The sequence below is a fragment of the Argiope bruennichi genome, chromosome 5 (genome assembly GCF_947563725.1).
Source record: "Argiope bruennichi chromosome 5, qqArgBrue1.1, whole genome shotgun sequence".
In the NCBI taxonomy this organism is placed as follows: Eukaryota; Metazoa; Arthropoda; class Arachnida; order Araneae; family Araneidae; genus Argiope; species Argiope bruennichi.
Window position 1 is genome coordinate 58,584,278 of NC_079155.1, and position 144,179 is coordinate 58,728,456.

The following is a 144,179-nucleotide window of genomic DNA, read 5'->3' on the forward strand; positions in this document are numbered from 1 at the left end:
GAAAATACACCTTGTGCACATTAATGCGAAGAATAGAATAGTTAAGATGGGCATTTGTTTCCTCATCAAACATTTTTGTAAATCACGTCTTTTGCCTATATCATTCTGTTGGCACCAGGTGGCACCGTAGCCAGGTGGCATGCCATTTCATTCAGTTCAGCGTGGCGAATTTACTGTGACTAGAACACGAATATTATGAATATAGTAGTGCCGTTCAGAAGGGTAAACCGTAAAATAGGTTGTTTCGCTTGTATGTATTTTAAAAAATTTTTATTGTGTTACTTATTATATTAATTTAATTTTGTGTTTTCATACATATTGCTATAGGGATTTTATAAAATTTAAAAAATTAAACTGTGTTCTTACTTCTTTCCAGTATTAGTTTGCTGCATTTTGATACTGGAATAGTAAAAATGGTGAGATATTGCAAGTTTTTATAACTTACCTCTTCTTGCTTAAATATTGTTATTGTAATAGCAATTTGAAATGAAATAAAAGAAGCACATATTTTATTAGTTTGAAATTAAATTCAAGTTAATCTAATGTAAAATTGTAATGTATAAATATCCGAAATTCCAAATTTCAGTTCTGCAAAAATGATGCACTAATTTTTCAAACATGATTTAATAAGAAAATTACGGTTGTATGCTTAAAAAGACAATTTTAAATACTCAATATCAAACCATTATTTCGATAAATATATAAAATTGTATTCTTTCGAATTCCAGATTTAGATAAAAGAACAGTAATTTGTACTCATAACTGAAAGACCGGAGTTATATCTAATTATTAAAGAAGTGTTTTGAAATAGATTGCGATGCCAAAGATAAATGTATTAAAAATAACATCATTATATTTTTGATTATCAATTTTAGCTAACCCAATAAGTCATAAAAATAGGAGGTTCATTAATGTCAAACAGAATTATTGGCCGTTATCTCCTTTGATTTACTATTGAGTGTTACCTAATGAAATTGCAAATCATTCTTATCCTAATCAATGAAAGCCCACGGAAACTCCTCTTTATGGCCAGTCTCAAGAGACTGCTATACCTAAATATTATCTGCTAAGTCCTCCCAAAGGACCAATAGAATTCCTTTTCGTACTTGTAATAGCCAACTATTCTATATACTCGTTTTCATCAGCCTTGTCGAGGTGTCGGCAAACTCGAAATTTGCTATCCGTAGAGGAAGGTTGTTTCGTTCCCTAAGTTAAGCTGCGAAGTGTCATTTGTCGTTGCATAATGAATGTGGAATAAACTTGAAATTGTCAGTTAACACAACATTGGAATTTAGATACTTTGTGTTAAGGAAATGATCATGGTATTTTCAATTCTCAAAAGGGTTTTTATAGATAAAGATTATTAGATTTTGCTGAGCTTTAAAGCTTATAGTTAATAGAACTCTTTAGCTTTATTTCATTGCTTTAAAGGGGGAATTTATAAGATAACTTATTCCGCGACTGGTCTGTTTCCGTGTCTTTATGATGATACCTATAGCGATTGTAAAATATATATTTCGATCTCATTACTTAAATCTTTATACCTTCGCGATTGATAAATTTAAAAATTTTATGAAACGAAAGGATTCAAATTGTTTCCAAAATATCATTCTGCAAGATTCGCTTAATGTCAAGCTTCTTGTTATAAGAAATAATGAAAAAAATGTAATATTTTGTAAAATGTAAATGTAATAATTTTATAAATGTAATATTTAAAAATGTAATACATAATGTAATATTAATATTAAAATGTACATTATATATAAATGTAATATTACTAATATTTTGTTGAATTAAATCAAGGAAAAAAATATTTAATTCTGATTCAACATAAAATGATAGTCCCCAAGTTGACAACTGCTACTCGCCCTAAGACAGATGGATGATCGGACCGCAGCGACAACTTTGGGGGGAATTGAAGTTGTGGTTAAGGCCATAACCATCACGGCACAACCATTCCCGTGGTACTTACGTCCCGTTATATGTAAAGGGTAGATTACACCACAATTTTTTGTATCTACCCAGGTGGCGAAAACCAACCACCATTCTTATCTTCACATCTGATGTACTCCTTATCCGATACACAAAATCGCAAAATAAATATAATTAATTGTTGAAAATAGAATAAAATAAAACTGTTAAAGCTACTCAAGATAAAAAATAATAATTTTTATGCAATAATAAAAGAAAAAAATGTTTTTTATTCCATTAGAAATGAAAAGTTTACATAAAATATAAAAAAAAAGAAGATAAAACATGTTTTAGTAAATATAAATATGGTATGTGATATAATATAACCTGAATATATTACTTAAAATCTAAGTAATATATTCAGGTTATATTATGAAATATTAAATGTAAAAATTATTTTGTGTAAACAGCATTAAAGTACTTTGAAAAATGATCTTGAAGGAATTTTTTGTACACATTTGTATACATATATTTTCTTGTTTTAGGAATATCTAGTATCATATCATATGTGTATATGACGCGATTTTATAAAAAATGAAAATCATTTAGCAGAGCCTAGTAATGAAAGCATACCCAATAAAAGAAACAAAAATATTGTAAAACAGAACTGCCTTTCTCTGAAATTTAAGTCGAATTTTTAACTTTTCTATTTCTTTGTTTTTTTCCCCCTTTTTGGAGATTGTTAAAAAGAAAAGAAAATAGACATCAACAAGTATTTCAGACAAGTTTCTGATAAATGTCGCTGAAGAGCAGCAAATTTCTTCACGCGGGCTTGCGCTTGAACAAATGGTTTTCCCAAACAGATGTTACATTTTCTTTTCACTCTCTTCCGTTTTTGTCTTATTTCATTTATTTTCATTCTACTTTTTTCTCCTTCATATAACTGAGAGCTCTTTTACGGTAAAAAGACGACATTAATTTCATGGATGTCACAGTAGTCTGGAGAATTAAATGAAACTCGTTTCTGTTCTCAGTTCTTTATTTTTCTAAAACACTTTCAGAAGAATGTTTGTATAAGCTAAAAATAATACCCTTTAAGGCTAAATCGAAATATTACCTTTTTTTTCAAAAAAAAATTGATTTTTTCAATGATATTTTCTTGAAAATCTATTGAAATGCCAGAAAAATTTATTCCATCAAACCCGATTAACATTTGTATTCACTAATGTAAACAAAAAAAAAAAATTAGAATAAAAGGTACATTACAAAAAATGTTGTGCCAAAATGAAAAATAAAATATTTCCTCACATTTAATTAAAAAATACATTAAAATTAAATACATATATAAGAAAATGTAAAACTTAATATCTTAGTTTCAGCTATTGTTTTTTATAAACTTACTCACTTTTGTTAATTTATAATTTAACTATCTTAATTTCATAAAAAGAAGTTAATATAACAGATATATTTACATAAATGAAAAAACAGCTTGTGTAGCTTTATATTAGTTTCAGTTATGAAATTCCTATTATAATTTGAGATTAAAGGTATTTTTCAGAAATAATGCTGGAGTATTATTAATCAAAATTGTACATTTTTCGGGAAACAAAGTTTATAATTATCACGCAAAAGAAAGATTAATTTATGGTGATCTGCATTAAAGTAATTTAAAAGGCATGCAATCAGTTAGAGCAGAGTTTTACAGTTTGATTCAGATATATATTTAATTTCATTTATTTTACTACAAACCCTTTTTTACTGCAAATATGATTTTTATTGTAGGACGAAAATCAAATAAGCAAACTAGTGTGCTAGGAAATATTGAAATATTCTATATTGTGATTGAAGTTTAAAAAAAAAAAAAAAAAAAATGAGACTCATATATGTAGAAGTGGTTGTGACAGTCTCCACGAGATGGCGCAGGCGGCGCCAGGAAAAATGTTAACTCTAGTGAACATTGAATATGACTGTGAGAGGGTGCTAGACTGTTCGGGTTGAATGGCTGTAAACCGACGTATTACGATGAGGTGCTCACACTGTAATATGTAACAAAATGTAAATATGTACAATAGAACCTATATTTATTCCTAGACACCGTTTCATAGTGAGTTCTTTCAGAGGATGGGCACATTCGCTCTTACATATATAATTCAAGCAAGTTAATAACTTTATACATTTCTATAGAAATAGAAAAATAGAAAGACATTAGAAGTGGATTAGAAGTTTCCAGATCAAGGATCTGCTTCTATAATTAGCTGCTTTTTTTAGACTTTTGTCTTTAGTATATATTTTTCCAATTTATTTTCTTATAAATATTTATCATTTTCCTCAACATTCAGTTATGAAACCTGTAGTTTGCCGCCCTATATATTGGAGTTTTATGTATTGAAACTTAAGAGCTGTTTTTGAACCACTCCGTGTATTCCTCCCACAAAACATTATAATAGAAAAAGTTAAACGTTTTACAATCCATCCATTTTTAATATCCATCAGTTTAATTTCCGAAATCCTAGTTAAAAATCTGTTGAAATAATTTTTGAAGAAAATCAGATTATAAAATATTTATAAAAGTAATTCAGATTAAAAAGTCATAAATATTTAACCCATAACTATATAGTAATTAATGAGCAAGAAAAAAATTCAATATTCAACACTTCGATACTGAATATTACTTCGAAAGCTCAAATTGTAATATTTGTCAGAAGAAACGATCCACTTATAGCTCGCCTACATTGCTACAAGAGTAAGTGAAGTCTTGCAACAAAATATAGGAGTGAAAACAAAGTTCTGCTCCGGATGTCTGGTTTTGTAACTATCATCAGACTCTTTTTCGTATTGTGAGGCTAATAAAGACAAAGAAATTTCTGGAAACTGATTATTTATATATAAACGATATCCATTGCTCCGTTGGGAGGAATTCATTCAATCTGCAACATATATACGTTTTCAACAACATATAACTTACTGTAATGGCTGGACTAGAGAAAATATTTATTTATATTTTATAGGAATGAGATAAATATAACGATCGATATTATTTTGTGAGGAAACATTTAGAGATACAATACTCATGTAAATTTCCATTTAATAATATATTCAATCTATCCAAGAACATCTTAAGTGTATTTAAAGAGAGACATTTGAAGTGGAATAATCGAAGGAAAGATGACAGCACATTTTAATTCATTAACATATTTTAATTAATAATTATGACTATACTTGATAAAAAATATAAACTATTAATTAAAATAGTACTCTTAAATTCCATATGAATATGACGGAATTTCGAGATAGAGTAATCTTTTGCCAAGTCCAATTTATAATAAATTTTTTGCCTATAAAATGTCACTTTTTAATATTAAACAAATTCCCATGAAAATCTTTGAATTGTTCAATTTCCCAATCATTTATCTTTATCATTATCTTATATCATTAATAATAAACTAGGTCGTTTATTTATCTAATTTAATTATTATCTAATTTTATCTATCTAATTATATTTATTATCTAATTATTATTTATCTAATTAATTTTCAAATCTTCGCCCTTATTTGCAGAATATTCCATTTGTGATTATTATATTTTAGTTCTTGCCATGAGATTCTCAGTTCAATAGCAATCATCCATGCAAATTGCAATTATTTTTCAAAACTGTATTCAAATATTATTTTAATAGCTTCTACATCTGCCATCATACTACATGTATGCATAATGCTAATACATAAAAAAAATATATTAGAGAAGAACAAAATAAATAATTTTTAAAAAACATTTTTAAATGTGGGTATATTTGGAATGAAATTGGGTCAAAATTGTCAAGTCCTGTTAAAATTACAATTTTTAAAAAATAACAATAGCGGCATTTCGATTTCGAAATATTGGGAAATTAGTGATATGTGTTGTATATCTAGTTATTGATATTTTTTCTTGGTTTACTTATGAGTTAATAAATTATTTAAATATTGTAAGTTTAAACATCTCTATAAACAAATAATTTATAACAATATAAAATAAATGAAATTTTGCTGGTGTGGAACTATTAATTTTAAACCTGATAATATCCTTTATTCTTCATTTTGGACGTATACATTACTATTTAACGTAGAATTTCTAAAAATCACCATAATACTAAAATTGGATATGGATTCTTTAATCTTTTTGAATGCTATACTATATATCTCAAATCAGAGTTCACTTCTTTCTATATAAAATACGTCATCATATAAAGTTAGAGGAATGTTTATTAAAAATAAAAAACATTTCATTTTTTTTAAATATATAGCATTCTACATTCTTGTAAGTATCTACTTTATGGCATCGTTTCGTAATACAATCTGTCGGATATCATAATTCACTTTGAATCTAAATTTCAACACCGGATATTACGGAATCTTTTGTAATACTTTGCTGTTACTTTATTCGATTTACATCACCTCTCTTCTGCATGGTACTTGAGCATTTCAATAACACCAAGCCAGGAGCAAAAATATAAAGTGAAAACTTTGATGATATATTCTCGTATTCTGATATCAAAAGCACCAAAAAAGTCGATATAAATCCTGCTTTATGGCTCTCTATTATGGTCGCAGCATCCGAAACTATGAGCATGCCCATCGTTCTAAATTTTATATCCCTATTTCCAAAAACCTCCATTATTAGTGTTCGAAATACGAAACTTTATGATCACAATTCTTGCTGAATTTGGAAATAGTGGAGTTCAACAAAAATAACAACAAAAAAATTGTGCTATTATTAGGGAAACATGCTTTAAATAGAAGCAAATGCTTTAAATGACAATAGATTTCCCGAATCTTGATTTCATTTTCTGAAAAAAAAAATCTATACTTGGAAAATAAAATACTGAAATATCTTATATTTGAAAAAATAAAAATAATTTTTGCCAAGCAAGATTGGTTAGAATTGTATTTTGGTTACATTGGTAATGATTTATATGAAATTTAAAAAAAATGTCGATATAGTGTGTTTAAATAATTGTTATTTTTTAATAATTGATATTGCTTTAATAAGCATTAGTGTTTAAATAATTATTTAAAAAATTAAATAATGAGTTGAAAAGCATATATTTATATAATTGCATATTTAAAAAAAATATTGACATAAATTAATTTCTGTTTTTTTTTTTTTTTTTTTTTTTTTTTTTTTTTTTTTTAAATTCAAGTAGGTAATTTACAGAAATATTTTCTGAATTTCATATCCAAAACATAAAATAGAAGATAAAAAGGAACACCATAATTGGACTGGGAATTCTTGTTTGCTATATATATTTGTAGCATCTTCATTTTGTGTGTAAATGTAAAATAATTAGTTAATTAATAACAGTTCTCAAAAAATTGTTCGAGTCATTCCACCTTATCAGGTTGAGCTTATCTAACGTATAAAACAAACTGTTTGGTATTTAATCAATCGCACATTAAGAAAGGGGGGAAGCGGAATTTCGTAATGATATCAAGTCGTCTTGGACACCCACTTATTATTGATCAAAAATTGTATGATTTTTAAATTATTTGTAGGAGCATGAATTGTAATTTTTAATTTCATTGTTTATACTTGAGAGTTTGTTTTTAAGATATTAACTGAACAATATTCTTTCTAATTGTGGCACATATGAAAGTGGAAGTTAAAGACTGAGATATTATTTTTATTCATAATTTCATTCAGAATACAATCCTCTGTTCCACTTCATGGATTTTTTTTTCTTTAAATGCAAGCTTTCTTGAATACAGTTGCAAAATTTGATCGTTATACATTTCTGGAATATTGCTTATAAATCATTTTTTTTTGAAAAAAAAACATTTCTACTTTTAACAGAAAAATTTGCGCCAAAGACAGTATTACTAAATTTCGCAATTTTTATTATAAAAATATAAATTTACTTTTATTTCTAAATATAATTAAAAAGAAAATCGACATAAAATAGCATCAGAGATAAAATGGCTTCTTAAAAACTCTTCATGCAAACCAAATAATCTGCATATTTTCATATTGAAAAAATCAAGGGGTAAAAATGGATCGAAAAACAAATCTTCATTTTAGGAGTTTTTTGGATGGTTTGAAATTGAAGCGCTTAATGAATTGTTAACTGGAATAATTCAGTCACTCTTGGCACAGTAATTTATATATTTAATGATGCGTTAAGAGCCTTATTTTTAGAATTTTCATAACATACATAAACTATCTTATTTTAATCCCAAGTAAGCGTTTTCCAATAAATTCCTGCAGCAAACTATTCCAAAATTTGATAATAAATGGAATTATTGCTTACGTTTTATATATTCTGTATTATTTCGGAAATTAAGCGCATAAAATTCCAGTATATTTTAAAGTTTGAATTATTTACTAATGCCGTGAATTATGTTATTCTCGAACAATGCAAATTGCATATTTAATTATTTTGTGATTGATATATTCGTTCTAAAATAATAACTAACGCTAATTATGAAAATTATATATATATATATATATATATATATATATATATATATATATATATATATATATATATATATATATATTCTCTTGCAGAAGATGTCACTTTGCAAAGATATTGAGATTAGATTGGAAACATAGCGCTAAATTATGTTTTCAACACATCATCACATTAACAGTTTAATTATCTGGAAGTAATAAAGTTCGTTTCATAACATTGTAACGTCAACCTACGTACAATATTCAAACAAAACTAATTTTTGATTCAATGTTTCATTTCAGTGTTTGCTTTTTTATGTGTCACAAAATAATTGGAATTGTCAGATATATAGTGAATAACACCGGAAATAGAAAGAAAGCATTTTATATAGATGTAAAACACTTAAGTTATAATTGTGTTAAAATATGCCCTGCAAATTCGTTTTTTTATACAAATATTGTCTTGAGCTAAAAATTATTTAGACTTAATTAGGACAAATTAATTGCTAAAAGATCAATGTTTTATCCTTCTACAACATACTGAAACTCTTAACTGCAGGAAAACATATAACTCCAAAAATTCTTTGATTTCGCATTGTGAATTGATTCATTTGGATATATATATATATAACTTTTAACAATATAACTTTTGTTATAACTTGAAACCTTCTTCAACTGTTTCAACTTCTTCAACTGTAAAAACTGTTTGAAAGCAAGAAATTTATTCCGATTAAATTCTAAATATTTGAATAATAATAATAATAATTCAGATATATAATAATTCGAATAATTTCTAAAATATATATTTTTTTTCATATTCAGAAAAACTTTTAATTATAAGTAATATCTTCCTTTCTGTCTTTTTTTTAATTCGAAAAAGAAATTTGCGACAAAAATGAAAACAATTCTAATTTCTACAATATGTGTATATTTACTCTTATTATAATCAAATACGAAAACTTTAAAATAATAATTATTATTTTATATCACAAGGTCCAAAAAATACTACAATGCATTATTAATAATTTGTTCATGTTATTGATGAAATAGAAAAAAAAATATTCCATTTTAATTAAAAAGTTACAGTGTTTATTTTTTATATGTGCAATAAGTGTAATTTCATAAATTTTCATATTAAGAGAAATGACTGCATAAATATTTTTAAAAAAATTGTATTTTTTCGAATAATGGAACTTTTTTTCTAGTATTTAAAGCTTAATATTTCAAAATTTAAATTCATAATTTGAAAATGTTTCATTTTATTTAAAATTTCCTTATCTCACATAATGTGGAGTTTTTCAAATTATCTTGGATGTAGTGTAACTAACTAAACATTCAATATACTAACTAAATAAACTATTGATTAACAGAAAATGCATTTTCATGATATTTATAAATTATTTTAAAATTATGGATAACCAGTTTGATTTATTTTGTTTCAAAAATATGTTTAGTACCGAGTTGAAAATTATTTATTGAATGAATCATCTTAAAAGTAATACCGATGATCCCATTCTAGAAAAAAAATCCTTGAAATCAGGGGTTTAAGTGCATACTTTAATACTGATAGTCTCCTGTCCTTTCAGATTGTGCTCATCTTTCTTCGTAAATAAAAGCTGAGGAAAGAAATATCGCGCTGTCATTCATTCACATTTTTAAAGAAGAAAAAAGAAATTTACTGCTATTGTCCTCAAATATTCTTTCCGCTATTTCTAAAGTATAAAGGAATAATTAGGAAATTTTCAGCCATAAATCCTATCGTGATGACATAAAAACATAAAAATACTTGATATTCCTGAGCTGTAGTGTGAGAAATTCTTCATTTTTTTCATTCTTGATCACTTTTAAACAATTAAAAATTCAAGCATTGTAAAGATTTGATTTGGAATACAATTGTTTTTTTATATCAGAGACAATATGTAAAATTGTAACATTATTAACGGGAAAGTCATTAACGGAAACTAGAACATTCCACATACATTCTGATGTCATTAAAAAAATCATGAAAGAGTCTTTGGTGTTTGTTTCTTTAATTTTCGTATGAAATGCAGTTTTTTTAAGTGCCCTATATAAAATATGATATTCGGAAATATGTTAGTTTTCGAATTTTTCTTTCTTTATCATTTTGAAAAAGTACTTTCAGATATTTGACTTAAGGAATTTTTTTAAACCAGTTTTTGTGACTTTGAAATTTAAGACAAAAAGAATAAGAGAATATTGTGAAATTAAGCATTTGCTGTAAATTATAGAATATTTCTTGATTAAAAGTTTTATTAAAAAAATGTTGAGCTGAATAAATGGAACAAGTTTTGAAAACAAATATGACTTATTTAATTAGCAACATTCAATAATTCTCTCCGTTGCATTCGCAAAACTATTTCAGTAGTTTAATTCATCTAAATTGTCACTGATTACTGGTTATTTTCCTATAAGTGATACATTTTCAAAATCAGAGAATTAATTTCATCAGCATCTCTTACCAGCGAAAACAACTTTAGAGATAAAATTCCGAACTGCACACACAAACTCCTGCAGAAAAAAAAGAGGCTTAGCTCATACTGTTCTTAAAGTAATTTGATTTAGGGTATATGGCCACATTCAGGATTACTTTTTTCAAAAGCGTTCGAAAATATTTATATTGTTGACTATTTACTTAAAAAAGATTGAAAAAATTCTATGAAACCAAAATATGCCAGTTAAGTGGTATTTACAAATAAAATTGGAAAAAAGGGCATTTTTTTGGCTAAAAAAGAGGTTTAAACAAACATATTCTAGTTAAGAGTCTAATGATTTGATTACATTTTACACATAGCTGAAAAAATACCTAATCTAGATTCTGAATTAGAAAGTAAACTATAATTATATCCATTCTTAAACTATTCGTGTTCACATAATAAATTTGAATCCGAAATCATATATTGTTCAGAATGTGAAGTGCGAAAACAATTGTAATATATTTTTAAAGGAAGGGTTACTTATTTGCTAGTTCAGGAACTACATAACATATTGAGGAATTATTCCACTAAATTTGAATAAAAAATATGCTTCAGATTTTATTTTATGAGGGTTTTTTTATAAGATACTTCTATAAAAGATAAGAATTTATGGAAATTGCATTTAAACACGCAAAACAGCATTAATACGTATGTAAATGTAAAGATGAAAATCAGATTGATTTCCCAAAAATAGACTCAGCAACAAAATTCTAACCGATTTAAAAAGAATCTTGCTAAATATTTAAGAATATAGAATTAAAAAAAATCATAATTTTGCAAGGAATAGCCTTTTAAACCTAGACACTTACCTTAAAAAAATTAATATATTTTCTGGATGAACTTAATATAAGCTCATTTTGCAATAGCATATATTCCCCGTTTTTCTTATGAAAGAATTTTTATATCAATTCATATTCTAATTATAATTCATTAAATCGCTCAGAAAAGTATTTTGTTAATTTCATAATAAAAAAAAACCCTTTTTTTCTCTCTGAAGGACAATACAGAATCATTAAGAGCTTAATTATTTGCCTTTATACTAAGTAAGATTTTGAGAAATTTGTGCATTTAAAAAAAATTGCAACTAACTAATTATTTAATATTTAAACATTTTCTTAACCAAAATTAAGATAGCACTTTTGATATATATCTTAAAACGAACGGTAATTGCCATATTTAAAACATCTTTTTTTTAAATCATGGAAAATGATACTCGTTTTATTCATTAATTGAGAGTATATAACGAAATAATCATAATAATTCTGTAAATTATTCTTATTCACAAGGGAATTTCATCTCGTATCCTTTTTCTATATTGTTTCAAATGTATTAATTTAATACTTTTTATTGCTTGCTAATTATTTATGAACATTAAACAATATTAAACAGAAAAATCACTTGTTTTTTAAGTAGCAAATGTGAATCTAAATCAGCAAAATTGTATTAATTATTTTTAACTTAATTTTAATTTAAATTAAAGTTATTCCAATTGTGATTTAAAAATTCTAACTTTTCTATCTTCCTGTATTACTATTGGGTATTTCACTTAATTACTTAGAAATATTTGGAATAGAACTTTGTTTGGTTTGAAAACTGACAGTTTTAAACATTTATTTTTTTTTATTAATATATAAATGAAAAACACCGTTTCAAGCAATTTACAGTTAATATATTGGATAGGGTGATCAGAAAAAGAAAAATTCTTGTGACTAATAGCAAAAAAATATTTTTTTTTACTTTAATAAAGAAATCACATAATGCTGTTCAATAGAAATCAAAATTCAATTATTTTGACACAAAGAAGATATTAGTAATATAACTTTCGGAAACCAAAGAATTTAATTAATTTCAAGCATTTACCAATATTTTCCAAATGCATTTCTAAATTTTGCTTCATGTGTGAAATAATATGACATAAAACTGAATGAATTTATTAATATAAGATTACTTCCAGCAAAACTTACAAAAAATACTTTTTCAATGTCAAATTTTTCTGTTCAGATGAAATTATTCATTCACTTTAGAAATAGGTAAATAGAAGAACTATTTTTAAAAAAAATTATATGCAGTAAGTAAATGAAATAAAAATTATTTATATACTTATAGAGGTTAACAATTTTTTTAAACAATAGATTACACTATGGCTATTACGTAATCTATTTAAACGGCATCACATCTCTAGACTTCGCTTGATATTCTCTAAAATTTGCTGAAAATTCCATCTCAAACAATAATATCAATGAAGTCTTCCAATATCGATAAAAAATAGATTCGTCGGAGAGAATTTTTCGTTTTGATTCAATCCGAAATAAATCACTTAACATAAGCTTTATACTATCAAGTGCCTCAACACTTGAATACTTTATTAAATTCATCAACTTTGTTTGTGCTTCGGAGTAAGATATTCATTAGCATCCTTCGTCGGATTTCAATAAGAAAGTAAAATCAGGTCGAAACTAATGATTGGTAAACATTAACTAGCAAGTAGACAAGCAGGCGACGCCCTATTATTCAGGGATAATAAACTTCTTAACTCTGTCAACTCTGTCTTGACATCCATTTTTCAGTGACCACTTCCTTAGGAATTTATTCAATGGAAAATAATTTCCTTTATAAACCATACCAAGTTTGTAGTACTCCAAGCAAAAACCAGATTGATAGTTATCGAAAGTTTTTATCTTAAACTTTACGTTGCTTCTTTACAGTGTATTAAACCAGCATTTTGTAATCGAGTTGGCTTTCACAATTTTCGTGTGTTTGTGTGTGTCTTTAAGGAATATTTACAGTACTCTGTTTATTCAACTGTCCTAATATAAGTTAGTATAAACACAACAATGTATTAAATTTAATACAGAGATTTATATTGTAAATGTATTTATTGACCGCATCCTACTGATTAATCGACAATAGCCGATAGCTCTTTAATATCTAATAGGTTCTCATATAAATATTGTTTAACAATGGATGTAGTTAATAATACACACTTACATTTATTAGAGAACGTTTCAAGAAGACCATTGAGCAATTTTTAGTTATTGTTATTTTTTTATTATTTGCTTCTCGTAGCTTTAAGAAAACTATGGGACTTTTCGACAGCATGTGAAAACGGTTATTATATAATCTTATTGATTGTGGAGATTCTTTAAGTTTTTTTTTTAATTTTCTAGTGCAGAACTTTTATTAGCCAATTGCTAATCACAAATGTATTTTAATTTTATTTCACTTTAATTGTTGATCAAGTATTCAAAGTCATTTTATTTAGCCATTTAAATAATAGTAGGGAACCTTTAAAAATGCAAAAGATAAAATGTTGCTTTGTATTTCTCTTATTGCCCAATGATAGTGATTTCTATAACATTTGGAATTCCTATTATAAGTTAAAAAAATATGACCCGCTTGTTCCATGTAGAACATTGACATGAAATGCTTATTTTTGAACAATTTTTATTTCTATCTGACTTATTTGAATGAATATCGATTTTTTCTTATGCCGGTAGCCAGATCATTTGAAAAACCTCAGAGAGGTATAACATGCTTTAATATTAAAAATCTTGAAAATATGTTAAAAACATGTTCTGATAGGTTAAAAATTATTTTCATACACACTTTTTGTTTTTGTTTTAAGAAGGCAATTGGTTGTTCCTTCAAATTTTTATTTCAAAATATTATTGATTGTACGTATTAAAGAAATTGAATCTTGGAATGGAATGACATGGTATTTTTAGTAGAAAAAGAAAAAAAAAATGAAATTTCAGCTGAAAATTGAATTGAATTTAGCACTGATTTATCAGGTTTTGCAATCAAAATCACTTATCAACTTGATATTAGTTAAAATTTACATTCAGGTCTTTATTTTGTATTTGTCCTTAAATGCATACATTATTTATCTACTTTATATTGGTTTTGTAGGCACAAATAATTGATATATTTTTCAATTTTATTGTAGGTAGTGCTTTCATTAGCTGCCGACAAATGTGTAGTACTTTTTAAGAATTTGTATTATTCTATACTCATTATTAAGTTACTTCTTTATTTTATTTATAATTTTTCATGAGTTATAAAGTTTTTTAGTTACTAATGAACATGTAGTAGTAAGGGATCTAAATATTTCGTAATTGAAATATTTAAAGTTAAATTCTTTAAATATATCTTAATTGTTGCTTTAAAGTACAGAAAAGATCACACATATATTTTTGCAAAACTATATTTCTTTTTATCTCTAAAAAGACCAAAATTTAGTTCATTGCTAGGGTGTAGGAACTGGAACAGGATCTATTTATTAACTTCTGCTAATGAGATATGTTTTTTTATAAATTATTTTAATGAATCTTGTACATTTCTGAATTTCGATATTATCTTCGAAGTTGTTGGTGGCCGAAAATAAGTTGTACCGATTTAATGGAACTCTTTTCTAAAAAAAATTCCTGCTTTAAATCTATCAATCAATTTTCAATTTGCATTTTATTTAAATGGTTTGCAATTATTATAAGGCATTGTCAAGCATTTGAGGGAAAAATGATCAGATTCTTCTGTAGAGAGGCATTCAGGATAATTTGGTAAATACATAGACTAAAAAATATTAAGATATCTAAAACAAAACAGTTTTTTTTTTTTTTTATGTTTACAAATACCTTTATTTTTAATTGCAGCAAAGTTAAACTAGAAAAAATTTAACTTTGGAAATAATACGATTTTATATATATATTTATTATTTTCTAGCTTGAAAATGTTCTGCTAGTGCTGAAAAATACCTTGTTAAGTAAAAGCTTATTTAATGGTAATATCTTTGTGTCTGCAACTTAAAACCAGCTTTTCTCAGTTTGATTTCCGAAATCTTGTTCACTGTAAAATGTTAAATGCCATGAGCATTTTATTAATACTACTCATTATTTTTTCAACTTCATATAAATTTAACAGAATTATGCATCTGATTATAAATATATTAATCATTTTTTTAAAGCGAAAGTGAAAAAAAAAATATGGTATTTTCCAAAAAAGCATAATCATTTTTTCCCTCGGAAACTAGTTTTCATATCCAAAATCGGTAGCCTAATTTACAATTAAAAAAAAGTCAACAAATATTTAAAATTGAAAGACAGGGAACATTTTTAAAAAACGGTAATTTTTTAAAACAGATAATATGATTTTGAATTTAATATTTCAGAGCAGGATAAATAATTTTAAAATATAAATTTCTGAAGAGTTTATACTGAACCACAGCAAAAAAGCTGATATTGTCGAAACTGTAGAGCACATTTTTTTAGATATTGAATCCCCTTAGAAGCTTATAATATCTTTGAGGCTTAGAACAGTAAGAATGCTAGTAATAAGTTTCGCATGTACGGCAAAGATTACAAAGTATAAGGATTTTTAATACAATTGCAATAATCTCTTATTAAAAGAAAACATTCACACCCTTTGTAGAAAAATTTAATTATTTAATAAAGTCAAAATTACTTACATTTCTATTTCGTAAGTTATAGACTGACTACTCTGAAGGCACATGGAAAAACTTGATTGACCGGATCGCCGCTACAGCAACACTGGCAGGAAATGTGGTTGAATCCTAAGGGCCATCACCAGCCAAGGTACAGCCCTTCCCTAAGGAAGGACGTGCCGTCATCGATGGAAGGAGCCATAACCCCCCCCTTTTGGTACACCCATAAGAGTGACGAGAACCAACCACCATGCGGGTAGTTTATCATCCTGAATTACGATGTACCCCCCCCCCTTGGAACTTTTCTATTTTGTAATTTGAAAAGTATTTTATTTTTTTTTCTAAAATTATAAAAGATAAAAAAAATAACTGATAAACAAATTCTCCTCTTGAATTTTCAAAAAGGATTTCAAATTCCTTTACATAATGATCCATCTATTCTATCTAAGCCAATAAATTAATAAATCTAATAATGGGTTTAAAGTGTCACTTTCCCGCAATTTTATAAAACTGTAAAAATGTCCTATTTACATCAGAATTAAAAGTTTTCCTATAATTACTTGTGTTAAGTTCCAAAGTCGATAATAGATTGTGCGATTGCTTAATTTTATTTACATACTCAAAAACATTTCAAAGATAATGTATTTAACATTTAAGTACTTATCAAACATTAAAATATTGACAAATGCCTAGGAATTAGGCTTTATTCCATCTAGTCATTGGAAAATTGCAAGCTACATTTTTTTTAATAACCGATCTCTCGATTTAGTAGAAATTAACCGATACAACTAATTTGTATAATTAAAAAACTAAACATTGATTATGAAAACAACTTTAAAGATAACCGATATAACTAATTTGTATAATTACAAAACTAAACATTGATTATGAAAACAACTTTAAAGATAACCGATATAACTAATTTGTATAATTACAAAACTAAACATTGATTATGAAAACAACTTTAAAGATAACCGATACAACTAATTTGTGTAATTACAAAACTAAACATTGATTATGAAAACAACTTTAAAGATAACCGATATAACTAATTTGTATAATTACAAAACTAAACATTAATTATGAAAACAACTTTAAAAAATAGATTTCTATTAACAGAAGAGAACATTCTTTTAGAAACTTCGCAGTGGAGCTAACAATACAGTAAATTTGAATTATGCAATAAACATAAACAGCGAATTTTCTATCTAATGAACTAGAAATATATATAAACAGTTTTTTCCTAAATTCTTTAATATCATCATATAGGAAAACATATATTAGCTTCTGTGTGAATATTTTTTTATCATTCATTTAGTGCAATGCAATAAATAATAATGAATTCGTGTAAAATATAATGATGATGAAAGGATATCATATGAACATTTCGAATCCAGCGTTGGATTAGTGCAATCTATCAGCGTGTCGCACTTATTCCCGTGTTAGTCGTTGGAGTACAGCAGACTGTTAAATATGATATCTCAATTGTCGATCTTCACCAAGGAGGAAATGAGAGTAGTGATTCGATTTTTGCTTGCAATGATTCTATTTTTTGTATTAAACTTGTGGAACTTATTCACCCAGAATGGTGACAGCTGTTTATAGCGAAACCAAATCTAAACCAATCAAAGTTGGAATTAGAAGTGCTGGAACATCCGTCATACAGTCCAGAGCTGGTTCCAAGCGATTTTTATGTTTTGACCATTGAAGAAAGTGTAGTATATAATTGGTCAAATTTTAAGTAATTAGTGCCAGAACACCAACGGTATTAGATATTTCTTGTTGAGCAACCTATACTAGTAAATATAGTGGTGAGTCGACTAATTTATGCTTGTAAAGGAAATGGCGAGTGCCTACATCTTGTAACAACAAAACTGATTTCCCTAGCAATTTCCAAGAAATATATAGACTTTTATGATTTGAAGATTATTACAGTTTAACTGGTGTCAGTAACAGAACTCATGCAGACAATCGATACCAATTTAGAGATTAAACTTCTCATTTCTTATAAAATCTGGTCTCGATCTTTTCATAATTATAGTTAATACTATCTGACTTTCAACAACAAAAAAAAAATGAAATTGCATCATCTAGCAATAAAAGTTAATTATATTTTATTAACTCATAAATTAAAGATACATACAACTGCTGTGCGTGTTTAATTTACATAAATTGTGATCTTTGATATATTATTGGGTGTATTCTTTGGTAAAAGAAGCATTTTATAGCTCACATAGTTACTGATTTATTCCATCTGTAAAGGATTTTATGGTTTAAATATTATTTCTTCATTTTTCAAAAATTACAATATTAACTTGGAAAGAAATGATTCTTTGATAGCAATGGAAGTAATCTTTACAAAAAATAGGTTGTTAAACATAAAATTATGTAGTTGCATTTAATATTCGAATTGAAATTTTATATCTACAGGAATCAGGAAAATTTTAGATATTTAAAAATCAAAAAAAGCAATAATACCACGTTTCAGCTTTTTCTATGCGAGCATTTTTCAAAAGTGAATCAGATAAATTGATATTGATGAAATGGGGGAAATAGGACGTGATGAAAATTTTTTACACATAAATATAATATTTAGGATCAAATTCTTATCAAAAACAATTTAATATTTACATCGCAAAATGTTTTGAAGACATTTATTTAAATACATATATTTCCTGCACTGTAACATTATTGTAAATAATCCATTATTATTATTCATTTCAGATTAAGATGAAGAAAATATGAATAATGTAATAAATTCAAATCTTGTGAGTTTAATTAAAGTTATAAACCATAAATTTTTCCCTTGCTCCTAAAGTTTTTAGTATTTCCTAAACATTCATAAAAAATAAAAAATTAAAAAAACTATTTATCAAAACAAGCAACAAATACACTTCAATGCATTAAATATTCATAAAAACGTTAACTATTTTTTTAAGAAAATTAATATCTAAAAAGTGTTATCGTATTATTGAAATTTCCTTAAGGTAATATCTAAAATTTTACAGCGGAATTTTTTTGAATATGGAAAGCGATACTAGTTTAAATATCATGGAAATATTATTTGAATTTATAATACGTCAATAAATAATTATTTGCTATTTTATATATAATTTAATAACAAATTTTTCAAAAGCGTTTAAAATATAATAATATAATGATAATAAGAATGAATATTTTCTTTTAAATAAATGCGCCACTATTTTAATAATAATAAATAATTTTCTACAATAAATAACGGATTCAATATTTCTATTAACTGCATTACTAATGATAAGAATTGTAAAATTATTGATGACAATATAAATCTAATATTTTACAACAATATCATTATATTTGAAGATATAAGTAAAATGCAATAAAGGTATTTCTGGTCATTTAAATTTTGGAAATAATTATTATGAATATATAAAATATTTGTAAATATTTATTATATACTAGCATTCTAGAATAAAATTAATTAATATTATTTTAAATATTAATTTATTTTAAAAAATTATCGTAATCTATAAAGTAATCAAATTAAGCAATGGTAAATTATAATTCTAAAAACTATTTTAAGGAGGCTTTACAAAATTATTTCTAATACATAAAACGTAAATGAAAAAAGGACTCTAGAAATTTTCTACATTTTTTTTTAAAAAAAATTCTTATGAAGTTTCAAATATCGAAAGTTAAAGAAAATTCTTTTCTTTATACTATGCTTAAAAACAAATGCCAGGTTTTTTTATTATATAACTAGAAAAAGATAAAAAAAATAATCAACTGAAATGGACAACATAACCTTCTGAAAGAAATGTAAAAGCATTTAAAACATGTATGGTATTATATTAGATTTCAATTCCATTCATCTAAAATTCACTAAAAATTATTTTAAAAAAATAAATATCACAAATGCGTATAGATAGCATAGAATGATATAAATATGCAAATAGTATTATTTGATATTCATATGAAAAATTATAGCAAAGAAATTTGGAACAAAAGTGATATTCAGAATATTAATAATGATTTAATCAATATTTGAATACCTTGTTTAAGAACTTTGCAGAGAGCTGCGAAAATTGGAGCAGGAGAAATAAAGTATCAAAGACAAAATGAAAGCGGAACTAATATTCAACTGCTCAAATAAAGAAATTATTTATTTAACATAGTTAATCGAATTAGGACTTGGCTTGGCTGAAATACGGTACATATAGACTTCGAAATACCTTTGAAATACATAGCTTATATATTCTATTTTTTTAAAAAATATTAGTTTAAAAGTATTTTTGAAATTTTTTTAAAAACCTTTATAAAATTTTCTGCATTTATTTTCATTAACAATTTTTAGAATCAATATAGAAAGAAATCTTTAAATTATAAGAAAGAAACTAATTTCTTGTTTATATTGAACATAATTTCACAGTATTTTTAGAATACTTGTGAAATAATATTTTTTTAACACTCAGAGGACTTATTAAATTCAAGAACGGTTTTGTGCGAACATTCCAGACTACTATTTTCCGATGAATTGAACAATGAAATGTTTTTTATTGAATGTTTTATGACTGAAAAATAATCTCTAGATAAAATTACCACCATATTAAATTTTCTGCAGCTTTTCATTTGTATGTTTGTAATAATCTCAATATTATATCTTAGTTACATATTTCAGCAACTAAGTTAACAGATTTAATCAGTTAACAAATTTTAACAAGAATAAATTTTATTAATTTTCATAATGTTTTATAAATAAGATTTAATATAAAAATTCAAATATTTTGCTCAAGATTCTGTTCGATCCAATCTTTTTCTAATAATAATGAATTGTTTCGAAGTAAAATTTATGCTCATTTGACTACCTTTCGATAGTAATAATCTTTTGGTATAGCTTTAAGATGAAACTGAATTTATTTTTTAAAATGATTCTAGAATTATTTTATTATAAAATCTCATATAAATTGCTTCAAATAATGTCTGGAATTTTTTTTTACTGCAAAAATTAAAGATTATTGTTGTTTGAAAATTTTGTTACTTCAAAAATGTAGCATTAATTGTTTTCTAAAACTACGCGTTTATGCAAATATTTATGGAAACATATTGATTATGGAAACGTTTTAAATTTAAAAGAAAATTGAAGCACTGATTTTGCAAAATTTTTCAAAAAAAATAAATTAAATAGGCAAATGACACTTCTACCAATAGAGAGTGAAGTACACCACTAATGAAACAATGCTTACATGAATGGATGTGTTTAATAGAAAACCGTAGACTTTTAACTATTAGAGGAAAATGTGGGCTGAAAATAAATATAATAAATATAAATACATTTCTAAATGCTTTTAATTGAGTACAAAAATGGAAAAATAAAACCTTTTTAATTAAAAATATGGATGGCAGTAAATAATCCTAAAAATTAGCTATGCGTATCGATAAAGTTTATATGATTTAGAATAATAATCATAATTAAATTTTATTTAAATTTTTATACGGTAAAAGTTTGGAATTTTTTTGTTTCTATTGATGTCTTTAATGCCTTTAATGTCATGTCTTAATATCCATTGGGCTCATTGCCTTCAATTTAAATTATAGCTAAATAAGTCATTAATTTATTACAGTTGGAATTAATTAATTCGCTAATTTTTTTTAAATATATATATATATATATATATATATATATATTATTTTAGGAAAATAAAATGTATAGTGTAAGTATTAAAAGAGTACGAAAATGTTTGAGAGGTTTATTTCAATGTTTTGGGTTAGATAATTAGCGATTTTTAAATAAAAATCCGCTATTTTACTTTTTTTTTTTTTACATTTTTACATATTTCATATCGTAAAATAAAGGGTGCTAAAATTAGGTAAGCTTACTTTTTTCCAGCAAAATATATAAACAGAAATACAAAGCATTTTTAAGATAAAATTATTGTTATACAAGATTCTCGAATTTTTAAGACAAGAAATCAAGTTACGTCTTATAGAAACGGCTTGAAGCACGCAAGGTAAAAGTCTGGAATTATTTTTCTCACAAATGAAAATCCCCATTTGATTAAAAAAATTCAGAAATATGAATACTTTTTTTTCAAATTTTATGAAATTTACATTGGAAAAAAAGGAGAAGTTTTAACTGTCATTTATTTTCATAAAAGTACTAAACAATATCACCACAAAGTATATTATATTAATTCAACAAATTAAATTCCACAATTTAAAAAAAACATTCAAATTTTACTTCGTATTAAAAATTGTTTGAATATTTAAAAATATATATTACTATTTTGGTGAAATAGTGAATATAAGACAAAACAAAAATTTATTATTTAAAATGAAAATACATTTAATACTATAGGTTTCGAGAGATGTGTAGGAATTATGATAAATATAATTACTACATTTCTAAGTTTTTGGTTATATTTTTCAAAATATTCAACAATCCTCTACATTCAGCTATTATAAAAGTTTGCGACAACTTAATGTGTTTTCAAATTTAACAAATTGCTTTCTATTGACATTATTAAGATACTAAAATATAATTCACTTTTAATAATCCATAATGACGAAACATATACAATAGAAGGAAATACTAAAAAGTTCTTTTCAATGCAGCATTTACAAGAAAGTAAAAAAATAATTTTAATAAGTTTTGCAATCATATATTTTTTGAAATAATTTATTACTGAGGTATTGTGATTAAATTGCTTCCTTTGAAACCAATATACATTGTGAAATTATTTTATTAAATTAGAAAAAAATAAATTATTCTGAAAATGAAATAAAAATGTTTGAGGGATTTTTTGATACAATGGATAGCAGTTATTCTGATGAAACGGTTTTAACGTGAAAATAAGAAATGAAAAATATTAGTTAATACAATTATAAATACTTCAATATCAGTGCTATTTTTAAATGAATAAAATCATATATTAAATATCGAACTCTTTTAAATTAAAATCAATTTAGAAACTTAAGTAAAATGTTCCTCCCTTGAAATTAACACTATTTTATGTGATCATGATGAAGGTGTCTAAAGATGTTACTTTAGTAGATATATGCGATAATCCTTTAAGTCATTAAGTCATTAAATCATTAAATTATGTAAAGAGTTTATGTGATAATCATTTAAATATTTCATAAGGAAAAAAATAAATTTCACAGGAATTTTAAATGATATAAAATTCTAAAATAAATAAAATTCAAAATTACACATAGAATTCTGAAATAAAGGTATTTATTCACATTTCTTCAGAATGTGCAACGTGTAATTATTTGTTCATTTACTAACGAAAAAAAACACAAATAATTTTGCAGATTGTACATCAATCTAATTTTTGAAAAATATGTATTCATCTTGTAATATTGCAAAAAAATTGAAGCACAGTAATTGTTTTTAGTTTTCTTATATTTATAATAAAATGTTGAGTATTCGCATCATCAATTTTTTAGAAAAAATATCTAATTTTTCACTGAAAAATAATATATATATATTATTATATATATACGACGAGTCCATGTATATATATTTTCACTTTCCATAAACTTTCAAGTATATTGTTCCTGGAAATAACACCGGAATTTTATTAGAACTATACAATACTTCAGTATTTCTTTAATCTTATTTTTCTTATTCTTAACCGATATTTTTCATTCGAAAGCCAAAACTCAAATATAGTGTCATTTCAAGTTGCAAAAGATAAGACTTTTTTTTTACTTCTGTTTATTATTAAATTATAAAAAAGTTTCTCGTAATTTGACTTTAAAATACAACTTAATGATTACATGGATTATTTTCAAATAAATTCGGAAATCGAAAAAAAGATATTTTTAGTAATAAAGGAGCATAAATTTGTATTTTACCAGTCTAGCTACTATCCAAAAACGAAGATGTGACAATTAAAATTCTTATTTGGTATAAATTTTATTCTTCTAACTTATGATGTTTTTCTCTTTTGGAGTATTAATCAGTTTAGTGGAGTGACGCCTTTCTATAAATATAAAGTATTTTATTTAAAGTGAGTCAGTAAATTTCTAATGAATTTTTATTTTTATCAGTAAACCTGTTGATTATGGGGTGAGTGACATTATAGTATATTAAAAGTTGAAGTAAGAATATTTTATTATACAAAATCTCACTGCACAAGTTATAAACGCGCAAGTTTTATAAAAAAATATTTTTTTTTTTTTAATATGGTTAAAGTGTTTTCAATTGTGACGGCGTTCTGTCCTAGGCTTAGCGCCTCTTCCTTGTGACCCGGGCGTCCTGGTTCGAGTCATGTTCGTGCATTTTTACCTGTAATTCAATCTGTGAAGAATGTGCAAAAGATCCCCTGCAAAAAGGGTTTGTGCAAGTCAGTGTGTGAGTGTCACCTTCATATGAACTGAAATCAGATTTCTATTCAGGGGTCTTTACCCTCAAACGCTACTGCACCCCTTTCTCCACGATCTCTTGGACTTGGTTTGAATTGGAGTTTATATTCGAAGGGGGATAAGCAACAACAACAAGAATTTTCAATCGTAAATTGAACTATTTCCAAGTTAACTAATTTATCCGTATAAATGGTACATTTATGAAACTTAAAAGTGAAATAAAGTAAAGAAATATTCAAAGAATATAAATCTGTAAAAATTTTTAAATTTGTCTATTTACTATACAGATTTGTTCTTTGTAATTTGCCACATACTTTATGTTGACTATTCTTCAGGACTTGCTGATACATTTTAGGTATTTGGCTTGTTATATAATGCTAGTAGGTAATATTACAAAAGTCATGACAACAAAGTTTCTTGAAAATTTTTCAAGCTCTAACGGTATCATTTTAACATGAAATTTTGCACCTGAAAAAGAAAGAAAAGTACATCTTGAATCTACAATCTACTTGAGTATCTAATCATAAATATTATATATTAATGAATATTAATATTCAGAATTTTTGCACATACGTTGGTTATTAGTGAGTTCAAAGTTCAAAATACTGAAATACAAAAAAGAAGATATAATATAATAACATATAAAAATACAAAACATAGACTTCACTTAAGAGAATTTAAACTAACATTTTTATCATGTTGCAATTTCCTTCTTTTGCTATGTAAAAGAAATATAAACAAAAGTATGTACCAATAAACTCTGCAGACATGTTATTATAAATGTCATTGAGAAATAGCAATTTTCTTTTCATTTGTAGTTTCCACTTCTGTGTCATCCACAGCTTCAAGCTAACTTGTACTTGCACAAATGATTTTCTTGAAAAAAGGTTACACTTAATCTTCACTCATTTTCATTTTTGTCTTGTTCCGTTCAATTCCAATCCACTTTTTCTCTTTTATGTACCTCATCGATCCTTTTCAGTGGAAATATGATATTAATTTCACGGGTGTCATAATATTCTGTCGAATAAAAATTAACTCGTTTCTGTTGGCAGTTCCTTTTACTTATAAAATATTCCGGCGTATCTATTTTAAAAATGATAAAAATAAGCTTTTCTTTTGTGTTTGAAAGTAATCTTTTTTATTATTATTTCGTTTCATCCACAAGTTAGACGAGAGGTTTCTTTTCTTTTCTTTACAATGATGTTTTCATTAAAATCAACTGAAATAAGAGAGGAATAAAGATGAAAATAAGAAGATGATTTATATAATAATTTAAACAAATGAAATAATAAATATTGCCTCGAATATGACTAACATATTTTAAAAATATATAACATTTTTTTTTCATAAAAACTTGATTAAGATATATGATACTATGATAATATCAAATTAGTGGTTCAAATTAGAAGTTTATAATTTATACCTGATTCTATTATGAATATCAGAGAATTAATAAAATATTCACAGCATATTTTACATTAAATTCATTTGAGATATAGCACAGAGTAGAATTAGTCAGTTTTTTTAAGTTAAGAATTGAAACCTTGTGGAAAAAAATCCAAATGTTTTCCTTTGTATTGTTGTTGTTGCTCTCGTTTCCAATGATAGCAGAAAAGTCAAAAAATCAAACTAAATAAAAATGTCAAATATTTTAGAATGCTGCTTTATATAAAGTGTTTATAAATATCAATTATTTTCAATATATTTGCTTTTATTATCTATTTTACTGCCGCATTTTTCTTGATAAATTTATGCTTTTCATGAACAAAAGCATTTGAAAGCAAAATTTAAAAAAATAAAGGATTTTGAATTTTACATTTTAAAAGAAGAACATTATTAATTTTTTAAAACCCTTTTAATGTAAGCCCTATTTTAATTCTTTTCTGCCTTGATTGCCAAACTTTTTTGTGTCATCCTTATAAAGGATGAGTTCAAATAATATATATCGTTCTGTTTATTTTATCTAAATAAAGAAATTGCACCAACAAAATATGGAAAATAAATTAAATGTCCCGGATATTTCACAAGATTTAACTTTTTTTTTATTCGAAAAGTGTTAAAATAAGTAATATATATTTTTTTCAGAAATCAGCTTATGCTCATTTTGTTTCTTCACTGTTCTTTTGCATATTTATTGCATCTTTTTTTTTTTTTACTTTTCAGTTGTTAAAATATCTAATTTTGGAGATTATGATTTTTCTCACTGATTTTACCTTTTGTTTATTGGTCTATATTTAAAACATTAAATAAAAGATATTTATTAATTCATAGTAATAGATAATTTCTAAAAAACCAGTGGAACTGAAATAATTTGAATATATATGGAACTTGTACGCTTTTAAGTTGAACATTACTTATACATTGCTTTAAAAATAATTCAAATCTCTCTTCGTTTTTTTTATTTCAGTATTTGCTTGAGCATTAATTAGCGTTATCAATCTTTCCTTAAAAATATTGGAAAATTGCCATGAATATGAATAATAATATAAAAATAATGAAATAGTTAAATAATGAAAAATATTGAATTAGTTAATAAATTATTTTGAGTCATTTTCTCTTTTTCATCATAGCTTTTCTTTCTAGACAGAAGAAAAATACACTTAAGTGCATTCTACATAAATTACATCATGATAATATAATCTGATTAATAATTTCCAAAATATTATACCAAAATTTTTGTTCAAAGTGAATAATAAAAATAATTCAAATCTCGCTTCGTTTTTTTTTTATTTCAGTATTTGCTTGAGCATTAATTAGCGTTATCAAACTTTTCTTAAAAATATTGGAAAATTGCCATGAATATGAATAATAATATAAAAATAATGAAATAGTTAAATAATGAAAAATATTGAATTAGTTAATAAATTATTTTGAGTCATTTTCTCTTTTTTCATCATAGCCTTTCTTTCTAGACAGAAGAAAAATACACTTAAGCACATTCTACATAAATTATATCATGATGATATATTCTGATTAATAATTTCCAAAATATTATACCAATATTTTTGTTCAAAGGGATCATTTCAATCCATTCATCCCAACACAATTATCCATATCGAGAATACTTGTTCTCCACATCACTCTATCACTTAGTCCATTCATTCCATGTTACCAATGCTTGATAAAGTATATGTACTCCAAAATTGACAGCAACAGGACTTCCTGTGAATTCAGTAGCTGATTAAACACTGGAAGTTTCAGCAGATGCAGCCACTTCAACATTTCAGACTCCCCAAGAGATGTTATTCGGTTATTCACGCATGAATTTCATTAGCCTGTTAGCGACGGTAGTTGAGCTCGATTATAACTCACCATGGCTCTTTCCTAAGCCTAAATTACGGTAGTGGAGGTTATTAAATTCACACGCTCTTAATAAAAACTTCGAACAGGTTTTTTTTTTGTTGATAATAAAACGTCACATTGGATTTTAATATGCGTAATGGAATGAAGTTTTGATAAAACATATAAGATTACAAATATTATTCACGCTATATTCAGGATTTCAATGAAAATGAAATCATCAAAATGTATTTGAATTTCCTTTTGATAAAAAAATGGAAATGCTAATATATTTGATTATTTTGAGCTTGTCTATTGCTTCTTAAAACTATTAAAATGGTAAACATTTTAACAAACTCTATAAATAGCATGAATTAAATAATTATTCATGGCGCATACTTTATTGATAAGTAGACGCCAAAGGCGACTAGCTAATTTTATTTAGTTATCTCATTGAATCTGTCAAATGATCAGATTTAAAAAAATCTACTATTTTAAATGTCTTATGAAACAGAACATTTCTGAACTGTGAGCATTTTCGATGGAGAACTGTAAATAAGAAGTTAAAAACGTAAATGCGCTATTTATCTATTTTCTAAACCTCGCGAAATTGTAATTTTGTCTCGAAAATTATACAGATATTATACATAAACCTTGTTTTTTAAATTTTAAAAATGGAAGGGAATGATGCGATTAAATATTTAAAGAAACATTGAATAAGGTTTGAATTTCTGAATTGCTAACATTTTGAAAAGATGAAAACTAGTAAATTGTTATCGTTAAAAATATAATTTTTAGAACTTAAAACAATGCAAAATTCTTTTTTGTGGAATAATGTTTTCGGTTTTTTATCATGGGAATATACCATGGGAATATACCAGATTGATTTTATTTAAGATTCTAAGTAAAATTTTAAAGAATATAGCCATTTCCGATATAGCCATTTAATAGTTTATATAAAATAATATTATACAATTTTATAATATTATATTATATAATTTATATAATTTTACCACTTGAAATGAACATGGACAAACAGACAAGAATCGATCAAATGGATTTAATTGAGTATTTGATAAGTATTCACAATTTTGGTATTGCACATTTGTACGGAATTTCATTCTTTTACTGGTATTCTTTTTGATATGCATTCGAACAAACAAATAAAATTCTTATTATTTGGAGGGTGGGGCTAGGTAAATTATTTTTAAAAAATAAAAATGTGATCAAATAATCTGGAACGAGCATTAGCTACAATAATATTTGCTTGCATAGTAAAAATACCAGGGAAAATGAGAATTTATAATTGCTGGAATAAATATATGTGTTCATTTTGAATATTCATATTTTTCAGTTTATCAAGTTGCGTGTATTCATATTTATTCAGATTGAATAACATAGATATGGTTTTTGTAAATGCGATATTTAACATATTTCATTTCTTTGAAAATCCCCTTGTTTATTTTTAAGAATATATTTCTCCCAATTCTAATTAAAACAGCATTGAAGAATAAGTCAAAAATTCCTTATTTCAAATTTCATGAAATACAAATTTACATGTTATACTCCTTTATTTATATCTTAGATTTTTTCTTTACTTTCAAACATATCTAGTTTCAAGTATAAACATTCGAAAAATATTTACACAAAGCAGCAAAGCTTAAAATCTTATAAAAATTGCCATTTGTCTTACGTTATATATTTAAATTATATAGTTGCATTGTATTGCATAGTGACACGCATTGTTCGAAAAATACTTATAAATTATTGGTAAAATAATTACATGCTTAGTAAAAAAAATAAAGAAAATTACGAGGAGAAATTCTTTTAGGGAACGCTGTTTATTTTCTTTCCTCTAAACTAACGATAGACAGAGATAAATACTTTATTATTGTTGAATTTCGGTATTACATACAAAAACCAAGTAATTAAATATCTAAATGTATGCACAAAATGAAAGCTGGAGGTGTTGCAGGTGCTCATTCACAAGTGTATGAGCTCAAATATATATTTTATGTGTATAAATTCTCTTCTATTTGTATATAAATCTATCTACACTCCTGAATATCATTTTAAATAAACCTGCTATTTTATATACAGTATATTTGTATAAAAATTTTATAAATAAATACTAATAATTAAAGGAAATTTTCAGAAAGGTATTTGGTTTTTCATTTGAAATAAAGTTAGTCATACAAATTTCTGTCGTCTCTTTTACGTATATATGAAGCAATATATTGGTAGCATTAGAAATACAGGTAATTAGTTTCAAATAAAGTATTTAGAGCGATAATACATTTTGAACTTAGAAGCTCATATAAATCACTTTCGTTTGAATGCCTTTCTTACTTCTTTTAGCATCCAGCTTAATCCTGGTTAAAATTTGGAGAAATATTCTTAGAAAGATGAATTTTTGAAGAAAGAAACATATTCCTAGAAATATATGTTTAAATATATCTTTCCCGTAGGCGTTTCAGGATTTCTAAATACTACATGTTATTCCTAAAAGAAATTGGCTTTCATTTATTTGAGATACATTCTTTACTTTTTCCTTGTCCTCTGCATGAATGTTCGCAGAACAGTAGATTAAGTGTCTCTCATATTATTCTTAATACCCAGAAAACTGTTTGATTCAATTTTCTTGTTGGTGTTATTAACTCATTTCATTTTGAATTGACATCCATTTGTTTTTCTCCCTGAAAGCTTTAAGATGATTATGATGATTTTTTTTTTTTTTTCATTTCAGATAAATTTGCAGTTAATGCAAAAATAAAATGGTGCAAACTTGCTGCAAAATCAAGAAATCAATTACTTCTTAAAAACATCTGAAAAGGATTAGATACTATTTTAAAAATAATAATAATTCCTGTTTGAAGTATTATCTCGTTTTTATTTCTATGCAATTGGAAAATAAGAGATTATATGCCTAAATGCAAGCGCTTGAAATCGCTGCATGTTATATACTTATGTATCAGTAGTGTAATCCCTACTTCAAGACACTTAAACTGAAAAATATTTTTTTTTCTCATTGCAGCTTTTTATAGTTGCCTTAGTTCAATTTGCATAGTAGCAGTATATTACTGCTCTGGAAATAAAATGATTTTTTTCATATAAATGATACATGTTTTTTTTTAATCTTTTGAAATAAATATGTCTAATGACATTTTTTAAATATGTTTTTCATATATTATTATGCATACATATTATTCAAATAATAATAATTTTAAAAAATCAAGTTTGAAAAATAAAAGTTAATGCATATAAGGAGAAAGAAATATTTAAACCTTGATTAAGATGTTTATTTTCAATTATATATTAGACTTTCTCCAGTATTCTCCGTATAAACATGAGTTTTCAATTCACAAATGATTCAAAGCTGAAAGGACATAAAATATTATTTTTTTCAATTCAAAATTTCGAAATCGCTTTAAAAGAATAAAAACCTGCAAATAGAAAAAAGTTAAATTTAATCCAGCAGACTATTCTGACACTCGTGAAATTAATACCTCATTTCGACCGTAAAATAGTTATATTTCTATCAAAGAAAAGAGTAAAATATAGATAACTGAAGCAACAGAAAACTGAAAGAAATAAAAGGAAAAATGTAACATCTGCTGAAGAAAACCATTTATTACAGAGCAGGTCCGTGTGATGTAGTCAATAGCAGAAATGCAGGACCTGCAAAGAAAAAATAAATAAATATATTAACTTCTGCTTAGCGACATTTATCATAGACATGTCTGAAATACTTGTTAATCTTTATTGTTTCATGTGTTTGCCCTTCTCAAGCTACAGTAAAACAGCAAATAAATATCATTGCAATAAAATAAGATATCCCAGATACAAATTTAAATTAAGAGAAATAAATCGCTTGCCATAATGTGTTCTTTTTTTGTAGAATTGTTTAGCAGAATTTTCTTTATTATTTATCTAAAAACAGCATAAAAAGAAAACGAGTTTCCTACATATTAATAAATAATAAATATGGTTATTGCTTTAATTTTTTCACAAATTACTTTAGTGTAATTTAAAGATATATGACACGAATTAAACCTGAATATTCATTTTCTGTTTGCTGCCTTTTTTTCAAACAGTTGAATTATTATTTTTAAATATTGAAAAGATGAGAATATTGTTAAAAAGTGAAATCTACTGCATGCGAATAGTCTTTATTTTATCTATACCAATTATACATTTGATGCTCTTGTATAGTTTACCAAATAATTTAGAATATTTTACAAATTTTTGCTTATTCTATTATTATATATATATATATATATATAAACTATCGTTATTTTGATATATCTAATATTAAAATCATGGAACAGAAATGAATAATTTTACAAATATTTTTATATACTAAATTTTGACAGTTTACCTTTGAGGAAACCGAAAATTTAAAAGAATATTACACATTCAACATTATCAGAAATGTCAAAAAAATCATTCTATAAAGGAAACCAATACTTTGTCACAATAAAATATTGATATTTCTCTATATTGCCAACTATCTTTCAATCGTTTAGGCATTTTTAACAAATTTTAATTTAAAAAAAATATATTAGATTTTTATATTATTTATTTTATCTAGATATTTTCAAAGTAACGATTCAAGAAATAGAGAAATGCATACAATTACAAAGGAATTAAATGTAAAAAAATCTAATTTAAGAAAAGAGGAAACTATATATTTTAAATAAATTGTTTATATCCTTGTTGTTCTTATATGTAAATACATTTCCAGCTTTCACAGAACGTTGAAAGAAAAAAAAGTATTTATTAAAAGAAATAATTTAATTCAGTATGAAATAAATTGTTCTTGTTTCTTTTATTTTTGAAAAAATATATCTTCATTTTCATTTCATTGCGATATTTTTTTAGGTACAAACAATTAATAATAAAATTGAATCAAAATATTGAAGAGATAGAAAATTTGAACTTACTTGATTCTTTAAAACTAAGCATTCTGTAATATATAGTATCATTTATAAATCCATTTCTTCTCGATTTTCTGAATCCTTTATATCAACTGATTGAATACATTTAATTTTTGAGGATAAAAATAATCCAATTTAAATTTAAAATTAAAAAAAAAACATTATTTTTAAAATCATTTAAAAATTATCAATTACTTTTTTAAATAATCAATAATCTAATTTGCATATTATCTAACGATGATTATATAATGACTATTGAATCACATGTGACATCTCGGTCAATCAATAGAAAAAAATAAATACAATATTCTATCCTTCTACAAGTAGACTTGTTAGACGTAACTTTTAGAAAGAGGGAATTTTTCATTTTTTTTTTTTTTTTGATAATTTCATTTATTGCAGATATGAGCTAATTTGGATCCCAATGTTGAATAATTTTTCCTTTGCAGTTATATAAAGATCAGATGTTACAATTAACGTTTTCCTTGTAATAGCAGATAGAAAAACGATTCGCTTATCTATGAATTAATGTCATCTATTTGTATTGTAAATAATGCTCTTTCAAAAAGCCGATAAACAATTTTGAGAAATATAATTTTTAAAATATCGCCAAAATGTCTTAAGATTAATTTGACAACAGCGTGTTAGTATCCGAAAACTTCTAAAAATCAAAATTTGAAAATTTTCTGAGAAAAAATAATTGCTCTTAAAAACATTTATATCATGATAAGTATCAATTTTTTACATAAATGAAAAAATTGATATTTCGCAATAAGAGAATATCAAAAAAATCAGTTGATTATTTTGTAGTATTCGGGAAATTCAGTACTTTTTTAAATATAAACAAGCTTGTTTCTTTAAAAAATTTCCATGAATATCAGTTTTCTAAAATTGAAATGACAGATGTTTCCTTTGTAGAGGAGTCCAATTTTATTAGCATTGTACATTTATTAATTCTGACAAGATTAAACTCAAACAATGATGCCATATGAATCATTTTTCTAATTGGAAATATAGGTCGCTATCTAAAGATTTATAAATTAATTATTGGACCATGATTAGAGACAAATAGATATTAACTATGATATATTTCTTTTCGGTTTTATTTTATTATCTGATATAATGTGCATTGATTTTTAATGTCCTTTTGTTTAAGAGAAGATTCGGACACATTAATTTATAAATTTTACACTATGTAATAAAGATACTTTTATTGAAACTTAAATAATGATTTTCAAAATTTCCTTATATGTTTTTCCCATAAATAATTATAATTTCATAAAACATAATGTACTCGAAAATATCCTTAAAACTCAAAATTACTTTTTTTTTTGAAGAACACAGATCGTTTTAAATTCGGCTTTAAAGTTTCATATAAAAAGATTAATTCTAGTTTTGTTTTATTATAAAAAACAACGATGCAAAGCAGGAAAGAAAAAATAACATGGAAATATTAAGAATTGAGTTTTAATTTCCAAATTTCTATCTACATTTCTTATGATGTTAAAATAGCATTTATTGCATTTTTTTATTGCTTGGAAGACAATAGAATCTAGAAAATTAGAGATCACCAAGAATTTCAGATACCTTTCTGAAATTTGTTGCTAAAAAGACGTCATTTCTGTTCAATTTCTTTTATTAGTTCTGAGAATTCGAAAGCCTCGCGTGGTCTTGCACTTAGCAAAGGGTTCTGAGCAAAATTCTTTTCTTCATCATTATTAAGTTTTTCTTCTGTATTTTTACTATCCTTTCATTCCTTTTTTGAAGTTACTCTCAGATATGAAAGAAAGATGCTTCCTAAATGGAATGGATCATTGAATTTTGCATTTCTCACAATCATCTAGACGGTCTCACTTTAATCGATCCTACTTGTAACGAATAGTATTCCAGAATTTCGAGAAATACACATTTAAAAATGAAATTTTTATAACATAAAAAGTTTAATATATGCAAGATTTGGAATTTTTTTTATTGGATATAAAAAGTGATTATAAAAGTGATTTTTTCTGTTTATATCTAGAAAATGAAACGCAGCACATAACAGTATTTATTTAGCATTTTTTTAAAAATAAGCTACAAGAAATGGATTGGAATTAGAAAAGAGAAGATGCGTTTTTTTTACCAAGCCAAAGTTGAAAAAATATTGGGGCGAATAAATAATTCCCCAGAATTTAAAGAAGGCCCCACAATTTACGACAAATTAGATTATTTTAGATATTTCAATATTTCTTCCTTTCACTCTTAAAATATTATCTTATCTTAAATTATTATTTTATCATAAACACATCTTATTACTTTATATTCATATTTTTATTATTATAAACTCGTCTATTTTATGATAAACGGTATTGGTGTATCATTATCTTATTGAAAATAATCCTTTTCATTGATTAATTAGCTTTAAATTACATTTTGTATAATACTTATTTTGTTATTACCTAAGAACCTCAGCATAATATTTTGAAATACGGGTATTGAAAAAAAAACATTTTATTAAAACTCGTTACTTAAAATTGCCTATCAATATTGTACTTAAAATTCTTAATATTAAAATATTTGAATAATTTTTGAAAGGCAACTCTTAATAATTGAAATATTTTTATAAATTTTATTAATTTAAAATCTTAGAGTTTTAGGTACAATTCCTGAAATCAAGGATAGTTTAAGGAAACATTATCTTCAAAAGCTATATTTATTTATTTAATCCAAAGATTATAATTAAATTAGATTATTAAATATGAAAACGCTTTTCATATAATCTGCAAAGACATCATTACAAAACCAAAAGTCTCCTAAAAAAGACATTTATAAATTACTCCATAAAAGTAATCAGATTATAAAGGTCATACATATTCAACTCTTAATTACGCAATCTTTTGCGGAAGGGGGTAACCACGATCTTATTTTCGATATCTTAACACGAAAACCGAAATTGCAATGTTGAATTCGATTGAATTTCTCCTTCTTCAGATTACATTCATTATACAATGACGAACGACATTTTGTAACAAGTGTTAAGTACAGTAGCAACCTTCCGCTCCGGATGGCGACTTTTGTGACTTTTTTCCCAGCCATTTCGTGTGGTAAATGAAAACGGGCAAACTATGTGGGAACGATTGCTTGCATGGAGAAAATAGCTATTGGAAAACCATGAAAGAATTAGGGGGTCGAGTTAGCTTACAAATGTTTACAGGGAACTTTCTTTTAACTATATTCATTAAATGTCATTTTATTTTGATGTGTGAATTTTTCATAATATTATTATTAGCAAAAAAAAAAAACAACCTTTTTAATGAAAAATAATTATTTTTTCCAACAATATCAGAACTACACAATTTCAGCATTAAAAAATGAGAGGTCAAGTTAATATTAGTTATCTTAGCATGGAAAATCAGATAACAATATATCCGTAACGAATTATATAAACTAACTTGTGTTGTTTAGTTTTAATATTAATTTTTATTTTATTCATGTTGGCATTTGAAAAGTAAAATGGTAGATATAATTAGACGGGGTGAGAAAATTTCAATTTTTTTTCATTTAAGACAAAATTAGATTTTTTTTTGCTTGTTTACATGAAAAATATCCCTTTAGGCAATGTTTCTTAGAACCATTGTTCTTAATTATTCATTCATTTGGGCTTTAATTACCTAACAACGAAAGTGAAAGAGTTGCTACGAGCAAAAGATATATCTTCATAATTTATATTTTCATGAATTTTTTTAGCGATTTATATCTAGGTGCGGAGCATTTCAGTATGTATTGTTTAGCAAGATAAATAATTTAGAAATATGCTGTCACAAATTAAAAATACATGAAATAACTAATCACTTTCGGAAATATACTCTTTATGTAAGATATATTTAATTTCTAATTATAATCATATTTGAAGAAAAATTCATTTAATTAAAAGCATAGTTAAATTTATGATATTATTCGTAAAAAATAATTTAAATGGTTTCTTTATAATATTAAAAAAATTATAATGCTTAAATTTATAATTTAAGATTTTCATTGTTTAAACATTCATTGCATCTTTAATGAATTTCGTTGTTGCATTTATCGTTTCAAATACATATCATAGCAATTTTTATTTATTGAACATTAATTTATTCTAAATTAAAGCATTTAATTCTAATTCCTCTATATTTATCGAATGTTAAATTCTTTTAAATTAAAAAATCATACTAAAATAATTGTAAAAACACTAATTCAGAACACTAAAATGAATCAATAAGTTTCAATAGAAGATCAAAATGCATTTAGCTGGCGAAAAAAAGAAAGTGAAAAATTTGTTCTCACTCCTGGAATTTATGAGCTAGATTCATTTTCTTCAAACATTTCGTCATCATTTTGTTATTTTTAAATGTAAGCAATAATTAAAAATTATTACACTTGTACTTCAATGAAGTAACAAACAAATTTTAATATTAGAATATACATTAAAAAGAAATAACCAGCTGCGTACTTTTTTGTTTGAACCATAATCCATTTTACTTACAACTTTCAACAGAACTTCATATTATTCTAAAGTATGTGTTTGTGATTTTTAAAACGAAGTTCAATGTTTTTATGAATGTAAATGTTTCTACCTAAAAAAAATTATAATATGGAAAAAAATGAAGTTTTAAAGGTTTTACTTTCGAAAGTCTTAAAAAAAAAGTTTGTTTAATTTAGAAGATCAAATTAAGCAAGTGTCTTGCTAATAATATTTTTGGTAAAAAAAAATGTTTAAAAAAATTGTCAGAAACACCTTTCAAGTTTTTTAGAGAAGTTTTTGAAGCTTAAGAATCCCAAATCTAATTTTTAAGCCAGCTACCAAAAGCGTGAATACTTTATTTGGTGCATGAGAAGCATATTGATTTTAATGAGTAGAATCAACATTTCTTTAAAAAATTCAAACATTAAAAAAATGATTAAAGATTTTATTTTATTTTTGATTGAAAATTCTGTTAGACAAAAATGATTGAATTCACCAATGAAGCCGTTTCATTTATAAAGAATAGCTTTTTTTATATATTTGTTCGCCTAAAATTTATATTATACTAAAAATATTTGTATGTATTTTATAAAATAAACAATTATGCGTAAAACAATAGCAAGTGAAAATAAAATACGTTATTTAAAAAAGAATACATCCTTTTGACCAATGATATTTTTCTGTATTCCATATCTCAGAAAGGAAGGAATCTCTTCTAATAAACATTTAGTGAAAGCAGGACTCAAAAATTACAAAAATCAAAAGATTCTTATATAACGTTCTAATAGTTCGATACCTTTTACATACTCTATATCTTTTATACCAATAATTTAGTTAAGAAATTATTCTTTATTTTAAATATTCAGTTTAAAAAACTATCACAATTGTAAGAAAAAAAATAATAAGTATATTTTATAACATTTCAAGATCATGTGCCGTTGGTTTGGTGTTTGCATGTTGCGAATCAGTCTAGAAAATATGTAGACAGTCATGGGGCTGATTTAGGAATGCATATCGATTTTAAAATGAGATAGCATTTTATGCGATATTTCGCTTTTAAGGTGATTCTGGATGCATATGAAAATAGTTTCAAATTTGAAATTGTAAAATTCACTTTCAAATTTATATAATAATTACTAATTACTCTAGAGGAAACGAATCACATAATTTCAGATTCTGATAAACCGATTTCTGGCTAATTGAGTAAGTCAAAGCTTATAATTACCGTACATAGAAATTATCTGGTTGAGGGGGGAAGGGGATGATTTCGCTGCAGTAGGAAGAAAAATGAAAAAGTGGTTTCCTCTCATTATTATAAATAATTAAAATAATGGTTCAAATTAATCACTATTAAGTACCATTATTAAGTGAATCATTAAATTCATTCTTAAATAAAATAATCTATTTGAAATTTCTAAATATTTCTAATGTTTCCATCTTGACAAATACAAATTCATTTAAAAAATTAAGCAGTGTCCAATTTTTAAATATTTCTTAATAAATATTGAATAAGTTTAATCTAATATAAAATATATTAATTTCTTTCCTTTGCACCACTCTTTGAAATATTTATGCTTTGAAACATCTGAAATCTAAATGAAAATTGTGTCTTATGCACATGATGAATGGTCAGTTAAGATTCAAATTTATTCAAAAAGTATATGGAATGAAAGTCCATCTTCACCTTATATCAAAAAAATAATTAAATAAAAATGCTTTACTAAATGAGATTTATATCACAGATAAAGAAAGGTAATTTTTACGCATGTGAGTGCTATATTTTTCTCTCATTAAAAAAATGCAAAAGTTAATTATTAAATTTGTATTAACTTTCTCATATAATGTTCTATTCGCATATGGAACGGATGCGAAATATTTAATTACTAGCGATATATATATTAGCATACATTTAATGGATTGTCTCAAATCTTAAAGTTATAAATATATTTATTAATATAAATGAAAAAAATATATTAATTATGCAAATGAATTTAACCTTATTATCTCATCAATAATAATAAAAAGGATACGGTGATTTAATGATATAAGCTTTCGATATAAAAAAATGTTAAATCTAATTATAATCAGCCAAAATTATATAAATCTGAAAGCTTTACATTTATATAATTACAATTAATATTGCCATCTATTTATAACGCTATTTTATTTTCAAATCAGAAAATTAAGTCTTTCTTAGATTTCCTAAATATAATAGCTTGAAGTTATAGCTTCAAGCTATAACTTGATAGTTATAGCTTGAAATCATCAACTAAATACTTATTGCAATAAAATATATAAATATTAATAATAATAAAAAAAAATTCTACGTGATTTCTTTCTTTTCATTTATGCCTCAAATATTGGTAAGAAACTAAACACATTATTATTTCATAAATATTATCATATTTTCTTATTTCTGTACAATATTGTAAAATTGAACACAAATTCTATAGAATATTTTGTGTTGTTTGAATAGGATTTCAAGTTCAATTCATTTTCAGTTAGATACTCTCAACGATATCACCTACGGAGAAAATCTGTTTTCCACCCTCTATCCAACACTTAACCAATTTAATCTTCATTAACAACTCTTGATAAATGTGTATCTACACCAGAACTGAGAACAGCAGGCATTCCAGTGAATTTAGCAGCTGACCAAACACTGAAGATTTCACCAGATTCAGGCTCTTCAACCATTCCAACTTCACAGTTGAGGTGATTCAGTTATTCATGCATAAGTTTCATTAGCCTACTGTCGACAGTTGCTATGCTCCTTCAGAATTCATTATGATAGTTGTACCATGCATGAATTACAGCGTTGGAAATAATTAATTTTATGAGCTTAAAATTATAAGGTTAGCTAATTTTCATATAGATATTAAAGTGTGGTAATTCGTGAAAATAATATCCTAAATTTGAATATCTATCTGAAATTAGTATTTTACAAAAAGAAGAAAATGCATATCGCATAAAAAAGGAAGCCATATTAACTAATTCATTGTTTGATATTTCAATGCATTTCATTTAAAGAAATAGAAAGCGTCTACAATTATGAAGATTCAGCTATAATTAATGATATAGAGAACCACATCTACAAAAATATAATACATGTCTTTAGAGTCAACGAATAAAATTATTTTTAAAATAGCTTCTCAAATTGTCTTGTTAGGGATTTTGATATACATTATGTTTGCATCAAGATAAATAGAGAATGTTTATGTCAAATGAAATTCAAGACTTATTTCGTTTACTTAGATTATTTAGGGTCCAATAAATAAATATATTTTCTTAATAGAAGTTGAAAAATATAATAATGTATGAATATTTCACCCTAGGCAATAAATAAATTTCGTAATATTCTTAATTTTAATGTTTTTACTCTTAAAAATGGAAACATTTACATAGGAATTTTAATGCAAAAATTATTGCAAATATTTTGAAACATTTGATAAATGTGTTTCATGTTATATTTTAAAAATTTTTCATTTAATTAAATTAATAATTTTTTATTATTTTTAAATATTCTATAATTATTATTTTCAAACAATTTTTTTATTGAGTTTAGAATTTTTATATAGAAAAACGAAATGATTATTTAAAAATATTCGTAAATTCTGATAAGTCTTTTCAATTATATTATTTAATATATTATTGCATAATATATTAAATAATAGTAATCTTAGGTACCTAATTATGTAATAATGGAACCCTTAAAATTTGTGTACTTTTTTTCTGCTAAATTAAGTAAAATAGTGTATATTTGAGCCTAATAATGATAATTAATGGCTAAATAAAATGCAATTCCTTTGTATAGATCTTTCATAGAAATTCGAGTAAGAATAATTATAATTTCGTGTAAATAAAAGGTACTTTTTATCTCTAACAGATAATGTATGATTTTTTTAATTAAAATTTACTTCATTTCAAATGCAGATTTTTAAGAAGCATAAAACAATTTTATAAGAAGCATAAAAGTACTATGTATCAATAGATTTTAGGGAAATGAAATTTTATATCAACACATTTTATCCATAAAAATTTTTACATCTTAAAATTTTAAATATTATTAACATTTTATAATAAATATCTTATTAATAAGACTTTTTTTAAGTTATCAAAGTAAAACTGGCAACAAAAATAATTCGTAAACTTCTTAATTTCTATAATCGTTATATTTTATTAATTGCAAAATTATTGAAATGCATGTTTTCAATCGTGAAATATTTTAAATTAGTATGTTATGCATGGCATTTGATCTGCAAGATTAAATAAAAATTTTGTAAAAAAGCAGATAATCTGAGCAAGCCATCAATTTCCAAACGTTTACGGATGATAATTAGGCAGATAATTGCCATTGTCTTACTCGAAAGTAAAACTCTACTTAAACATCTCCTTAAGTTCAGCCCTTTGTGATAAGGTTATTTTGCTCTTTTAATTCATCAAATCTATATGCAAGTTTAAAATATGTATTATTTTAAACCAACAAACTCTTCATGGATGCATTTATAATTTGCTCATTTAAATTAATACATGGTTGCAAACAATGATTTTTATCTTTATATTATTAATGTACACTAACGTAATTATTTTCTTTTGCATGATATTCTAATCCAGGAATATAATACTCTAAGCAATGAAAATTTCACAAACTAATGTAAATGCAAAAAAAAGGAGTATTCAAATCAAAACGATCAGAGAGAATAAGTTAAATCAAATTCAACATTTTTTTTTTTTACTTGGTATCGTTCCGAATGAAACAAATACTGAATAATTAACAAAAGAAATCACAAACTTAATGCTAACTGCGATCTTTATTTTCAAATTAAATATCTACTTAATTTTAATTACATAAAACTATTTGCAAATTATTAATTTTTTACGAATTCATTTACTTGAAATATTTATAATAATATTATCACAAATATTTTTAATCGGTAAATTCGATATATATATAAAATTTCTCTTTCCACATTTATAATAATATCTTATCATTAGTATATTCGTTTTATCTCTTTTTCTATTTAGTTTTCTCACAAGATCTTGGCATTAAGAGTTGCTTAAAAAGGGAAGGAGTGTGATAGGTAATTTAACTGATCGGATTTTCTTCTTTCATACTAAAGACAAATTAAGCTTCACTGATTGAATTTAATTTGTATTTATCATGTAATATTGAGGAAATATTTTGTAGCATTTTTCATTTTGTTTCAATTGCAAATATGAATACAACTACTGTCTATTTCAAATACCACGTAGAAGCATTTAACAAAAAAAAAAAAATAGGCACATCCATCCATTAGCCATTTTAAATTCATTGGACAAGAAATAATCCAAACAGAAGCATTTAAAAAATAAATAAATTGTTTGCGAACTTAAGTCATGCGCTCATTATGCTTAATTTCATTTTTTAAAAACTGATATGTCAGGCTTAATATATTCAGAAGCGATTGAAGCTAAGAATTACTAAAGATCAAATAGCAGTAATGAGACCCTTAAACAATGTTTAACTTCGGGAAATTAGCTATTTGATAGCTACTTAAACAATTATTTATAATTAATGTCAGAGAAAATTGTTTCTGTCATTTTATTTTTTCTGCTCATCGACCCATTGCGTTTAATAAATGAAATAAACCATTTTTAATTTACCTCGATCCATTAGTATGTTTCGTAAAACATTTTACTCTCCTTCAATCCTTCTATGTTAGGCTACTGTTGTTTTGCTATTTTAAGCAAAATTTTCAATCATCTGAGTAGCTTTATATAAATAAAACCATTTTAACTAAACTTAACTATAAAAATTAATTTCGATTAAAATTTTTTTTCTACTTATTTGTTGATTTTATTTGTATGAAAACCATCACGAATACAAATTACAATATATACAGTTACAATACAAATTATAAATCAAGCTAAAAAAAAGTGAAAAATAAATTTGAAATGATTTTTCAGTTTTTTTCATGAAGTTTTAAGCAATAATGTTAAAAATTTCGATTTTCTAAGAGAAAAGAAAGAAATAACAACTTTTAGATGCTTAAAGTAATTGATATTTCCTTTTGTGTAAAACTGCTATTTCTGAAACATCAATAATTGTATATTGCAGATTTCACACGCTTCAAAGAGATGAAATAGTTCTATATTTAAAAAATATGTTGTTAATAATATATGGAATTTATTATGGAATTTGCATAATTTTCTAAAACAATTATACAAATAAATGAACAGAATAAACTCATAAAACGTCAGATGTATTTAGATTGGCATTCCATGACATTATCCAATTCATTCTGACATTCAATTTGTTTTATCAACTGTAAATTTTTGCATGCTTTTAGCATCAACTCTTAGTTAGAATTATACTAAATTAACAATATTAAAAAAAATATTTATTTTTTGCTCTCCGAACCCGATTTTATTTATTAAACGACTATTTGGAATAACATTTTTGTGTGATATTTCCAGGGGAATTCTTTTTTTTTTGATAGAAATGTTTATTGTGTAAAAGAAGTAAGTATTTGCTGTATAGAAATTGTTATTATATTTATTAGCACAAATCGATTAATATTATTTTCTGGATGAAAGACAAAAAGATTTTTTTTGTTCTAATCCTTAAAGACGGTTTGTTATTACAAAACTTATATTATGCAGTAATATAAATATCGTACATGTACATCATTTGAATATAATGTTTATAACATCATATGCATTTAAGATATATCAATATGTGTCTTGTATTATTAATCATCTTTTTTATATATGGTTTCCATAATTAATATCATACTGTTCTCAATTGTATATTTTCTTATTCATTTCTTTTAGAGTTGTAGAATTTGACAAGAGATATAAATATTAAAGTAAAATAAAATGCAATTAAAAGATAAATGCATAATAATAAATAGAAACAAAAAATCCTCATGATAATCAAATAATAGAAATAGAAATAAAAGAAAATATAATATAACTAATAAATAATAGAAAAATAAAAGAAAGGCACAATGTATCTTTTATCAGTAGCTATTATGTTATAATTTCTAAGATCTCATTTCTACGTTATTTTTTGCTTCACAACTGGAATGATGAGTTTATGCTAAAAACGTTGCCGAGATTTTAAGCTTTGAAAAACATTTACAGTGGTACAATGACAGTATGAACATACGAAAAATCATTATAGGGGTAGAAGACAGAGATCCAAATTTTATGTGCACGCAGTTAAGTTCGCCTTGTTGCTGCAGCATGAGATCAGTAGAGTCTAAAATGTATGGTTTATATCAGCGATTCTCAACCTGTGGGGCGCGCCCCCCTAGGAGGGCGCGAGCACACTAGAGGGGGGGGGCGAGAATATCCAAGAGAAAATATGATTTTAAAAAATTGATTAACTGACTGAAAGGAAAGCACACATACACATAGAAAACAAAATACATTTCGACATATTTAATAACTTATTAAAGTAAAACAACTTACTAAATAAAAACTTACTTAATCAAAACATACTAAATGAAAAAAAAATTTAATAATTATTAGTGACTTCCTTGGGCCTGTCTTGCAGAGCAAAGGTTTTCGAAGGAAGGCTTAGTATTAGAAATAGCCACTCTCAGTTCTATTTCTATATTTTGTCTTCAAAGAAGCCGCAGAAGAAAATCCAGTTTCACAAAGGTAGGATGTTGAATGGTAATAAAATGTGAAATGTCCTTGTTTATTAGTGCAGAAAAATCATCTTTTCTCCTGTCCAAAATTCAAATAGTGATTTATTACTAAATTGTCTTTTAGTTTCGCCACTTGCCGTGAGGCCTATGAATTTTTCTTCGTCATCAATTGAGAGTCCTTCGGGAGTCTTATGAAATGGATCCCTAATCCACTCATAACTTCTATCAATTTGTTGTCAGCATGAAAATACTTTTTAAAATTCTTTGCTAGCATGATTAAATGATTTTCAATGGTTACAAAAACAACTTTTACATGTTCTTCTTCAGCCTTATAAGTTTTAATACAATCATCCACATTTACAAATATTGTTAAGTTTTTTGCTTTAAATTTATCCTCAACAATTCCAATTTTCTACAAAAAGCATTAACTTTATCACTCGTATCCAACATATGTGTATTTGCTCCTTATAGTTGAAGATTCAAGTTATTTAATTTATCGAATATGTCGACCAAGTACCCAATTTCATCACAAATAAACCATCGCGAAATGTTTCGGCCTCCTGTCTGTTTTCTTCTTCTAGGAAAATGGCGATTTCTTCTCTTAATTCATAAACACGTTGCAAAAATTTCCCCCGTGATGACCATGCCTCGCAATAAAATAATAAGCTGAATGTACTGAACCCATGTCTTTACAAAGTTCGGAAAAGATTCTCGATTTCAGGGGTTTCATTTTTATATAATTTACTACAGTTACAACCGTAGTTAACACAATATTCAAACCAGGACTCATTTCTTTCGAAGCCAAAGCTTCTCTGTGGATCATGCAATGTGTGCACTGAGGTGATTTTTGTTTTACAAGTGCTTGTATACCTTGGAATCTTTCGGAAATTGAACGAGCACCATCGTTGCGTATTTTGACGCAATTTTTCAGTTCTATTTTTGCCTCGTTCATGAAATCATTTAAAATAGCAAATAATGCGAGCGCTGATGTTTTGAGTTCTATTGGTTTGCAGAAAAGTAGTTCTACTACTGACAAATTATCACAATTTCGAACATAGGCAATTAAATAAGCATTTTTATTACTATCTGTTGCTTTGTCAAGCTGTATCGAAAACAATTTGTCACGCAACTTCGAGAAAAGCTGACACTGTACATCTTCAGCTATATCGCCGATTCGACGAGCAACAGTAACATTTGAAAGAGGTATAAACTGCAATTGTTTTGAAAAATTATCTCTAAACATAGTTTCTGCTTTCAATTGCTGCTGACAAAATAAGCCCTTGACCAATGTTGTGAGGGTTTTTACATCTGGCTATTTTATATGAGCTTTGTAAGATGCAACTTAAACTTTTTTTATTCACAGAAAAAGTTTCTTTAAAAAATGATTTTTGCTTTTTATATGATTTTAGTTTTAATTCGAAGAATTCTCTGGGTTTTTAGACGTACTCACTATGAAGCATTTCAGAATGTCGTTTAAGTTTATTAGGTTTCATGCTGTCTGAGGCCAACATTTTTGAGCAAATGATATACAGGGGCCTTTCTTCTTCATTTACTTCAGCACTGGTAAATCCAAAATTTAAGTATTCTTGAGAATATTTCCTTGATTTTATTTTCGGAACCACGCTCGTCTGTGTACTTGTTGATGCTTGACTATGGTCTAATGCTTGCTTATTTCAGCTTAAAAATTTATTCGTGAGTCTGCATAAATCTGCTGTCATGAATATTTAATATGGTGAATTGCAATTAACATGAAAACATATATAACATACAAAGTCACGATAGATTCGATAGTTTTAAAAGGATCGACTCGAATGAGACTGGTTGGAATTGAAACTTGCGTTATCGAACATTTTCCTTCTGCCTATGAGAAAACAATTGCTCAGCGCATGCTCGAGAAGTCATCGGTCGTGTGGATTCCCTTCCACAAACATTGCTATTTTATCTATGCGCTGTTTTATCATGCTTCTGTTTTACTTCTTTTATTATTCGAAAAAATGTATTCCCAGTTTCTAAATTTAGCTCACCCCTTCTAGATTAACTTTCATTAACGAATTTTTCTACTTTCATATTCTTTTAACATTATCTCCATGTTTGGCCTATTTCAAATATAATATTTAAATTTTCTTGGCTTTCATTCGCTTTATCTGTTCACCGCCCGCTTGTCCAAAATGCAAGATGTGGTTTCTCGCCAACGTTGGCTCGCTTTTACTCTTGGTTTGGCAGTTAGTTAAAAATAATTTAAAAACAGAATCCAAAATACTCAATATACAATTTTGTTGTATAAATTTTATTTTAAGAGGGGACGCGATGGAAATTACGATTGAAAACTGGGCCACGAATACGGAAAGGTTGAGAAAGGCTGGTTTATATTTAACAAATATTTATATACATATTAGATATAAATTTAGCAAATTGTTACTGACTGATTATTCTATAAGTCTAAGAATGACATTAAAATTCTTTTTTTTTGCTGTAATGATGAAATGGATTGGACTTGAGGCATTTTATAAATTGACAAAATGCATTTTCATATCTTTATAGAGGGTGGAAATGAAATTCCAACTTCTCTTTTATGAAAGCATAATTAATTGATTGCACATTTGCACTTTAATCTATTACATTTTTCAGTAAAAAAAAATGTCTTAAACGGCTTAAATATTTGATAATACTCAGTTTAATTGTCTTATGAAGAATCACGTGCTTCTAAACTTTAACTACATTTTTTGATGACATGGGACAGTAGAAAAAAAATGTTGTTACAATTACTCTATTAAATCCGTTGTTTGAAAGACTATATATTATATAAGGAATATACTAACAATAAAAAATAACAAATATTACCAATCCCACAAAGGTGAAAATCGTATTAAAATTAATCAAATGATCATAAGCAAAAATAAAAGCACAAGCCTAAATTTCTCAAAATAACAATCAAGCACGCAGATGTAATTTTGAAAACTACCTCAAAATTTTAAACGATTATTTTACATCTTTTACATTTTAACATTCACATTAATTTGATTCAGATTCATTCTACATATTCAAAAGTTATTTAATTGGCAATAAAATACTCAAACTAATTACTGTTATTCATATTATTTTATGAAAGTACCGCCAATATTTTTGAAAGCAAAAGCATTCAGAATAAATATTAAGAATACCCATAATTCCCGATTTTTAATCAGTAGTTCATGCTCGTAAATAATGCTGTCTTAAATATTATTTATCAAAAAATTTCAAAAATTAATCAATTAAACCTAAGAAATAATATATATCCTTTAATATGTTAACGTTTATAATATCAACACGCAATACATGATTGAATATTATCTATAATTCATTATAGAAACGTTTTGTTTAGGAACTGCTACATTCTTGATTGTTACATCAAGCATTGAAGATAATTTGCTATCCTTTCATCAAAAAAATTTTACTCAATATAATGCTGATTACTTGTCTGTTTCTTTCTTCTTTTATTTATGCAAAAGATATCGACAATTTATGGAAAGATATCTAAAGATATTTTATTTATGCAAAGATAGATATTATAGATCATATACGCATTAATCATCGTATGATTTTTTCCTCATCTTCTATATCCACCAAATCAATATACTATTGAAACTTAAATGTATTCGCACCAATTAGATTCAATAATTCATCCACAGATCTTAATTTAGACCTGAATCAGAGTACGATCACCTCTGAACTAGTACCCCTAGTAGTATTCCTCTCGACATGGTGGAATTTGGGACCACGACATATTTACACGTATGCCAGCCACCACACGCACAGAGATTCTTCGGACGGGGGAAATTTTAAACTCGCAACCCAAGGTATATGAATCCAGCTCCATACCAGCCAGGCTATCCCAGCCTAAAGCATAGCATAAAAATGCATTACTAAAGCTTCAACGATACATACTACAAAACGAATATCATTTTCTTTCAATGCTGAAAAACCTCCTTTTGTAGAATATATTTTAATTTATAATAATCAAAATTTTCCATTAAAACACACAATAGATCGCACTCAAAGCCTGCTCAAAATTATTCAAATTATTAATCATAACCATATGAAATTAACATTCTCGATTCTTATAACTCAGATATAAGGCATCCAACCCAATGAACTCATTCTAAAGAAGAGGAGCTGCCATAACTTGTTATCTCATGAAATTCGAAAATAAATTGATTCATTTCTCAGGAGAAATATCAGTAGTTCAAAAGGAGACGCCTCCCCCCCCCAGTGTTTGATCAGTTCTTGAGTTCACTTGGGGGCCTATTCCTGTCAGTGGTTGGTAGTTGAGCATTTATCAAGCTTTAATTATTGAGTTTAAACTGACGTGTATGAGGAGCAGCACACAAATGTTTTCAGTGTCTTTCAATTTGTGAAGATCCAATAAATAAAATTAACACTTTAAAGAATTTGTCATTAATTTTTAGACTTTATTTTTTAAAAAAATGAGAAGTATTTCAATGCTGTATTTAAATATCAATATTTGTTGGACATAAATTTTTCTTTTGAATTCAAAATAGAACCCCCTCTTCTGAAACATTGTATTTTATAATTATACAATAATTACTTATGTATCGTGATAAAACATAAACTGTAAAAATTATTTTTTTCCACATCGGATGGATTCGAGAACTTCTATTTCGAAAATTGCAGTAGATATATCAGCTTATAATTTCATGTTAATTTTATAAATGCATTAATTATTTTTTTCTCTTTTAAGAAGGCAGAGTAAGAGAAAGTACTGAAATCGAGATTTTAAAGATTCTCCATGTTTCCGAACATCCCGGATTCCGAAAACCTTTTTTGGAAACTTTCTTTTATGCAAAAACTCTTTGAGTCAGATGGATTATATCTGAAATATTCTCTCTACCTAAAAGATTGATCTTTATTCCAAAGAAAGATATGATCTCTGCTTAGGGTTTTTTCCCACACTTTGAAAGGAACAAATTTAAAGAAATAAGTATGTTCGTTTGTTCGAATAAAAATTATCGTGATAACTACAAACCAAAGGGAGCTATATGAATGAAATTTGATTTACATGTTAACATCTAAAGTGTAGTAAATATAGAATCAAATGTATCAAGGAATAAACCGTCTGTTAATACGTACTTTTGCAAGCACGTAAACACAATAGCTTAAATGCCTAAGATAATGAAGCTTGCCTAAGATTAATGAAGCTTGGTATGTGATTCTGCGATTACATTTGCAGTTTTTGGTTTTGATCATTTTGGTGAAAAGACCTAGAATTGTACATTTGGTTCTCCAGTATGTGCGTATTATTCAAGAATAAAATTGGTTAATATCGTAAAATAATCGACTGTTTCATGAATAATGTTTCCAAATGACAGACGATTAACGATACACAAGTACTTTTATTGCAGAAAATGTGAGAAAAGTTCAGGAAAAACATTTCAACTGGTTTTGCATTAGTTTTATTAATTGAATATATGTTGTTGAAAAATGTAGAAAAGTTAATTGTGTAACTAATACGTTACTCATTATCATAATTGAAAATATCTTGTTATTTTTTTTATAATTAAATAATTACAATTCTTTTTATATCATAGTTGTTTAACTTTATGTAAAGCCAAGTAATGAGGCACCTGTTATAAAACTATATTTTGTGTATCAAGATTCTAGGCAGGAAAAAAAAATATTTCAAAATATTACAGTAAAATTATAGACAATGATTGTTCATGAGACAATTCATTTTAGTAAATATTTCTTTTCGATCAGTAAATTTACTTTCGAATGCAGAGGAACATAGTTGGGATACCTTGAGATAATTTTAACTTCATTTATTTAATTGAAGGACAAGTAATATAGTTTGGTTGAAATTGTATAGAAATGGAAGGGAAAGACGCAAAGTTAATTATCAGAAATCTTGAGAGACAAACATTATAAAAACGTAAGAATTCATCAATTAAATTACCTCCATTTTAAATAGACTCTATTCATTTCATTTAAAATTACTTTCTAAGATAAGAACATCTAATTACTAACTTGAAAATTCTTTACTATTACTTCAGTTTTTTTTATAATGTTTGATAATAAAAGTTGTAGTATATATTTTTGAATGAGAAACTAATTCACTGAACACATTGTGGCCTTTCATTCTTTTCAGTATATACTCCGTTTTCAAACATTTATTTCTGTCTTATAAACCTAGTGGAATGAAAATCCTTTCCATGAAACGAAAATTATTTTTTTTTAGAATCAAATTATTGATATTTACGAACACTACAGACTTTTTAAGCAAAATAATTTTTCTCCAGATTAAAAAAAAAATATATAATATTGCTATTTTTAAAATAATAATATCAATGTTATAAATATTGCTCTATTTTTCCTAATTTATATTCTTTGAGTTCATTTTCTTATAGCTTTTTCTACAATGGAAGTATTACTATTTTAAATTAAGTTCTTCATTGAAAGAAAAATATCGAATGTAATAGCTAAAAGAATTAGCTATATTAATAAATATTTTACTTGATAATATATTGGATCTTTCGACAGAGAATAAATTATACATTGATTATTTTTTTTATAAAAATCGTTCACAATTTTAACTGTAACTGTCAAGTAACTAATGAACTTATTGTTTCAAGCACTATTTTAATAATAAATAAATTAATTAGCAAATTTTGTTTATATATGAATTTATTTTATTTTATTTAAAACTAAAGACTGAAACACATTAGAAGACTTAAATGGTCTTTTTTTGTCATAAAATTGTGAAAAACCCATTCTCATAATTTGATGCAAGTGAGTTTAGACTTTTTTTGACCCAACGTTAAAATTTACATGTTGCGCTGAGTCACGGCTTTAAAAAATAAATGTTTGAACAGTTTATGCAAGTAGCCAATAATAAATCATTCTCAAATTGTCATGCAGAAATAATCACTCTTTTATTTGCCAAGATATTTATTTATTGATGTATAGTTTTTCTCAATTTTGTTTGCTTTCCATAACAACATTGATTGGTCCGGGATCAGGTGATGCTCCTATTGTTATTATTTTAGTCAAGATTTTCTAATTCATTTCTCATTCATGAGATAATTTCAGCCATTCTATTATTAATCTGAAGCAATTCCATAATGCTAAATTTATCCAGTGCTAAATGTCCTAAGCAAAATCATTCATTCCCACAATAAGTAATCTTATAAAAGTCAGAATTTTTATTATGAAATTTGTAATATTCACTCAACTCAACAGAATGTTTATTTGTCTGGCATCTTATGTAAGCATATGATAATATCGCAGATAATTCTCTTCATCTCGAGATTTCGACAACTTATCTAATTATCAAATCTATGTACCGGAATATCTGAAATACTATTATTGGATTATTTGATTAAACATTTTTACAAAGTGTTCAAATTTATTTGATATATATTTAAGTGATTGTTGCATTTTTAATTTGTTTTCATTTCAAGAAAAATTCTAGAAAAAAAACCCAAATATGATGTTTTAATCGATGACATTTTTTGATAGCTTTATGAATAAGGGAATTTTATAAATCTTAATGCAATGAATAAAATCTATTTTACGGAATGTCATTAGGAATTGAGTTTTATTTTAATTATTTTTGTTTAATACCGTAACGTTTTTGTATCGGACATTACAATGAACCGATTATTAATAAAATACATGGTAAATGTTTATGAACTTCAGAGTGTGTAGCCATAATAGTGCAATTAAAATATCTTCATTTACATATCAAAATTAGTATATTTAGTCTTGATATTCTGTTATGTTTCTCAATATCTCTAAAGACCATATATTACATCATTTGTTATGAAATGAAGTTTATAATATTAATAAGAAATACCGCATTTGATTTGTATTATGCCATACATAGTTGTTAAATAAAATTACCAGATTTTTTATTGTTCTTTATAGTTATTATACTAGCTGATATCGTTAGATAATGTCTTCAGAAAGGAAAGATACATCATATTAACATATAAATTTTTTTAGCTTTTATCTAAATATTAAAGAAAAAAGAAAGTGTTAATAATTTATACAGCCACATTTGGTGACCAGAATTTTTTTTGCCGGGATTAATGACAACTAAACATTTTAAATAAATATTTTGTTTATTTTCATCTAGATTTCTTTACAAAATAGTTTTAAACTTCAGATTTGGATAAACGTATATATTCATAATATTTTAGAGGCTTTAAATTATTCATCTTATTGCGCCATGCGTTTACACATTTTCTATTCACATCTTCATATATTCAATTACGATACAGGAAATAGCAGAAATGTTTAAAAAATTGTCTCTACTCTATTGATTTTTTACCCCCGGGGACATATCGAAATGAGGATGAGATGCTTCAGGCATGTTGGTTGGCTCTCGCTACCCTGGAGGGTACACAAATAGGTGGGGGATCTGACTCCTCCAATCGATGACGACGTACTTCCTTTGGGGAGGGTTGTACCGTGACGGAGATATCCCTTAGGACTCAAACACAGTTCTCGCCAGTGTTGCTGTTGGGGCGGTCCGGTCATTCAGTTTTATGGTTTTATGGTTTAAATAAGTGTGCCTTCGTGGAGGGTCGGAGAGTCAGATGATTGACTACTCTATTGTTTTTTTAATTGCTTGATGTGCAAGTCTTTACTTCCAAAATACACTTACGACCAAATTTGGTAACTCTGGATCAAAAGGTTCAGCTGTACACAGACACAGAAAAATGCACTCAATTATCTGTATTATCAGTAGATATTAGAAAAAAAACCGTGTTTAGTATTAATACATATCAAGATATTATAAAGCTACAAATGATAATAATATTTTTAAAAATATAATTACAATTTGAAAAAGTGGCTTAAAAAAAGGCTTATCATCTTAACAGACGAAGTGAAGTTCTAAAATATTGGAGGTAACATGGAGTTTCAGCTGTAGAACTATACTTTATCTTATTAGAGTCAATGATGTATTAAAAAGACGTGATATTAAAGATGAAACTCTTGACAGTGTGTGAATTAGAATTACAGCTTGTCTTTGTACAAATTATCACATATGCATAGAGATCATTTGAATTTGCTTGAAAGGGTAAAAGATATATAATTATAAATTATTATAACATGTATTACACATATAAAGCTGTAATTTTAATATTAAAATCTTTCTGGATTGTATAAAAATACCATACACAAAAAAAGTAGAATGCATTGTATTATCTTTGACCGAATCAAGAGTTTCCTCAGACATGTAAACTAAATTTAGGATAACATTTCATAGTTTTTGTGAAAAACTCAAAACAGTTAAGGCTACATGAAATCTAAGAAATATTTTTTTTAAATTTTTTAACAGCGATTGAAAATTATTTTTATGTTTTTGAAATTTTATTGTATCATAAATTTAAAATTAAAAATAAACTGCTTCAAATGTAAAGATATTTACTACTGTCTATTTCTAAAACATATCGCAGACCTTTGCACAGGGTTTAAATAATTGTCTTCCACTTGATATGAAAGCTCACATGCATACGTAGTTAAATATTTAGTAATATATGGGTGAAACGTATCAATTTGGAGTTTAATGGCACTGAGATGTTCAAAAAAGGAATTAGGGAATACAAAATTATTTATACTAATGGATCAAAACTTTCGAATACCACTAGATGCATTTTTATGTCCTATTATAATGATATTAACATCACTTTCTAGCCCACAATCTATTTAAACATATTTAAATATGTAAGACAGAATTTTTTGCTTAAAATTTATAGTTGTTTAGGTTGTTGAAATCAAGTTTGAATATTTATGCCAAATATTCATATCTGGACTCTCGAATAAAAGGAGAAGGACAGTGCTTTAAAAGAAAATAGTAAACAAATTAAAAATATTCGTAATCAAAGACGATACAAAGCAGAAAGCAAAAGACATAAATAAATAAGTACCAAGATAGCCCAGCCTATTTCACAATATGGTATAATTGTGTGATATTATATTATGCAGAATTCAACAATATTATACATTTAGAGTATTGTTTAAATCATACAGTATTGTACACTATAGGAGTGCTATTCGAGTAAGAATCCTAAAATTAGAATTTGCCTCTATGAAATTGATTAAAATAAAAACAAAAACAAATATTTAAAAAATAAAGAACTCTGAAGCAACTAATCTCTTCTGAAGGAAGAATAGCTAGGAAGTATTTTGTAAATTATATACTAACATGCTGCTCCCCTTCAAAAATAAATAAATAAATAAAATTAAAAAAAACACTTTTATTTAAGCCAATTTTTTCGAAGCATTCTATTTTCAAAGCTGAACAAAGAGATTCCTTAAGTAGAATGGAAATTGCTAATATGTAGCAGACGTCGGAAGAGCTAATCACATCCTGCTGAAGTGTTCACACTGAAAAATCGAAAAGAATTAATTGAAAAATAATCACAATATACTTATCAAACAATCTTTCCAGGATGTTTTGAAAAGAATGAATTACTTACTTACATTCAAGGAAATGAAGGAATGAATACTTTTCTTTCTTAAGTTAATTTTTTTATATTATTTAATCGCATATTTTATTGTTTCTTCTTTAATATTATGTTCTTCCTACATTTATTTTTACTAGCTTACTCTATTATTTTTTTCAACATTATTCTCTTTTTTATTTTTTTAAAATAATCTAACTGTTTTGTTAATCATAATTTTATACATCTATATCGCTAAGAAAAAAAAATACTGAAAGAATGTACTTTAAAGACATTAATTTTTCTATGTTTTTAAACTCTTATATCTGATATTTTATTATACATTTTAAGAAATTATACTGTTTATTTCATAAGTAATAAATAAGAATAAAGAATGAAGTAGAAACAGTAATAAATTTAGAAATTTCAATCAATTGTGGATATTAATAATGTTTGAAATAAATGGGTTTAGCAAAATATTCAATTCCAAAACATTCTGCAAATTCTACTTAAATGTATATATATATATATATATATATATATATATATATATATATATATATATATATATATATATATATATATATATATATATATATATATATATATATATATATATATATATATATATATATATATATATATATATATATATATATATATATATATATATATATAATTACGTTTAATTAACTCTATTTTTAACTAATCTGAGGAAAAGAAACACTAAACAACCCTAAATAATAACTGAGCAGTTTATTGCAGCAGAGTTTATACAATTTATTTCCATAAATTCCTGCATTAAGTCCGTGTACAGCACTGACATGAGGCATATGAATAGTAATGTAAGTCTTTCATTATTTCTTGAATATAAACTATTAATTTAATTTATTTTAACTCGTAAATAACAGCAATTTAATAAGAGTTTTTTTCCTAGATATTGTGATGAACATATTATGAATAAGCAGTACTTAAATAGCATCATTCTTAGAATTGGCAAAATTTACAAACTATTCAGAATTTTTTTTATAGGTAGGGGGTTATAATTAAATGCCCGCTTTGAAATAGTCATAAAAAGAAAACTATTGAACCAAATGTTATTAAACTTGGTAATAGTTTAAATGAATTAATGGAAATTTATTTTCCTCATTAAAAAAATCACAAAATCACCACTAGGGGGGAATGGCGTAGTATGCAATATTGTCAAACATAATAGGATATGAAGACAGTGTATTAAAATGTGTTTAATTGTTTCTGAAATGTGTTACAAAACATGTTCAATGTGGCATTTATCATTTTCTGGACATATGTTAAATCTCATTACTGCATTCTCATCAAGAGCTCTTAGCTCATCCCTCGGCGTATTCCTCTTACTGAATGATACCTTTGAAAAGCACGCTAATGAATGCTATCTCATTCATAATAACATTTAACGAGAAAAGCATGGTCTTGTATGGTTAGAGACATTGTCTATTCGCAACAATGAGAATTCTGACAAACAGGTTCACTTTTATCTGGAAAACCAAGTGACATATAAAGCGCATCTGCATAAATCATTTACTTCTTCCTGCCGTAAGCCAATTATAAGACATTGCGGGCTTACATAACCGCAAAAAACAGTTTCGATTCAGAAACGATTAAACAGATATTAAACGATGTTTTCATATCTCATTGTGTTATACAATATTGATTACAGCACCATTTCCCCCTTGGTATTGAGTTTTTGAACTTTTGGGGGGTAGAGGTGGAAAAGAAATTCCCATGAGCTTCTTTAAACTATTGCCAAGTTTGATAACATTTGGTCCAGTAGTTTAACTTTTGTAAGCCTTTCAAAGTGGAACTTTAATTATACCCACCTTCATACTGGTGTTCATAAATATTAGTATGGACTTAAAAGTATGCATAAGTTTTGTATACTGAAGAATTTATGTTTTACCCACCCATTTTCTACTAATTAAAACCAAAAGAATTTTCCTTAAGTGTTGATGAAAGATACATAATACACTAAGGCTATTAAAAGTATGTCAGGCTAATACGAAGCCGCATTTCCCAAATTGCCTTATCCAACACAATTCAATTTGACAGTCCGAATTTTCAAAAGAAAAAAAGAATGAAATATAGAAAACCATAGAGAGATGGAAGAAATAAGAATATATCCTTAATTCATCACTGCGGTCAACCTACAGATGAAATGTTTACCCTCAGGACTTGGGACGAGTTTGTAACCTATTTCACGCTGAATTCGCTATATGCCAGGATCTAATGAACCGTTACATAACAAGTTCTAAGGAACTGATAAGGACCCGATTCTTGAACTGCATTCCAGATTTATTGTCACACAAGAACTGTTTATTTCCATGTGTGAATTTTGTTTGTAAAGTAGTATTCTGAAATTTAAGTATTCGTTCATTCTGTATTTTAATATTCGTTCTGAAATCCTTTTTCTTTTCTTTTCACGGCATGGTTAAGAAATATGAAAAATTATTTAGATATAAAAGATAAAAGGAAACTAAGGTTCACGTTTGTAGTAGAGTCTGACTGTTCCTTTTTCTTTTTTACCCCAGGTACATTGTTTAAAATTTTATGTATGAACATACATATCTTTTCTTTCAACCCTTTAATGACATTTTTTGTATTAAAATTTCAAAAGTATAATTTTGTATGAAAAGTTATAATTATCTATGTAGGTAGTATTAAAAATATATTAAGGATATTTGAATTTCCAATAAATTTTTTTTTATTAAATAGGAATACATTAAGCTTCTGATTCAACGCATTCCATAAAAAAAAAGGAAATTGTTGGATTTCAAACAACAGAGAAGATTTTGGAAAATTAAAAACCCTTCTAATTAAAAAGGTGAATATGTGTTTATGATCTACTGAAAAAAAAATGATTCATCTGTAAATAAAAAATTAAGTTTAGATATGTTTTATTGAGAACTTGGAACGATTTTGGAAAGTTTAATTACAATTTCAAAAAAATAAAAGATTTCAGCTTCCCTTTTGATAACTCCCGAAAAATTTAGTAAAAATCAGATATTTAAAAATCAAAATAATGTCTTATGTTTTTTTTTTTTTTTTTTACTATTTAATGAAATTTATTTTATCATTAAACATTTTTTCCATTTTGAAAAAATTAAAGAGTTTGCAGTTGAAGAAGAATGAAATAACGAAGAAAAATAATTTTGAGCCATTTAATAGCAAGATATATTAAATCTTAAGCTTTTTTTATCTCCGAAAATGCATAGATACTTTTACGTTTGAGAATTTCCTTGATATCTAAACATAAATAGCAGCTGTTCTGATAGGTAACCTTTGAGATACTGTAGATATTGAAAATAGTGCAACATATTAGTTTTGAGTACATTTTTATTAGTTTTATAATATTCTTGGAGATTATAATGCCTGCAACTGGTGCTGTAAAGCTAGCAAAATTTAATTATTTTTTTCTTTTTGCGAAAAAAAATATTTACTCTAAGAGATTTCCGGATTCTAAGAAAATTCCGGCAGCATTTTTATGACATAATATTCTGTAAAGCTGTTTCTTCATATCTTATATTGAAAAAAATAAGCTGTAATTCCTTATTGTTTCGTATTAATTAATCTTTCAACAATCATATTTTAAAATAGGCATGAATGGTGATAAAAAGTGTAAATCTTTTCACATTATTACTATGTATAAAAATCAAAAGAAAAAAAATCTTCATTTTCTCAACTAAACAAATTAGAAATTGTAATTAAAAATGTCCCTATCAATATTTTTTTTTTTTTGCTTTAATTTCATGACTCTTGTAAAACTTCTCCCAAGCATGAATTAAAAATACAAAAATAACTGAGAGTGAATAAGCAGAAATTGCTAGAAAGAAGAGAAATCACAATATATTGTATAGATTCTATTTTTCATTATCATTTCTGTAAAAAACTAACATTCTCGAATGAAAAAGGTGAAATTATTGAAGGGAAAGAAAAAGAGAACGAGGAAAAAAATTAAAGAAGCAACTTTAGTTTAATGCAATTATCAAACTAAGAGATACCATTGATGGATTAGAGAGACAGAAAATGATATACCGGATTTAGGGTTTTGTTTCTCATGTCATGGGCTCTAATGAACCGATACTATTCGATCGCTAGATCAAGCTTTGAGATAGCACAGTTAAAACCAAACCATTAGCATTACTGATTGATTCTAAATATTTCCCGTTCTTCTTATTGCTTGCTTTTGAATCGAGTGCAAAATCACTTAGTATGAGAGTTCGAAGCTGCATTATCCAAATAAAAGGATAAAAGAAAACAAAAATATAAGTCCATTTGAAGCCGATTATTGATTTGAAAGTTTCTTTTTTTCCAGATATACTGTCACTTGCATAAAGTGTTTTCTGTTTGTAAAAACCGAAATTACTTTATGACACATTTCACTTTCATCATGTTAGGGCAGAACTTTTAGTAAATGGCATAAAAGTAATTTTTTCTAAGAATAAATGCGGTTATAGTTTCTTTTCTTCAAGACCATATTTTCTTCTGTGTGTTTTATAAGTATATTAATTATATATAGGTCGTCCTTGTGAATGTTAGAATGTTTTTATCTTTTTTTTAAATTTTCTATAAACTTTCTATATTTTAATTCAAAGTAAGCAAAGTAAGCTAATTCTTGAGAAAAAAAAGCAAAAATATTTTCAATTTTAATTAAAATATTTCATTACGCATTTTTTAAAACATTCAAAATAGTCAAATCCTTCAGTAGATCATTCATTTTTTTTGCCACCTGCTTTTTTTTTATTAAATAAATAATTTACTGTCAATAAAAGTATTTACTATTTTTTTTATTTACTGCTTTTTAAGTATATGTTCAAAGAATAATATATTTTTCAATACTTCTTGAAGTGCAATTGAAAGAATAAGATCATTAAATTTTGTACTTGTATTTCCAAACATTAAGTAGCAGCCGGGAAAATATCCCTGAACCAGCTTCAAACGTTGTAAAAAATAATAAGCATGGCATAGCTTTTGCAACTTTTAAAATGTATAATATTGTGACATTAATTATATCGATGGAAATTTATTGCCGTTTTTCCTCTTTCATAATGTACTTTTGCTGCTTTAATTACTGAAAATAATGCCACATTTTGATTTATGTTTCATATCTAACATTTTGATATATATTATGCTTCCCTTACATTATTAACTGATTTGAAGCAAAACCTTTGAAAAAATATTTTATTACTATTATTAGAAATCATTTCGAGATTAAATTTCAGAAAACTTATTTTTTCAAGAAAAATCTGCTATAGAAAGAATAAGAAAAATTCTTGTTATCTTGGTTTTACGTTCGACACATTTTTTTTTTGTTCAGAAATGATTTAGTGCAATAATAATAATTTCAGTAATTCAATTTCGTTTTTCTTGGTTTTTCCGCCTACTATTTGTTTCAAACATTATTGAAATATTCGAATAAATGAACGTTTTATTCAAAATACTAGTTTCGAAAAAAAATCAAAACGAATTATTTATACTTTAAAACAAACCGCATCTTGAATGAATTCTTTTAAAAATTCTGCTTTCCTATAACAGTCTTAAAAAATATATATTTTCTTTAATCAGGAAACCATATGTCCCTCAGCCTGAATTTATGAAAAAAAAAAGTGTGATGGCAGAAAATTCGAAAAATTTAGTAGAATTGAACTTTTAAAAATCAAAATGAAATGGAAAAATATATATACAAATTCGAAAATATCTTAGAAATGTCATTCCTTTTTAGAGATTGTTTTTCAAATTCATGAATAAGTTTTTATAATAAAATTATATTTTAGAACATATCCTTATTTCAAATATGTATCACAGAAAAGTAAGAAAATGACATTCATCAATGAATGCCTCTTTTTTACGATATTTTTCTTTGGAATTTTAGATATTCAAATGCCTTTTATATATATATATTTATATATATATATATATATATATATATATATATATATATATATATATATATATATATATATATATATATATATCTCCTTTTACATACTATGGTTCCCGTGATAAAATAAATTAAAATCCTTTCAATAAGTTGTATTATTTTCGGCCACGTATTTGCAAAATTAACTTAACACGCACGCGCATATTTTTGTGAAAATAATAAATAACTTTTCTGTTTCATATTAAATAGTTTAAATCGTTTTAAGAATACCAAATTTGTTAAGCATGGGAGAAAATATTTTAACTCAACATAAAAAAAAAAAAAAAAAAAAAAAAAAAAAAAAACACTCTGAAAAAGTGTTAGAAAAATTTTCAAATCCTACGAAATTACATAATTGTTTATCACAATTGCTACATTTTTCTACCCTTTACAAGTAGTGAAAATTAATTTATCTCAAATACATTTTTACGAAAATATATCCGGTACTGTACGTTTCAGTCTTCCACTTTGGTTGGACAAATATTATTGTTTGTAGTCACAATTTTTGAAAAATATTTTTTTCACATACATTGTTTGCTTTGAACGAAGTTCTGTTTGTAATTTATATGGTTATCATCAAAAATTAGTAGTTGGAAGTTGTATTACTAAAATATATTTTATTAAGATAATAATAGCATTAAAATTGCTTCTTATAATTAGATTTAAAATAAGTATTTTATTTATAGAAAATTACTTTTGAGAAATTTTTGAAATATAAACAAAATTGCAAAAGTTCCTCAGCATAAAAAATGCTTCTCTTAAATTTGAAATTATATTTCTTAAAGTAAAATTACTTAAATCAAACGATCCCTTAAAAGTTTAATACCTTCAGATCTACTGCTGAGTTGGTAACTCTTCCATTCACTCATTGAATCATAAAATTCCATAATATATCTGAAGCAGAATATTTAATTTTTGCTTCTGTTATAATCAGAAAAAATTTCTCTATATAACCAACGAATGTCTCATTAGACTGTTTTAAATTATCCCATTTATGTAATCAGATTTAAAAAGCTTTAAATATTCCACTATTAAAGACTTAATATCTTTCGGAAGTGAAAACACCATGATGTAATTCACGATATGTTAACACGAAAGCCCAAATTGTAATGCTGCGTCAAGCGAAAATTCCCCTTCAGACCACATTCATTAAACGACGAACGACATCTTGCAACAAGTGTTATGCACTGAAACAACATTCCGTTCCGGTTGGCGAATTTTGAGACTGCCATCACGCCCGTTTGCTTTTAGGGGTTAATGAAAACGAGCAAATTGCGTGGGAGTGATTACATGTATGAAAAGGGGAGTCATTCATCTAGTGGGAATGATTAACAGAGCCACGTTGGCAACTTAAGACTGCACAATGGAGATCAGCAAATGGAGTTGCCTATGTTTGCTCATTTTACTAGAAAAAAACTCATTCATTAATTTTTTGAATGAAGCATTAAAAGAAAAACTCGTTAACACATATTAATTCAGTAAGCTATGAATCGTTTTATATTGTGTGTAGACTATTTATTATTGTCTATATTTACTCGTTTTACTCGGAAAATAACAGTTCTTCTCAAAACTATTTAATAATATTCATTATTTTTAGTGCATTAAAAGAAACGAGTTAATCCTATTAATTTAGTATGCTTTAAATTGCCTTTTTATATTGCTTTGTAGACTATTTATTATTGACTACATTTGCTCGTTTACTTGGAAAATAATAGATCTATGGAGAACTATTTATTAATATTCATTATTTTTTTTAGAATGAATCAGTAAATGAAAAACTCGTTAATACCTGTTAATTCAGAGAGATATGATTTTTTTTGTGTACTGCTGCGTAGATTATTTATTATTGCCTATATTTGCTCGTTTTACTAGGCAAATAACAGCTTTTCTTAAAACTATATAATAATATTCGTTTTTTTCATGAAGCATTAAAAGAAAAACTCGCTAATACTTATGAATTCAGTAAGCGATGAATTGTCGCTTTATAACGCTAATCAGTTTATTTATTATGTTTTTATATCCAATATTTTCATATTCTATTCCACTCAATTTTTTGTATAAATAATAAGGTGATAACCGCAGAAGAATGAAACAGATAGATCCGGTGATCCTGAAGGCGAGTAATGAAATATAAAATCATATATTTATAATAAGCTCCATAATCCTTTATGAGTTAAGAAATATTTTGCTCTTATTACAAGATAGAATTTCGGTTCAATCCGCCGCTTGATTCTAAAGTAAAATTAAATCTTTGGGTTTAAATTTTATATAATTAAAAGTTTTCTTTCTTTATGAATAAGATTTATTTTTAAGTAATTTCTTTTTAAATTTTAGATATTTTGAAAAGTATGTTTAATATTTTACTAACTTCGAAAAGGAAAATTAATATACATATCTAATTCTTTTTTCCTTCAACTTCGAAAAATAAAAAGACCATTCAAGATTTTTCATTTTACCGTTTATAGAGAAATATGATGATCAAAACATCATTTAATTTACACTTAAAAAAATAATTTTTAAGATATTGTAATCTTTTTTAATTTACACAGACATTTGCATTTATTAGTTAAAATTTAGTAGGAAAATTAAACTCTTGAAAATCAATCAATATTCCATTTATACATATAGACTGAAATTTCAAGATATGCATTGCTCTTTTTATTAATAATATCTTTCTCGTATTTTAAAACTAAAATAAGAAATCTGGAAAATTTGTATTCTTTGGTGTTAATTATTTTCAAGAGGTTTAAACGAACCTTCTTTTCTTTAAAATACATATATATTAAAAACAATTTTTAGGAATTCTTAAATAAACATTAATCTACAATTTTTCATACCATAAACCTTTTTAAACATGAACCTTGACACTATTTTGATATCTAAATATATTCCGGTCAAACCTCTCATGTAAGAAGTGTAAAATTAAGGACTTCAAATACAATAATTCGCGTTTAAATCTTTCGAAATTATGAATTCTACAAGGATCAGGATTACAGTCTCCTACCGTCTAATGAAATGCATGCTTAAATAACAGAATCTAAATTCTATTGTGACCTAAGCCCACCTACATAAGCGAAACTTTGTGTTCATCCTGATTCTGAATTCACCAGGAAGTCTGCGCTGTCAGTTCTGATGCAAATACATATTTATCAAGTGTAGTTAATGAAGGTTAAATTAATTAGGCTGAGATGGAAAGCATATTGTAGGCGTTCTACGTGCATGCGATGATGGTGGATTCGATCTATTAAAAATTTAACTTTGTGGATAAGTTTTACTTTTTTTTTATTCGCTAAGTTCTATTATGATGAAGAAAGAGTCAACTATTATGTGTCATTTTTACTTTGAATGTTTGATAAAATCAAAGGGGAAAAGAAAGAGAAAGAATATCAATATCCAATTAAAAAAATGCTATTGGCATGGCTATAACTATAATTCAAATCTAAGCTAAGAATCAATTTATCATAAAATGGGTTGCATTAAATCTAGTGTTCTTAGCATAAAAGCAATATAAGGATGTATTTTTTATTTATCTTTCATCTCTTATATTATAGTTTTTACTATTTTAAAAAATGGTAGAACCTCTGAAATTTTTTTTATTAACGCAGCTAATTAAATTTATATTAATGCAGCTAATGATTTCTAATAGATAGGTAAATGGATATTGGAAAAATCTATGAGAAATAAAAGAAACAAGCATACTATATATGAAGTTTGTATTAGTCTGACAATATTTCATATTTTAGCTGACCATGGATTTTAGAACTAATAATATAAGACTGTAAAAAATCTATTCTGGAATTGAATTGCGAAATTTTACCTTCTATTTCATACCATTCTTACAAAGAACTTCATAAAAAATAAATAAATTTGCTGATGATATTGCTATCCTTAAGCAGAGTAATACCACTAATTTTGTCACAAAAACTCTACAAAAAGGACTCCTAAACATATAAATCTGGTGCACGAAGTGACACAAATTGTTATGCTCGGGCAATTAAAGAAAGCACTACATACACTCGCATTATTTGAAGATAGCAGTGAAATTTTTACTGGATCTTACTGAAACTTTTACTGGAAAAGCAGTGAAATACTGGATCTTAAACAATAAACATGACTGATCCTAGACGATAAAAACCCATATCAGCAGTAGTAAAAAGAAATTCTGAGCTAAAATTCACCTTATTATCCCACTCATTGGAACACATTCCCCTCTCATCTTTTAATAAAGAATAAAATGTTATTATACAAACAAGTTTAAAGACTTATTCTCAATTATGCTGCACAAATTTGGGGATTCGCTACTAAAGCCAATCGAAACAATCTTCAAGTTTTACAAAAGAAAATACTTTACATCATTATCAATGCAATCCGGAATCATCCATCTTAAAATTCCAAAGCTCGATGATTTGATCAAAGAACTTTCAAGAAAATTCCATAATCAATTCAAAACTCGCGAAAATCTCACAATCAGGGAACAAATTAACAACGCCTACTTCAGTGGAAAACATACCTTTCCTTAATCTCCTACTAAAGGAACTTTAACATTTAAATCTCCATAGTTCCTTAGAAATTTAAATTGAATCGAAAGAACTGCTTCAATTTACCCCTTAAGCGCATATAAACAATCCTTCTTCTACTCAAATGGCACACCAATAGCAACTCAAACTGAGTAAAAATGCCTTCACTCTTCTAATCAAAGACAAGAAATTTGACTTCAGAAAAAGTATATAAAAATTGTCCAAGACCAAGATATGTAATCCCGATTTTATTATTCCTGTAAAAAAATAATGAAAACAATTCAATTGAATACTGAAATGTGCTAATTTACTGTAGAAGTTTGTACATTCAATGGCTTTAATATATTAAAAAAACAAATTATTCACACACACACACATATATATATATAATGAAACTTTAGTTGTTGCTTCGGTCATAAAACAGAATTTGTTACTTATTCTTTTGCACTTATAAGATGTTTCTGTAGTTATCTAGGATAAGAAAATGATTAGAATGATGTCGAACAAAAATCCAATGTACCCTCCTTCATTTAGAGTTTAATTTTCAGACGAGAAATTCTATATTTCACAACACTTAATACCTCCTCTCAGAGCTTGAAGGAAAAACAGAAACAAAAGTAATGTTTAATGCTGATAAATATTTTCCACTTAGTATATAAAAGACGAATCATTGGTTACACAATGGGATTACGGAAAGAAAATGAATTTATATTTTTAAATACAGAAACATATAAATCGGAATCAGATAGATTAATGAAAAGATCAAAACCATTGACATCAATTCAGATATATTTATGGTTGTTTTCATTCGATTCATTTTGTTTTTGCTTAAAAGCAACTTAGATATCCAAGATAAGCATGATGTTCAAATCTCTTATTAGAAACTTATAAAATTGTTAAATTTGATTGTTATAATTTTGAGAGCATAAAACTCAATGAACTAATTCTAAAGAAACTAAACTGTAATTGCCTGAAAGCTTACGCAATTTATTACGTAATAAATAAGATCATATTTACACTGAAGTTTCAATGGTTCCCTCAATATATATTTACTAGAAGAAATTTATCCGTTAATAATTGATAGCTAGTATCAACCACGTACTGTTTATTAAGATTAAACTGACACGGTTGTCATATCATGTCAGATGAAGAGAGTAAACGTTTTCTCTTTTTTTAATGGTTTTAGCAGATCTTGTAAATAAGAGTATTACTCTAAACGCTTTGTCTTTAATTTCAATGTCTTTTTTTTGTCTTTTATTTAAAAATTTTGAGATTAACTATAATTCTACATTTAGAAATCACTGTTTAGTAAGCTAGATATTTTAAATGCAAAATTTTATTTTCTATTTCTAAACAATGTTGCAACTTATTACATTTTGTTATCGTTCTAATAATAATTCCATATACTTTACCACCCTAAAATGATTGTGAGTTTTTTTTGTTTTGTCACATGGAATTTTCAAGAAATGCAATAATTACATCAGCTTAGAATTTCGTGATAATTTGATGGTGCATTCAATTTTTTAATCTTTCTTTTGAGTTTGCTGAGTTTTTAGACGTTCTTGAAATTGATGAAAATCTTAAAAACAAAAGGTTCTTATTTTATTCATCAAAATAACCATGTTGATTGAGGCATTATTTTTTCTATATTATATACATTCTTAGATCCAGTAGATAATTTTTATTAACGTTATCAAAACTAAAATATCATTAAATGTTTTATTCAAAGCAAATAACAATAAATTTTAGAAATTTAATTTGGAATTCTTCATAAAGATATCTATGAGAAAGATATCTATGCGAAAGAATGATCATTCTGTTTCAGATGAATTCAAAAAATACGGTAGATTTTAAAAAATGATAATATAATTAGAAAGTTTCTAGGAATCATAAAGATTTTTTCTATATATCCAAGAGCTTTAAATATTAGATAGGTATATATCCTACAGTGACACGAATTACATTTCAATAATTACTTTTTCTAGACAATAATGAACTCTTTGAAGTTATGTACATTTTCTTAAAAAAAGGACAAGGAATTAAATGTGATTTATTTTTCACTGAAATATATGAAAGGACACAAAATTAATGAAGTTAAAGAATGAGACAAAAAAATTAAGTTTTAAGAATGTAGCCATCAAGTTTCAACAGTCACGGATTCCATTGAAATCATTTGAAATTATCTGTAATGAAAAAAAAATGTTGTGCATTTAATTTCTAATTAAAAATTATTATATTATTAAAACAATATCTTTTTGGATGAGTAACTTTTTTACTAAGTACCTTCTAATTTCTCTTTCTTACAAATGCATTCATTCTCAAACGGTTATTGTGGGTTTATAAAGGTAACTAATTTGAAATCTCGTTTAAGAAAGATAAATTAGCTTTAAGAAATTAAATATAGAGAGTTGCAAATTTAAACGATTTTTGAAAGCGATTTTCTCCAGATTGTTTCGTATTAAAAAGATTTTAAAATAAAATTTTACTATTTCATATTTATTCAATCCTATTTTTCTTAGCTATTTTACTAATACATCATTATTTTTTTTAACTGACAGTCTTTATTGAGATGGATGTATTAGATGTCAAAAGTGTATTTATTTGAAATGAAATATATTTATCTATTTGAACTTTATTTGAAAATAAATATATTTATTCATATCAAAAGCGTATATTATGATCATTAGAATGTTTAAGCACGTAATACGTTCTTTTATGTTCATAAAAGTATCAGTTAAAACTGCAACTTTAATTCGCAAATCAAAATTATGAGCTCTAAGTTTTAAACACGTACTGTACCACAATTTTTCCCCCTAACTTTATTTATTCGCAACCGCTAGAAAGTAAAAAAAGAAAAAAAAATGTTTTAGAATCCCAACCTCACATTTATATGGTTTAGAAAGAATACATTTTAGTCATCAGAACAAGACAAGACAAGCTAAACCAATATCTGATTTAGAGAGAAAAAAATGAAACATTAGTCTGTGCGCTTAGTCTCTAATCAGACTGCTATAATCTTACTCGATTATGCTCAAGAACTCTATTTTTAAACTACAATGATGCTTGTTAATTTAGGCACAACCATTCTTTTTAGGCTTTGCTAATTTGTTTCATCTGTTCATTAGTTGAAAGATATAATCTAATTCATTAGTTGAAAGATAATAAGCTAAATTCTTATTAAAGCATCGACATCATACAAATTTACATAAATAAATATAAATTTTTCTAACAAGTTTGTCGGAGGGGCGAAAAAATATAATATTAAGCTTTACATCAACGAAACATATTAAATTATTTAAATATTGTAAACATATTGTTCATTTTTTTAAGAACCACTATGAATGGTGAAAGAATATTGAATTGAAATATCTCGCATTTATATTTGTTTCAAACATGAAGTGTATCGCAAATCTAAACAAATATCAAGCAAGAATCATAAAATTCTTTGAGAATTCTTTAAAGCGATTTGTCATGTGAAGAATTAAATTAAAATATAAATTTATTTAACAATGATTTAAAATTACTTTTCTTTTCTAGTTTTAAGTTTTTTCTATGATAATGTTAATAAAACTTTTGGCTATTTCTAAAACGCATTGCAAAGTTTCAAATGTAGGTTTTGTTGCCATCCCCTTGATAACAAATCTTGAATGCACAGGGAACTGAAAATAAACGAGTGAAATATAATTGAAATCAATAAAATTTCAGGATCTGAAGTGTTCGACGAATGAATTAAGAGCAGAATCATTTATATCATGGATGTAAATTATTATTACAATAGATGTGAAAAGAATACCCTGACTTGCAGGCGTTTCTAACATAATTTATTTCATGCTACAATAGCTCGCAATAGAAATTCTCAATAGAATTTATTACTATGCCCAGGTTTAAAATATTTTAATTGCATCATATTCTTCATATTGTTCTAATTTCATTCATGTTGTTCTAATTCTTCATGATGTTCATATTCTTCTAATTGTTCTAAATTCTCTTAATGAAAAAAGAAAGTTATCCAATGATTTTAAAAGATAAATTATAGATTAGTCTTTTATATGCCAAAGGCTATATAAGAGAAACAAACTAGAAAATGGATGAAATGTTGAAATTAATAACAAAAAATTATACGATTGAAAATGTCTCGATAAAACTAAGACCCAGATAAAAACCAGCATTACGAAAATATACAAAAATGATGGTGTAAAAAAGTATTTCTACAAAAGTCAAATCTTTATATGACTTGCCATTTTCAAAAAGATTGTTTGGCAGAAATAAGAAGTACTAAACATATATTATTGAAGTGTTAGCACTGGAAAAGTGATGGAAAAATTATGAATTAAAACATTATCTTAAGTCTACGCTGACTGTTCTCATTAAGACACTATCTTTCGAGGATATCTTGAAACAATGGTTCACAAACGTCTATCCGTAGAAATGAAAGAATGAATCTGCCTCTATATTCTTATATTCATTTTTCCATTTTATTTACTTCTTTCTTCTAGAAATTTACTTACTTATTCAGTCTTACTTCTTATTCGTTATTTTATTTACTTTCATGTTATTTTACTTTATATTCTTTTCAATTTTAATCTTAAAATTAAAAAGATTGTGCTGCACGTCAAAACTTTATACTTGAATATTCGTATAGAAAATGCAGAATTTTCACTTTAAACAATATACTTTAAAGTTATGAATCTTTTCTTGTTTTTAAAAGACTAAAGTAACAATATTCATGATTAATTATTTTTTTTTCTTTAAATAATGAAGTCGGTTTATTTTTATAATTTACAGTATTTTAAGTGATTTATTTTGAATTACATTAAAGCATTGCAAACGGTTATGCAAATTTTACTTAAAATATAACGGTGATTTTAAATAACGACTGTTTCACGACATTATACTTATATGCACACACATTGTGTGTGTGTTTGTGTGCATATATGTATAATTATCTTATGACATTGTGCCAAGATATTATGTTTATACATGAATATAATTCATCTCTGTAAAATTATATCATCATGCAAACAAATAATACTCAAAATTAAATATACACATAAGTGGTTTGGAGAGTATAAACCTAAAACCGCCCTAAATAAGAGTTAAAGCAATTTATTACAGCAAAATTAGAGCAATTTATTTCTAAAGAAGTAAAAATTTTCTATGCACTATATTTAAATGTCATGTAGATAAGTTATTATATAATTACATTATTAAATATTAGAAAAATAAGTGCTAATTTAACAAAAATTAACTCAGAAATAGCAGTAATTTAATTTCAATAACTGTAAGAAAAATGCGTAAAATATAACCATAATCAAAGGTTTTACAATAACAAAATTAAACTGATTTACAAAGAAAATCAGTTGGCTCCTTATAGTGGAGAAACTGATTTAGAATATTCCTTACAACGTTGACCTTACATAAAAAATATATCCAAAATGTCTTGATTATATAGAAAACATTTAAATAGAAAAAGCCAACAATATTTTTATAGAAATTGCTATAATTTACTTGAAATAGTACATATATTATTTAAAATTAATTATTTGAAATAGTACTGAAAGAACCTAATTTATTGAATGTATTTTGACAATTTTTAAATTCCTTGGAGAATACAAGATGGTCTGTTATTATTTAAATATTTGAAGACTAAATTTCTAAAATAAATTACTCTTAATTGGTCACAACATATTAGATCTTATTAATGCCTACGTCAACATTGAAAGAGCAAACAAAGAGAATAAACAGCCATCAAGATTCCAAAAGTCTGGTAATCTTTTTTTTTTTAATAATAATCTTAATATAAATAAAATTTATTGTGTTCATGCATGTTTGTATATATGTATGCGTGTATGTTCCATAAATCCTCCTAAAACCAAATTAAACTAAATTTATATTTATTTATTTTTTAATTTTTAATTTTTTAAACTAAATTTATGAAAAGTCTTTAAGCGAAGAGAAAGAATACTATCTACTTTTCAAATTGCAAAAGTTAATTATATATTAAATTAAGTTAATTATTTATAATTAAACGGATTTTTGCACTTTATTGCGATAACATCTCAGGAAAAAAATGTACAAGAAATATTTTAATTAAATACCCAAATTAAAATCCTTAGAATTTTTATGATATCAATATCATTCTTGTACAGTCTACCTTTCAGTTATTAAAAATTCATTGCGTTAAAAGTAACATTATCTTCAATATATTTTACATTATTTTTATATATATGTTTTATCTTAACACATTTTATCAAGTTTTCAATTTTTAAGGTTTATTATTTTATCACGTTTCGATTTAACACTTCCTAAAAATGAACAAAAGTCAGTCAACAAGAGGCAAAAAGAGTAAAGCTAGTCAAGCAAATGAAACTGATGTTTGGCGAGAGTAGACATCTCAGGCTGCGAGAAATTATTCAATATTTTACCTTTTTTTTCCAGAAAAATTGAACATGATTTTTTAAAAATTAATAAAGGAAATTATTATCAAAATTTATACTATAACAAAAATAATTTATTACTTTTTCAACGCTTTCAATTTCATTTTTGCTCATTTTTTCTCTCAGTTGTCAAAACTGAGAGCATATGATTTTGAAATAAATAAATTTATAAATATTCTTTTGCTGAACAACGTTTAAGATTTTGCACAAATTTAGTGTGACTTTATAAATTTTTCTTTTATTTCAATACACATATATTAAAATGGGTTTTGTATATATTATATTTGTATATTTAATTTCCCTGTTAAAAATATTAATGTTAATACATGATTTTAATCACCAGCAACGGCTAACGTCTTATATATATATATATATATATATATATATATATATATATAACGTTTCATTATAAAAAAATATTATTGAAATTTTATAATGCATATATTCTTGATTTTCTCATATATATAAATATATATTATTACGAATCTGTAATGCTTCTTCCCAGCATAGTTGGTTCCATCATCAGAAAGACTGTTTTACAGTCATCGGTATTGGACGGAGTCCGGGTGTCGCGTCGGAAGTCCAGAACTTGGCGACTTTGGCGCCAAAATAGATTATACCCGAAGCATCAAGAATTTTCCAGATCCGTCCATTAGGAACTGAGATACGCCTCAAACGTTCCTGATTGGTTGAGAGGCTTCTAGCCACGCCTTCTGAGACCTATAAAAGGAGACAGCCTCCAGCTGCCGGTAGTAGTCGGAGTAATCGGAATCGACGGTGAAGAACGAGTCTTCCAGAGATTAGCAGAGCAGCGATGGAGTCAAGTTAGTGCTGAACTAAGCTGTGCGTTACTGTCTGTAGTAGAGTCTTGTTGTGTGCACGTCTCGGCTAAAGATGATTGTCTTCTTTGTGGTGTATATAGTTGTCGTCTTTGTGCTGTCCTGTGTGTTATCGTGTAAATAAACGTCGTTTTTTTTCTACTGCCGCCTGCTGATTGAGCGTTATCACAGCATATAACTTCCACTATCCAAACGAATCCGGAAATTTCGTAATAATATATTTCATTTTCGAAACTCTGATTTTTTTTTTTTTTTTGATAAAGAATTATTTAAATCCCGATGAATGCAAGGATGAAAAATAGACTAGATAATTATTAATTTTAGGGATGATGAAATGTTAAATACTTTTGATGAATCAGCAGAAATTCCGTTCGAAGAGTGGGAAAATCAGAAACGACAAACACTGCTACCTTATGATTCTAACAACATACAGCTTACTTTTACTGAACCTGTGCTTTTCATCCATCTCTAAAAATGATGACCGGTCACCATATCGTTCGATAAATAATGAATACTATTATAATTTGTGTAGATAACTGATGCAGAAAAATTTATAGAAGATTATACCATATGAGTGAAAATGAATTATAAAAAAAATCACATGAAATCTCAACGTGTGTTATTTAACATTGTGAATAAAGCAATCAGACTGATATGCCTCTGCAATGTCAATGATTGTTCTAAAACTACAACATGAAAATATGAATGTTATATTCTACAATAAAAAAGTGCAAAAACTTAAAAAAAGGTACAAAGGAGGGGATTAATAGCTTTAAAATATATCTCATTAGTAATTTACAGATGCATTTTTTTTCAATAAAAGTTTACATAGCGGTTATTACATGCAAAATTATGAATAAATAAATGTCATTTTATTAAGAGATACAAAAAAATCTTCAAATTAAGGTTGAAATTGAAGAAATAAAGATTTTCGTTGAGATTTATTTTTACACAAAAATTTTTTACCATTTGAAAGTAAATCAAATATGCAGATAAAATGAAGAAACATTTGTTTTAATCAGTAATTTTTAATTTTCTAAAAAAATGGAGTTGTTTGATTAATGACTCAAAAAGAAAATCCTAAATGTAATATTTAAAAAGTATTTTGCGGAAAGTAAATCGTTACTTAACATGGCAAACATAGTTTTTCCTGAACTTCAACCGACGTTATTTGATCTTCAGAATATTTTTCTGATCTCAATTTCTTAAGGTTATGTACACACTTGAAACTTCGAAAATCGTTCAAAATACCGAATATTTTTTATTGCTTAATTATATTCTCTTATCCTTTAGCTTTCAGATGATACCAAGATGTTGTCAATATTCGAAATATTTCTCGAGTTATAATTATTTTTCTTTAGGGTCTTTCATTAAAAACTTAAAATTATTTTTCTAATGTTTGTAAAGTTATCAAACTGAAAAGTACATACTAGGAATTAGTATCAATAGTTAAATCACAGGTAGTATCAATAGTTAAATCACAGGTAGTATCAATTTAACATATTAAGTATAAAAAAAACGTGAACTTTTAATTGCAATATCTTTTCTAATATCCCGTAAATTAGATCCATTGTTTCTATCAGGTTCACCAAGTCTTTACAAGTTCTTATATTATAATAAATTCGTGCAACATTTTACTAATACATGCTTTTTTTACATTCAAAGCACTTTCACTTATGCAACTAATACTGGCGTAATGTGAGTTATTTTCTTGCTCGTCGACTATTCCGTGATAACTATTGCATCAGCACTGATAAGTATAACTTTCTTTTCACTATCCTTTATAAGTTTGATGATTCACCAAAAATATATAAATATTTATATTATTATTCAGTTGATATATCAATTGATTATTGCAAAAATTTTTCAAATTTTCTTTAGAATTTCAGAATAATTATACATGCATTAAATGCTTGATTATTGCGAATCATTTTCTTCAAGACAAAAAATTATTCTTTAAAATAGTACATATTTAAAGAAAAAGAAGTGCGAGCAGTTTTTCGTGTGCAAAAAGAAAAAAAAACGGTTGTTATACAAATTTTTATAAACAAAATCATTCGATCATTAATAATGAATAGTAGAAGTTTTGACTAAATTATTTCAAATTCTAATTTCTCTTATTATCTAAAAAAATTTAAGAATAATAAACTCCTTTTCACACATAATCTAAAATGTTTACCAACATTAGTCATTTTTAAGAAATTTTTTCGTATATTGCATCATTAAATAATATTGAAACTTATTAATGATTACGGAATGAAACTTTCAAATCAATTTTTAATGTTTTAAAAGTTATTACTTCAAACTTATTTGCCAGATTTTATGGAGATTCGATAGGGTGCATGTATAATCAATAAGGGAATAAAATGCCCTTCAAAATTATTAATTCATTAAAACTCAGATAAAAATCAGATAAACTCAGAAATTTAAATCCATGAATTAAATATTTTATATACTTCTTCGGTCCTTTATCCACACGAATTTCTTACGAAGTGTTATTAGACTGAATTATTAGATTGCTTATTTGGGATACTTAAAATTAAATAAATCAATTAAATACGCCTCACATCTTTGTGTATTATAATTGATATGATGGAATTATTTAGATTTCTGACTTCAGTGACCGTTACTTATTTAAAGTTGCAACAATTATAAAATAGTAAACATTATCTGTTTTATAAAAAAATATATGCATATACTATTAGATCTGAAATTGAAAGATAAATGAAATAATTTAATTTTTAAGATATTTTATTCAAACTTTTGTCTCACTGCTTTATGCGTATATCTTTAATTCTAATGTTTATTTTTTATCATTTTTGTGAAATTTTGATTCTAAAATTTTATGGCGCTGTTTTCTATCGTTCTATCTATGGTGCTGTTTTTTACTACCTGTATGTACTTTTGTAAATAAATAATAAAATTTATATTTACACTGATAAATTATTGCTTTATCTTTATATTTTCTGAGAAAGCTAAACCAATGGCATCTGTTATAAGTATCCATGTAAAATACATAATTCCCTGAGGTTTGTGAAAGTAGATCTGGCATAGAAAAAGCTGTATCTCATTTATTGACTTTCCAGATTCTTATCTCTGATATATTAATGCAACATAAGTCGACAGTCAGAATTTTGGAAAAAAAAAGGGGTGGGGAATGAAAAATTGAAAATTATGGGGAAGGGAAGGAGTAAGAAGAATATATCGTCTATTCATTGTTGCGGTTTAGTTAACAGAAGAAATTTTTTACCCTGAGGGTTCTGAATGTATTCCACTCCGGGTTAAATTCGTTATATATCAGAGTCTAATGAACCGATAAGACTCAATCTCTGGATTTAGCTTGATGTCAAACATTAATAATTTACTTTCATTTTTAGTACAGATTCAGAAATCTTTTATTTATTTTCATGATTTGGTTATATTTCTAGGTGGCATTAAAGAAATGCCAGAAATTTCTTCAACAAAGTCAGAAAAAAAATGGTCCCAATCACTACCGATTCGGAGTTCTATTTTTCGCTTTCTAATTTAAGTAGTATGAAGGGAATATTACAATTTTCAAAAAAATCAGACTCGAGATTTTGACGAATCTCCACGTTTCAGACCCCTTCTTTCTTATCTTTCCACACTGGTAGAAAATCACGTGATTAATATTTGATAATAAAATTAATTCAATTTCAGGTCAACAATGCAATCTATTGTTCAAATATATGCAATAAAACGTATTTAAAATATTACCAAAATTCTGGAAAAAAAATCCTAAGGCAATAATATTAATTTCATTAAAAAAATGTTATCAATTTTAGGATGTTCATTCCATTATTTAATTATTTCGAAACATTGAGTGCCCAGAATTTGTCACATTCATTCCGAATATCGAGATATGTAAACAGTCGATGTTTTGTTGCATGATAGTGCTCTCAATCAAATCCGATATAGTGTTTGCAAATTTTTATCAGATAACAATATATTTGTGTTGAATTATCTATCATTTTTTCCTAATTAAAAATTTTGCAACTACTATTTATTCTCAAAATTTATATTCAGCTGTAAATTTACTATATAAATAGCGGCGACAGATGCTTTGGTTGCAACTCCAAAGCATTAGCTAAAACAAACATTGAAATAATTATAAAATAGCTCTAACAATAAGTATTGAAACTAGAATAATTTATATCAAATAAGAAAAGCAAAAAAAGTAGTATTTCATCTCACATAACATAATATTACCAATTTATTTCATTTTACAAGCCTGGAAACCTTCGTATTACAATCACTATGTATTTAAACATGTAAACACTCCTTCTAATATTTCTAGTAGGAAATATGATTTAGTTACATATATATTCGAACGTCATTTTATGTGAACAGAAAAAAAATGTTTCGCAACTCAAATATTCCAAACAATTATTTCCTTAGACATTTCAAACCCCTTTTAGAAGCGGAGAAATATTGCTGGTCTTTCATTTTATTAAAACTTATAATATATATATATATATATATCTTCATTCCCTAAAAATCTATAAATAAATTAAACATCCCAGAAATGAAAAGTATTTCCAAAGAAAGGCTAAATAATCGTTTCAAATAAAAACCTTTATGAAGCAGAAAATAATTTATATACTTGTTCCCTTCTTCATAGACCTTTATATTTCAAACAAAATAAGATTACAAATAAGATCCAAAAAATTAATTTAATATTTGAACGCATATTTATGTGCTAAGTTAGAATGACGAAAAACATCTTGTACCTTATGTCTGTATGACTGTAACCTAAAATCAGTTTGAAAACAAAATATCACCAAAACATTTATTTAATTATATAGTTATATACTTATTTAAAAAAAATATTAGATTTTTATAGTGCAATTTTGTGAATAATTAAATATCTACAAAACTTTAAGGAAATTGTCTTAGTAAGTAGTGAAGGGGCATTCTTTATTGGCGTTTACCTTACCTTAATGATTAGTGCAAAATAACGTAATTCCATAAAAGAGGCTCACAGAAGCACACATGCCAAAACAAATCACATGCACTTTAATTAAAAACATTTTTTTTTATTTAGGACTTGTTTTTCTTTGTTTGTGTATATTATTTGATAACTTATAAACTGTATTTTGAAAAAGAAATATGGATCATCTCTCTAATGGAAAACAATTAATTTATGGACTAAATTAACTATCTACCAAGGGGAAGAAGAAACGAACAGGAAATAGAATTCCCTAATGCCTTATAGATAAAACATTTAATGTGAAAATAAAATTAAAAGTACAAAGGAAATTAAAATGGAATAAATAAAAAATGCGACTGACACTTAATAAGGCTTTATACCTTAGAGTGTATAAAATTAAATATATAATTTGACTTTTTTAGATTAATAATTAAAATGTAAAAATTAAAGTCGAAATTTTAAGCATTCTTTCTGATCAGCGTAATTTACTAAAATGAGGAATTATTAAAAAAAGAGAAAACCTGGAAGCATTATAAAGTTTTTTTTTATTTTCATGACAACTTTGATAAACTTTTGTCATTGCAACCGATCGTTGGCAAAACTATTCATTATTAAATGCTATTTAAATGTTTTTGTCACAAACATTACTTACGCTGACAAGTAATGGCATAAAATATTTTTTAAATAAATAATGTGACTGAATATTTTATTTGCTTTCAAATTTGCCTGGAAATAATATGAATATTTCTAGATATGAGCATAGATTGTAAAATATTATTCTTGATTTTTTTTTAAATGAGCCTTTAACTTTGAAATTCTGTCATATTAAAGATTCTTTTCCATAAGCTTCAGAATTTACAAATCTGCTGATGTATGTATATACCAAATATTACCAAATATACTAAAAATTATCTTGTGAAAGTAAGGTATTATCTCAAATATGAATCATATTCTATTTCGAATGGCCTATGTTTCTCAAATATTTCGAACATATATTTATTTAAAATGTTGGAAAATATATTCGTATTCAAATTATTTTTCCCATTGAAATACTGATTTTAGGGCAAATAAAATGCTAAACAAACTTTTCACAAAAGAGATATATAAAAAATAAAAACTAGGTGGAAAACAGGAATATATTTTTCCCTCTTAAAATGACTTAATTTTTCAAATCACTTTCATTAGAGTTTTAATTATTTAGAGCCATAATATTATTCAGCTTAAAACATTATTAATAGTGCTTATATAATCATGTAAGTGATTTCAAAGATATATATATATATATATATATATATATATATATATATATATATATATATATAAAATAATTAAAGGTACTTAAATACTTATACATCAATATTATTTATTATTCATTTTCAGAGCATGTAATCCAATTCCCTCAATTTAACTCTAGACAGTCTCTAAAAGGAATCTCCATACTGAAATTAAAGGTCTTAGTTTATTGTTTAATTAAATATTAATACTTAATTCGTATCGACTAATTTCTCCGGGGATATTAAAAGATGCGTTTAAAATAACTTTTATATATGAAATATACAGATATGTATTTTCAATAATAAAATTAAAATGCACGATAGTGAGTTTCGATATATATTAGAATATTAAAATATTTTTGCTGATTGATTATTAGAATATGATTATATTGTATAGGCCCAGCAAATTAAGTCCAAATTTGAAATACAAATCATTATATGTGTTATCATTCCAAAATTCATTCTCTGAAAAAACTGTACTGGAACAATTTGAGTTGCATAAAAATTATGTCTTACAGCAGTATATAAAATGAAATTGGAAAAATAAAATAAATAAATACACCTTAGATATGAAAAGGATCAAGATTGCTTAATAAAAATAATTTTTTTCAGATAATTATTTTAAATTATTACTTTCTACATAATGCTAGTAAATGATAATGAAAAAAGATTCTCTTTATTATTTTAAAATAAAATTATTTGAGGTCAGATGAAACACATGCACTATTTCTAATGCTAAAATATATCCAAGGCTTTTTTCCCTACATAATAATGAAAGAAAAATTAATAATCCTATTTCCTTCTAAAATATCAAAAATGTGAGGAAACATTATTTTTTAAAGTTATTTTCTATGATGGCATTCAATATTTTAGGGACGATTCCATAAAAGGAACAATAATAAAAACACGTATAAAAAAGTAAATATTTCAGTATATTATTTTTCATATATGCAAAACAATATAGCACCCTTTTCTTCAATTTAATAGTTCAAGAATTGATATTAAGGGTTTTTTTTTCATTTATCTTTATCTTTTTCTTCCCTTTTAATACATTTATATGCTATTTTCAATTACGATAAATAAGTTACCGCTGCCTCTTGATTTAAATATAAATGGATCACAATTACAAATGAATTATTAGAAAGAACTGCTGAAGACTCGGATAAACAAAAATTGCTAAAGCAAAGGATAATAACAATTTATTTATACTCAAAATTCTACTACAAATTTATTAATACGAATTAACTAAAACTCAATATAAAAAGTAGAAGAAATTGATCACCTATAAGGCAATGCAGCCCGAGGAAGAAATAATGATGTTACTCTTATTCATTCCAATAGTTAAGCTAAGAGACGGTATTGACTTACCGGAAGGAGAAAAAACAGAGTATGTGCAGGACTTTACTGTCGTGGCATCTAATGAACCGATAAAGTCCAACCGCCAGTCTAGGACCCCAACATCTCACTAATAAAGGCAATCCATTTATATTCCTAATTATTATAGATACTGTTTCTCCAGTTCTTTTCATTCGGTTAATAGCATAAGGTTACTTAGTATGAGCATTGGTATTTACAAGGTAAAAACATAAGAAAAAAAATTGAGAAAGTATATTGGGAGAAAATTATTGATTCGAAGGCATCTTTCTTCTTTGTAATATACCATCAATAAATACTAGCATGGAATTATAAATGGCATGATTTACCTTTTTGATTTTGTTTATAAAATATTTTTGGTACTTAATAAAAAATGAAGGTTTCAAATATTTCGCTTTTCATGAAGACATTACTTTGTCTGAGTTATAAGATGAAGATTATTTTGATATTATCATGTATTATGCTGCATTTATTTTTTATAAGTTTTAAAGATTTATTTTAAAATTTCTAAACTGGCATATAAGTAAACTATTTCTATATAGTATAAGCCTCCGTACAATGTTAAAAACATGTTTTCTTGCAGAATTTCGGATTACAACGAAACCGAAAAAAAGAAAAGTATATACATTAAGTATATACTTATATATACTTAATAAGTATATAATTATAATACTTATATATGCTTATATAAGTATATATACATAATAAGTATATATACATAATAAGTATATATACTTATTATGTATATACTTAAGTATATTAAGTATATACATCCTCCTTTAAGTATATACATTATTTAGAATTTTTTTAATCTTCAGAATCCAGTTATTCTTACTTTCAATTATTCTCACTCTATTCAAATTTTTTTTAAATTAATTTAGTATTGTTATAAATAATTTTTGTTAAAAACAAGGTAAATATACTTTTATTAATCAACTTATTCGATGGAAGCTTTGTCTCTAGTTCATCTGATCTAGTGTTTTATAAAAAACAATTAAGAGCTATTAATCATATCTAACAGTTACCATATAAAACGCATATTCCAACTGAATTTACAATAAGGAGAAGTGAATAGGAAAACTTAATGTAAAATATTATTTACATATAGAAATTAGATACTATTAGAGTATATTAAAATTTTAATTGTATATGCCAATTGATTTATATTTTGTTTACAAGATATAAAATTGCAGGTTATAGATGACAAGAAATTAAAATTGAGTGATACAAAATGGACATATTCATAATATGTTTTACGTTTTAAACAATTATCTGAAATATTCCATCTTGTTACAATTAAGTTCATTAAAATAATTTGCAATTTATAAGAAGACAAAAAAAAAGTGAAAAACGGATATTAACAAGCATTTCAGACAGCTTTCTAGAAAATATTCCAGAGGGGTGGAACCAACAAATGTTTTTGTTAACTTTTATTTTTATACAAACAGAGACAAAGAATTTTCCCAAATAAAAATGCTACATATTTCCATGTTCTTTGCTTTCCTTTTTTTCAGTTTTTCTCGTCAATAAATGACAGTATTTTCATTTTTGGAATGGAGTCTTGAATTCCACAGCAGGTACAATCGTCTAGTAGATTTACATTATTTGTTTTTACTCAGATGTATTCTAAACCAATTTCAAGAATCTCTATTTATGTATGAAAATGAATTTTCGATGTTTGAGAAATGACCTTTATTAGATGAAAATATTTAGAAATTTTATCTGAATTTAAAATGTGATTGAAGCAGATTTAGTTTAAATCTTATAGAAAAAAAATCAAACGATAAGACTTGATAATATTTTTTTAAGAAAATAATTGGAAATAGATAACAGAAAGCAAAATAATTTACAGCAACTTTAGGTTCAGAGTAAACTCCAATACGACATTTATTTTCTAAAAATATCATGAAAAATGTTGATTATCTCTTATTTTAAAGTGAAATCTAATATTTTAAATATTTCAATGAAATATTTACTTTAAAACCGTAAATCAATAAGTCTGATATATTTACAATTTGCTTTAAATCATAAATCTGGAAATTAATCATATTTCATGGACATGATTCTTTATTAAATTAGTTGATATATTAGTTGATTATCTCTTATTTTAAGGTGAAATCTAATATTTTAAATATTCCAATGAAACATTTACTTTAAAACCGTAAATCAATAAGTCTGATATATTTACAATTTGCTTTAAATCATAAATCTGGAAATTAATCATATTTCATGGACATGATTCTTTATTAAATTAGTTGATATATTAGTTGATTATCTCTTATTTTAAGGTGAAATCTAATATTTTAAATATTCCAATGAAACATTTACTTTAAAACCGTAAATCAATAAGTCTGATATATTTACAATTTGCTTTAAATCATAAATCTGGAAATTAATCATATTTCATGGACATGATTCTTTATTAAATTAGTTGATATATTAGTTGATTATCTCTTATTTTAAGGTGAAATCTAATATTTTAAATATTCCAATGAAACATTTACTTTAAAACCGTAAATCAATAAGTCTGATATATTTACAATTTGCTTTAAATCATAAATCTGGAAATTAATCATATTTCATGGACATGATTCTTTATTAAATTAGTTGATATATTAGTTGATTATCTCTTATTTTAAGGTGAAATCTAATATTTTAAATATTCCAATGAAACATTTACTTTAAAACCGTAAATCAATAAGTCTGATATATTTACAATTTGCTTTAAATCATAAATCTGGAAATTAATCATATTTCATGGACATGATTCTTTATTAAATTAGTTGATATATTAGTTGATTATCTCTTATTTTAAGGTGAAATCTAATATTTTAAATATTCCAATGAAACATTTACTTTAAAACCGTAAATCAATAAGTCTGATATATTTACAATTTGCTTTAAATCATAAATCTGGAAATTAATCATATTTCATGGACATGATTCTTTATTAAATTAGTTGATATATTAGTTGATTATCTCTTATTTTAAGGTGAAATCTAATATTTTAAATATTCCAATGAAACATTTACTTTAAAACCGTAAATCAATAAGTCTGATATATTTACAATTTGCTTTAAATCATAAATCTGGAAATTAATCATATTTCATGGACATGATTCTTTATTAAATTAGTTGATATATTAGTTGATTATCTCTTATTTTAAGGTGAAATCTAATATTTTAAATATTCCAATGAAACATTTACTTTAAAACCGTAAATCAATAAGTCTGATATATTTACAATTTGCTTTAAATCATAAATCTGGAAATTAATCATATTTCATGGACATGATTCTTTATTAAATTAGTTGATATATTAGTTGATTATCTCTTATTTTAAGGTGAAATCTAATATTTTAAATATTCCAATGAAACATTTACTTTAAAACCGTAAATCAATAAGTCTGATATATTTACAATTTGCTTTAAATCATAAATCTGGAAATTAATCATATTTCATGGACATGATTCTTTATTAAATTAGTTGATATATTAGTTGATTATCTCTTATTTTAAAGTGAAATCTAATATTTTAAATATTTCAATGAAATATTTACTTTAAAACCGTAAATCAATAAGTCTGATATATTTACAATTTGCTTTAAATCATAAATCTGGAAATTAATCATATTTCATGGACATGATTCTTTATTAAATTAGTTGATATATTAGTTGATTATCTCTTATTTTAAGGTGAAATCTAATATTTTAAATATTCCAATGAAACATTTACTTTAAAACCGTAAATCAATAAGTCTGATATATTTACAATTTGCTTTAAATCATAAATCTGGAAATTAATCATATTTCATGGACATGATTCTTTATTAAATTAGTTGATATATTAGTTGATTATCTCTTATTTTAAGGTGAAATCTAATATTTTAAATATTCCAATGAAACATTTACTTTAAAACCGTAAATCAATAAGTCTGATATATTTACAATTTGCTTTAAATCATAAATCTGGAAATTAATCATATTTCATGGACATGATTCTTTATTAAATTAGTTGATATATTAGTTGATTATCTCTTATTTTAAGGTGAAATCTAATATTTTAAATATTCCAATGAAACATTTACTTTAAAACCGTAAATCAATAAGTCTGATATATTTACAATTTGCTTTAAATCATAAATCTGGAAATTAATCATATTTCATGGACATGATTCTTTATTAAATTAGTTGATATATTAGTTGATTATCTCTTATTTTAAGGTGAAATCTAATATTTTAAATATTCCAATGAAACATTTACTTTAAAACCGTAAATCAATAAGTCTGATATATTTACAATTTGCTTTAAATCATAAATCTGGAAATTAATCATATTTCATGGACATGATTCTTTATTAAATTAGTTGATATATTAGTTGATTATCTCTTATTTTAAAGTGAAATCTAATATTTTAAATATTTCAATGAAATATTTACTTTAAAACCGTAAATCAATAAGTCTGATATATTTACAATTTGCTTTAAATCATAAATCTGGAAATTAATCATATTTCATGGACATGATTCTTTATTAAATTAGTTGATATATTAGTTGATTATCTCTTATTTTAAGGTGAAATCTAATATTTTAAATATTCCAATGAAACATTTACTTTAAAACCGTAAATCAATAAGTCTGATATATTTACAATTTGCTTTAAATCATAAATCTGGAAATTAATCATATTTCATGGACATGATTCTTTATTAAATTAGTTGATATATTAGTTGATTATCTCTTATTTTAAGGTGAAATCTAATATTTTAAATATTCCAATGAAACATTTACTTTAAAACCGTAAATCAATAAGTCTGATATATTTACAATTTGCTTTAAATCATAAATCTGGAAATTAATCATATTTCATGGACATGATTCTTTATTAAATTAGTTGATATATTAGTTGATTATCTCTTATTTTAAGGTGAAATCTAATATTTTAAATATTCCAATGAAACATTTACTTTAAAACCGTAAATCAATAAGTCTGATATATTTACAATTTGCTTTAAATCATAAATCTGGAAATTAATCATATTTCATGGACATGATTCTTTATTAAATTAGTTGATATATTAGTTGATTATCTCTTATTTTAAGGTGAAATCTAATATTTTAAATATTCCAATGAAACATTTACTTTAAAACCGTAAATCAATAAGTCTGATATATTTACAATTTGCTTTAAATCATAAATCTGGAAATTAATCATATTTCATGGACATGATTCTTTATTAAATTAGTTGATATATTAGTTGATTATCTCTTATTTTAAGGTGAAATCTAATATTTTAAATATTCCAATGAAACATTTACTTTAAAACCGTAAATCAATAAGTCTGATATATTTACAATTTGCTTTAAATCATAAATCTGGAAATTAATCATATTTCATGGACATGATTCTTTATTAAATTAGTTGATATATTAGTTGATTATCTCTTATTTTAAAGTGAAATCTAATATTTTAAATATTTCAATGAAATATTTACTTTAAAACCGTAAATCAATAAGTCTGATATATTTACAATTTGCTTTAAATCATAAATCTGGAAATTAATCATATTTCATGGACATGATTCTTTATTAAATTAGTTGATATATTAGTTGATTATCTCTTATTTTAAGGTGAAATCTAATATTTTAAATATTCCAATGAAACATTTACTTTAAAACCGTAAATCAATAAGTCTGATATATTTACAATTTGCTTTAAATCATAAATCTGGAAATTAATCATATTTCATGGACATGATTCTTTATTAAATTAGTTGATATATTAGTTGATTATCTCTTATTTTAAGGTGAAATCTAATATTTTAAATATTCCAATGAAACATTTACTTTAAAACCGTAAATCAATAAGTCTGATATATTTACAATTTGCTTTAAATCATAAATCTGGAAATTAATCATATTTCATGGGCATGATTCTTTATTAAATTAGTTGATATATTGTATGATACTCTTTAAGTCGCAAATAAGATTGCAAGTAGATATAATTTTACGATGCACAAATGTTACATTTTGATTTCTAGCATTGCAAATTCTCAGTAAATCAATAAATATAACTTACGATGTATAAAGAAACTATTGATTCGCATATTTGTAATTGCAAACGTCAAATAAAGTGTATTTAGTTGCTTAGTAATCTATGTTTTATATGTGGAAGAAAAGGTATTACGATAAATATAATCAGGATGATTTTAAATTTAAATAGCGTTGAAGCAAATTGAAATTATGTGTCATTTTCTGAATATTTATAATTCTGTAACATATACTCTATTCCTTCTTGAATCAGAACTAACGAATATCAGATATCAATTTAACATTAAATATCTTAAGGAATTGAGTTTAGCTTAGATAGTATTTTAATACTAAGAAAATGCATTAAATAAGTGTATGAATCGTATCATACTACTTATTTTTTAAGTTATGTTACTTTATTCAAAAGAACACAAGACAAGAAGTATGTTTATATGTAAACACTTTTTGATTAAGTTTTTACCTTTTACTTTTCGTTTGAGACTTCATTTATTGTTGGAAAAATATTATGAGTTACCAAATTGCATCCAGAAAAAAAATATCTGTATTGAAAATAAAAAATCTAATAATTTTTTCTCGACAGTCTCTATTAAATTTGAAAGTTAATTTCTTGCAATACAATTTCTAAATAAAAGTATCTTCTAAGAAAGTGACATTTTCATTTCAATTTCTGTGTTTTATTATTTCCGTAAAGGTAAAAAAAAAACTCTTTTTTTTTTTCAAATAGAATATTAAATTGAATTGTTGCTTCTTAAATAATGTTTACAGGCTTCAGTACAAAACTGTTAAAAGTCTCTTGCTGAACAATTTCGCTTTAATTTGTCTTACAAAAGCAATTCGATTAGATAAGCCTTAAATATTCAGCTATTAAATACAAAATATCTTAGAGAGTTAAAAGAGGAAGATCTAATTTTCAATATGTTAACATACAATATTTTTTGACAAGAATGTTCTAAAACTGCAATGTTGTGTCGAACATAAAGTTCACAACATTCATGATAGAACAACGAAAAAAATAACAATTCCGTTAAGTGAGATTTCAGATTTTACCTCATATTGGTTTGCAATAAGGGGTTAATAAAAACAAGCAAATTTCATGACGGTCATTATCTGTATGAAAAACAAAAGCTATTGCTACCATAGAAAAAGTCCATGGAATCGTGTAGCGGTTTATAACTGCTTGTAGAGAATGAGTAATAGGAAATGTTTTTATTTCCACTATATTTGACTAAGAAAGTGCTAACTTGTTTCAAAGGTTTTTGGTGCTATTCGTTTATTTTTATATTTCTTAACAATTATTAATTTTATTAATTTATATTCCTTTTATATCCATAATGACGAAGGGAGGATGAAATGCACATAATTCTGGAGGTAAACTTTAATTTTCACGCGCTCACGACATTCTACATATTTATTTATGTATTAAGGATATTCTGTTATTTACTTAGGAAGATAGTAATTCAAAAATTCTTCTTCTTTTGATTTTAAAGTCGTCACTAAAAAAAATATTACAATTATGTAAATAACTGTAAAATATATAACCTAACAAATACGACATAAATTTGTGTAATCTCCTATTAAATATTAGATATTTTAAAATGTATTCATAATATTTTATATTCTTCGAAATGAAACATACGTGATTGCTGTTTGTCCATTTTTTTCCTCATTTTGAATACTCCAAAGTTCATTCTATTTTTCTTTTTGATCATTTATTTAGAGATACACAAATGAATTATATAAAAAATAATGTAAATAATCTCAAGCATCAGGAATTCTTTTTAGTAATCTCATTTTTCAAAAAAAAAAATGATTAACATTTGTTTGGAGAAACCATTCACATGATGCAAGTTTAATAATCTCCCTTAATGGAAATGTTAAATATGTATTTTTTATATGTAAATTTCTCTCTTTTCTGGATTTTTTTAAAATGCGTATCATTTTTTGTTATATTTTTTCAAGTATAATCTACATCTGCTGCATTAATTTCTTCTATTCAGATTTTTTTAAATACATATAATAAATTAGAAAAATATACATAATTAAAAAATATTACAATTTCACAACATTTTAAAACTTTATCCCGAGTATCGCCATATAAACGAACCTAACGATTTGACCAAAACAAATCAAAATTAAACTATACAATAAGTGCGTTTATTCTCTTGGACGTAATAATGTACATGATAATGATAAACCAATGTGGATAGTAAATTTTGATGATTCTTCTAAAAAGTTTAGACTTTTAAGAAAAATGGTTTTATCATCATCCAAAGAAGACTAATAACATGCGAAGATAGAAGGCTGAACTGAAGTAGCCTAGAAACGTTTCTAATAAATGAGGAAATCTTTTTAAAACCTAGATTTCCATGTTTTACTTTTAAAAATTTACCCTCGTTTGATTAACATACGAAAAGTAATATATTATTGAATCCGATAGAAATTTTAATAATCTTCAAACATATGCGTAAATTTTATCTCCAAGCCTTCATCGCTTTTCGATAAATTATAAGAATTTTTAAAAACCTGGGTGTAAAGAATTAAAGCAGCAATGGATGCGGGAATCAATTGCAATTAGTATTTACATTTAAAGAAAATATTCCCCTATCTTACCTAATTTTTTGGTAATGGTTTTCAATATTTTGATAGCAAGTAGGAGAATCTTTGATTTTATAAAGTTCTTTTTTCCTTTCATTCGAATGATTAAAAATTGAAATAAATAAGTTATATTTATGAAAATTAATTAGTTGTCCCATTTTAGGATTTTTTTCCTTTCTCCTAGTCATAAGAAAAAAAAATATTTATTTTGAAAAATTGGAAAAATAAATGAATTACCTTCTCTAGTTATATTATTTTCATTAAAACATGCTTTGTGGCAATAATATATATTTTTTTTTATTAAAATGCATTGAAGTGAGAAAAAAAACTAAAGGCAGTTCACATTTGTAACAGCATGTTATTCATTTTTTTCCCAATGCAATATAAAAGATTAATACAATATAAAAGACAATATAATACAATACAATATAAAAGATTTAATTTGGAATAAGACTGGTAGTGGTAGTCTTAGATGCCTTGCTACGGAATAATGCTGTCTGATAAGCATATCAATCTAGGTCGAGCTACATAAATAAACAAAATTGTGATGTTTAATTTCATATCTACCTTCGGCGTTTATATAGACCTACTAAAGGTTGAACCTCCTAAATTTGAAAAGATAGAAATGACTTCATGGGAAGATGATATTTCAGTATTTTATGTATCATTAGAAAGCATTCAGCTATATGCGAAGATCAGAAATCTGATTTTGTTCTTTTCATAAAAAATATGGCCTTCTAATAAATGTATATGGCAGATAAGTATTTCACCTTTCACTTGGCAGAGTGCTTACAAACAAGATTCTTTAAATTAAAGAGTTTTCACCAAGATACAGGAACAGCTTAACACCTTGATTTAACCCAAACTAATGTAAATCGTTTACTCGATTTTAAAACATTTTATTAATTCATGACATAATATAAAAAAAAGAAATGTTTCAAAAACAATATGCCATACGTAAATGGAAAAAAATAAGTATTTAAAGAAAAACGCATTGTTGAATGGGAATACATATTTTTGTGTGTATTCATTATTACATTTAAATTCGTTTATTTCGAACCACAAAATTCATAGAAATAGTTGTTGTTTACTATCTATTTGAGTGTGTAACATAATTTGATAAAAGTAATTAATAGTTTTTCGTTAAAGTAAGAAATATTTTTTTTAGAAATTCTTATTTTATTTACAATCACATATTTAAAAAAATACAACACATCATCTTTTTTTTCGGAATTAGAAAGAAAGTAACAATATAATAATATTTTAATCTCTCGTTTAAGACTCCACATGATGGAAATTAAAAAGTATGCAAACCATTAAATGTTTTGAATTCATTAGACCAAAAGCAATTTAGGAAAAACGATTAAAATGTTAACAAAAAATTCAATATTTTGATTATGGATTCATTTTTCAGAATCTCGTTATTTTAAAATAAAAATATAATTACGTTTTCTAAATAAATGTGAAAACCATTTATGATAACTGGGCAATTAAAATGAATTGATGAAAACATAATCAATGTTTAAAAAAATATGAAATGTTTGAACTCCGCGGTTTTACCTTCTAACGATCATTAAATCAATGGCTTACCATTTACATTTTGCTAATAAAATGTGTTTTTTTTTGCATTTTTTAAATCTCTTTTAATGAAACTATACGCTATGTCTTAAAATCATTAAAATGTCAGCTTTTCAGGGCTTTTTATTTTTTAATTTAGTCTTTGATGCTTTTATGCAATTTTTTTTAGCATTTTATATTTTATCTTTAATAGGACATTAATTTACTAATACGATAAATATTTATTTCTAAAAATTGTTGAAAACTCCCCTTATAAAACATAAATTTAAAAACTTTTCTCTTTATGTAAAAAGTTATGATTTTTCTAGCGGGGAAATAAAATTTGGTGAGGTAAGAAAAATAATTTTCTATTGGCGTTGCAATGCCTATATCTTTCCAATTAAATGCATCCAAAATATTTATAATACATTTAATGACACTAATATTCTGTACTATTTCTTTCGTTCTCAATGTTCTAAAAATGTGAGCATGAAAATTGATTAAAATTGTTCATAAATTGCACTTGCTTTCCATCACTTTAAAAGTTTTTTTTCTTTTTTAGGCTTTATAATAATGTATGCAAAAATTGAAAATAATATCTCTTGCCCTTTCCTTAAGTGACATTTAGTTTTAAATATCATAATATATTAATATCATTCACTGAGAAAACAATAAATATTTTTGATTTTTCATCAGAGTTATGCACCACATTTTCAGTTTGAACTACTTTCAATAAAACTCCATGTTTTTCAAAATGTTTTTTTTAAATTTAAATTAAGCTGCTTTAAAAAACCTTATTTAAATTATTTTCTTAATGTAAAAAGTTCTCAATAAAAAGAGTAAGAAATGGAAATACAAATTTGAAAACTTTAAAAAATTTGATTTTTGTATGCATTGAAAAAGCAGGTTGCTTAGTTTAAAAAACACATTTTATTTAGGTAGTCTTATGAGTAACTTAATAAAAACAGCTTTCGTCGCAGATACGAATCAGCGTAAATTCATATTTTGATAGCTGTGGAAAAAAATTATTTTTTTATTACTTAGATACGCCTTGAAGATTTTTTACTTCATTGTGAGAATTTCTGATCTCAATACTAATTTATTAAACATACTAAAGAGGAAGCGAAAAATATATTTGATGCATGAGAAGTATGTTATTTTTTTTCAAAGTATTTATCTTAAAATAAATATTTTAATTTTATATCCTATGTCTTGAATGATAAAAATATGATTTTTAATAATATTTGCTAAACAGATTCAATATTAATAAAGAAATAAAAATATCATTGTATGAATGTTGGCATTTGTGTTAGAATAAATGAAGAAACAATTCACTATTGTTTCTTCCTATATATATTTATATTATACAAAAAATATCCAGATGAATGTATCGTGTATATATATATACATATTATGAAAGAAAATTTAAAGAGTAAATCAGAAAGAAATAAAATTTGTTTTTTTAAATTACAATTTAATCATTTTGTATTAAAAATATTTGAAACATTTTACCTTATTTAACATAAAAAACGATTGACTTATTTTCGTATGAATATTTTTTTAAGCAAGATTAAGAAAATGAGCGTACCGAAAAAATAAAAAAGAACAAAATGAAATCAACAATTCCAACCATTCGATTTCTTCAAGAATCTGCATTATGTTAGACCTCATTGTTAGTATAGAAATTACTTTTCGTTGAAATTATTCTTTGCAACAAATATAAACTTACCGCAAAAGAATTAGGAAATATATTTTATCAGCTTCGAATCCGCTTTGGTTTTTATTTAAATATGAAAATAATTTAAAACTGTATTTGTAGAAATATGGCTGATTCATGGATGACTTACGACTTTAAATTATAGCAACATTTGATGCTATAATTTATCTTTTTTTTAGGTAAAGATACAACAGCTATCAAGATTATAATTAATATTTTCACTTGAATCTTTAAATTATCAAACCTAGAGCATTTTTATTATTTGTATTCCAATAAGAAGAAATAGATTACACAGATTTTTCCTTATGTAGTATAAATTATTAATATTAATTGTTTATTATTATTTAATTTTGTTTATTTTAATGTTGTTATTTTTAGTATATTAATTGTTAACTGACAATTTACTAAACAAACTAATAATACCTAATTAAAATAACAATTTAACACAACGTGATTCTTAAGGGGAGGGGGGGTGGAGCGAATGGAACAGGGGAGGTAACTCACTAATTTATAAATAAACTACCTGAACTAAATTTATGTGTCTTTAGATATCTATATTTTTGAAAAAAAAATAATACTCATTTAAATGTCAGAAAACTCAATGTAAGTTAGTTTCTAATACTTTATCTCTCGTTAACACAGCAGAACATAAACATAATGTGATAAATTTAATAAATGTGATAAACACAAATTTGAAACATAAATGTGATAAACATAAATTTGAAACATAAATGTGATAAACATAAATTTGAAACATAAATGTGATAAATACAAATTTAATGGGATCATAAATAAACATTAATTTACAAATTTTCGTCCCAAAACACGGTATTACTTAAATACCTAAATATATATATCATCCAAGCCTCTCAGGTGTGTAAACGGTGCAAAGGTGTGTAGAATTAATGATCTCAAATGCTATAATTCAGGCTCAATGTCATGGGCACAATGGAATATGCAAGGAGCAAGATTACAATCGCCTTCAGGCAATAAACCTTATGCTTGAGTAACTGTATCTCACTGAATTGTGATCCAAGCCCGCCTACATAAATGAAACCTCCAGTGTTCAGCTAGCTTGTGAGTTCACTACTTAGTCTGCGCTGTCAGTTCTGGAGTAGATGGATATTTATCAAGCGTAGGTAATGAAGTCTAAATTGGTCAGCTGTAGGAAGAAGAGAAAACGTAGGCGTACTTTATGCAGGCGACGTAGTTTTAATGTACTACATTGTTTAAAAGTCTGTTAATCTGTTTTTGAAGATACTATGTGAATGATTTTATGATGAAATACGATACGAATATTAAGCGTAGATATATTTTATCACTAGAATATAATGTTGAAATTAAAAAAAAAGTGAAATCATTAGTTATAATTAAAAATATCTAATTTATTATGTTACAGTTTGATGGTTATAAGTATATAATGAAAAAAAATGCTTTATGCTAATGTACTGCGATTTATTGATCATGTTCCTAAAATTCTCAAAATTAATTTCATGTAGAAAAATATTAGTTTATTTTAGCCTTAATTTAAGGTACCACGAAATATACTATTTTTATTATTCATTGTACGCGCTATATTACAATTTTAACAATCGCAGAACTCTGAATTCCATTAAAGTGTAAAACTTGTATTGATATATAAATGTGTTGGCCAGCAAAGAAGCAATTTTGGAATTCTGCAAGAAATAAATTAAAATTGTCGAACAATAAAATGAATTCGACAAATATATTTATATATATATATATATATATATATATATATATATATATATATATATATATATATATATATATATATATATATATATATATATATATATATATATATATATATATATATATATATATATATATATATATATATATATATATATATATATATATATATATATATATATATATATATATATATATATATATATATATATATATATATATATATATATATATATATATTCAGTGTTTTATTGAAAATGACAGCATCTTCAATGATTTGAGATATTTGAAATTAAAAATCCGCAGTAACATTTCAAATAAATATGTCTCTGTTAATTTCAAATAGAAGAATCATTCATTACTCGTCAACATTATATTAGCGTTTCAATTAAATGCTATTATGCAATTATATATAGTTATATATAGTTAGTTATGAAATAAAATCTCCATAAAACATGTTAGCATTAATTCTCTCTTAATTTATACTTTATTCAAATTCTTATTTAAACCTTATTAGACATAATTAAATTAAGAAAAAATAGTTTTAAAGTTAAAACTCCATTTCAATCATAGATTTCTTAGTTTTCTTCTCCAATTTTGAATAGAAAAAAGTATTTTGCTGTTAAGAGAAAGAAAATGCTTGGGAAAATTACAGGCTCTTTTTTTAGAATGGTTTAAAGAAGTTTTTTAAATATTGTTATAAATTCACGTCTAACGCTATTAGGCCTTTAAATAATTAGCATTAATTAACATTAAGCCTTTAAATAATTTGAATAATTAGCTTTTATTCGTGAAAGTGGTTCCTTAAGAAGAGTTGACAATAATGCAATTATTGTTGCTATTTACTAAGTTTTCTTTTGTTTATTATTAAACAAAAATACTATCCTTAATTTTTTATTCTATATAAAACCGATTTCAGCAAGTGAAATTAAATCTTAAAAAAATAAGTATTTATAAATAAAAGTAAACACTTTTTTTCAAATTAAAGGTAGGATTTTGTATGAAAGGAAATTTTTATTATATTCATATTCTTTTGATTTGGTTGTTAGCGAGTATTTTCATGTTTACTAAAGGTTGTTTGACTGCAATCCATTCAAATCTTTAAAAAAATATTTCAAATGGAGGCTATCAAATATAAAATGAATAAAATAATTGAATGCCATGAGTGTTACAATGCATGCCAATGTTGCTTACAAGAAAAAGTCTGTCTTATAGGTAGGATTCTGTAAATAAATACATTTTTCTCATTTTTGCCTTTTATTTTTCGATTTTTCTAGTTAATAAAAAAACGATTTTATAATGCATATATTTCTCACATTACAACCTTATACTTTGGTATTGTTCACGGTTTTCCCTCATTTAAATGATAATATCCTATTAAATATTCTATTTGTTTGCTATATTGTTCTTAATACTTAATTCCATTACATTGCCCCTTTTCTTTAAAAAACTCAGAACAAATGCATATTGAATGCAAATTCATCCGAACATTTTTCATTGAAAAGGTTTTCAACATTATTTTTTTGTCAAATATTCTTTTGTTTTGATTGCTTTGTTAGATAATTTTATATATTTGTCTGAATAAATGAAAATATTCCCAGAAACATATACTGAATGGAAGCCTGAATTCCAGTTTTACTAGGATAAAAAAAAATCTGAAAGCTCTTTACCATTAAAAATTGTTTTTAAATTTCAAATCCATATTTTAATAAGTAAGCAACGAAAGAAAAAAAGTAGAAATTCATATTGTTATGTATAACTTTTAAAAAGTGCGTGGAACTTTAAAATAAACAGACAGATCAAAGTAAAATTTACTATCCAGAAGTACCTTTTGTAACTTTTATTTCCTTTTCTAAAGGTCCTTATGCAAATTTATAGTTCTATGTGTTGAATTATTTGAAAAAATACTAAATGGTATCCATAAATTTAAATACCCTCGGGAAAAAATATGTCCATTAAACAAATTATACATTTTCTAATAATTCCTTAGTGAGTTTTAAAAAAAAAACTAGTATACTTTAAAAGCGTGTATACATATTTTTATTGTGTAATATGCTGTAAAATAAATTAGCAAAAAAATTACTTTGATTATTCTCATTTTGCAAAAAATATTAAAAAACCACAAAAAATTAATTTATTTCCTTAAACGTTCTCTTTTAAATTAAGAAATTTTTAAGGAACCGAATTTTGTGCTTTGTTAGAAAGAAATGCAAAGTAAAAGAAACAAATGTGAAACGTTAATTCTTTATTTTTTTATTACAAATATCATTTAGTTTATCATATTTATTTCTTGAACATACAAAATATTTATTTTTAAAATTGTTTTCCTACATGTTTGAATTCTAACATGTTTGCTTTTTTTTAAATTTTTGTTGAAAATATTATAATGAAAAACGTTTCATGCTGAAGTATTGATAATTGTGTAAATCATATTTTATATATCAATAATTAATAATATTGATTTTTATATTTCAGTAACTGAGATATATTTTTTAATATCTATTTCTAAATTCAGTTTTTTGCGATGACAAATTTGCTAGATAATGCAAGACATAGCAAAAAAATTCCAGTTGGATTTTCAACTTAGTTTCATCAAGCACAATAAAAGCAAATTAAATTTATATTCTGTTTAAATTCTTGTTTTTCACATCTCAAGTACATAAAAAGACGCTAAACATTTAATTAGTATTTAAACGTTGTATAATATTTTTAGGATGCAATAGGATATAACGAGGACTGGGCAATGTTGTTTGCATATCACAGAAAGAATTTAGAATACGTGCTGATTGTCGTGCAAGATTTCAATGTGAAATTTTCAGTCTGTTGATATTAGAAACATTACTTATGCAAAATTGAATGTTTCACTCATAATCTAACAATAATCCATTTTCATCTTCATTGTAAGTTCTTAATAAATACCAATCGAATCACGCAGGACGGCAATAGGTTGGTCGGATGATTCAATGAATTTGACATTTAGTCAAACATTGAAAGCTTCACCATACTTAGCATCTTCCATCATTCCAACTTTACAGTTGATTCCATGTGTTCAATCACAGCCAAGTTTCATTAGCCTACAGTCCACAGTGATTCTGCTTCTTTACGATTCTTTATGATCGTTGGTCTAAACTCGATTATAGTGTTGGAAGTAATTAACTTTATCAACTGAAAATTTTTAATCTATCTATTTCCGATATTTATACAAAAACGTAGTCATTGAGTTTGGGCCTAAAGGTTATATATTAAAAGTGACAATATTTCTATTTACGAGTTTTACTCAAATTCAGTTTCCATAAAGAGACGGGAATCAAAATTAAATGGAATTCAAGTAACTGATCAATGATTCATTTCTCTTCTGTTCAGAGATTTTCATGTAATTGAAAAGGAAAGCACATAAAAATTATTTACTAGCAATTGCACTTACTGATATGTAAAAAAGGAATCAATACATAGTTTGGAGTCAGCAATCATAGGATATTACGTTGTATTTTTTTTTTTTTAGTAAATTGAATTTAAATTGCTTTTATTCAAGTAAAACGAGAGAGAAGTAAATGGAAAAAATATGAAAATGTTTTGACACTGCACTTTATGAATGAAATAATGAAATTATTTTCGGAATATAGATTTATCGTATAACTAATTAATCAATAAGGAAATTACAAACTTTTGATAAATTTAATGTTTTTATTAAAAAAAAGGAGAAACTTCTTAGAAAAACGAATATAGTATGAAATGTTGAAATATAAATTAGTTTTTTCACCAATTTCTTTAACTCGAAAGCTTTTGATAATTATACACTTAATTATTTTTTTTAATTTTTTACCATTTAATTAAAATTACATGAATGAAGTTCAATTTCATATTTACAATCATTTCCGAATAAGTATAATTTGAAATTTAAAAACAATTTAAAAACCATTCAAATTAAAATTGAAATCAAAATTTGATTACAGTATATGAATTTTAATATATTTGCAAATTTATAACTATATTATAAAATAGTTTGATACTGCGTTCATAAGACAAAACATAAAAAAAAATCTATTTGCCGCTAAAAAGTAGGTAGAAATAAGAAGGTAAATAATTAATTAAAGTAATTGGATCAGCAGAATAAAAATATTTTTCCTCATTCTTTCAAAAATGTTAAAATATAAATAATAAGTCCATGACCAGGAATTAGAAGATATTTTATTATTTTGAATATGTCTTAAATTTTGCATTATTTAAAAGATAAATTAATTTGATAACAAATATAAACTTATTCAATAAATTTAATATAAAATAAATTTTATTCATAAAATTTTTATTTCTTTCATTAGAAATTCAACTTAACTTTTTAAAATAATTCTACCTATCTGCCCCAATTATTTTCTCTCTAAATTGATGAAATGAAGCAACTATTAACCAGTCCTCTATTGTAAATAATAGGCTTAGCTATTATTACGAAGTCACTGAAAGATATATTTCTACCAATTTTAAATTTTTCTTAATAATAATAAAATAAAGTAAACAAAAAATATTCGTTATTAGTTGTATAATCTTATACTGAAATGAAAGTACTCAAAAATCAGAAACTGGGCAAGCTATATTTATACCTTGACAAATGCTTCCTTTTAGAAAAAAGGAATATTGCCCACTAATTATACAGATCACTCTCATTATTTTCAACCAAATATAAAATATATCCTTATGACCGCCACCATTTCCATTAATTCCACTCTTACTTGCTATATATAAACACCTCATGCTTTGCTCCAGTTATTTTTATTTTATATATATGATTCAGCAAGTCTTTCTTAGCGAACTAATATGCATTCATTTAAATTTGTTTTTATATATATGATTCAGCAAGTTTTTCTTAGCGAACTAATATGCATTCATTTAAATTTGTAATCACTTTCATAGCTGCAGATATAATATGAACTTAACATTTCAGCACATGATGGCAAATAATGTCTTTAGACGTTTTACCAAAAATGTGGACCAAGGGAACAAGTTTTTCTTCTTAAAACATTACGCTTCTCAACTCCGATATTTATAAGCGATATGCATATGACAGTTTTCCTCAGTAAGGAATGCAAATATTGAAAATAACATTAAAATCTAAATGCTAAATTACAATTAGTAGCGTATCTTTCCTTTCAAAAGTGAGCGATTATTATATTATTTACTTACTTAATTTAGCGAATTAATAGTTAAGATTACAAATTAAAACTTTGGTAACTTTCAGATCTATAAAAAGATTTATACGTTAATATTTTTTTTAAATGAATCCAAAATGTGTAATCCGTATAAATTTATTAATTTAGCATTAAAGGAAAATGCAATAGTTCTATATTTTCTCTTTTAAAACATAATTTATCACTAACATGTTTCATTTTATTATTTTTCGATTTTAATTTTATCTATAACGTACGATTTGGGTGACAAGTATAGAACAAATGGAAATAACAAGGAATTTAAATAATGAGCTGCCTTCCTTTATAGTGAATTGAAGAATTTTTTTCAGCGTTATTCAGACATGGAAATTACTATTATGTTGACAAAATAAAACTGAAAAATGTTCTACAATATTTTTACTTCAGTTTTCATGAGCAAGTGTGCAAATAAACAGATTAATATTTAAATACATGTTTCACTTTAATATAAATTAAGTGCAAATATCAAACAACTATTTTAGACCTAGTAGACAAAAAGTGATGGAATCACTAAAAATAGAAAAAAAAAGTACAAAATTGGATCATGTGCTCATTTTATGTTACCTCATTTAGAATAATATTCACCCCATGCTTAATAGATGCAGCAATAGTTGGAAAAAAAGAAAAAAAAACTCAATTAAACTGAATATTTGAAAAAAAAATAATTGCCAAGAACAAAACGTTAAACAAAGGTTAATCCTCGGGAAATTAGCCATTTGATTGCCATGTAATCAATAGTTTATCATTAATATCAGAGCAAACAGAAAACAATTATTTCTGCTTTTTTTGTGAAGTTCCATTACAATTAGGCAAATGAAATAAAGCTCATTTAATTTATTCTGGACCATTAGAATTTTTTCTGAGACATTCTATTCACCTTCAGTTTTTTTATGTTTAGTTCTTTTTTAAAAACTTTGATTGCAATTTCGATTAACAGAATAGCTTCTGCTAAATAGAATTGTATAAAATTAAAAAAACTATATAAAAGCAATTCTGATTAAATCTACATAACAATCGTTTATTTAGTTTAGAAAGTTGATTTTATTTCACTGGAGATTGTCAGCAATTGAATTAATTAAAAATCACGTCATTAAAAATAAATTAAAATTGAATTATATTTCTATAAAAAAGAAAAAGTAAAAAAGAGAAAAAAATCCTTGAAGAAGAAAAAAAGTGAAGAAAAAAAAAAAGAAAGCATTTTTCAGACTTTTTTTAATGCACACATTTTAGATAAAAATTTCAATTTAAAAAATATATATATATATTGAAAAGAAAGTGGGAAATAAAATATATAAAGTATATACCTTTTCATTTTACCACATACTACTCATTTTCCAACATTAATTAATGGCATTTGTAAATTTCATACCTCCATTGAAATTTTTAAAAAATGATTCGTTTGTAATTAAAAGAATTTAAATCACTAACGTTCAGTTTGAAAAAAATTCCGATGTCAGCTAATTACGTAGATATTTATCATATTAAGTAGTTTAATTTAGACGTTAATTTCCAATTATTAAGTAGAATTATAGTACAAGTACAATATAAGTAAAAGCTTAATATTTTCTCAATAGATAACTTTTTTTTTTTTTACTGTTAGACTACTTTTTGTTACTTACCTCCGTGCTATTTTAAATCATTTTTGACTTTTTTTTTTCTGCACTATTCAAATAAAGGTTTGAAAATAAAATAAAATCATGATGTTGAAAAGAATCTATATAGTTGAAAAATTTCTTTTCTGACAACGAATATATAACAGAAAATCTTTACTTATTCTTAAATAGATTCATAAATTTGAAAACTGTACAAAAAGCCAAATGGTGATCATTACTTTTAGAAATAGTACAGCGATATATATATATATATATATATATATATATATATATATATATATATATATATATATATATATATATATATTAGAAAATAACATATCTCGTCCAGCTGATTGTTGATCATGTTGATTGGCATTTCATGCAGAATGGAGCCCCCCTATACAATTCCACTTATATTGAAAATACGCATCTCAGAATTTTAGTATAGTTCAATTATGTTAATGTCCCTTTTTAAATCAACACAAGGGCTATTTTGTGGCGGACGTTGTAATTTTGAACCGCGGGCAGATAACGAGGATGACATCTGAACTGGCACCCCGTCTCCAAATCTCCACACCAGTGGGAAGATGTTTGGCATCGACAGATTTAGCTTGCACCAGGCCCGCTTATGCGGCGGTTCTTTGGTGGAATCTATTCTCGAACCTCAATCTTCTCCTTATTATCAGGCCACCGTTACCCATACAAACTGGCATAGAATAATGTATAATGATCAATCGCAGTTTTCTTCAATTTAATCTGCAATACATAAATGTGTATAGATAGATAAGGATATATAGACGTTGATGGCTTGAAATTTAGAGATAAAATCGTGAATTTACCATTTACATAGAAATGAAAATATGGAAAATAATGTTAATTTCTTTTGCCATAAAAGCAGAATTTATGAGAGGTTTTTGTAGTTGCATAAAAAAACATATTTCAGAAACAGCTTATAAATGTCCTATGCCTTCTCTTCCTTCCAGAGCTTAAATAACATTCGAGTACTTCTAGCAACATTAAGCAATTTTCTGTTGGCCATGAGGCAATGCTATTTATTGAATTGAATCCCCCCTCTCTTTCTATCAAACGATACACTTTATCATTACTGCCTAAAGACAATAAAATATGTATCGTTAGAAACACCAACTATGTAAATCATGATCAAATTAATAAGCTCAAATTAAAGCAAAAATAAAAATTATAGAAAATTACAAATATTATTTTACTTTTGATATAGCACAAAATAACACCTCAACTTGCCGTTATAAATCCAGGAATTTTTTTTTTCGTTAACACTTTTTATAAACCACTGTTTGTTTAAGTCATTTGTATTTCAAATATCTATATAATGAAGGCATTTCAGATTTCGCCTCCTTGGTCCTTTTAATTTTGGGGAACAAAGAATATAAAATTAAATACCAAGAACATTAAACCAACACTATTCTTCATCCTACTTTTTCTGTCAATAATTACAAAACTTTAGTCTTTCAAAAATTGTTTAATTAGTTATACCAAATGCAAATGTAAAAAATACATTTTAAACGGAATGCACAAATAAAAACTATTTAAACTTTAGAATTATATTAATGAGTCACATATCGTACTATCGTACTGTGACATCCAAAATAAGATTAGTTTGTTCTTTGTTTTTAATCTTTATATTTGATATATATGATTAATTATTCGCATTTTCTTAATCGTCGACATTTAGCACGCAGGAAATATTACAAATTATGCAAATCAGACTTAAATTTTACCATATCTAAGCCATTATTTTTAACTATTAATCATCTCGTTTATTTATTATAAATGATCTCATTTAAAAATGCTTTATGAAGGATTTATTTAAATGAAGTTTTATATTCATTAGCTAATCTATATATTTTTATCCTCAAGCAATGCATTTTATTTGCATAATTAATAGGCAATTCACTATTAATTATATAATCAATACATTTTGCAGTATGAATATCCTTTCTTTCAGGAAAAATGGACATATTTTTAGCTTCTGATATATAAATTTCCCTCTAAAAAACAAATAAATCTAATATTTGCATTGGTTTCTTTGCACTCTTAACGTGATCATATAAAGTTAATAACCTTGATTCGATATGATTATGATTAAAAGCAACACAGATTAAAGCATTTATAACGTAAAGACCTATTTCTGAATTAGCGGAACTAACATTACCTGCAGTCTGATGAAATTTATTCAAGAATAAACAAAATCGCCTTTACTCCGAAAGCTTGAATGGTTGAATAGGTGAAGTTTCCGTTATTTGACGAGCTTAAACCCACATGAATGTCAGATTGCTTTAGATGCAGATGTAGATTGTTTAAAGCAGATCGAAGGAATTCTTTGTGCAATTTATGTTTTATTAGAATTAGTAAATTATATTAAATAACCATCGTTAATTTTAATATTTAATAAATATAAATTGTTGAAAAATGTCAGATTTGTTTCTTTGCCACATTTTAAAATAAAGGATTTTTAGTGATGGAAGCGACGGTTACATGTGATGGTTACTTTAAAGAGAAAAATGATCATAACATGGATATTTAAATTCTGCATTACACTTTCATGGTTTGTTTATAAAATCTAATGCCTGAATATTATTTTTTTTCTTAAATATAAAATGATATTTTCTCTTTATAAGCAGTTTGTGTAAGATATTGTATTAAATATTTAACTAGAGGTGTTTACAGAGCATTAAAATATCAATTTTATGTTGTCATGACGGGGTGCAGCGGATTATCTTAGTTGTATTAGCTAAATATTTATTCATTTTAGTTTTATGGACATTTCAATAAAATCAGGTGTATCATATGATTATTAATTCAAAAAAATGTTTTATATGAAAATTTAAAACCTAAAATGAGTTTTAATGTTAGTTCTAAAAACAATATATAACATTTAATATCAGAAAATCATTTTTTTAAGTGAAAAATTGTATTTTCTCTTCTTAAATAGTTTGTGTAATTTATTGCATCTAATATTTGTCTAAGGGCACTTCCATAACTTTAAAGTGTCATCTTTCTGTTGTCACATTGGGTTTCTCCAGGTTATAACAGTTTATATATTTAATGATAATTTGATGAAATTTTTTTCAATTCTATTAATCTAACATTTGTTATTTTTCGTATTTTATTAAAAAAAAAGTCAAATATAAAATAGACAAACTATTATTCTGCTCATTTTCATAATGGCAAATAGATAAAGGGAATTTATGTTGTTTATTCGATATATTATACATTTTTATTTGCAATCCTTTATTTTTTTAATGTTACAAACAAAAGGAGCTATTTCATTAAAAGCAAAACTAATATTTATTTTAATCCAAAAATATTGAAATAAAACAAGTAGGCTATATTTTTTATTTAATTCTCGTTAATCTCCACGTCAATGCGAATAATATGAATGCTTTTCAAAACGATATTTTATGGAGCAAGCTTCAAATGAATAATTATTTCGATGAATCCAGGATTTTTAAATATTATATCAACGCATTTCTTCCGTTTTCATTAATTGCATTTCAGTAATTACTGTTTCTCAATAATTAAATTTTCTTTGGAATGCAGAGCGAACATTATTTGGATTCTTCGAGATGCTATTAAATTAATTTTCTTAGTTCAAAACCAAAGAATGTAATTTGATTCAATTTGTGTTGGAAGTATTAGAAAGGACACAAAATTAATTACGATAAATGAAGAGGCGAAGCTATTAAAAAAATCTAGGGAAGATTGTATCCATTAAAATTCAACGCCAATGGACTTGATTAAATTTATTTGAAATTACTTTCAGTGGAAAATTTTGTACATCTAATTATTAACTTTAAAATGAATTCTTATTAATTCATTTTTTAAAAAAATGTTGCAATATATACTTTTGTTTGAATAGCTAATTTATTTTAAGCGTCATGTTTCTCTTTTATTTTGAGCAAATTCTTTCTTGCATTTTCGCTTCTGGTTATTAAAAATGATGAAAGGAAAATCCTTTTTACGAAACGAAAATTTATTTATTTGGAAATAAAATATTGAGATTTATGTATTTAATTCTTTTTTTGTAAAAAAAAAAATATTTGTCGAGGTATTAAAAGTTTGTATTAAAAGCAAAATAAAGCCTTATTATTTTATCACAGTTGAATTTGCCATCTCATAGCAGTTATAGAAAGTAAGTACCGCTAATTTAATTGAAAAATATGTTGGAAAAATATATCGAAATAATATAATAAAATATTTTTCAAATAATTTTTAATTTAATCAAAATGTTTCTTTAATTCGTGCAGAATTATTAAATATGTTTCATAATTGAAATGTCAGTTCCTCTATTCTTTAAAGGAATTATTAGAAATAGCAATATTATGCAATTAAGTAAATATTATGGATTCAAGATTTTAAACAAAAATTATATCATATATTTATTTGATATTTGCTTTTATCAAAACATTAACGGTATGTAATGAAAGTAACCTAAACATTATTTTGCTATAAAATGACCAATTTTCTTTTCACATGCTTTAAATTTAATCTGTTTTTGAAATATGGCTCAAATGTGTAAAGTGGTGACGGTGGTATGAGTCCAACAATAGTTCAATTGTTTTCATAGAATATTCAACCACTACGCTTCATTGCCTCAGAAAGGTATTTATATGGTGACAAAATGCAAGCAATACAGAATTGAAAATACTGTTATAATCAATGACATATTTAGTAAAAAAAAATATTAAAAACAACAACAACAAAAAAGAAATTTTACTAAGTATATAACCAGGCATATAGTCCTAAGCAGCAATGAAGTGCATTAAGTACATATGGAAGATTGCCGTTAAATAAGACAATGCCTCTTCGTCATTGTCTAACAGATGATCGGCAGAACAAAAACAAGCACAATTGCCGCTAAATCTACAGTTTCGATTCTTTTATGGCACCAGAACACGACAATGACATTCTTTGTTAGTCAACTATTTAGTTAAAAATGTTTCAACAGTTACAAACAAAAGATTATATATATATATATATATATATATATATATATATATATATATATATATATATATATATATATATATATATATATATATATATATATATATATATATATATATATATATATATATATATATATATATTTGTTTTGTTTTTAACGAGATTTGCATATTGTCGTATAGATGCTTTCACTGCTTTTCTTCTTTTCTTGCTTTCAAAACGTTATTTATAGATTAAGTAATTATTTTAAAACGTGTCCAGGTGTCATCTGTATCTCATTGCCAAGATTTTAACTCGATACTACTTCATAAAAAATGCCAGCCATTTTATCATCTGTCATAATCATTTCCACTATTTTAAATTTGTATTATATAAAAAGTTAAGTACCAAAATACGTAACAGATTTCAAGCATTTTTAGTGTGACGATGGAGACTTCGACATTGGCATTAGATTCATGATAGTAATTAAGAAATTCATAATCATTTATTATACATAATTTTCCTAAAATCAAGATATTGATTTTTTTTATCTAGACATGGCTTATATCCAGATGCCAGTAGCGCTGATAATTCCTTAAAGAAGATCAGTAATTAAACCAATGACATTTGACTTTGGAAGTATGAAAATTATATTGATTTATTCAATATTTATCAATGTCTTAATTTTTTTAGCATAATTGTTTATTCTATTACACAATTTTCGATATTATCAATTTATTATAAATTTCAGAAATAAAATGTAGTATTTTCTCCAAGGAGAAATATTAGAGTTCATGAATAAGAAAAAATCCAGTGGTATATTTTGAATAAATCTATTTCACAAATTATTTTATTTAAAATGTTCTGATTTAGCACGCACAAAATCTTTCGCACTTCTCATTACATTATTTTATTAATATAATGTCTGATAAAGTTGCAATAAACCATGACGTATTTTTCCATAGTAATTTCAATGCAATTAATCTTGAATAGGATTAAGTTTGATCAATAAAATAATAATTATTAGAATTTGAACTCCACTATTTAACTTTGCATTTCTGTCAAATTTTCTCTATATTTTTAATGATCCTACATTCAAACCAGTTATTATCACAAAATTTTTCTTCCAATATTATACGGAATTTAATTTTATTTGTATTCCTTTTGAATTATCGAGAAGTCAAATTTGACAGCAAAATGAATAGGAGCAAAAAAATATGCACAGAGCAGCACATAATCGCTCCATTTCTCGTTGCCAGTTATGTTTATTTTATACCAACTGATGTACCCATTGTTTCTGTTGTTGGAATTATGCCAAGTTTCATTTGCTAATGGGAGATAATTAAATCTCTCAAATCATTTGTTAAAAGCCTTATTTATACCCCAGTATTTATGGGAATTTGACAATTCCCATGTATGCTAGCAATTTGAAGCATTATAAAATAATAATTATTCATAGCAAACGCTTTAATATTATTAATTAAATTATATCATATAAATATATTATATATTATAATTATTGTCATAAATTAAATTATATTATATATTATAGTTACATTATTTTATTATTTACAATAATCTGTAGAAAACTAAAAGGTAAAAAGGTGGCAAGCAAAAAAACAAAACAAAAAAAAATAACATTCTAACTAAGAACATTCAAATTATATAATACATATAATAAGTGTGCATCGAAGAATAATATAAATATACATAATTTTAATAACAATATTTTAATATAACAAATTTTAATTAACAATTCATTTGTGACAGAAATTTTATCAGAAATTTAAACTTTCACTCTTGGCGTTAAGCTGATAAGTCGGGGGTGCTGCTTCTATTTCATTTCGTTAATTTAGAAATAACTACCATTTCAATGATTTTTATCAAATTGTCACACTTTAAAGCGATATTATATTTATTGTCCGGCTATTTAATATCACCATTATTACGGTATTAAATACCCGATTCGTCAATTCGCAAGTTCACTTTTCGGCCAGAAACCACACAGACATTAAACATAGTCCTTTTTTTTCAGCTATCAACAAGGAAGGAAATCAAGAGATTAAATATTTGATCAAAAATAAGAAAGGTTTGAGTTTTACGTAAATAAATATTTTTAGAAGTTATAGCAGAAAAAGGGCAAAATTCAGTTTATTTTTAATCAATAAGAATCATAATACACATTTTTTTTAAGAATCGTATCTATGGACACATTTAATAACTCCATGGTATCTATGTGCAACATTTTGTAGATGCAAGTCAACTTATCTGCTTTCTAGAGCGCCAACACACACACACACACACAAACATTAATCTTCATTATTAATATAGCCCATAATAGAGATTTAAATAAGACAATATGTTGTATCAAATAATTTAAAAGGTTTCATTAATAACTCAAAACATTTGATTGCTCCTGACAAATTCTGAAATCTCGCGTATGTTAGTAATTATTAATTTTTTAGGAATTAAGTGGAATTTAATAACACATTGACCGTGACAACTTAAATGTGTACTTATAATCCAAGGATTTTAACCTGTTTAATTTAAATCTAGGTTATTCGCTAAAGCAAGTTATGAAAGGAATAAGTTGAATACATTTTAAGTAATTGAAACTACAAGGCTAATTTTGATTAAAAGAGTCCTTTTTTAATATCAATAAATTAAAAAATGTCATATTTAAAATTTTATCTAGTTCATTTAAAATTAGTTTACTGGAGTATTCTTACCCACGCCTTATGATGATCTTGTACAAAGAATTGTGCAAGTGTTATGAAAAAATATTTTTAGTGAATAAATTAGTAGCAACTTACTCTTCACTAAAATCTTCCTTAATTTTCATGTTATATGTGAACAAACAGTGAATGTTATTCATTAAATTATTCAGATTTCTAAAACATAAAAAAATGGCATTTCTGTTTTATTTATTTAGATTTAAAAATCAGGGTATCAAATAAATTTTTAAAAAAATCTTAAAAGACAATAACCAATTTTTGATATATTCGTTTACCAATTTTTTTCCAGAGATCTGGTAACGCAATGTCATTATGAAAGAAAAATAAAACTCAATAATTTTAAAACAAATCACATCAGAGATTGAATATGAATATTTCTAAGGGCAGTAAACCTTCTTCGAAGCCAATCATATTCTTCGTTTAGTCCAGTTTTAGAATAAAGGGGCGATAATTTTCATGCAGAGTTTTTAATTATGAAGATTTGTCATAAGACAACCACACCGCCAATGCTTTTCAGATGCATCAAAGGTCTATCACACACGGCGATTATTGTACGTAAACACAGGAATCTCAAATCCTGAAAACAACAATTATCATCTGATCTCTTGTGGAAACATTGAAAATGGTCAAAAACGGATTACGCAGAATGTTTCTGAATAGAATTAAAAATAAAAGCATTAAATACGGCAAACTATATCATAAAATCTTTTACATTTTTTAAATACAGAAAATCTAAGCTAAAGGTTTCCTCTGAACATTTCTAATTCGAACTAATGTCTATAATGACAATCTTTATGAATTGAATACATGATTTCAATTTCGTCTAGATTGGTTATTTGACCATCAATTTATTTCTGATAAAAATTTTGTTTTTCTCCTAAAAGAAATCCAAAAGATTCTTGTATTTAAAACGTGAATCATCCGAAGTATAAGAAGCATACTAGAAACATTTCTGCTTTCGGCATTCTTCGTCCTGAAGTATTTCATCCGAAGTCTTCGATTCCATTCCGGTGTCGTAAGTCTTTATTCTAGTTATAAGACATCCATTTTCAGAGAAATGGCGCGAAAGAATCGAAGAGGAGGGAAAAAAAGTCGTGAAAAAAAAAAGAAAAAGAAAGAAAATTTCCGAAGTTGACATAATCACTTTAGCTCCTTTTTTTCTGGAGAGCTGTCGGAGCAAAAATTCAATTGCCCAAGGGCATTACCGATGGCTTGCTTTTTTTCAGGTTTCTGTTTGCCTTTCTTATAAAAATTTTTTTTCCCTTCCGCGGCATTTAGGAGCTTAAGTACATTTTCTTTCCTAAAAGAAAAATTATGCGTCTTTCGGGCTCTGAAGTCAAAGGCACATGATGTAATCTTTGCTCCGAACTGAATTGAAGTTTAATACAAATTTAAACAAAGCTTAAGTCACTTATTTGGAAACCTCATCGCAGAACTGTTGGTTTTGTAACTTCTTTGAATCTAATGCTGTGGAACTGGGGTTTTTTTTCATTTTAATTTAGTTCAAGGGATTTGCTTTTGAAAAATGTAAATGCATAGTTGGATTATTCTGCCATTAATTAATTAAATGACAAATAAAAGCAGTGGTGTGTTTTTTTTTCTTTTGTGTTCGTATTACAGTTTTGAAAATAACTCAGAAGAAAATTATATAAAATGGTTAAAAACAATTACATAAGTTCACCATTCAATACTTAATATATAGATTCCATTTTTTTAAAAAAATAATATAACAAAAATTTAAAATACTGAAATAACAGCTATTATATATGATTAAAATCCAAGTTAAAACATAAGACAACGAATAGTCTGTAATTTGTAAATGTAATTCCACCTATTCTTGTATTCTTCCACCTAAACTTCTAGTATCTAAACCTAACATATGATATATTAATTATTCCACAATTTCCAGCAAGTGAGCAATTTTATCTTGCATAAATTACTAGAGATAATACTTTCAAACTTAGGCTCTTTGTTGAATTACTCCAATGCGGTCTTTTGCATTTTTATCCTTTTATAAATTTGATAATAATTATATTAATTTTCTATTTATGTCCATAATGCTATTTAGTATGAGCTTCATATTCTTCAACAGTGTGATATAATTGATACCTCTAAATACAGCCATTCTTTTCTTTGAATTATATAATCTAGACTTTTTTCATAGCGACTGATGAAGAGACGATTATATAATCTATAATCACCTATTATAGCTGGTGGACAAACAAAAATTTTAAATTCAAGAGTTTGTTACATATTTAAAAAAAATACCTTTCTATTCTTGCCCCATTTTTCACTTTATATCTTTGAGTAAGTCGTCTTGTGTACTGTAGTCTTCCTTTGAAAGAACAGTTGAAATTTTGTTTTCTGTAAAAATTAAATATGTCCATATACATATAAGAATATATTATGAAAAAATGCAATATATTTTTATAAATTCATCAGAAATAAAATTAAAAAAAAATTAAAGATTAGATGAAAGTATTCTTTTGCTTTCTTCTTTTATTTTATTTCATTTCAAATTCATTAACGAATTGTAAAATAATTTATGTAGAAATTTTGAATTTGTGCATTTGTTTAATTTTGATTTGTTCATAATTAAATCTTTATTATTTTTAATAAAATAAGTTCAAATAATTTAATAGTATATATTTATAAGAGTGAATAATAAAGTATTCCAAATCCTGCTTTGCTCGCATGATAAAATAATTTTTACTATCGTAGAATTCTCAAATAACATTCTAAATTAACTATATATTTTTTAAATTATTTTCTATTTTGCAAAGGAATAGGAAATGCTATGCAATGAAATAACATAATAACTCTTAAAAAAAAGGGAGATTTTTTTTCGTTCTTTTTTTTCAGTAATCAATGACTAAACTGTACAATCTAGGGGCATATTTCAGAACAATGATTATTATGCTTTTTCTTTTGCTTATTTTCAGATATGCTTATATTGAATCCATTATAAAAGTTGAAAAATGAATAACTGTCTAAATCATTTTTAATTCCCAAGAATACAGTTTATTTAACGCTATTTTCACTTTACAGAATAACTGTTTATATAATTGATTTGTTTAAACTTATATATGACAATACAGTAATTTTCCTGTACATAAAATGTGAAATAAATTATATGATTAAAGTTTTTACAAGTTAAATAAAAAAGAAGATATCAATGAAATAATCCTTTTGAATTACATCCAAGAAAATAGTAAAAACCTTTTAATTGCAGACATTTTAAGAATGCCTTTCAGGCACTCTGATTTACTAAATGAATAATAATGGTGTACTTACTATTATCCTTATTGATGCCAGTAAATACTGTACAAGTTTAATTACTTACGATTTTTATTTTTTTAAATGCCCTATTATTTTCCCAAAAAATCAATGTATTAAATAGAAAAGCATATAAACACAATATTATTGTTGATATAAGTTTTTGAAAACTGAAAAAAATTAGTAGGTTTAAAATAAAGTTTACTGTAAAAGTTACGGCTTATTTTTAATCTAGCAAAAATAAAGATAATTTCAAAATTCAAGAAACTTAATAATGAGAATTTGGGAATATATTTAGAAAATATCTGTTAAAACTGTTGTCACAAAATATATACTTGTTTCTGATGTTTTATGCACTTTCTTTTCCTAACTCTTAGCTGTCAAGGAATTTGAATTTAAGCAAGTTCCCTGATTAAAAAAGCCTCCAAAATATCACTGACTGGATTTCTATGATACGTAAAAAAATACTCATTTTTTTTTGTTTTTATTTCTGTTCACCATGTCTTAAAATCAGTTTCATATTGAAGATCCCCATATATTCCATTAAAAAAGGCATATATATATATATATATATATATATGTGTGTGTGTGTGTGTGTGTGTGTGTGTGTGTGTGTGTGTGTGTGTGTGTGTGTGTGTGTGTGCGTGTGTGTGTGTGTGTAATATACTAATATACATATATGTACAGAGGGTGAAAAAATAAAATATGGCAGTTTGAAAAACAAAAGTGCTATAAACAAATATTCAATTTTTTTTTTTTTTTGATAAATTTGGTAAAATTTTATTGGAGAATACCATAGAAGGTATTATAAGTGAGGTTTCTGCCCAATTTATATATATATATTATTTCTGTTTAAAATTGCTATTCTGAAGTTCACATATAATTTGATTATGCGTATCTTTATGAAGCCTCATTTTAATTATTCAAATCAAAAAATTTATTTTATGAATACAGGAAGGAATTCAGAAATTAATAAATATAAGTATTGATGAATTAAATATTTAAGAAGACTAATAGAGTGTTTCAATGGTATTTAATCATTTTACATGTATAACAAATACTAAGAATTTTCTGTCATTTAAATCATCTAAATAAATTTAAAATGCATTTTAACCAACATTTCTGGAATAATTAAAAAGGTTATTTGAGTTTTCTGCGAATATACTTCCACACTTAGTATGTACAATTACAATTCTGGAAGATATTTAAAAGTTTATAACGCAATGAGAAGTTGTTAGTGTTTTCCTGAAAATTTTAATATTACTAGAAATTTTCTTACTTTTCGAATTTTTCATATTCAATGTGTCGACAATAATATATCAGAACTTAAAATTGATTTTAGAGCCAGAAATACAGCATTGATTTTAATGGATTCTCTAGATCTGGCTATTGAAGATTTTTCTAGTTACAGAGTAACAAGAACAGAAATATGGACCATTTTTCCTTTCAATTCGTCGAGATATGCAACCTAGTATTTTATATAAAAGAAAAGTTGCATTTCTGAATTTCTGCCTTTTATTTCTCTCGTATATATATATATATATATATATATATATATATATATATATATATATATATATATATATATATATATATATATATATATATATATATATATATATATATATATATATATATATATATATATATATAATCATAACAGTTATATAAATATATCATACGCATTAGTTTTATGAAGGATAAATTATGCATTGGATCTATTTTAACGTTCTAAACTGCAGTAAATGTCTAGTGTATTATTTAATCACTTGTAATTTCAGAATTTTCTAATGAATATGAATTATGAAAATTATTCAGAACAATGTAGCAATCATTCAAGCAACTATCACTATAAAATAATCACTTTAAATCCTTATAATTCATCTACAGCTATAAAATATCTAATAACGTTCTACAAATTGCAGTTTTCGCAAAATCATTGTTTGTTTTAACATTCGCTTTAAAAAATCAAAATAATTCAATCTAGAAAAAAAAAACGAAAATAAAAAATGAATAAAATAAATAAATTCATTTTAAAATAAGAAAAATTCTCTATTCTGCAAACAATTTTCAAAATTAAAATTAAAATATAAAAGCATAAGCACTAAAATATTTCTCAGTGATTTCCATAGGGAAATTATTTATGTAATTTATTTGAAAAATTGAATGTCAAAACATTTTTTTTCCAACTCATTTTTGAAAAGCGCCAGGGGAGGAAACTTGTTCTTGCCTTTATGTTTTATTAACAACTTATATGTGAACTCATCCGATTATTCTGTGAAAAAGGAAAATATGACGATCTCTTCACTGGAGGATTTTTTAGCTTCATTATACTTTTTCACCTGAATTGCAGAATAAATAAAAGAACATCATTTTTTTGTGTTTATTAATGCTCCAAGAATTATCCCTCTAGAATAGAAATGACACCTGGAGTTACATTTATTTTACTCTAAAATGAATAATAATTACAATAAAATAATGTAAATGCATTTCATTTTTTTTAAATATTTTGGTGGTATTTAAATCAAGGAAATATCTTTTGAATTTTATAAAAGTTTTATGTATATACTGAGATTAGTAACTATATATAACTAAAAACTTTAAAAAAACTGAATTATATTAAGTCGTATCTTCAAGATATAAATTTTACTTTTACTTTAGTAAATAAGTTATTGATAAAGTTTGCTTAAAAGTTTTTAATTAATATTATTCTTTTAAAGTGAAAAATAATAATATTAACTGAATGCTGAATTTCGTAAATGAATATACTAATTATTTATTTTATACTATTTTTTTTTTTTTGGTTTAATAATATTAGATAACGCATACGCACGTCTAAAGAATTCATAATTACTTCAATTTTCCTTCTGATGACGGTTTCTTCTTGGTTTGTCAGTAGGTGGGCATGGTGCAAGTTGTCCTTGACGTTAATGCAAATTTCAATTTAATCGTAGCTGAAAGCCAAATCATTGGCATTATTTTAAAAATTGTGAGTAATAATTGAAAATTTCGAAAAAAAAAACCGATTATTTAATACTGCATTAATGATATTTTGCGATGCACTCTGTATAGAAGAATGATCAAATTTAGTTTTCATTAATTTATTTTTATAAACGTCCGATTTGAAAGAAGTGTTAAAATTATTGTAGTAAAACCTCGTAATTTCAACCCAGCTCAGATGACAAATAGAATGGTGAAAGAGACGCAATCCCCGAATCAGAAACTTATTTTCCATACATACACACTACACCAATTTCAGTGCCATAGGATTTTGACAACACATTTCATCACAACACGTGAATCTGCGGGAATATGTTCATTTTCTAAAGTTTATATATATGATTTAAGAGTTATATTTCCTATGAATAGAAAACAATTCAATGATGAGTGACTTTTTTTCTCACAAAGTAAATTTACAGTTGACTATCTAGTAAGAATCAAGTAAAATCTTAATTGAACGCTTTTATTTATCGTTAAAGTAATAATGGTAACTTAATTTTATTGTAGAAACCTAATTTTTTGTAAAATAGCAAAACACTTTCTTCTTTCTGAAATTATTCATAAAGTTCAGAATTTCAAGAGCATTTATCTCATGATATGTTGCGATAATTATTTGCTTCCAAGTAACCAAATAAAAATAACATTCATATTTATATTATGAATTTTATTTTTGTAACTTAATAATGTTACTTAATGTTTGTAAGCTTATTTCATTACTAGATTTTCCTGAATGAACATATTTAAAATTGTGAATGTTACAGAACCTGCTGAAATTTGTTACATTTCCTTCAGAATTAATAAGTAAAGCGAATCATAAATTCGAACTAATTTAATAATGTAGTAAAAAATGATAAGCATGATCATGTGTAAGAACAATTATCATGTAACTTAAGGCAGGTGATTCATGCTCAAATTTCTCACATATCGAATATCTTTGTATTACATGCTACAAGTGACAATAATGGACATCATGTTTGTGATGTATTTGCATATATTTAACAATATTTCATTATTATTTTTTTTACTCGCCCTCCAAAGTTTAAAAATTAATCTTTATCACACATATCTTGAACTCAAGATAACTTCCTTCGACGTACAATTATAATCATATATAGGAAGAACAAAAATAATGGGGAATCAATTCCCTGTTCATTTCTTAAATTATTTCTGGGAAACTGAGAAATATAAATAACTCAATTTAGAAATGCGCTTTGCTGTATGAAGTTTTATAATACTCTTATACAAATCTCAAGCATGCAATAATTTCGAAATGAGATTAATTTTTCATATTTTACTTTATCATTGGGTGCATTTTACTTTCCCAACTGCTCTAAAATGTCTGCACAATGGATAATACTCTGGGTAATACAATGGGTTTACAATTGGTAATACAATCTCTGTGTAATGGGAAATATAGTGAGTTTATTGATGTATCTAATTTTATTGATCAATTTGTAAAAAAAAAGAAAGCGTTAAATGTTGTTTGAAATAACTTTTCCATACAAAAAAAAAGTCTGCACATTGTGCAAACAGATGTCTTTATTATTTTTTTATTAAATGTTCTTTCAAAAGGGTATTAAAACCAGAATTTAGTAGTAAAATAAATATTTCGTAATTTGTCGTGGCATGTGGTTGCATTTTGAAATATTCTGAATAGAAAATGAAATTGCTATGTTGGTTTCTAAAGTTTCTTTTTCAACTTAAGTTTCCACTTTATGATTAATGAAGTTAATTTTATGAATGTTGGAAATAATTATAATAATTAAAATTCTTTACGGCCTCAAGGATTTCCCAGTCATAAAATAAAAATCTAATTTTTGGAATCAATGGATTTTATAAAAGATTTTCAGATTAAAAAGTTTATTTTTTAGGTTTCGTAACATTTAATTTATTATTATAATTAAAATGTTGTTAGATTTTTTCAGAATATATTCTACTTTTCTATAAAGACTAGCATTGAAAATATAATTGTTCACTGTTCATTAGCTTCTGCACAGAAGGAAAAAAAATATATCACATCTCTAAAGTTTATTATGAAAATATTTCTTTATTTATTGAATTTCTAGATGTGTTGAGAAACATTTTAAATTAAGAAATTATATTTCGGGAAACATCTAAAAAATTTTCCTATATTGAAAACGATTTTGCTAAAGCAAATAAAATTTAATTCCCTAATATTAAAAGCAATTATTATGTTGTTAAAGGATAGGAAATTAATATGTATGTTTTTATATTTTAATGTAGAGTAAATTAATATTGTTTAAATAGTTTCTTGCAAACATGATTCTCAATAAATGTTTTATCTGTGCAAAATTAAATCTTGAGATTCCACACAAAAGGCTTTAAGTAATACTAAAGCATTTAATAAATGAATGTATAATTAATTAAGCTATTTCATATCGAAACAATGTCTGATAATGTCTAGCTGTAAAATAAATGATGCTATACCGCATTGATTTTTCAAATATAAACTATTTCGATTGCAATATTTCCTTCATTATTGGTAGCCGACATTTAAGAGCAGTGGATTTGCAGGAAATGCTGGATTTGATTAATTTTTATTTTATCAAATTTACAATTTTGGTGTTCATGATTTTTTTAAAAAAATGTTTTTAGGTATAAAATTGTGATCGACCTTAGAGACATAACTTTTAATAGAATTACACTTTTTTCTATCTATTCTATAAATAAACCTTCCTAATAAAAATTATTATGACATGGTAATGTCTTTAGAAACGTAAAATCTCTCGAGTATCTATCTTCTAACTGCGGGTCTCCTTTTGTGGTACTGTAACTTGAATTTCTTATTCCTCACATATATAGAGCAGATAATAAATAAAATCATTTTTTTTTCAAAATAGAGCAAATTACACGATTGAATACACAAGGAATCAATAAAAACAGTTTGAAATTCTGAGAAATAATAAAATAAACTTTGGAAAAAAAATAGAAAAATTATGAAAAGTTTAACCATTTTAATATTCTTTGACAAAGGTATTTAGAATGAAAATTCGTTATCACGATACAGTTGACATTGTTAATTTATTTTCCTAAAAATTACTACACATATCTTAAACACTACTGGTTGCATCTTTACAAGTCAAGCTCATATAAAAGATCGTGCCTCTATGAGATAAATGCTTCAACAATAGTGTCACTTATTTTCAAAAATAATCTAAGCATTGTTATAATTATGCAATGATAATATATTTCTAATAACGTTTCCCTTTTTTTAAATTGTTTAATAGGGCGTAGCTTCTAGATAACCCTTTGCATATATATTTATTCAAATGTATTTAGAAATAGAAAAAATATCAAGATAAAAGATTTTTTCTTTCTTTTCAAAGAATATGAATACATTTCTGAATAAGTAGTTATAAAATGTTCGGTTTCATGTATCGCAGATTTGATGCAGGTTTTTGTATATTATTGTATTTAATCTCTACGTCTCACTCAAGATTGGAAATATCTTTTCTAAGCCCATTTCATCTCAAAAATTTTAACATAAGAAAATTGCATTTATTATTATTTATTTTGCAATGATTTTCTTTTCTTACATATTCTTCCTTCACTTTCATTCTGAATCTAACAGCATAACAAACAAATATCCTTTATGATCTAAAAGGATTATATATATCGTCTAATACATTTTCAAGTCAATTGAATCTTCATTCGGAGCGCTTGATAAATATCTATTTTCTTTAGAAATGTCAATGATATTAGCATCAAAGTATATACAAGACAACACTTGATACAAATAGCAGCACAAGCAACAAATCATTAATAAACAACCGTAAAAGCATAAAGCGTCTCGAAGTGAATTAGAGAAGATGAGTATGCCAAAAAGAGACTTCGCTCAAATATTCACTTGAACTAAACTCAAAAATTACTGAATGATTTTCGCCTGCGAATCCGCATTATGTAGAGCTCTCATAAAAGGACTCAAAAATTTCTAGAACAAGCGAAAGAACTATTCTAATAGAAATACCGAATGCTTCTTTGAGTTCTTCATTTTTGTTGCAAGTTGCCAAATGTTGCCAAGGCATCCATTCAGTATTCTTTGAAACTACCTGTAAAAGCTTTTCCCTTACTTTGAAACAGTTTTGAAGCAAGCATTATTACGAATTTCTATTAGTTTACTATATTAAAATCAACATTTTAGAATAAGAATTTGAGGATCTGAGTTTTTTTAGTCCAAATGAAAAAAAAAAATAATAATAATGAATGCGAGGCTAAAAATTGTTGATTGAGAAACGTCGATTGTTTAATATATATGATTAATTTCCTGTATATATTTTCATTCTAATTTCATTTCGCATGAAGGAACATAGCAAATTGAAAATTATAGCATGGGGGCTTCTAGTAATAGATATGACCAAAAGAAAATCATAAAAATAATTTAATGTAATATAATATTTAGGATTGAAATTTATTAAACCATTAAATAGGACAATCTTTCCCATATATATTGACTGATCATCTCATTAAAATGCCATAATGAGGTAAAAGTCGCATTTTCAAAGTAAATGTTTTTTTTTGTTTTGTTTTTTGTTTTTTTTTAGAAAGACTGGGTAAAAATTTTTATAATAAAACATAAAATAACTTACTTATTTAATAATCAAATTATTGAGTCTTATTTATCTTAATAATAGATTTGACATTTCTAATATTAATTAACGATTCTTCAAAACATTCCTTCCTCAGACGTTTAAATTTTAAAAGTCATTATTAAATCAATCATTGCTTCAATTCTTTAATGAATTTCAAATATTAATTTCCTCAACAAAGTATCAAAACTTCTTCTTGGCCTTTCCCCTTCTTTTTTCTGCAGGAACCGATTGAAAACCAATGAAAATCTCTTTCCTAACAAGGCGGGATATAAATTACCCTATAAATGCAATCAGATTAAACGAGCTATACATATTCATTTATTAACTGCACAATCTTATTCTGGAGAGGAAACATTAGGATTAGATTTCCGATATGTTGACACGAAAGCCCAAATTGCAATGTTGTGTCGAGCGAAAAGCCACCTTTCAAACCACATTCATTCTACGCCAGTATGCGAAATCTTGCAACAAGTGTAAGGCGCCAACACAAACCTTTCTTTCCGGCTGGCGAGTTTTAAGACAGCCAACACGTTTGCTTGCTTTTAGAGGTTAATGAAAACGAGCAAATTGCGTGGGAGTGATTACGGGTATGAAAAGGAGAAGTATTGGTCCGGAGGGATGGATTTACGCAGTCACGTTAGCAACTTATAACTGTCCGTAGGGGATTAACAAAAGGAAATGCCTTTATTTATGAGATTACGAAAATGAGAGCAATGAACTTGTAGTAGTATTCACATTTTGTTAATGAAAAAATGTAATGAAGACAAATAACTTATTATGGATACTACTCACCATAAAGTTTTCTTTGTTTTGCTGCATAGGTAATTCACTCTGTATTTATTAATTTAACTATTTTATTAATTTTCCTTTGAAGTTAAAAATGGTAATATTGAAGAAAAATGAATAGAAATTTAATTTTAAATCAAAATAAGGAAATTTACAAAATTAGATAAGCATTTTTTGATAGTTAAATAAGCATTTTTTTTGTTTAATGAATTTAGAAATCTAAGTCGAATTTCTTTGAAAATTTGCATATATAGAGCTATGTCAGTTTTTAACATCTATAATAGATTTCCAGTTCTTTTTTTACGGAAATGAAAAAAATCATTTCATATGATATGCACTCTAATTTTACTTGATTACAGGATAACTATTCTTAAAAAGAAAAGATTTAGATTAAACGGTTATTTGTATGAAGCACCTAGATAATCCTAAATATAAGTGCTAAGGACTTTACGAAGTTCAGTCATTTACTGTGCAAAGTTAAATGTTTTCTTTCTTACGGACTGCAAGTCATTTTAATATCGTTATAACTAGGCGTAGATGCCTAAATATTTTCGGAAATTGATTTTTTTCCTTGAAGTTCTATGAACTAATAACTACAAACATTGAAATCAAAACTAATATTAAAACGGATCGAACCAAAGAGTGATGTTCTAATATAAGAAACATGCATTGTCAAATACATATTGAAAGAGAATAATAAATACAACTTCAAACTACCAGTGAAACGAAAATATACTGAATCAACATAATAAAAATTCAGACCTCTTCTGAGATATTAAGAAAAAGGAAATAAAATGTTTAGTTTGCTACGCCGCTACTAATTTCTATTCATGATTAATTTTATTTGTACAACACAAACATGTCTCAGGTGCTAGACATTAAAATAGAAGTTTGGATTTCTAATCCTCTGGAAAAATTTTAAACAAGCATCTCATTTAAAGCATATAAAATTAATGCCCTAGAAGTCTATAATTCATATTTAAAACCATGAGCGTATCGCATTTTAAGCGAGAGAAACCACCGTTGCTTGCAGGCTAATGAAACTTCCGCACGAATAATTAAATAGGCTACGAATTTTGAATGGTTGAAGAGACCGAATCTGATGAAAATCCCAGTGCTCAACCACTTTCTGTATTCACTTGATAACCAGTTGCTGTCAATTCAGAAGTGAATAGAAATTTGTAAAGCGTAGTTAATAAAGGTTATATTTGCTTAGTACTAGATATGGAATGTAACATAGGCTTTCATTGTGTAAGTGATTAGGCTGTAGTTAATTGGTTGAAAATAGCTGTATCTGCAACAATCTTTCATTAATACTTGGTCATGTTTATCAAATTTGATCTAAATATGCTGCTTAAAATATTGCAAGTATATTTTATATATATTTCTGTTTAGTATTCTATGTTAAAATATAAAGTCATGAATACAAGAAAATAGTATCAAAAACTGAAAATATGCTTCAAAGTTTAACGTCATATAAAGGACTAATAATTTATATGTATATTTATTATATTATTATTATATTATTCTTTATATGTATGTATATTACTAATTTTAACGTTGAATTAATTGTTCTTCACTTCATTTTCATAATATATTTTATCTGTTTAATTATAAATGCAAGCTGTAAAATTTTTGCAAATACGTATGAATTATTAATTGAAAATAAGCGATAATTGATACAAAATAACAATACTTTAATACTTGTATAATTGATAAGTTATAATTGAAATAAATGATAGACAAAAGGTAAGAGTTCTCTTTAGTGAATAAAGTATTTCCTAACAAATAGAAAATTAAGAACAGAAATATGATCTTAAAATCTTTATAGGAGCAAATGAATAATATGTTAAGTAATTAAATTTTATCGAAATAGTATACTTTAGAAATGGCCAGTTACAAAATACGTATAGGAGAAGAGTAAAAAAGAACGAAGTTATAAAAATAGGCGATGATAATGATCACGTAAAATTGTTCGGAATATTAATTTTGCTTCAAATGCTAAGGCAAAATAATATGCTATTACAAATACTATAACAAAAATGAAATTTCCCATGACGTTTAGTTTTAAAAAGTTTCTTTAAATCACATTCCTTGTATCTTTTTTTAATTTAAAAGTCAAAAGGAAAGTTTTTTTGCTAATTACCAAACAAAATGAGTTTCTTAAACCTTTACTTCAATTTCAAAACAAATAACAGATAACATCGTTGTTTGTTTTTCATATATTTGTTTATGGTAAGATAGTAAACGAATGTATGCATATAAATAAGGGGCCCAAAAATATCTCAACATCAACCGATCATTCTCAACAGAAAAATGTGCATTTAATAAGAATGACAGCCATCTGTATATGTTTCAACAATTTTTTTTTCCATCATAAAATTTTTACCCAAATATATAATGAATAATGGCAAACGTAAATAACTTTCTGAAAGAAGATCAGAATTACACAAATGCTAAATAAGGTATTTTGATTAACATTGATTTGATTAAGGCATTGATTAACTTTGTGATATCGGAATTATGTTAAAGAAAAATATTTGAAATAAAGTTTTTTTTACGTAGAAAATTTGCATTTATTTATCACAAAGTTTTTGGACTCCTCGTAATTGAAGATGAGAGGCTTCAGGCATGGTGGTTAGTTCTCGCCACTCCTGTGGATATACGAAAAGGTGGGGGTCTGGCTCCTCCCATCGATGACGGGACGCACTACCTTAGGGAAGGGTTGTACAGTGTCGGTGATGACCCTACAGACTCAACCGCGGTTCCCGCCAATGTTGATATCGGTCCAGTCGTTCAGATTTTCCGTTTTCAATTTATCCGTGTGCCTTTAGGCGGGTAGGAGTAATCAGTCGATAACCTATAATACAGGTCTTATTCAAATCTTTAAAACTGCTTCTTAAAATAAAATTTATTGATATGTTCTTGTAGCTACTAACTATTAAGTTAGATTGCACTTTTATTTATAAATCAAAGAAATGTTTCATATATATCAAATATTTATTCTAATCTATTTAAAATTTATAAATATTCTTTGCCTTAATATATATTCATTATGTATTTCTTATTTCGCTTATTTGTTTCTATTATTTTTTCATATTTCTTTAAATGAATGAAGAAAATTGTGAAAAAATATGCATAATTTAAATAAATAAATAAAATACTTTTCCATAGTTCTTTCTCTTAAACTTACAGCTATTATTACTATTCGGAAGGATATCCAAGTTGCTGTATCAAGTACCATAAAAATTAGCACTGCTGAAAAATCAGAAATAAAAGTAATTCATCAGCAATAATACGGTATACGCCAAAATGTATAATAAATGAAACTAGCGCATATCGAACATGTGATTGGGTTTGTCGACGAGGCATAGCTCCAGCTACACATCTCTTCAGTAGTGAAAAGGAAGTTGTGTTGCACAGTTGTTGTTGGAAATGGGTCAAAGAAGGAAAAAGTATTTATAGCTGAGCATTATTTCCGCTCCTACGGAAGCGGGCTTGATGGTGGACCGAGTTTGAAAAAGGTGGCAGAACAATTCTAAGAGATGTTTAATAAGACGTTAACAAGTTTGTTTGTTTGTTTCTTATGGCACTTGCCACTGACAAGCCCGCTGTTACGAAGACAGCGATTTAAGCCTGAGGGAAACGTCTCTTATTTTTTATAGCAGCGCCAACTAGGGCCAAGAGTACGACTTTGCCACTCACGCATCACTCATTCGCTTGCACCACCCCTTTTTACAGGAGGGCGCATTCACACATCTCACAGATAGAACAACAAAAGAACAACCATGCCCAAACCGGGACTCGAAACCGGGACGCCCAGATCACGGGGAAGACGCGCTACCCCTATGCCAGGACGCCGGCACGTTAATAAGTAACACAGCTATGCTGTCTATTGTTATGAAATTTTTCCGATCTGATAGTGTACTGTGTCAACGGTAGAAGAAGTCTGGTTGACCAGTAACTGTTTCGATTAATGTAGATGGGGAATGTTAAAGTAGAGTATGTTCAACTGTGAAAATCCACGAAGAATTGTGCCTGCATTACGTGAGAAAATCATCTATTTCGAAGGAGTCTGCAGCAACCTTTGTTTCAGGATATGTTTGAGAATCTACGGGAACGATATGAACACTGTTTACAGCGAGGTGGTACACACTTTGAACACTTATACTACGCATACCGCGGCAAATCAACACTCTAATAATGTGTATGTAATTCCTTTTTAGGAAAAATAAACTCACAGATGACAATAATGTAATTTTGTTCATCGTTTCATTTCAGTACTGTATATTTTGGTACATACTGTATTATTGTTTTATGTTATTATTTTCAAATATATTCCACTTTCTCAAGTAATAACATGCCTTTATTGTTACTTGATATATTTCGCATTAAATAAAGTATTGATGTCCATTATTTTACCTTGAGCTTTAAGGAGAAATTCACACATTTTTTAAAGCTGAAAAAAAATGACTTTATTAAGTTTTTGAAATATGAAAATATTTATTATATTGTTATGAAATGAGTTATAATAAATAGCATTTTTCTATGAATTTACATAAATTAATTTAAGCAGATCCGAAAATTAATTAAAATTCATTATATTCACTTGTTTCGTTCGAGCTAAATACAAGAATAAATGTTTTTTCAACGACAGAAAATATTTTTAAAGAAAACTTTCTAACACAGACATTTTTATACTCTTTCTGGAACAAAAGATGCTTGTTTACTTTCCAAGTTTATAGAACTTCTTATTTAAGTTGAATTTTTATTCATCTCGAATAACCAAAAACGAAAACAACACATTCAAAACAAAACATATATCTTAATCTAAATTCGCATTTTTCATTGTACTATTATACGATTCTTCAGTCATTTTTTTGTAGCAAGAAAGAAAATAAAAGACAAAAAATTAGAGAACAGCACACATTTCAGACATGTTTCTGATAAATGTCGCTCAGAAATAGTGGCTTTTCATTTATTTTCCATACAGCTTGTAGTTCTGTTCCAATGATGACTTCATAAAGGCTCGCACTTGAACAAATGGTTTTCCCAACCAGATGTTACATTTTCTCTTCATTCCTTTTGGATGTCATCTTGTTTTACTCACACTTTTTTTTTCTAATTTTTTCCCTCTTTTACAATCGAGCAGCTTTTAGTGATTAAATGCGATATTAATTTCATAAATGCCATAATGTTCAGCTGAATCAAAATACGATTCTTATTGATTAGAACTAATTATTATTTTTTTATTTCTTTTGTTAGGAATTTATGTTTTTAATTAACGAAATAACTTGTATATAATTTCTAAATTCGTATTTCCTTTCTTACTTTTTGTTATAAGATTTGAAACATCCGTTCTTAAATATTCTTAGTCATTTCTTTGAGTTAATCACTTTACTGGCATCTAAATTCTGCAACTTTTATCGGAGCTATATGACACCGTCGATACGATAACTGCAATTGATATGCAGATCTATCGATTGGTAGCGTGCCTGTGTTTTTTAATATGTGTGTTTGGATGTGTTTCTATTTTGATAGTATTTCTATTTTAATAATATTTATTTTTATTATAACTTGTGTATACTTTTTTTGCGTATATTTACTTTTATTGTATTTTTGTATGTATTTAATTTTATTATATTTTGTGTGGAAATCAGTTTAATTTCTGATGCCATCAAATTAGTTTCTTTATGAATGGCAATGTTGTTTAAATTAATCAGATATCCATAGTTGCATTATGCTGCTGTCAAAGTTATTTTTATTTCATGTCCTCGTCATGAATGTCAAAAATAAACTGTTTGTGTGTGCAAGAATTCTAATCAATTTAACGTAAATCGACTACTGTGTATGACGCTATGACTACAAACAATACTGTAATTTTAGAAGTAGTTCGTAAAGTAAGAATGTTGTAACTGTAAATAATTTTTGAAAATGCGTTCATCCTATTAAATGTTATTTTTAAAATTTATTCTCTCGTTATCCCTGGTGCAATTGGAACTCTGTTATTCGTTAAAAACCTAATCAAGAGTCAAAATGTTTCAGCTTTTCATCCAGAAGCAGCCTTTTCTAAATCATAATTATAAATAAAGTTATCTGTTTCTAATATATCAAGATTTTGGTCATTTTATTCTAAAGGAAATACACCTAAAAAGGGTCCTCAACCAGCAAATCATTTCCCCAACAGCAAATAATTTATTAAAATAGTGTGTAAATTTGTAAGTACGAAGTAATTAATTCATATTTAGATAAAGCAACTAAAATAATAAATAAAATAAATTTATTTATTTGGTATAATGATGTGGAAATTTTAACAGTGAATCACCAGACAAGATGGCTATTTAAATTTTAATAATATGGATATTTTAAAACTTAATTGTTAACAGAGTTTTATTAAATTTTCATATTTGCTATAATTTGCCTTGAGTTTAGTTTTATCTTCTACTTTGGAGTGAACAGACTTCATTAATTAAATCATTTTCGATACTTTTTATGCCATGCATAATATCTCCATATATGCATTTCTGTATATAAGCATTTCCAGTCACAACTAAAGAAAGTTAAAGTAAGTAAATAAATTTTCTGTATATATTCATTTATATCCCTTTAGCATTTATTATTTATTGAAGCATAGAAAAATTTATTAGAGGGACAACCAACCCCCTAAAAAAGAATCCAGGGTATATATATAATATCCTCAGGTAATATATATAAATTTTGCCTAAAATAAATTATAATTAATAGGTAACATAAATTAAAAAAAGTCATATATTTATGAGCAAACTTACATTTTATACAAAAGTTTGATTTTTTTAAAATCTTAAATAATGTATCTTTATTTTTCTTAAATATTATAAGAATCTTTAATTAAGAATTAAAAATATATGATTGCATGTTTCATACATTATTTATGATAAAGAAGCATTTACTACTTTAACCCGCTTTGGATTGAATTGAGAAATAAATTCAAAGGAATAAAAATTAGAGCACATGTAATGCTTAAATCAATGTAAAATTGTACATATATAAAATAAGTTTATATGCAATATGATTCTATGTATTATCTATAAAACCAAATGTCTTTTTTGTATTTTCTAAAAATTAGGTATTATAAATATTCTACAATTTAATAATACATGCTTTATTATAATACGGAAAATATTTAATTTTAATTCAAATACATTTATATTATCCTTTTGCAAAATAAAATAATTTTGTGATGACGATTTGAAGTTATTAGAAAAGCCCGAGAAGAATTATGTTACTATTTGACTTCAAAATGAATCATTTCAAATGAATTATTTGAATGAATGAATTTGAATTAATTGTTATTCAAATAAATTATTTCAAATCATGAGATAATTTGCAAATTTAACCAACATATTAAATATGTTAAGCAACTACGCCAGTTTCTTAATATGCCATCAATAAAATAATTTTATTCCATAAACCATAGTACTAAAAGGTTATAATAAAAAGATTTAAAGAATATATTTAATCTTAATATATGTCATTGCAAATCACATCGGTTTTTCTTCAACTCATTTTCCACTTATCGCAAAATGAAGAATTTATATAAATCATGTGAATCCTCAGAAAACATTATAATTTGAATCCAGCATTTCGTTCCAAGTAGAAAATTTTCTATTCTTTCTCTAACGCTTATGAAAGGGTGTGAAAAATATCCTAATGGAATACAAAATTTTATGCCAAATTTTATTCAAAGCGATTTTTTATATTATCCTTTGTCTGCAGCACATATGCTCAGCCAGAGGACATTTGTTTTCTACACCCCATCTGGCGCTGCCAATTTAATCTCCATCATCAACACTTGATAAATATCTATTTACTCCAGAACTGGCAGCTGTAGGCGTTCCAGTGAATTCAGCAGCTGGTCAAACAGTGAGGACTTCACTAGATCAAGCCTCTTCAACTGTTCAAACTTCACAGTAGAGGTGATTCAGTTATTCACGCATAGTTTTCATTAGCCAGCTGGCGACGTTTGTTCTACCCCTTTAGAATTCAATGCGCACGCCGTCCATCTCAAATTAAAGCATTTGAAGTTAATAATTTTTTAAGCTTTATATTAGACGTGCTAATATAAATATAAAAGCTGTGAGGTGAAAAGTTTTAGATGAAGTGTTAGAATACATGAAAGTTGAATTTTCAGATATTTGTTTGAAATGTTTTGTGGGGTGATCAATATATGTGGATGCTGTATGAGTAGAAATAAAAATATTAATGGGTTGGTTGCTGTTGCTGAGTGAGGGTATATAACATGGATTGACAATGATTATATCAAAATTATTAGGATTCTAATTAGGATATGAATAAGCGCAATGGCACTAATATAATGCAAACGTGTTAGAATATATAAAAGTTGAATTTTCAGATATTTGTTTGAAATGTTTTGTGGAGTGGTCAATATGTGTGGATGCTGTATGAGTAGAAATACCAATATTTATGGGTCGGTTGTTGAGTGAGGATATGTAACATGGATTGACATTGATTAAATCAAAATTATTAGGATTCTAATTAGGATATGAACAAAAGTAATGACACTAATTTAATACAATGTTTGAGAATGTGGAAAGGGGAAAAATAAAGGTTTGAAACTATAATTGACTCTCATATTTTGTTTTTTAGAACGTTTTTGTGTTCAGAAAAATGAGAAAAGGTGCAGCGAAAAAATATTTGAGATATTTTTAGTTTTTGCTTTATTTATTATTTATATAAAGATATGAATAGCGAAAATTAAATAATAATGAAGGCTGAACCCTAAATGCTCAAAAATTTCAAAATTAAAAAAAAAATCCTTGAAATTATTGTTCAAATTAAAAGAAACAAGTAGGTTAGTATATACATATATATCTCAGTATTTATTTCTTTTTATATGAGTTATTAAGCACATATCAAAATAATAGTAGATATTATTCAATTTCTTTGTACTGCATACATTCACCTTACCACAAATGAACACAAATGCCGAATTCAAATTTAATAACTTGTTCTCTATAATAAATATTCAAAAAGTAAAAATTTTAAGTAATTTTTAAAATTGTGATTGAATCTCTTTTCGTTCTGAAGCAAGTAACGGTTTAATATCTATATGAAGTTGTTTATACTTCTAATTAGAATATATAACAATTACTCCGACTCATATAATTCCTATTTGGCTTATCGAATACAATGAATTAAATCTGGAGGATCGCAGCTGCTATCACATGGAAGCTAATGAAGTTCGTAATAGAATAAATTGTATCGCCTCTGTGCTGAAGTTTCAATGGTTGAAGAGGTGAAGCTCCGGTGTCCAATCAACTACAGAATTCACTAGAGATCCTGCTACCATTCAGTAGTGGAAAGACAGATATTTATCATGAATTGGTTATTATGTAAACTGATTTAGAGTGAGAATTATGTTTAATAATTATCAGTATTGATGAATGTCAAATAAACAAATGTATTACCTGAACAAATTTGGAAAATTATTTTTTTTAGTAAAATTATTTGTATCCTTTTCGTAAAGAATGTTAATTTTAAAAATAAACTCAAAGTTATTAGCTTTTTCATGCTTAAAAAATATATCCTGTTTCTTTCCATTTACATTTTTCTTAGCGGTTAAAATGTTAAATTCTTATATACTTCACTAAATTCAGGTCAGAAATTTCGAATTAAGTGTGCATAATCGATGATATTTATTAAAATATAAGCATTATTGGTATAATATTATACTAATATCCCATATTTAAAGAAGTAGTTTCGGTGTTCATAAAAATGATTGAATAAAAACTCGAAATATAGAATTGATCGCATTTTATGCTAAAAAATAATCCAAAAATATCCCTTTGTTTCTTAACACAACCGATTGAATTATGTGTCCATTTTGTGATTATTTTAAATGATATAAAATTAGTACTACTATAAATTTTTTCCAACTAAATATATGCAAATGATAATACAAAAGAAACAATCAAACTATTTTAACAGCGTGTCTTTAAATGCTTTCAAATTGTGAATAAAATGTTCTTTTTAAAACCGTTGTTCCCGTTTACCAGTACCTTCTTTGCTGATTATTATCTCCTTATATTGTTTGTTTCTAATAAGATAATAAATGTATACTTCTGAAAAAATAGACAGAGTTTATTTTGTACTGGTAAAAATAAAGTTAAATATTTACAGGATAGCTTATTATGCAATTTTAATCTATTCCAGGCAATTCATTAATTGAAATTCACAACATATATCGATAAAGTTGCACGTTACGTATATTCATTAAGGTAAAATGAATAGATATTTACTATTTCTAATTTTCTGATGAAATGATTAACATATTAGGCATTTCCTAAATAATAAAATAAAACAAATACCAGTTTAAGATTATATTTCTCCCCTTTTTTCCATATGAAAATAATTCACACTTTGAAATGAAATTTTTGTGAAAGAAAAAATGATTCACAAAAGGGGAATTATTTTTGAAATGAAAAAAGAACAGGATTGACTTTTATTTTCATCTATTTAAAATGTTCATTTATTTTTTTCAAATCATTTCCTAAATAATAATCGAAATTTCTCAGGGTATTTTATATCTCTGCAATGCAATTTCTTTTTACCTGGCCTTTTCTTACATTAAATGGTTGAATTCTTTGCATTTTGATTATCTAATTACTTTGTTATTTGATTGCGCTCATTGTTTATTTGCAAAAGAATCTAATCTGTTGGGGTATTTCTGATGTTAGCTTGAAAAGAAAACACCACATAAATATTCAAAAATATAATATTGAGAGAAAATTATTTATAAATAAAAACAAACCTTATTTTTAGAAGATATATTCACGTAGAATATCAAAAGTAATAAATATAAATAACTAAATCTTGAAGGTATTTTATAAAAAGATATTGATCGATTTTAATTTCTAGTTTTAAAGCAATTAATCATTTACTTTTACATATAGAAACGTTTTCATTTTATAAGGAATTTCCTTATTTGTTATTCTTAACGTATTTCGTTATAAAGCAATCAACGCTAAATATGTATAAAATTATATAGATTGGTATATGTGTGTCATTTTTGTAGTTTAAATTTGAGAAATTTTAGTTTAAAACAATTGGCTTTAGTTTTATGGCATCATTTTTCTTTCAATTTATAAGATAATAAATTGATACATCCTCTTCGCATCCATTTCGGATTGTATGAAATCACAAGAACTTATTTTGCAGTACAGCGAATTTCAAACTCACAAATATTGTCATTTAATTAAAAAGTTCTTTTATTTGAATATGCATCAAAGAAACAATAAAATATTCACTTTATCTTTATTACTTCTTTAAGTTTACATTTTCAATCGTATTCTAAATTTATTTCATTTAGTTTTCAACGAGCCTTTATTTATAAAGAGAAAAGAAAAAGAACACATATCAACAATCATTTCAGACAAGTTTCTGATAAATTTCGCTGAGAAGTGACCGATTTAATTTTTTTTTTCTTCGCAGCTTCAAATAGACCGCCATCTACGGCTTCACGCAGGCCTGCACCTGAACAAATGGTTTTCCCGACCAGATGTTACATTTTCTCTCATTTCTTTTCGTTTTCGTATTGTTTCATTCTCTTTTTTTATCTTACGTTTCTCTCTGCTATGACTGAGTACATTTTTGTGGAAGAAACACGACATTAATTTCATGGATGTCACAATAATCTGTTGGATCAAATTAACTGGTGTATCCGGGCATCTCTATCATTCTTTCAGAACTATTTCGTAAAGCTTTTTCTTTTCCTCATTTAATTTTAGTTAAAAGATTTTACTTTCTAATTTGTTTAATAATTTTTATTGGTCAAAACACTAGAAAAACATTTCACTCAATATATATTATTTTATTTCAAGAACGAAAAGTTTATAAAAAAACCGCTATAATTAAAGAATGATTTCCTTAAAACTGTAAAAATTTATTGAAAATCATTCGGACAGTTTTAAAAGTAAATGATTTACATGTTGCCTTTGAATTGAAGTTAATGGCTACATTAATAGCATTGAGTTTAAAAACAAAATATGTTTTTCATAATTTGCTAATGTAATTCTAGCAAAAAGTAAATAAATTCAATAAACAAGGGTTCATTTATAAATAATAAAATTTACTAAAATGTATTGTGATATTCTTATAAATATAAAACATTTTCATATAATTGATATCGATCATAAGGCATATACGTTTCCTCTTAGTATCGATTATATGTTATTTTAACTTCATTGATTTCATTGATAACTTCATTTCTTCAATTTAAGATGTTAAACTCGTGAAGACAAATTTGAAATTCAAATTCTGGAGTTTTCAATTTGTTTTTGTAAATTAAAGGTCTGTATATCTTATTCAAGCGAAAAATTTATGTTTAATTTTAAAATGAATTTTTTATTTGATTTAAATTTTCAAAATACGAAACAGTATATTAAATATAATTATTATTTCTTTTTTACAAGATCTTCATCACCCCTTGTGCCTGTTAGTGGGAAGTGGTTCCCATTTTATAACATTTGTTCTCATTCCGTATTTTTTCCTAAATTAGCGGCCTGAGATACCGCACTCCCTCAGTTAAGGGTTAATTTATTAAAAATCGTTTAAAAATTTATTATAATTTTTGAAAACTTTTGGACAGAAAAAAAAACTATCGGTAGAGAGTTAATCTCTTGCATATTAATTAGTGAAAGAACTGTTTCATGCAGTTATATTCTCTAAATATTGTGAAACAGAACGCTAACATATTCATTAATTTTCGATTAAAATCTTATCAAAATTTTCTAAAACCCTTTCTTTGAATACGCATCTACTATCAAAAATATTAATTCATTACCAAATGTTATAGCACGATCCTCAGTGATTCGTACTTTAAATCATTTTAAACTATGCTTTTAATCATGTACATCAAACATGGCATGATTTAGGGATAATGGTGAACTGTATAAAAATTATCATGAAGGAAAAAGAAAATGAATGTAAATAGCGAATTGCTCCTAGTAACTCACTATCACTATATTGAAAGGGTTCAAAATGCATATAATTTTATAGAATTTTTTTTTAAATTAAGCTATTAATATGTCATATTTTACTAAATTTTGTATCATTAATATTTTCCAAACTGAATGCAGATTACTGTCTCGGACCAAAAAAACCCCAAATAATTCGAAACATTACATAAATTTTTATTGAATCTTCAGAGCAAAAAACTAAGCGTTAGAAACTTGCTGAGGTGGCCGAGTTTAGTTTTCGATTGTCAATTTATGCTTTTCTATGAACTTAGGAGCAGAAGGAATCTAAAAATGCATCAAATGCAGAAACAAATAATAATATTTAAACTTCAGATGGAAATTTCACTTACTTTATAATTAATCTGTTCCCAAAATATTGAAAGTAAAATTGGGTGGAAGAAAAGTGAATCTTGAAGCAAATGTACGAGAAGTAAAATCAAATTAAAATTTATTTCTGTGCAAATTTTATGATTTTTTTTCCTGCTGCTTTAGTGAAACAATACTTTTTTTTTTATCCCATATACCATAGTAGACAAGTAGGAGAGATATTATTTTGCCTTCAAAAGAACTGCAGAACTCATCTTGAAAGTGCTAAAATTTTGAAATCAGTGCTAAAATTAAGAAAATAAAAAAAATGAATTAAAATTTGTACAAACCAGTATATTATATATGGACGTGTATCTCCACTGATTTTAATTTTGCAAATTTTACAACAGAAAATAAGATTGAATATTTTACTACTAGTAACGATCATGAAACCTTTGTTCGCATCTTATAAATATATACTCCTAAAATATAAAATAATACATCTGTAAAGATGGAAACACCGTGATAGGTTGTTTTCCTTATTGAGTGACGTTATATTGTATTTATGGACACGAGAATCATTGTAAGCACATTTACCAACAAATGCATCAAGCTTAAATTTGTAATAAACTGCTGAAAAATGCATACGATCATTATTTACTTATATACAACATTAAAATTTAGCACTGTTGATATTAATTACCCTAATGACAGGCAAATGTAAAACACTGATTTTTATCACATAGGGCGTCCTCTGCAGTTATTTTTCAATAGTTAATTTCTGAGTCAAATGAGGTAGCCATATGATTCCAGTATGATAATTAGCAAAAATTATGTTGTTATAATATTTTAAGTTTTTTTTCAGTAAATATATCCGATGATCTGTTTCGAAACCCTTTGTGTTCTTAGAAGTTTCAGAGAACTTAGTATTGTGTTGAATTTAAACATTTAAATACTTATTACTCATTGCTGATGAATAATGAGCTTGAAATTTTACTTTCTATATTTTTATATCTCTGAAGAAATGGAATTTCTTTCATATGCATCCAACATTAATGTTTCATTTTGAGGCAACACGAAGATCACTTAGGCTTTGCCCTCATAAATTTAAATCATAATTTTATGACAAGTACGATACCTACAATGCTATTAATGCAGGCAGTTTGATTTATTATCATTGGATCTTTAATCCATTATGAACAGAAAACATTAATTGCATCTGTAGATTATTATTAATTTAGACTGTTTACTTTAATATGATTGCATCTTTAATTTTTTAAGAACAGAAAAATAACTTATCCCTATTTCTATTTTTTAGATCTTTTCTGATATTTATAGTACAAAAATACATTGCTAAGTAAAAATTGCTAAGGAAGAAAAATACCGATTTTTCATTGAATGTCAGGATAATGCAATATTATTTAAGATATATTTCCCATTAATGATATTTTCAACCGAGTAAAGACATGAGCCCTTCTCTTTCAATATGTATACATCAATTTAGTATTTTTGGAAATATACACTTTCTATAAAACTTTGTGTGAAAAAACAAAAAAAAAGATCTTGCTATATCTAAAATGTTTTTTTAATTAAATTTAAACATTATATTCGTATCATTTCCCTAAATTGCATTTTCTTAATTACACTTCCACAATTATTCCTTGACTCGGAAATGAATTTCCCTTTGATTCTCAGAACTAACATCAAATTAACTTTTTTTTTTGAGAAATAAAGAATATATATTGAGTAATTCATGTTGAAATCGAAAAAAGACTCCGGATTAATTAAGATAAAATGGAAGTGTGTAAACAATTGAAGAACGCGAAATAAGAATGCATCTATCATGAATTCGGTGGAAAAGCATGTCCGTGGACCTTATTAAATTCATTTGCAAGAGCCTTCATTTTCAAGTATTGTACATTTAATTATCAATCTTACAACACATTGCTATTAATTCGTTTTTTTAATAATTTTTGTAACGTCTCCATTTAATAAGAATAAGTAACTAATTTACTTATTGAATTGCGCTTCTGGCTTTTTTAATTAAATCCGTTATGCAATTTTTATTCCTGTTTTTCAAAAGAGGATAGATATTAAAATCCTTTCTACGGAAGAAAAGCTGGGTATTGAAAATTAAAATAGCGAAAGCTATAAATTTAATCAATCTTTTAAAACAAAAGCGGTTTTTCGAAGTATTAAAACATTTGCAAAAAAGAACCCTTTTTAAATCAAATTTAACTAGTTGAATTTTATTTTTTCTATTATATTTTTTTTAACAAAGCAAATTTCTTTCTCTCCCTTTAAAATCTTTATTGTAAATACAATATTAAATATATGAAATTTAGCTAAAAGTAAGTATTTCTCAAAGGTATTTTATTTTAATTACACTTTCTGTACATCATATATAAAATGCTAGATTATTTTTATTTCAAGAATTGAGTTATTGTAGGAGTAACATTAAAATTTATTGTAGCAGAAATTAATTTATTTATTTGAAACTTCACTATTCAGTATTCAAATTCTGAATAACAAATTTTAAACAAATTGCACTCTATTGTTATGGTTAATGTGATTAATTGATTAATATTGATAATAACCGAAAAAAGAGATTGATTGAGCTATCTCAACTACAGGGTGTTATAAATACTACCCGATTAATCATGCTGATAGCAGCATCATACAATTTAATGTTGCGATAAAATTATTTATGCATTTTATTTACATAATGCATTTCGAATTAATTCGTGGCCCAAATTTTCAAATTTTTTTAATAAAAAAGTCACATTTTACATCCATCTATTTAAGAAAAAAAAAATATATCAAGAGTGTTTTATAAAATATCAAGAAACATTGATATAATTTTTTTCAAACGTAAAAAAGGAAAGATTATTCATTTTGTAGTAGAAGTTGTTTTCAGAGCTATTAATAAGACGCGGTTCCTCGTAAATTGAAAAATCATTAATTAGTCTAAATGCCTAACAACCATTGCTGTTCGTTTATTTATTATCAATTACGCCGTAGCTAACTACTCGAAAGGAATAATTCCAGATAAAAGTAGCAGGGGACAAAAACATTGTGATTTTATTAAAAAAATATGCATAAAAAATACAAAGTAAAGAATTTATAAAAATATTACTCAATAATTTATAAAACATAATGGAAAAAATATTAATAATAATAGTAAATTATGATAAAATCATGGCTTTACTGTAGTTATAATAAAATAAAGCAAAAAAACAATATAAATATATTACCATATCATCTTATATCAATAGAAAGATCAAGAAAAAGTTAAAGATTCTGTATTTTAAAAGTTACATAAGAAAAAACAATCCCAGTGCTTTCAAATAAATGACAAAAGTAATACAAAATTGTTATTGAATGATAGAAGTCTAAAAGATCCTCGAGCCCCTAATCAGGGCCCTGCAAGCAAAACGAACATGACTCATAAAAATATCAACAACAACTATCTTACATTTATAATCAATAAGATAAAGGGAAGGCCGATGATATTAGACGCAACTCAATTCACTGCCATTCACTTGATTCTGAGTAACGACATTTTTATTTTAGCATATTAACCACACTATCGAAAATCGTCAAAATTGCCATTAATTTAATGTTTCTCTTTTCTAATAGCCAAAAAACAAAAATAAGTTATTTCGATAGTTATTTTTTTCGGCATTAAATATCCTGAAAATTCTAATTATATTCCGAATCAAGTAATCTTAGGAGGTTTTATGCATGCAAAATAATTTTAATACAATGGGGATGATGAATTTTGATATATGACCTAACCTCTTTTTGTTTTGTTAGGTTTTGTTGTTGAACAGGAACGCTGCAAACACAGACGTCTATAAGTAATTTCAACCGATATACACTTCCCTAATCCTTATTAACACTAAATACCCAATAACATGTTCACGATATTTTCATAATATTGCACGGTATTCAGAAAATCGGGAAATACCCAGGAATACCGTACAATGTATTGTTCGATATCTATGCAGAATATGTGAGACAACTTTGAATCATTAAAATATTTTTAAAAAATATTTTAGGGATTTATTTCTTTCAAACAAGCATTTATTCGTTGCATTCTTGCAAGCTGCAAGTTTTACAGTTTATAACAGGTTTCAAAAATATAATGTCATACTAATGTCAAAAATATAATGCTGTAGATGGATCAAATGTTATGAACTTTGCTAAATTTTAATGTTGTGAATAATGTGATTACTTAAAATGTTCTTTTAAACTTTGTAATTATTTGACTAAAATAAGTCCAAAAAAATCGTCTTCACATTTTAAATTGCAATATGTTATGTATTAGCCGTGTTTAGGTTACAAAAGAAACATAATCCGAGAATATTTGTAAAAAGCTGTAATGAAATGCTAAATTAATTTAACATACTATTTTGATCTGCATTTTGAATTTTAATCTTAATTAGCTTTATTATTTAAACATTGTCTTCTTTTTCCTCTCCAATAAACATATAATCTTTGTAATTTATAAAAGAAGTAATTTTAATTGCACGAACGAAACAACAAAAAATTAAAGAAAAAAAGCAAATGTCTTAAATAAAGAAAATTTGGAAAAGTTTAATTCTGGGTCAAATTTTGTTTTAGTCGTTTGAGAAAAAGGCATTGAAATTACATTATGCTGAAACTATATATATATATATATATATATATATATATATATATATATATATATATATATATATATATATATATATATATATATATATATATATAAGCCAGATAACAAGAAATGGGTAAAAGTAATTACTTTTGTCTTGTGGTCTTGTTACTCAGCTACAAATCCAAATACTGCGAATTCGGTCTTAGCTATCGCCAATCGCTACATTCGTGACCTAGGACGCTGAAAAGAAACCCAATCTTCGTACAGCTATTTGACACTCTCTCTCGCCAATCGCTACAACATATTCGACTTTTTCTTATTTATGAATTCACCACTCTCTAGTGATCACAAAAATAATGCCAATAATTGAGAGCTAAACTCATCCCATAAATATATGTTCCGTAACTAATGTTCAGCAGCGCCCTAAAATTGATGCACAAATGCATGTTTTCTTTACTCTAATGCTAAGCACACAACTCTTATATGAGGGATTCTAGAATTAACAATCTGGGTATTCACAACCTTGCCTAAGATCCATAATTTTATGGGTTGAAATAACATCTTTAATTGAGAGTATGAGATAAAATTTATATAAACCAAACCACTGGTTTTAATAGCAATTACTATTTTTCTGAAATCATTCAGAAAAAATAAATTAAGGTAGTCAACGAATATGTAATCATTTAATTAAGGTCAATTCAGACTCCCTATTTATTAAAGTTTTTGAAAAATAATTATTTTAAAACATAATATAAATGAAAGATTGATAAAATATCTGGTAATATTGCTTATTTATAAGTAGATGCTGGAATATGCTGAAGATGCTAAATTTCTTATTTGTCATGATGCATTTTTTTCGAGATGCAAAACACAAAGATATAGCCCTTACAAGCAGATTGATGTTCACCACTTCGAGATATTTGTTACAAAATTTGATAAGAACCAATATTTTAGATGCTAAATGTAAACTTTATAATGCTAACCCACCTTCATTTTTTTTTACTTAAAATAAATTCAAACTATTTGAGTATTTGAAGTGGCAACCTTTCGAAATTTGGGAAGCAGATCCAAAGCAATTCTGTTTCCATAAAAATTTCAATCTTATGACTTCAATCGCATTTTTAAGTTGTAGATTTTTATTCTAATTATATGGCATCAACTTCTAGTTATATAGCTTTAATTTTAATTATAATTTTGAATTTGAACTTTACAAAATGAATAATTTTGAACACTTGTATTCGAGAACAATAGTTTCTTCCTCAGTTTTTTTTCATTTATCAGAATATATAAGAACGCAGCTTTATTTATTTTTTCACTTAAAATAAATTCAAACAATTTAAGTATTTGAAGTGGCAACCTTTCGAAATTTGTGAAGCAGACCCGAAACAATTATGTTTCCATGAAAATTTCAATCCTAGTACTTCAATCGCATTTTGACGTTGTTGATCTTTATCCTAGTTATATGACATAACTTCTAGTTAAATAGCTTTAATTTTAATTATAATTTTGAATATTAAAAATGAACACTTTTGTTCGAGAACAATAATTTCTTCCTCGGCATTTTATCTATCAGAATATATAAGAATCCAGCTTTATTTTTTTCACTTAAAATAAATTCAAACATTTTGAGTATTTGAAGTGGCAACCTTTCAAAATCTGTGAAGCAGGCCTGAAGCAATTCTGTTTCCATGAACATTTCATTCAAAGATTTCAATCGCACTTTGACATCGTAGATCTTTATTCTAGTTATATGGCATCAATTTTCAGAGAAATGGAGCGGAAGAAGCAAAGAGTGAAAAAGAAGTCGTAAAAAAATAAATTTTCAAAGCTGACATAATCACTTTAGCTTTTTTTTTCTGGAGATCTGTTGGAACAAAAATTCAATTGCCCAAGGGCATTACCGTTGGTTTGCTTTTTCAGGTTTTTCTGTTTGTCTTCCTTATAAAAACTTTTTTCTCTTCCTTCCATTGCATTTAGAAGCTTAAATACATTTTCTTTCCGTAAAGAAAAATTATGCGTCTTTCGGGTTCTGAAGTCTGAGGCACATGATGTAATCTTTGCTCCGAACTGAATTGAAGTTCAATACGAATTTAAAGAAAGATGGGGTCACTTATTTGGGAACCTCATCGCAGAACTGTTGGCTTTGAAATTTCTTTGAATTTAATGCTGTGTTTTTATTTTTTTTTCAAGGGATTTTCTTTTGAAAAAATGCGAAAGCTTGAATGGATTTTTCTACCAGAAAATAATATAGCAGCTTATAAATTTATGCTAAGTTTTTTTTAAACTTTTGATAATTATTTATAGAAATATTATAAAGAATTTATGAAATACATATACTTTTTTTTTAGTTTTTATTATATAAATATATAGATAGATTTTTTTTAAAAATCTAATCTGTAAAAATATTTCTTTATTGCAGGGATTCTGCTAAGAAAATTCAAATTCATAAATACATTAATTCAATTTCCAATCAGCCATATGGCTGGAATCTTCAATCTACATAAAAAATTATGATGATTTATTGAGAGTCCCCAAAGAAGAAATATTTTTTTTAAAATTTAAACTATATTTTTGTTTTTCAATTATAAGATTATAAATAATTTTATATTTTTGCCATACTTATGACATTTTATTTATTTTTATAATTAACCTTTAACTGAGAAGGTGCGGTCTGTCAGACCGCTAATGCTGGATTTCGGTCAGCCGTATTCTATTTTTAGCTCAATGGAACGGATTGACTCTTTTGCTTCCTGTTTCGTGACCTTCACTACAAGTGCACTTTATTTACCAGCTTCAGCGGATGCTTTTTTTAAATATTCCAGCTATTTCTTTGCTCGATATCTATGAAAACGCACCTCTCTTTTATTGTTCCAGTATTATACGTTTAGCAGATGTCTTTAAAACTTGGTCCTCGAAATATCGTCTAACCTATTGATCCCCTTATAAAGCCGAGCTCCAGAGACTTTTAAATGAAGTAGAAAATAATTTTAGTAAGAGGATAATTGTACAGAATTTTTTTTATATATAAAAATTCCCATTCGGCTGATTCTGATGTGTATGCTCAAGTGTAATTAATATTTCTAGTGATACTGTATTTTGAATTATATATATATATATATATTAATATACCAAGAGAAATATCTGAAGAATTTATTGAATTTTTAGAATAGAATTTATATATTTTTTTATACTTGTAGTTAACCTTATGCTTAAAATGCCCTCGAAAACCGATGATGTCAATAAAAAAAAGGATAAATTTTACCCATTGTCAATTTTTATTTTTTATTTTTATATAATTGTTGAATTTTTCCTTATATTATTTTCTATATACCTTTGCATACTGGAAAAATAAATATGATTTATAAAATAAAAAAATAGTATGTTTTTTCAAGAATAATATTTGTTGTATTATGCGATTCGAGAAGAAAATGTATGTTCAAACTCAGTTACATTTTTTAATGATAATATAATTTTAAAAATTTCTAAAATATATCAAGAAAAATATTTGTAGAATATATTGACAGATTTTCATACTAACACTTTTATTAGAAAATTTAATTTGAGTGTAAAGAAAATGCGGTCTCGTTGACCGCTCCTCCCCAGTTAAATCCTAATTTTTCACCTCCCAGTTAAGGGTTAATAAATCTTAAGTAATAGGAAATTAGGAAACTTGATTCAGAGGATTTTTATTGTTCTTTATGAATCTCTCGTGGGACGGAATTTAAATTTGATAGCTGTTAAAATAAGACTCAATTCCTTTCAGCTGCTTTTTTGTAAATTTCAAAATAGAATGCCTGACTCGTCACACAAATTAAATATTTTAGAAAACAACCATGAAATCTGAAATCGAACTGAATTTTTTTTTTTGTGTGTGTGTGTGTAGGAGTTATGGGAGCAAGTTAACATACTGATAAAATGTAGAATGAATAATCCTTCGTGTTTTTGAAATTTCTTCGCCCTACGTATACTATATTTTCTTCCTACTACTGGAAACAAAAACTTCACACAGGGAAGTCACTGCTTGCACTACAAAAGTGCACTGCTACACTCTTGTAAGATAATGTACATGAATTTTGTCTGATGTCTTGTAATCTTCAAGATTTTAGATGTAAGATTTTTTCGAGTAACGAAGAATATAGTTAGCATTCTATGTTATATACAAGGGGTGTTCAAATGAAAAGGTACGAAATATCGTAACAACGGAACAATTAACGTATTTGCTTATGCCACTGTGAGTGAACGTAACGAGACTTCTCCGGTTTTGATCGGAGCACGCGCGGGTATCCGCATGTGAAGGTGAGAGCAGAGGCTCTAATAAAGAGCGCCGTTCAATTGACGTGGCAGGTCCGCCCCTTGTTGAATTACTCGAGCACAGAAGAACCGCTGTCTCCGATGTGTACTGTGAGGCACTCCGAAGACTACGCCGTGTAAAAGGCCGGGAATACTCGCGGAGGGTGTGGTTCTGTTCCATGATAACATGTGTCCGCACGTCTCCAGGGTCACACACACAGAACTGGCCAAGTTCAAGTGGGAGCAGCTCGACCATCCACCCTGCAACGCTGACATGTCGTCCTGCGATTTTCATGTGTTTGATCCCCTGAAGAAACATCTGAAAGGGAAGCGCTTCAATTCTGACGGCGAATTTAAGGACGCTGTGAAGGATGGGTCAAGTCAGGGCAAAGGAATTCTGGGATCCTTTGTCTCGTTAATAAATCGGATGGTTGTGCACAGGACTGTGGTGTATACTATGGTGTATACATCTACTATTGTGTATGGTGTATACTTTGAATAAAGTCTTCATTTATATTTACAATGTCGTTTCGTACCTTTTCATTTGAAAATCCCTTTTATGACAACCTTAGACAACATAATATTCAATATCACTATTTATTTGTATATTATTTTTGTAAAATTCTCGCAATGAAATCAAAGACGTTTAGAGTTTCCAGTAGCGCAAAATGACCAGGATACGTTGAGGACTTCGTCATCTTTCCTCAGATGGTTTTTACAACTTTCTCTTTGGCCACTTTCTACATATCTACAATATATAATAAATGACACGATTTAATAATATATTAGTCTCCCTTGACTATCAGTTGTTTTACCAAGGATATATTGGATATATTCAATTTCAATTAAATCAATTAGATAAAATTGAATTTTCATGAATATCAGACATTAAGGTCGTAATATTTTAATAGTTTTATATATGTTTTGTTCACTATACATTTGAATTTTTTAATGGATACCTTTTTTATGATATAGAACTATTATGTCCAATTTTTCTCTACATTTAGTGGTATAATGACTTTACTTTTTATTTATCTTATAAACAAATAGATATTAAACATTATCCTTCTTTAGTTTTCAAAAATGGAAGAAATTCATACCATAAAATATTCGATGAATAGCATGAATGTTTTTGGTTACATTCACAACAAAGAAAATGCTTTTGTAAAATATACTGAAGATATATTTTAAATCTAGAATAATAATTTTACAATAATTAAACTTTCAAAATTAAAAATATAATTTTTTTAACTTTAAAAATGTGCAAAAAACATTTTTCCACAGGAATATTTTTGGAAGTTCTTTGCGAGAAAACATCAATATCTATTTTTTAATTAATTAAAAAATTTTAAAAGTTCACCAAGGTGCATTCCTGCTCTCCA